The sequence below is a fragment of the Phocoena phocoena genome, chromosome 19, assembly GCF_963924675.1.
Source record: "Phocoena phocoena chromosome 19, mPhoPho1.1, whole genome shotgun sequence".
Classification (NCBI taxonomy): domain Eukaryota; kingdom Metazoa; phylum Chordata; class Mammalia; order Artiodactyla; family Phocoenidae; genus Phocoena; species Phocoena phocoena.
The window spans coordinates 14127814-14235911 of record NC_089237.1 but is presented as its reverse complement, the minus strand read 5'-3'; the positions used below and the strand labels follow the sequence as shown (position 1 = coordinate 14235911).

Below are 108098 nucleotides of genomic sequence, written 5' to 3'. Positions count from 1 at the left end.
CTGAGCCCTCCAGTCCCAATCAAGCCTTCAGATGAGTACAGCTCTGGATGACATTTTGACTGCAATCTCATGTGATGACCCAAGTCAGAACATCCCACAAAGCTTCTGCGTGACTCCTGACTAATCCAGAAGCTGTGAGAGAGGAATATTTATCATCATTTTAAACCACTAAGTTTTGGGATTATTTGTTATGCAGCGTAGATAACCAATACACTCTAGGACTGAATTTGACCCACAGAATGCAGCAGAATTGGGATTCTGAGACTTCTGAGCTCAGGCCTTAAGAAGACTGAGAGGACTGACAGCTTCCACTTCCTGGCTCTTGGAAATCAGTCACCTGCTTTGAGAAGACCAAGCCACTTGGAGAAGCCAGAAAGAAGAGAACAGAAAAAAAGAAGAAGAAGCGGGGTGGGGGGGGGCGGGAAGGGAGGGGGAAGAGGAGGAGAAGGAGAAGAAAAGAACTGAGGGATGCCGGATGAAATGCCCAGCTACTCTCCAAGCACCAACTGCTATCACTGTGAATAAGCCTCTCAGAAGGTCCAGCTGAGTCTCACCCCAGATGACCACAGCCTCAGCCATCATCGTACAGGGCAAAGAACCACACAGCTGTGCCCAGTCAACCCACAGAAATGGGAGAATAAAATGACTGTTGTTCTAAGCCTCTGGGTCTTGGGGTGATGTCCTGTGCAGCAATATGTAACCAAAACACTGGCCCAGCCTCTGGCACGTAACTGGCTCTTGAGAAATGTCTGGGGAAGACACGGACAACCCTTGTTGGGCTTCCATTGCCTCTTCTATAAAATCACAGAGGTCAGGCCATTCCACACCTTACCCATTGCGAGTCGCTATCTCTCTATTGTTTTGTGGCTGCTCACCTGGCTGCCTGCCACACGGCCTCACTTTACTCTTGTAGGAAGACTCCAGTGTCAGTGGCATTGCTGTCCGTCACCCCCACGCTGGCTCCTCCTTCTTTCTTTCTGTGGCACACATACCCCGGGCCCTCACGATGCTCTCCTGGTGATTTCAATCATGGGGCTGTATAACTTGCCAAGAAGAGATTAGCACAGGCCCTTCACCTTACAGGCAGCACCGGCTCAATTCAGCCAGAGGAAACTGGAAACTCTCCTATCAGGTCCCTGGAGCACACTGGCAAAGAATGGAGCAAGCACGGACATCACTTTCCATTGACCCTTCCTCAAAGGCCAAGTCCTACCATTGCCTTGGGCTAGAAAATGACTGACCTCTTTCACGGTATCCAGGGCCCCACTAAGCCTCCTCAAATAGACACCAAGTCTCTGCTTCTGAGAACTAGCACTCAACTTCTGGTTTACTAGGTTCCCTGGTTTGCCACAGAGGCTCCGTGATTTCATTAGCAGTGCTTACAGCTATTTGGGGTGGTAGATCTCTATCACTGCCATAAAAAAAAATAAAAAATTAAAAGGGCTGGAGAAATCAAGAAGTTAGCCTGAGGTCCAAAACAAACCCTGCTTACTGGTGGAATTGGCATTGCCTCCCTCCCATTTTTCCAATCACCTATCGCACCCTCCTACTCCTACCTTGACTCTCACGGTCCTCTGAGCAATCATAGTGTGACCAATTTAAATAATTATTCAGAAGAGCAATTGCCCCTTCCTGACTATAAGTCATCCCTCTATCATTGGTATCATCGTTATAATTAGTAAGGCCTCTCATTAAGCTGTGAAGGCATCTGTCCTGGGCTTTAGAAAGTCACCCAGTTTCTGGAGACTGGGAGGGACCATGATGTTACTCATCCATCCAGATGGAAAATACTGATTGAACATCTACTGTCTCCTGGTGCTCGGAAAGGTGCACAGAATTCAGGAGCTTGCTGTCCAGGGCCGAGCACGTTCCTCTGCTTTGTGCAAGTTATGGTGAATGTCACATCCCCAGGCCCAGATCACGCTATAGTTTTCGTACATTTCAGAGAAGAGGAGAAAACGCAGGGCTCTCGCTATTCTCCAGCCTTACCCAACTGCCTGCTTGGTCTCTCGTGAATGCCCGATCATCATCCCATGTTAAAAGTCCTCAAAAGGCAGGGACATATATCCACTACCAAACGTAAAACACATAGCTAGTGGGGAGCAGCCGCATAGCACAGGGAGATCAGCTCGGTGCTTTGTGACCACCTAGAGGGGTGGGATAGGGAGGGTGGGAGGGAGGGAGACGCAAGAGGGGGGAGATATGGGAACCTATGTATATGTATAACTGATTCACTTTGTTATAAAGCAGAAACTAACACACCATTGTAAAGCAATTATACTCCAATAAAGATGTAAAAAAAAAAAAAAGTCCTCAAAAGGAGCTCTTGGTCTCCGCCCACCCCCATCATAGTCAATGGCACCATGGCCCACCCAGTCACTTGCTGAAGTCAAGAACATCCAGAACAATGAGTTGGGGCAGGGGGAGGGATAAATTGGGAGATTGGGATTAACATATACACACGACTATATATAAAATAGATAACTAATAAGGACCTACTGTATAGGACGGGGAAATCAATACTCTGTACTGACCTATATAGAAAAAGAATCTAAAAAAGAGTGGAGGGGGCTTCCCTGGTGGCGCAGTGGTTAAGAATCGCCTGCCAATGCAGGGGACATGGGTTCGAGCCCTGGTCTGGGAAGATCTCACATACTGTGGAGCAACTAAGCCTGTGCACCACAACTACTGAGCCTGCATTCTAGAGCCTATGCTCTGCAACAAGAGAAGTCACCGCAATGAGAAGCCCGCACACCGCAAAGAAGAGTGGCCCCTGCTCGCCACAACTAGAGAAAGCCTGCATGCAGCAGTGAAGACCCAACACAGCCATTAATTAATTAATTAAAAAAAATTATTTAAAAAAAAAAAAGAGTGGAGGGACTTCCCTGGTGGTGCAGTGGTTAAAAATCCGCCTGCCAATGCAGGGGACACAGGTTCGAGCCCTGGTCTGGGAAGATCCCACATGCCACAGAGCAACTAACCCCGTGTGCCACAACTACTGAGCCTGCACTCTAGAGCCCGTGAGCCACAACTACTGAGCCCGCCTGCCACAACTACTGAAGCCCGTGCTCCGCAACAAGAGAAGCCACCACAATGAGAAGCCCACGCACCACAACGAAGAGTAGCCCCCGCTCACTGCAACTAGAGAAAGCCTGCGTGCAGTAACAAAGACCCACCACAGCCAAAAATAAAAGATAAATTAATTAATTATATTAAAAAAAGAGTGGATATATGTATATGTATAACTGATTCACTTTGTGAGTAACACTGTGTTAGTTTCTGCATGTTATAAATCAACTATACTCCAATAAAAATAATAATAATAAAAAACAATGAATTATCTGGGATTTCATCCTTTCCAGCTCACATCCAATCCAACTTCTCAAGAGTTCTCCTCTTCCTCTCCCAGCATCCTCTTTAAGCTACTCCCCCAGCGTCTTCCATCTCCACTGCTCCCCTGAAACTGCTCTTGTCAAATCATTGATGACCTCCACTCTGCGAAGCCCAGGAGTCATTCCTCTGACCTACTTGACCCTTACTTAACCCTTTTCAAAGCATCTATTGACCACCTCCCTACTCATCCAATCCTCGTTCCCTTAGTCTGGTCTCTCATATTCCCTCGAAGCCATGGTGGGATGGAGACAGCAAGCTTTGCCAACCAGGTCACATGTTTCTTTCTTTTTTAAAAAATTAATTAATTAATTAATTAATTTATTTATTTGTTTTTCGCTGCATTGGGTCTTCATTGTTGGGTCTTCGTTGCTGCGCCTGGGCTTTCTCTAGTTGCGGTGTGCGGGGGCTACTCTTCATTGTGGTGCGTGGGCTTCTCATTGCGGTGGCTTCTCTTGTTGCAGAGCTTGAGCTCTAGGCACGTGGGCTTCAGTAGTTGTGGCACGTGGGCTCAGTAGTTGTGGCTCATGGGCTTAGCTGCTCTGCAGCATGTGGGATCTTCCCGGACCAGGGCTCAAACCCATGTCCTGTATTTGCAGGCAGATTCTCAACCACTGCGCCACCAGGGAAGTCCCAGGTCACATGTTTCTGATGGCCTGTTTCTTGTCCAACAGGTCAGACTTCAGGCAGGACCTCGATGTGTCCATGGGTGCCGGGAAATGTCATAGTGGGGAGCTGGCCAGGGCAGGCCGTGGGATGTCACCAAACAATGTCTCCATAAGCCTGTTCTCTTCGTCTTTTACACAGAGCTGGAAATGGAAAACCTAACATTTTTTTACTTTTTTAATTAATTAATTTATTTTTGGCTGTGTTGGGTCTTCATTGCTGTGCGCGGGCTTTATCTAGTTGCGGCGAGCAGGGGCTACTACTCGGTAAGCAGGAGCTACTCTTCGTTGTGGTGCATGGACTTCTCATTGTGGTGGCTTCTCTTGTGGAGCACGGGCTCTAGGCGTGTGAGCTTCAGTAGTTGCGGCATGCAGGCTCAGCAGTTGTGGCTCATGGGCTTAGTTGCTCCACGGCATGTGGGATCTTCCTGCACCAGGGCTTGAACCCAGGTCCCGTGCATTGGCAGGCAGATTCTTAAACACTGCGCCACCAGGGATGTCCCAAACTTAACATGTTGATACGGGAGATTGATAAGATTGCTGTGTTCACCCCCTCCCAACCCCTATCTCAGTTTCCATTACTGCTGTTACAGTGTTGTTTGGGCAACAGAGGAAAGTTGATTAACCCAAAATAAAATGCCTGATAAGAAGATTTGGCCCTCACATGTGGATGGAGTTCCCTGGGGTGGTGTCAACGGTGGGCAGCAATCCATGAACGTGACAGCTGGGTCTAGCTGGTATCACTCAAGGCTCCCCTGAAGCTGTGATGGTATCTCAGTGACCTTTTCAAGAGCTTGGCTATAGCATTCATGTATCTGCTATAATTCTGGTTAACGTTTATGCTGACAGAGTGCCCAGGGAACAACATGGAACCTCCTTGCCTTTCCTCCCTTTTTGGAGATAAATCCCAACCTTTTTCATCAACATCTACCTCCTTCTTCTCAAACCTCTTCACTTTTACCAGACTCTTCCTTTTCTTTCTTTCTTTTCTTTTTTTATTTTATTTGGCTGTACCACATAGCTTGCAAGATCTTAGTTCTCTGACCAGGGATCAAACCCGCACCTTCGGCAGTGAAAGCTCGAAGTCCTAACCACTGGTCTGCCATGGAATTCCTCAGACTCTTCCTTCTCTAAAGATGAAACTGAGTCCTGTCACCTTGGAAACCCATTTCCTTTGGCCTTGGGTTGTAAATAAGAGTGGCCTAGATCTCTCTGGTCCTGAGTATCTCCTTTGCGACACTTATCCAAAGGGGGGATTCAAGTAATTATTAGCATCTCCTCTGCCCGGACGGTGAGCTCTAGGAGGGCTGGGTTGGAATCTTGTCTCTCCCTCCTTCTGCAAGACCAGGCCCATCACAGGTCCTCAATAAACACTCATTGCTGAAGAAGTGACGTCCAGTAAGAGACAGTGAAGAGTGCTCCCTGGACCTGTTGGACCCGGGGAAACACCTCTCAGCTCTCCTCTGCACATGGCTCTTACAGACACATGCTCTATTCAGCAGAATTCAGAAAGAATTCTGCCTCCAGCCTTGCTACCAGAAGGAAAGACGGAAGAAAGTTCCTGCCTGCCAAGTTGGGATATTTTTAGACTAGAAGCCGCCGGGATGAGCTGGGAGTTCTTGTCTCGCTCCATGGTGGTATGGCGACCTCATTTCCTTCTCTGCCTCAGAAGTTTTGAAAGAACAGAGCAGCATCAGGAAAAAAAAAAAGAGGTGGAAACCCTCTAGTCTGGATACTTAGGATGGAGTTTCCAAAGCCTGGAGAAAAGTACAAAAATCCTTCCTATATATGGTGGGGGGCAGGGTGGTGGCTGCAAAGACTACATCTAACATCCACTGAACTTAATAAAACTCTGCAGTCTTGCTATTTGCTTAACGGAGTGCACTCCACCTGCCTTAAAAGATTTTATTTCCTAAATCACATGCAATATATAAGGATAGCTAGAAGTTCCTGTTTCTATGGCCAAGTCAGTGGGGAAAAAAGGGGAGAGGGAGTGCTAAATTTTGCTTTTTCTTTTTTTTTTTTTTTGCGATACTCGGGCCTCTCACCGCTGTGGCCTCTCCCACCGCGGAGCACAGGCTCCGGACGCGCAGGCCCAGCGGCCATGGCTCACGGGCCCAGCCGCTGCCGCGGCATGTGGGATCTTCCCGGACCGGGGCACGAACCCATGTCCCCTGCATCGGCAGGCGGACTCTCAACCACTGCGCCACCAGGGAAGCCCTGCTTTTTCTTAAAGACTTAAAAAAAAAAAGAATATCCAGGGTTTTTAATAAAATTTATATTTCTAATTACTCATATAGTAAAAGCTGAAGACATCTGATATTTACTAAGCACCTATTTCGTCATTTTTTTTCTTGCTTTTTTTTTCTTTTGGCTGTACCTCGCAGCTTGTGGGATCTTAGTTTCCCAACCAGGGATTGAACCTGGGCCCTCAGCAGTGGGAGTGCAGAGTCCTAACCACTGGACTGCCAGGAAATTCCCATCTTGCTTTATTTAAAATCTAGATATAATTGACATATAACATATTAGTTTCAGGTGTACAACATAACGATTCTATATTTGTATATATCGCAAAACGATCACCACAATAAGTCTAGTTAACATCCATCACCACACATTATTAGAAAATTTTTTCTTCTTGTGATGAGAACTTTTAAGATCTATTCTCTTGTCTGCCTGCCGATGCAGGGGACACGGGTTCGTGCCCTGGTCCGGGAAGATCCCATGTGCCGCGGAGCGGCTGGGCCCGTGAGCCATGGACGCTGAGCCTGCACGTCCGGAGCCTGTGCACCGCAACGGGAGAGGCCACAACTGTGAGAGGCCCGCGTACCGCAAAAAAAAAAAAAAAAAAAAAGATCTATTCTCTTAGTAACTTTCAAATGTACAATACAGTATTATGAACTACAGTCACCGTGCTGTACATTACATCCCTGGGACTTAGGTATTTTACAACGAGAAGTTTGTGCCTCTGACACCTTCACCCATTTCACCCACCCCTACCTTTATCTCTGGCAACCACCAATCTGTTCTCTGTATCTCTGAGTTTGGTTTTTGTTTTTTGATTTTTTTGATTCCATATATTAAGGAGTCTTGAAGACTGAAAAACCAAGATCTATGGCTGGGGCACCATGCTGTTCCCAGTCTTTCCTCAATCTCCTTGTTTGAGTTTACCTGCATGGGGACCAGCTGCCCAAACCGAGTGCCGTGTGACAAGCCCAAACCTGGCTGCTGGGAGCATTGGCCGGGTGAGTCCTGTCTGTCCTGGAGAAAGAACGCAGGAGGGTGGATAGAAGGTGCCACCCCACAGGAGGGAGAGCAGGGAGGGCATGAGGGCAGAAGGGATTTGAGTAAAACCACAGAGGGGTGTGAGTGCAAAGTGAGAAGAGGTATAACTATTTCCTCTTGATAACATGACCTCCCCCAGGGGACAGTCTCCAAAAACATCCGTGTCCATAACACAGAACATTTTGCTTTTTAGATTTAAAATGATGGGTGAGGGACTTTCCTGGTGGTCCAGTGGTTAAGACTCTGCTCTTCCACTGCAGCGGGTGCAGGGATGGTTCAATCCCTGGTCGGGGAACTAAGATCCCGCATGCCTTGCGGGGCGGCTGAAAGTAAGATAAAATAAAATAAGGTAAAATAAAATAGGGCTTCCCTTGTGGCGCAGTGGTTAAGAATCCGCCTGCCAATGCAGGGGACACGGGTTCAAGCCCTGGTCCGGGAAGATCCCACATGTTGCAGAGCAACTAAGCACGTGCGCCACAACTACTGAGCCTGTGCTCTAGAGCTCGTGAGCCACAACTAATGAGCCCCCATGTGCCACAACTATTGAAGACTGCATGCCTAGAGCCTGTACTCTGCAACAAAGACAAGCCACCGCTATGAGGAGGCCACACACTGCAACAGAGTAGCCCCGCTCACCACAACTAGAGAAAGCCTGCGCGCAACAACAAAGACCCAACGCAGCCATAAATAAATAAATAAATAAATGTATAAATAAATAAATGTATAAATAAATAAATAATAATACCTTAAAAAAGATACAATCTTTAAATCTTGAAAAAGAACCTATGAGGTGTAGTTAAAATACCGGGTGCAAACCAGTCCCCTACGTATCCTCCCAGAGTGAATCCAGGTGGAACACCTGGAACTGGGATTAGCTGCGTCATCTATAGAAGTGATGCTCCCTGGGGAAGGATGCATAGTGGGGGTTGAGGGGTTTTAGGAACAAACCAGGCCAATTGTGGTGACAGCAGTTATGTCTCAAAGCCTTGTGGCCAGTATGTGATGATACAGAACAGGGTTTTCTGAAGTGGGCACTGCTGCAGAACCTCAAGAAGTTTCTGGCGGTCCAGGGACCAAAATCAGTCATTAAGGTCCATGGACCACATCATTGTTTTGACCCTATCCACGACGGTCAGCTGACATGGGTGCTCACTGCTCTGGCTGTTCTATTTCTTGATTGAAGCCAATTAAACTGCAAGTGAGGGCTTCCCTGGTGGCGCAGTGGTTGAGAGTCCGCCTGCCGATGCAGGGGACACGGGTTCGTGCCCCGGTCCGGGAAGATCCGACATGTTGCGGAGCGGCTGGGCCCGTGAGCCATGGCCGCTGAGCCTGCGCGTCCAGAGCCTGTGCACCGCAACGGGAGAGGCCACAACAGTGAGAGGCCCGCACACCGCTCCCCCCCAAAAAAAAACTGCAAGTGAATTTGCTGGACATCAACGCTGCAAGGGTGAGAACTTTGTGTCTTTCACCACTGGATGCCCAGCCCCCAGAACAATGCCTGGCAAAGAGAATGTGTTAATAAACATGAATTGAATGAATGAATAAGTAGGTGATGGATATAACTGGCCTCCTTAATTCTTTATCTGACTCTTGAGGGCTTGATCAGTGAGCTTGATGAAATAAGTGGCTAAAGACGTTTCTGGAAAGGTAAGGCCTGAACGAATCACTGCCTGAAAAGATGCTCTACTGATGAGTTAAGAAGACCCCTGCCCACTCCGCACCCCGACACCTCGGCTTCACAGTGCTGTGCTGGGGCTGGTCCTAGACGGCCAGCCACCCCCTGCCTCCACCCCATCCATCTCTGCTGGCTGAGTTTAAATGCTCTTCTGGCACAAGCAAGAGGGGTCATAGGTTTTGTCATGTGAACTCAAGGCCAGCAAGGCTCAGGCTGAAGAGTGGCTTCCATTGGAAACTCCACTACAGAGAAGGAAGCAACATCTCAGACAGAGGAATGGAGTCTGACTTCAAAAGGTCACTTCCCAGCTCACATCAGGAGCTGTTCTCAAAGGACAGGGCTCAGAACAGAGACGACAACTATTTCCTTCTCTGATGATCAACCCGGCCATCAGAACCAGGTAGAGTCACCCAGCGGTGCCACAGCCGCCCATCCTGGGCTTGAGAGGGTTGGACTATGGGGCCCTGGGGCAGTGAGAGCAGCCTCCCAGGCTGTCACTCAGCCAGGAAGTGCCACCATCTCAGGTGCCTGAGGAAGGATGGTCTCCCGTCTTGGGAAGAAGTGACAGGAGAGGAATCAGTCATCAGGGGGAAATTTCCAAAGCAGCAGATGGATGGACTGACTTATCACCTGGCTGAAGGAAGCTCTCAAGGCCTTCCTGCCCTGAGGGCACATCAGGACGTCAGCTTTGGGGGATCACCCACCCCAAGAACCACAGTCCCTTTCTTCCCTGCCCTACACTCTACACATGTCAGACTCCCCCTAGGCTTTGCCTGGGATCTGCCCCCGCCCACAGAGCCTTCTCACCCTCCCTTCATGTCACAGATTAAGGGGGATCCCCACCCTAATTACATCCTCTTTTAAACAAAGCAACTGTAAATAATGTTTTGGGTTCTTTTTGCCGTACCACACAGCTTGCGGGATCTTAGTTCCCCGACCAGGGATTGAACCTGGGCCCCCTGCAGTGGGAGCGCCAAGTCCTAACCACCGGACCGCCAGGGAATTCCCTGTTTTCAAAATAATGAGGAAAATTTGAATATGAACTGGGTATTAATAATATTATGTCTTTTTTTTTTTTTTTTTTGGCTGCGTTGGGTCTTCGTTGCTGTGCGTGGGCTTTTTCTAGTTGCGGCGAGCGGGGGCTACTCTTTGTTGTGGTGCGCGGGCTTCTCATTGCAGTGGCTTCTCTTATGGCGGAGCACCGGCTCTAGGTGCGTAAGCTTCAGTAGTTGTGGCGCACGGGCTCCAGAGCACAGGCTCAGTAGTTGTGGCACACGGGCTTAGTTGTTCCACAGCATGTGGGGGATCTTCCCGGACCAGGGCTCGAACCCGTGTCCCCTGCATTGGGAGGTGGATTCATAACCACTGCGCCACCAGGGAAGTCCCTATTATGTCATGTTTGATGTGATAAGGGTATAGTGCACAGGAAAGTGTCCTCGTTTTTAAATGTGCATTGAAGTATATAGAGGTGAACTGCCACGATGTCTGAAATTTACTTTAAAAGCATTCAGAAAAAAATTGGAAAAAATCCTGGCAAGATGTCAACAGTCGTTAAACCCAGGTGATGAGCATGGAAGGTTTCTGTATGTTTAGAAATGTATATAGTATAATGTGGGGAGAACAAAAGTCACCTCCTCCAAGAGGCTTTCCCTGATGGCACGGCACTGGGTTGGGCGCCCCTCTCCTGGGCTACAGTTGTTCCAGGACAGGAACTGTTAGTCACCAGGGCGCTTACTGTCTGAATTCAGGCTCTGCCTCTGCAACTAGGCTAAGACCCTCAGGGGACCTCACAGTCTGGCAGAGAGTAAGTGCTAATAAAGGAGTGTTGAGAAGGAGGGGGGAGGTTAAAACCCCAGCACACACCTCAGTGCCTGGCACAAAGTCCGCAGCTCGTTTATCAGACTGAATGTCCTCCGAAGCAGCCAGCTCTCCTGTCTTCCTCTCCTTGAAGGATCCACCAGGGTGACATCAGCAAATGGACAGGCTTTGTGGCCACCTTCACTGACTTTGTCTCAGGCACACCCTCATCCAAAAGGCTGGGAGAAATTGATGATAAATATTTATGTCGGGCTTCCCTGGTGGCGCAGTGGTTGGGAGTCTACCTGCCGATGCGGGGGACGTGGGTTCGTGCCCCGGTCCGGGAGGATCCCACATGCCGCGGAGTGGCTGGGCCCGTGAGCCATGGCCGCTGAGCCTGCGCGTCCGGGGCCTGTGCTCTGCAACGGGAGAGGCCACAATAGTGAGAGGCCCGCGTACAGCAAAAAAAAAAAAAAAAATATTTATGTCCACCAGCCAAAAACATGCATACGAATGTTTATAGCAACATTATTCGTAACAGCCAAAAAGAGGCAACAGCCCAAATGTCCATCCACTGATGAGTGGATAAAACAAGGGTAGTATGTCATTACAGTGGAATATTATTTGGCAATAAAAAGGAATGAAGTACTGATCCATGTTCCAAGAGGGCGATCCTTAGAGACATGATGCTAAGTGAAAGAAGCCAGGCACAGACGACTACATATTGTCTTATCTCATTTACATGAATTGTCCAGAATAGACAAATCCATAGAGAGAGAAGGTAGATTAGTATTTTCCTAGGGCCAGGGGAGTGAGGGGAAATAGGGAGTGACTGCCAATGGGTATGAGGGTTTCTTTGGGGGGTAGGGAAAGGATAAAAATGTTCCAAAATTAATTGTGGTGATCATTGCACAACTCTGTGAATATACTGAAAATCACTGAGTGGTGTACTTTAAAAGGATGCAATTTTATCATATGTGAATTATACCTCAATCAAGCTGTTATTAAATATATATCTATGGTCATTACCCAGTCCATGCCGCTGGGCGATATGGCAGACAAAGATGGATGTGGTGTTGGCTATCTTCCCAATTTAAAGTAGAATAATAAAAGATAAACTTGGCAGGGAAGGGGGGGTGGCTGGTAAGTATGTAACAGGGCCTATAAATAAGACCTTGACCTTTAGCTGGCAAATGCTGGTTATCTGTGCCCTTGCTAGGGGCCAGGTTTGATCTCAATCTATTTACTAAAGAGCAAGCGCGATGCTGTGGAGAGAGGAAGGGAGAAAACTCCTCCTGTGATGCCAGAAAGATATAATTAAGAACATAAATTACACTTTCCAGGCTTTGGAGGCATCATCCAGCTGCTTTCCACAGGCATGCCCAGATAAGGTGGTTTGAAGAGTTCTATGAAACATCTTGGGAAAGAAAAAGAGAGATCACCTGTGGAATAGGGGGCACTGGGAGTGGAGAAGGCAGGAAGGAAAGAGGACAGAGCTGCAGTTCAACACAACTTGGGGGCAGGGAGAACTCAGGAGGATTCATGGTCTAGTGGTCCACGGCGAGAGTTCATTCTGCCGGGCTCACACCGCATTGGAAATGCTCTTAATCAGTTGCCGTAGAATGTAAGCTCTAGGAGGACAGAAGTTTCCATTTGTTTTGTTCGTCAATGCACCCAGATGGCTGGTGCACATGTTGAATAAGTGAATATTTTTTAAATTAGGGGATTTGACTCCCATGTCTGACCAAGACAGAATAACAGGGACCAGCCTGAAACAACTTAAAAACTGGACAAAGTATACGAAACAATGGTTGTCAAGATGTTGGACATCAGGCATCAGAGGACAGTGGTCCTTGAGAAATGAGACCCAAAGGAAGTGAGCCCTATAATTGAGAGTGAAGAACCTTGCGATTCATGGTGTTTTTGTTTTTTCCCCCTCAACAGTGGGGAAGATTAAACACTGTTGCAGTCCTGCCTGAGAAAGCTTAATAGCTAGGCTTGAAAGGATCCAACTGTTCCCAAGCAACTTAACTGTATCCCAGAGCAAAGCTCAAAAATATCTGTAGGAACATAGATGTATCCAGCCCTCAGCAAGGGAAAATTCACAATGTCTGTCTAACCTTCAGGGTCCAATCAGGGGCGAGAAACCACATAGTAACTGGAGCAGGGGACGTTTAATGTAAAGAACTGTTAACAATAACAGGGGACTAACTATAAATAGGTAAAGAGAACTCCCAAGAATACCCTAGAGCTCAGGGGACGATCTACTAAAACTGGGATTCAAACTTCATTGGAGGAGATATGGTCGCAGCCCAGTCCACAGTGAAGTTCACTGGGTTGCCGGGGCCAGAGCTGGTCCGTGGTTGCTGCGCAAGAAGGAAACTACCTTCTGGGGTGCAGGTGGGTCAGTGTGGTGGGCAGAGAACCGTGGGATTGGGGTTGGGATTGACAAACAGGAATCCTCCTGCAGGTGAAGATGGAAAATCACTGTGGGGACCTGTGAGATTCACTGAGAATTCGCCTTTGAGGGAGCTCCTGATGGGAAGCTGTCAACAGGAGGCTGCTAAAATCTGATGGGGGTGAGTGCACCTGGATGTCCCCCACGCACCCCTGGCAGCCCTGGGATAAGAGCAAGAAGCCAGAGGAAGTAATACATTGGAATGAGGAAGAGAAGCCCCTTGACTGCCAGTGTCCCTCTAGTGCCCCCTACTGACAAAGCTTAACACTGCTCCAACTGCAAACTAGAAATGCTTACCAGGCCCAGCTAAACTATCTCTGGGCAGGTGATGAAAAATAGATTTAAAGCTGAGAAGGAACAAATTGGTAACTGGTAAAGTCACAGTCTGACATCCAATCAAAAATTTTCAGCCATGCAAAGATGAAAAACATATGACCCATAATGAGGAGAAAAATCAGTCAATAGAAATAGACCCCAAAATGACACAGATAATACATTTGTAGACAAGAACATTAGAACAGCTATTATAACAGCTGTTATTTACCTATATTCAAGAAGGTAGAGGAAAGATTGAGCATGTTTAGTAGAGATATGGAAAACACGAAAAAAGATCCAAACTGACATAGAGATGAAAAATATTACAATGCCTGGGCTGGGGGCGGGGGCGGGGGGTGGAAATACACTGGATGGTATTAATTCCAGGTTCATCACCTTGCTTCTCCTACTTCTCTAGTGCAGGGATTGGGAAACTTTTTCATAAAAGGACAGACAGTACACATTTTAGGCTTGTGAGCCATATGGTTTATTATTTTTTTTTAATTTTTATTGGAGTATGGGTGCTTTAAAATGTTGTGTTAGCCTCCACTGCACAACAAAATAAATCAGCCATACATATACAGATATCCCCTTCCTTTTGGATTTCCCTCCCATGTAGGTTACCCCAGTGCATTAGGTAGGGTTTCCTGTGCCATACAGTATGTTCCCATCAGTTGTCTATTTTATACATAGTATCAATAATGAATATGTGTCAATTTCAGTCTCGCAATCCTCCCACCCCAGCCATATGGTTTCTGTTGCAGCTACTCAACTCTGCCTATTCAACTGTGCTCGAAAGCAATCACAGACGGTATGCAACAAATGGGCATGTCTGTGTTCCAATAAAACTTTATTTATAAAAACAGCAGCCAGCTGGTGGTTTATGGTTTGCTGAACCCTCCCCGAGGGCATCCAGTGAGAGTCCTACTGCTCATTCAACTCCCAAAACTCAGAGGGGCTGCCTGAGCCCAACCCAGACCTCAGCCCCATCTCCCTCTTTCTTCCTCTTTTTCTCTCTGTCAGGACACTCTTCTCCCAGCTCTCAATCCCCACGGCCTTGGAGGATAGTTAGCAAATAAATGAATTTATTTAGCTATTGGGGAGTGCTGAGAAATGACCCCAGAAGATATATACAGTTGAATCCATGGACCTGTGGATGTTCCTTATATGCAAAAAAATACCCTTGCAGATGTGAAGAAGTTAAGGATCTTGAGATGGAGAGGTTATCCTGTTTTATCTGGGTGGGCCCTAAAGGCAATCAGAAGTGTCTTTATAAGAGAGAAGCAGAGGGAGATTTGATATGCAGACGAGAAGGTGTTATGAAGGCAGAATAGACAGAGACTTAAAGTCATCAACCCTGGCTGGAGTGATGGGGCCACAAGCGAGGGAATGCTAGAGTCAGGAGATCTGAGTCCACGTCCCATTCTGCCCTCCTTACTGTGTGATCCCAGGCAAGTCTCAGTCTTTGGTTTTCTTGCCTGTATAACTCCCAAACTGACATAGAGGAGGAAGTTTCCCTCCTGCTGCCAATGCTGTGAAGCTTAAGGGACATGCCGATGAGAACATTCAGCACAAACATGTGCTACTATTACCTTTGGGGCTGGGGTCCTCACAGTAGCTCTCAGATTTTACTGCTGGCAGCCACCCTGCTCTGAGTTTTAGGAATAGCAGCTAACATTGACTGCGTGCCTGCTATGTGCCAGGTGCTGTGCGAAGCATTTTATTTGCATCCTCCAGAGACATGTGGAAATGGGATCGTGGAGTTTGCACTTTGGAAGCAGAAGGACCTGAGCTGGAATCTCAGAAGTGCCCTAATTAAGCTGCGTGACCTCAGGCAAGGGACTTAACCTCCCTAAGCATCAGTATCCTCATCTACAAAATGGTGCTGCCTTGACCTGTCTTCCTGAAAGGTCACAAGGGTCAGATTTACCCTAAGCAAAAGGTCTGGCATGGTCCTCTTATTACCATTTGCTCTTTATAATCAGTGGCGGATTCATGGTGAACACAGTTTCATAAGGGGATGTGCTGCTGTTTCCCAATGCAGAAACATCTAAGTGCCACTGGTATCCATCCAAAAGGCAGCGTTTCCTCTCCCACTCCCACCCCACGCCTGTGGAACTACAGAATCTTTCTTCTGTGACAGCACCGAGACACAGCACCGAGACACACGCATACATGGTAATTTTCAGGCGAGAGCTGAGCAACTAATTTTCCCACCTAAAATTTATTCTTCCTTCTTTTGTTATTATAAGCTGGGGAAAAGACATAACAGAAACCCTCTGAGTCTGGCAAAGAAGAAACAACGTGAAACGCAATTTGAAACCAGGAGTAATCACTGTGTCTACAATTCTAAAAAAAATTAATACATCAAGGAGTAGCTTTTAGAGCCAGCTTTAAATCACGCAAAAGAGTCTGGGTTAGAAACAATTTATTATTTTCCTCCCGAAAATGCTGCTCTGCCTGGACTTTCTCTTCTGGTGAAATGCCCCATGCACCCCCAGACCCAGGGATTCCCTCAATAGTCCCCTTCTCGCTGAATCTAGTCACCCAGTCCTGTGACTTCCTGCCTGTCGCAGCCACAGGGCATGTTCATTGGTCCCCTGCCTCCAGGCCTGAATTTGGCTAAGTACCCTCCAAGCCAGCCGCTAAGGGATCTTTCTGAAACACAGATGAAAAGATTTTCATGATGACTGTCGATTACTCAGAACCTATTGAGCATCTACCACATGGCCGGTGTTCTTTCATTCAACTCCAAAAGCCTACAAGGTAGTTGTCATTAGTCCCACCTTACTAATAAGGTAATTTGCTTCTGTAACTCTGTCGAGATCACTGAGCTGGTATACAGTGGAACTGGGATTTGAGCCCAGGTCTGGGGACTCCTAAGTTTGAGCTCTTCCCATGTCACTGCTTTTTCTCCTGGGCTTCCTACTGACTACAGCTGAGCTCCCCAAACTACACCCTGGGGATGTCACTGTATAAGATAGAATAAGTTTTCTTTAAAACAACAATAGCAATAAAGTGTGTGTGGGGAGAGGTGGCCGGTCTGTGTTAAATCAACTTGGGACATGCTATCTATGCTGACCAGTCTTGGAGAATCCCTGGCATCTTTGTTTATTAGTAAGGGTTTATTTGTTTGTTTATTAGTAAGGGTTTTGGTGTGTCCTGCAATTTTAAAAAGAAAGGAAAAACAAAAACAAAAAAACTCCCACTTTAACCTAGAGTTTTCCAAAGTCATTTTGCCCTGGAACCCCTTTGCACTGAGCATCCATCAGTCAGAAGGAGGACTGGTGTTCCTCGGCACACCGTCTGGGAACCACTGGCCTTCCAGCCCAGGTCCCACAAGCTCCTGGGCTGGGCCCACCTGCCTCTCCAGTTTCTCCTCTTCGCCTTGTGTCAACCTTCTGCTCCAGCCACACCTCGATGCTCACATTTCCTCAGACGAGCCAGGGTGTTCATGCCTCTGCCTTTGCACAAGCTGTTCCCTCCCTGAGCCTGCAATGCTGTTTCCCTCCTTCCCTCCCTCCATGTGCCTCAAGGACTGGCCAAAGCGTCTCCTTTTCTGCAAGTGGTTTCCTAAGGCTTCTAACCAGAGCTAATTACTCCCTGGGTTGCACCAGCCCGAGCACTTACCTCTACTACAACACGTCTTTCCAGATAATATTTGTCTTCCCATGGCTCATCCCCTGCGGAGGGCTGTGAGCTTCTCAAAGGGCAGATTGCGCTTGCTTTATTTCAGAATTAACACCATGCACAAGGCCTGGTACACAATAGGTGTTTGTCAGTTGAACTTCCTTAGCTGTCCTCTAGTCTATTTTCTTAATATATTTTTCTAGTTATAAAAGTAATTCATGCCCACTGTGAGATTTGAAAAAAGACACATGTATATATGGTATATATTTAAAGAAGAAATACCCATAATCCTAGAGGGATCAGGGTGAATGAATCTCAAATTTTCATTAGCATAAGAATGACCTGTGTGAGCTAGTTAAAAACAGAGGCACTCAAACCACAGCTGGCCACCCAGATTCTGCCCCAGTGTGTGTGTGTGTACCAGCATGTGTGCATGCACACGCGTTTAAAAAACTTCCAGTTGATTCTAAAACGCATCCCTCAGACACTCCCTGGTGGTTCAGTGGTTAGGACTACAGCTTTCCCTGCCGAGAACCTGGGTTCAATCCCTGGTCGGGGAACTATGATCCCTGAAGCCGTACGGCGTGGCCAAACAAAAAAATAAATTAAAAAAAATAAAATGCATCCCTCATTAAGGGTCACTGCTTAGGTGAATTCCAATATTTTGTACTATGAACAAGGCTGTAATGAACATCTTTGTATGTATTTCTCTGTCTATGGGTCTATTGATGGCCTTAGGAGAAATTCCTAGAAACAGAATGATTGAGCCAAAGGGCAGGAAGGTGTTTCAGGCTCTCGGAGGAGTTATTCTTCAGAAAGATTTTGCTGCTCCCTTCTCCCACCAGCAGTTTGTGAGGGTGCTTGTCTCACCACGCCCCCATTATTATGGCCACTTTGGACAAGAAAGAATACAAGAATAGTTGCTATTAAATGTGAAAGAAAAATCGCCTAGCTTGATGTTTTTTTAAGAGGGACATTTAACGAGCTTTTGAAGTATAATTACTGTTTAATCAAGCCTGGGAATGCACAGTCATTATTTTCTTTTTGTGCACGCTTGGTAATTTTGCCAACGAATGCTGTGAACACCCATCACTTCATTTGTTTTTGTGGGCTTATGCGGCTTGTTTTCCTAGAGGAGCTTCAATCTCTCGCTCTGTGCGTGTCTCTGCCTCTGTCTCTTTCTTTTGCTGAGGCATGTAGACTTTGAGTTTAGCTTCTTCCTCCCCAGAGTCTCAGCTAAGGAGCAGGTCCCCTCACCTGAGACGCTCATACCCACCGTGCGGGTAGCCGTGCCCCTGGCTAGCTGCCCACCACCTAGAATGGCACTCACATTTTCTCCCTATCTGCCTCCATCCAACTCTGACAAGTGAGGGCAGAGTTTCTCAGTGTCTGGACCCACCTGCACCAAAGGAAGATGCCTGCTGGGCCAGCTCCTTCCTGCCCGAGAATGGAAAAGGCCACAGCTCCCTTGGCCATGCTCAAGGAGGGTCTCTGCCACCTACAGTGTAGTAGGCAACGAGAAGCTTCCAGGAGGAGGGAACTGCCCATGACCAAGGCCAAAGGAGGACAATAGCCATTCAAACATTAAATATCCTCTGACCTGCAGTTCTCAGGCTAGAAATCTTACTTAGAGAATGCTCCCACCTGTGCGTGATGCTATTTGCAAGGGCTTTCCCAGCTGTTTACAATGGAGAAAAAAAGCCCACTAAAGGGTAACTGATTAAATAAGTGAAGACCCCTGCATATCACGGGATACCAGGCTGCTGCACCAGGCAACATTTAACAATTAAAAATAATGAGGCGAAAAAGACAAACCTGTATAGACGGAGGGAAAATATCTACTGTTAAATGAGAATAGCAGGCAGAAGAAAAATATGTTCAGAATGACCCCGTTTCTGTGAAAGGCAACAATTTATTCAACCAACATTTAATATTATATGCCAGGCACCATGGATAAATAGGCAAAACCAAACAAACCTTGTCCCTCATGGAAAGTGCATAAACAGGGATTATCACTAAACAGAAAGGAGCCTGGAAGGAACTGTTCACCCTGGTTATTTCTAGGCAGGGTGCATGGGAGCAGGGAAATGGTTTTAAGAAGAGTTTTCAGGGACTTCCCTGTTGGCGCAGTGGTTAAGAATCCGCCTGCCAGTGCAGGGGACACAGGTTCGATCCCTGGTCCGGAAAGATCCCACATGTCGCGGAGCAACTAAGCCCCTGAGCCACAACTGCTGAGCCTGCGCTCTAGAGCCTGTGAGCCACAACTGCTGAGCCTATGTGGCACAACTACTGAAGCCCACGTGCCTAGAGCCTGTGCTCTGCAACAAGAGAGTCCACTGCAATGAGAAGCCCGCGCACTGCAACGAAGAGTAGCCCCCACTCGCTGCAACTAGAGAAACCCCACGTGCTGCAACAAAGACCTGACGCAGAAAAAAATAAATAAATTTATTTAAAAAAAGAGTTTTCATATTTCGCTCTCTATCCTTCTATATTGTTTGGATTTTTTCCACAATAAATATGCACCATATTTGTAATTTAAAATAATAGGGAATGAAAGAATGAAATAGAGGGGAAATGGAGCCCATGATACAGCCAGGCCTGGAGACCCAGGCCTGAGATGATTTCCCACCTTTGCTCCTTGGGACCCCATCACTTCAGCTTTCCATCTGCTCAAAGGTTTGGTCTTTAATCTCTCTAGGGAAATCAGCCAGAGAAACAGAGATAACCACTGTGGCGGGGAAGGTTCAAGGTTACCCCAGCTGTTACCACTTGGTCCACTGGTTCCAGGGCTCCTGGAGTAGTTCCTTGTGCCTTAAAATGTATTCACAGATGATTGCGCTCCCCTCTTTTTTTTAATTCTGAAAAATTTCAAACCTTCAGAAAGGTTACAAGAAGTAGTACAATGAACACTTGTATATTCTTCACCTAGATTCACTAGTTGTTAACATTTTGCACACTTGTTCTCTCTTTCTATGTATTAATTTTAATTTTTGCTGAATTGTTTGAAATTGAGGTACAGACATCATGACACTTTATTCCTTGCTAAGAAAACATCCTGCATAACCATGGTGTATTATCACACTGGGGAAATTGAACAGAAACACTATCCTAGTATCTTATATACATTCCACATTCAAATGTTCCCAAGCGGCCCAGCATTGTCCTTGAATAGCTCTTTTTCAAAGGGTCTGGGATCTAATCCAGGATCACGTGTTGCATTTAGTTGTCCAGGCTCTTTAGCATCCTTTAATCGAGAGCAGTTCCTCAGCCTGTTTTACTTTTATCTGACATGGGGATACTTGAAAAGTCCAACTAATTGTGTTAAAACTACACAATCTCCAGGAATTCCCTGACGGTCCAGTGGTTAGGACTCTGTACTTCCACTGCCGGGGGTGCGGGTTCAATCCCTGGCCAGGGAACTAAGATCCCACAAATCTCGGGGTGTGGCCAAGAAAACCAAAAAACGACACAATCTCCGCGTGATCTTTGTCTTAGAGATGTCAATTTTCTTATGCCACCACTAGGTGGCACTCTCGGTAGCCCTTGTCCTTCAACAGCCCTTGTGAAAGGGCAATTTAAGGATTGTCTGTCAAAGAAGGCTCTTCTTTGGTAAAGCATATGCTGTTTAAAATGCCTGTATAGGGGCTTCCCTGGTGGCGCAGTGGTTGAGAGTCTGCCTGCCGATGCAGGGTCTGCAAAAAAAAAAAAATGCCTGTATAGTGGGGAGAGGGATAAATTAGGAGTTGGGGATTAAAATATACACACTATTATACATATAATACATAACCAACAAGGACCTATTGTAGAGCACAGGGAATTGTACTCAATATCTTGTAGTAACCTATAATGGAAAAGAATCTAAAAAAGAATATGTATGGGTATATATATGTACATATATATGTATGTATGTAACTGAATCGCTTTGCTGTACACCTGAAACTAATACAACATTGTAAATCAATTATATTTCAATAAAAAATAAAATAAAATACCTGTATATTTATAAAGGTGGTATCCTTTCAAGCGTGTCTTCCCATATATGATTCATAATCACCCGGAGATATTGTTCATCAGGATTCTGATTCGGTGGGACTGAGGTAGGTCCTAAGATTCTGCTTTTCTAACAAGCTGCGGGTTGATTGTGATGCTGCTGGTCTGGAGAACACACTTGGAAGAGCAGGATTGGAACAAGCATATGAAGAAACATATCTATTTACAATTAGGCAACTTTTCTTTTTCTGTCAGAACCAGCAATGAAGCTGGTCTCATCTCCTGCTAATCCCCTCCCCCCACCCAGCCCTTTGGCCTCCGTGCTTCTGTACCACAGGGCCTTTGCACTAGCTGTTCTCTCTGCCTGCACTCTCTTCCCCCAGATATCCTCTACTTGGTTAACTCCCTCTGCTCCCTTGTCTTTCCCCAAACCTCACTTCTTAATGAGATTTGCCCAGACTACCCTATTGAATAGTGCCCCCTGTCCCCACCCCGATTTCCTTTCCCCTTCAACCTACTCGATTCTTTCTCTATAGCCCTCACCACCTTCTCACATACCATATAATATACTTACTATATTAATTGCTTATTTCTGTCTCTCCCTGCTAGAATCCAAGTTCCACGAGGGTGGGTATCTTAGTCTATTTTCTTCACTGATATACCCCAAGCACCTAGAATTGTGTCTGGCACATAGTATGTTCACAAGAAAATATTTGTGCACCTTAATGGGACCTTCAAGATGACAGTGCCCAATCCCCTCATTTGGTTGATGAAGAAATGAGCTCCAGGTCTTTGGGCAAGATAAAGAAGTGCCCAAGGTCATACACTCCCTACGTGTACTCCCTATAAGACTGTAGGGAGATTGTGCTGTTTGTCTAAATGAATATAATTTAAAAGCAGGACTTGTTTGTATCAGTTAAATTTTTTTTCTTTTCATTTGTTTCTGTTGTTTTCTATCAGTTAAATTTTAAGCTACTGTGTTAATTCTTATTATTTGTGTTAGGCCTTTTCCAAAAAGGATCTGGAGAGCTAACAAGATGATATAAACTCCTATAAAATGGAACAGTCAGGAATCAAGATGGAAGCGATATCATCTAAAGGAAGAGGGAGTTGATTTTAACAGGCCCTTGACAGTAGTTAATTATGCTAATGGGGTACAGAATTTGGCTCTGAATTCTTTGGCAGCCAAGTTAAACGGGAAGCACATGGGGCTGCATAGTGTTCGTTGTCTGTGCTAAGAAAGTCTGAGCACTCAGCAGGAACGCACTTCCGGGAGGCATTGAGTATAAGCACAGGAGAACTCTGTGTGACATCCAGTGGGCCCCCAATTGGCTAACGTTCCCCAAAACCCCCAAAGTTCTCACTGAAGAATGCGCTCCTTTTATCTGGGAATTCTAAGAGCGTAACATAAAATCACGTGATAGCTCTTATGGTTCAAGTGAGTTCTTTTCTGATGGCTCTACCAGAAAATAAGGATGAAAACCAGAGAATCTAGGAGAAAGCATAGGTAAACATGTCTAGGAATATCTTTTACAAATATCTGCTGTCTCAGATCTTAGATAAACATTGAACCACAGGCAATTCATGGATTAGACTTTCATATGTTCAATGGGGGAGGGCGGTGATATTTATTGAGTTTCTACTATAAATGGAATCCTTTTTCCCCAGAGGGTACCCCCAAGGCCCAGCTAGCTCAAGGGCAGAGAGGACAGGAAGGGAAGCCACTTCTGTTTCTTTAAGTTGCATGAAGTATTTGCTAGGGTGTATTCTGTATCCAAAAAAGGCATCCACCAAATTCACCTCTCTGGCCACCAGGAAGCTGTCCTCCACCATGAAGTAGGGACAATTGCTCTGTTTTCTGCTGATGCTTTTTCAAAACACAGTTCTTTTACAAAACCTCTGAATATCCTGTGAGTGAATACTAGCCAATGTATTTTAATAAATGATAATACATTTTTTCTTGTAGACCCCTTTAAAAATTATTTAAAGATTTCCCCTTTAAAATAATTCACAGTCTAATGACAGAGATAAGCACCTAAACAAACAACTACAAGAAATGTGATGAGTGTCATACTGTACGTGGATAAGAGTGGCTGGGATCTTTCCTTTCCCAGCAATGTACTTCCTCTTTTGATATTTGTACATCATTGCATTATATACTGTGGATTGTTCCACTGAGATCGGATTGATCAAATGAGCATGTCTTGGTCTTTGTACAAATACTTTTTCAAAGTTCATTGTGTATTTATATGTTCCTTGATGACTGTGAAGTAAGGATGTAGTAATTTTCCTATCGAAATGTATACGTTCAACTGTCTCCAACTATGAAAGTTTAAAGACAAAAAAACTGAGATACTGTCCTATTCATTGCTAGTGTGATATCTGTATAAAAATTGACGAATTTCTCAAGAGGTATTTATTGGGAGAGTTTTATGTTACACAACCAATTTATAAATATTTCATCAGAAAAAAAAAAAGATTTCCCAAGGCATTTTTTTTTTTTCTGCCTGGTGCAATTAAAAAAAAAATTTGGTTGGGGGACTTCCCTGGTGGTCCAGTGGTTAAGAATCCGCCTTCCAATGCAGGGAATGCGGGTTTGATCCCTGGTCGGGGAACTAAGATCCCACATACCTTGGGGCAACTAAGCCTGCGCGCTCTAAAGCCCTCAAGCCACAACTAGAGAGAAGCTGGCGCTGCAACGAAAGGTCCCGCATGCCGCAACTAAGACCCAACACAGCCAAATAAATAAACATTAAAAAAAAAAAAAATTTCCCCATGGTAAAATACACATAACATAAAATTTACCATCTTAAGCATTTTAAGTGTACAGTTCAGTGGTATTTAATACATTCATAATGTGCAATCAGTCATCACCACCATCCATCTCCGTAACTCTTTTTAGCCTGCAAAACTGAAACTCTATATTCATCAAACAATAACCCCCAATCCTTGCCATCCAGCTCCCGGCAACCACCCTTCTACTTTCTGTCTCTAGGGTTTTGACTACTATAAGCACCTCGTATAAGTAGGATTCTATCATATTTGTCCTTTTGTGACTGGCTTATTTCACTTGGCATAATGTCCTCAAGGATCATCCATAATGCAGCAGGTGTCAGCACTTCCTTCCTTTTTAAGGTTGAAAAATATTCCACTGTATGGCTATACTACATTCTGTTATCCATTCATCTGTCGTTGCTTCCATGTTTTACTTATTGTGAACAATGCTGCTGTGAATAAAGATGTACAAATATCTCTTTGAATTCTGCTTTCAATTCTTTTGGGTCTCTACCGAGAAGTGAAATTGCTGGGTTGTATGGTAATTCTAATTTCAATTTTTTGAGAAACCACAATACTGTTTTCCACAGCAGCTGTACCATTTTACGTTCCCACCAACAGTGCACAACAGTTCCAGTTTCTCCACATCCTCACCAACTTTTGTTCTTTTCTGTTTTTTGAATAGTAGTTATCCTAATGGGTGTGAAGTGGTATCTCATTGTGACTTTTTTTTTTTTTTTTTTTTTTGTGGTACGCGGGCCTCTCACTGCTGTGGCCTCTCCCGTTGTGGAGCACAGGCTCCGGACGCGCAGGCTCAGTGGCCATGGCTCACGGGCCCAGCCACTCCGCGGCATGAGGGATCTTCCCGGACTGGGGCACAAACCCATGTCCCCTGCATCGGCAGGCGGACTCTCAAACACTGCGCCACCAGGGAAGCCCTCACATTGTGATTTTGATTCAAATTTCTCCAATGATTAGTGATGTTGAGTATCATTTCATGTGCTTCTCGGTCATTTGTATATCCTTTTCGGAAATATCTATTCACATCCTTTGCCCATTTTAGTACTGGGTTGTCTGGTTTTTTGTTGTTGAGTTTTGGAGTTCTCTATATATTCTGGATATTAATCTCTTATCAAATACTTTAAGATATTTCTCAAGGCATTTTTTTCTGTCAGGAAAACTTTTAAATTGAAATCATATTGTGACCATGTCTTCAACTGAATCCCACCATCTCTGCCTCTGCCCATCACAGATGTGTCACACACATGGAATATTCTTTCTCCACTTGGCATTTGTTCTGCCACATTGACAACCCTGGGCCATAAGAGGGCCCAGGGCTTGAACCTGAAATGTGTCAAGTGGTGTTAGCCTCTGGGGGCTGGATTTTACTCCAATCACACCCTGGACTTTTGCCTGAATGGTCTGGATTCCTCTGTTGCAACTACATGGATGAGTTGCTTCCATCTTGAAAGAAGAGATCGGATTGGGTTTGCCAACGAGCCAGCTGTGTGCAGACCATTGTGGGGAGGGCCACCATCTTTGAGGGCTGGGTCGGCTTATAACTGGCTTGTAGTCTGTGTTGGTTATTTGTGGGGTCCTGCTTCTTTGAGGTATCTGCTTATCTTGGCTTCTTCCAAGCAGCCATGGAACGTGCAGAGCCTTGCACAAACCAGGCACTCGTTTGTTGAATAAACTCTGATAAGCAAAGGTGATATGTTTGGAGCCATGCTGCCTTGATTTTCACTTTTTGGTTTAAATATCACATCCCCATATGCCAACACCTCCCATGAAACAAAGAGAAGCACCTGTGTTGGTTTTGGCACAGGATCTGTTCAAGGGCAGGGCTGGGCCATCCTTGTTCTCTGTGCACTGTGCACGTGTATGTGTGCATATGGGTGATCACAGGCATGCGTGTGTGTTCGTGCACTTGCCTACTTATGTTTGCTCGTGGACCAAGGGCTGGACAGTCACATAACCTCAAGACACCAACTGGAACTCTGACAAATGCAGAGATGAATTTGTCAGTAAATCAATGGGTCTCAACCTGTTCAGGTATAAAGACTCTTCTTTAACATAAAAAAATTGCAAAGACTCCCACACAAACAAGAAAGACATTATTTGTCTTTTCTGCATTTTCAGGTTGATAAAAATATGTCACCATGCGTTTGAAGACCTTTTGCAACGATTCCCAAGCTCTCCAGATCTGGGGATCCACTTCCTGCATAGACCTTTAACACTGGAAAGAGTGTCAAATGCTCACTCCTGTGAACATCTGACATTCTAGCAACTTTCCCTCTAAACAAGCAGGACCAAAAACATGAGCAAAGAATCACAAGCCCCAGAGACCACGTTTGTCTGCATCTCTGATGCATCCTCTGAAGCTAGCACAGGATCCGCACCTTAGGTACTGAAAAAGTACTTCTTGCAAAAATATCCAATAAGATGAGGCCACAGAGTGGCTGGCTCACTCACCAGCTATGCTCTCACGTCCTGCACACCAGCCTCAAAGAGCACAACGCAAAGCACTGCGTAGAAGGCCTGACTGATCAACGTCAAACTTGGCTGTGAAACAAACATCACATGACTTTATTATCATTAAGTGAAATTGAATCTGTTCCTGGGCCGCCGTTCTGCCAGCCTGTTGGGAAATTTAACGTTGGCCTCAATTGGCAAATCCCTTCTCTCCCTAGAGTTGCATGAGAATCTGGAAGGACCGTGTGGCTCCTTGAAAACGGGGGAAGGGAAGAGAGTCTGGTTGTGGTCACTGCTCAAGCTCCTGTGATTCAGGCTCCCAGGGTCCCTAGAGGACAGGTGGCTTCTCAGGCTCTGTGTCACGTGAGGTGTAAGGTGATCTCGGCAGAGGCTGCAAGTCCCAAGCCTAGTGTCTGGCGTCCCTGGATGCCCAGGAGACATTTCCCTGAGGGAGCTGCCTCTATCATAGGGGCAGCTCACTCTCCCCAGTTTGGGGGACCCTCCTTTGCCTGCTGCTCCACCTCTGCTCCTTCCAAGTACAACGTTCCTTGGGGTTGGGGTCACACAGGGCCTCGGCTGGACCTCCTAGAGTTGTGCCTGGTGGCAGGGGCTGAAGGACCCCGGAGGGAACTAATAACAAACTGCACCTCAGTGACCGGCTCTGCCACAGGAACCCAGTGGAATAACCACCTGCCTGCCGTGTGTCTAACTCTTCCATGTTGCTTCTAAATAATCAGGACCTCAAAGAGCTTCTTCTGCCACCTTGTTCTGAAACTGACCTGCCGGAGAAGCAACCTGGAATCCAAACTCACCTTGGCTCAGAGATACGTACTTTTATTGAATGGCTGGTGGTGTGACAGAGCTTCTTGAGACGGTGTCAGATCCCGGCTTGAGGTTTGCCCTCACTTTGGAAGGCACCAAAATCCACTCTTTTTCCTTTTTCTAGGACCCAGTCCTGGGCTCCTTCAAAGTCCCAACAGTAGGAGGTTTCCTTGCTTGGCAAATTCTGGCCCAAACAACCCAAGCCCTGAGGAGGAGAGCATTGGTTGTACAAGAAACTAATGGAATAATTTCTGGCACAAAACCAGACCCTCCTGTGCCAAGAGGTTCCAGGAAAACCAGCACATCCCAGGACTGGGAGGAAGTAAGGCAGCGACTGGGGACTTTTCCTAGTGAATCCAATAAATCCTTGGAAAAATAATCCACCAAAGGTCAGATATAGACAGAAAACAACTTTGCAGGCTTTTGGAGGTGTTTTGTTTTTTTCCTAAAGAGAGAGAAAAGATTCCATGCATTGGCTCTCAAAATAAATAACTGGGAATAGAAAACTCATCTATCCACATAAGAGAAATACGAACTTCAGTTCTGTATTATGGCCAGTTGATTGGGGATGGGGGAGAAAAGGAAAAGATGAATTGGAGGAGAAAAAGAAGTAGAGAGAGGAAGCAGAGAAAGGATGAGAGATGAGAGAGGCACAGAGAACTTGGAAGAAGGTTAGAGAAAGAAACTAAATATTTTCAGAGGCAGAGACACGAAATACACGAGAACAGAGCATAGTGAAAGAACACCAGATTGAGAAAGCTCAAAAGATATGCTGTAGATACAAAGAACAGAGTAGTGGTTCCCAGAGGGGAAGGGGTGTGGGGGGAGGGTGAAATGGTTAAAAGGGGTCAACTATATGGTGATGGCTGGAAACTAAATTTTTGGTTGTGGGGACTTCCCTGGTGCTGCAGTCGTTAAGAATCCGCCTGCTAATGCAGGGGACATGGGTTTGAGCCCTGGTCCAGGAGGATCCCACACGCCGTGGAGCAACTAAGCCCGTGTGCCACAACTACTGAGCCCGCATGCCTAGAGCCCATGCTCCGCAACAAGAGAAGCCACTGCAATGAGAAGCCTGTGCACCTCAAGGAAGAGTAGCCCCCATTCGCTGCAACTAGAGAAAGCCCGTGCGCAGCAATGAAGACCCAACGCAGCCAAAAATAAATAATAAATAAATACATTTATAATAAATAAATAAATAAATAAATTTTTGGTAGTGAGCACGTTGTAGTATATACAGAAGTTGAAATAAAATGTATGTGCATGAAACATATAATACTATAAAACAATGTTACCTTAATTTTTAAAATGGTTATTTAATGGTAAATCATTGTTGTTATACTTTTTAAAAAAATATATTTATTTATTTATTTTTGGTTCATTGGGCCTTCGTCGCTGCACGTGGGCTTTTGCTAGCCGCGGCGAGCAGGGGCTACTCTTCGTTGTGGTGCGTGGGCTTTTCATTACAGTGGCTTCTCTTGTTGCGGAGCACGGGCTCTAGGCACACGGGCTTCAGTAGCTGTGGCGCACGGGCTTAGTTGCTCTGCAGCACGTGGGATCTTCCCAGACCAGGGCTCGTTCCCCGTGTCCCCTGAATTGGCAGGCGGATTCTTAACCACTGTGCCACCAGGGAAGTCCTGTCGTACTTTATTTACAGGAACATCTTATACACATGGCAAGTAGAGCTGCGAGAACATGAGGTCATCTTGTCCAATTCCTTCTGGAGTGCATTGGTGTCCCCTCACCCCCACCAAAATTCATGTCTACCTGGAACATCAGAGCATGAGCTTCTTTGGAAACAGGGTCTTTGCAGATGTAATTAGTTAAGATGAGGCTATACTGGATTAGGGTGGGCCCTAAATCCAATGACTGGTCTCTTTATGAGAAGGCCACAGGAAGACACAGATACACACGCATCTGGAAGAAGCCCACGTGATGACAGAGGCAGGGATGAGAGTGGTGCAGTGCAAGCCATGAGACACCAAGGATCGCCAGCGACCACCAGAAGCTAGAAGAAGCAAGGAAGGAATCTTCCCTTGAGACTCTGGAGGGATCCTGGCATGGCTGACACTTTGATTTCAGACTTCTGGCCTCCAGAACTGTGGGAGGATAAATTTCTGTTGCTTTGAGTCACAGTTTGTGGTGCTCTGCTATGGCAACCCTAGGACACTAATACGCTTCCTTTTGCAGGAGAAGAGCTCCAGGATGTGTGACGTCTCCAAGATCACGGAGTCCCTGGTAGCCAGTCACCCATTCCAACCTGCCTTTTACTTTTCCTTAAGAATTTATTTATTTCCAACATCTTTCATCCTCTCTGAACATGGAAATAGTTTTTCTATTGTTAAAGTTTATGTTGAAATAAAGATTCATTTCCCATTGAATTAGGAAATGCGTATGAAGGGACACTTCAGGCTTTAGAAATACTTTGGACTCTGAAGCTTTTCAAAATATTTACTGCCCATTCCTTTGGCATTCCAAAACAGTCTAATAGTTTATTACTTTTGAGAGATGACGGCTGTCTCTTTTGAACACTGAAATCACCATTTATTTCTTTACTCTGAGCAATTTTTTTCAAGGCAAGCCAAGTCCCTCCTGGGACATTGGACTTAAAACTGTCCATGAAGTAGACCCTTTGATTAGAAATGGGTTGACCTCTATCTGGGTTTTCAACTGACATCAAATCATATGGAGAACACATGAGTTTTTAATTATTTCATAGTTCTTAACCCTCTTTTGGATTATGTCTCTGAGGAATTGATAAAAGCTATGGACTCTCTCCTAGAATATCATGTACTCTCACAATTTGTGCACCCACTCTCAGGGTGTTCACAGACACCATGCCCTACCCACACCCTCCCGTGGACCCCAGTTGTGGAGACTGTCCCGCTGGGCATCCACCTCCCTCCAGTTCGCCTTCTTACTTGAGCCTCAGAGCGGTGAGTGAGCAAGGGCAGAATCTGACCTATGGCAGAAGTTTTCTCTCCAACATGCTAATGACACTGGTGCAGAGTCTCAAAAACAACTGTGCTCAGGAGTGAGTTCTGGCCGAGCAACTTTCGGCAACCTTCTTCTTAAGACTCTCAAAGATTGGGTCGGGCCAATGGGATTCCCGGCAGAAATTCCCAGGGGACAGTGCTGGCTTTTTGAAGAGGACTGATTGGGTCATAGGGCTGACAGGCAGTCTTCCTTATATTCATTGGGGACACCATCCTCTCCCTTGCCTCAGGGTTTTAGCACACGTCCCCCCATTGTTGGTCATGCTCCTTGCTCCTCAACCCACCTTTTTGACCTGCTCCCCTCTACCTGCCCTCAGATCTTTGGTTAGACCCACCTTCCTCTTGGACACTCTCTCTGATCCCCCAAAGTCTGTGTTAGGAGCCCTTTCCCTATGCCCCCACTGGCTTTGAATTTTTCCATCACCACCTTTGTCCCACTGTTGTAACTGGCTCTCTACTCACCTGTATCGCTACTGGATTGTACAGGAAATCAGGGGCCGTGTGATTCTTATAATCTTCCTACTCCCAAGTGTCGGGAAAACAGAGCATGGTGGATGGATGCAAGCTTGCTGAGTAAATACATGAATAAACTGGCTGGTTCAATGCAGGGCTTCTCAACCTTGGCACTGTTGGCATTTTGGACTTGATACTTCTTTGTCATAGGGGTTTGTCCTGTGCATTGTAGGGTATTTAATGGCCTCCCTGGCTTCTACCCGCCACGTGCCCCACCCAACTGTGACAAATAAAAATGTCTCCAGGGCTTCCCGGGTGGCGCAGTGGTTGAGGGTCCGCCTGCCGGTGCAGGGGACGCGGGCTCGTGCCCCGGTCCTGGAGGATCCCGCATGCCGCGGAGCGGCTGGGCCCGTGAGCCATGGCCGCTGAGCCTGCGCGTCCGGAGCCTGTGCTCCGCGGCGGGAGGGGCCACAACAGTGAGAGGCCCGCGTACCGCAAAAAAAAAAAAAAAAAAAAAAAATGTCTCCAGACGCTGCCCAGTGACCCCTGGGAGTTAAAAGCGCCCTGGTAGAAAACCACTGCATAAATGAATTAATGTTGACCTTGGGATCACTTTGCCCATCTTGAGTCTATGTCACGGAGTGAGAGTTCAGTCAGTCAGTTTCTGCTGGTGGAGCGCTCGGTATGTGCTCACGAAATGGGTGGCTGACCTCGTGTGGCTCCTCAGAAGAGGGAAAAACTTCCACTCTGCCTTTTCTAAGTGGTCTCTGCTCTAATAAGCTATTACAACATGAAGACACAAGAGGGAGCTCTAACTAACAAGTTCCACAGCTAAGAAAACGTCCTTCCTCTCCTGGAAATGGTGACTGGACCCTCCTTGTTACGTGATGAGCTCAGGCTTAGACGTTTGGTTATGGCGTCAGGTTAGGACAGTGGAACCAGGATCCTGAGTTGGGAGGTTTCAGCCATTAAATATAGTGAAAGAGGGACTTCCCTGGTGGAACAGTGGTTAAGAATCCACCTGCCAATGCAGGGGACACGGGTTTGAGCCCTGGTCCGGGAAGATCCCACATGCTGCGGAGCAACTAAGCCCGTGCGCCGCAACTACTGAGCCTGTGCTTAGAGTCCGCGTGCCACAACTACTGAGCCCGTGTGCCACAACTACTGAAGCCCACGTGCCTAGAACCCGTGCTCCCCAACAAGAGAAGCCACCGCAATGAGAAGCCTGCGCACCGCAACAAAGAGTAGCCCCGCTCGCCGCAACTAGAGGAAGCCCGCGCGCAGCAACGAAGACCCAACGCAGCCAAAAATAAATAAATTAATAAAAAAAATTTTTTAAATTAAAAAATATGTATACTGAAAGAAAGACCCCTGCGTGTGTGGCCTGCTTCTCAGACATAGAGACTGAGGGGAAAAATAAAGACCCAATTATGCTCCATTTATAAGTGATAAGCAGTATGAACAGGGTCTTCCCAGCTTCCACAGAAATGCTCTGCTCTGGTGGCAGCAAGGGACTGAGGAGTTGACACAGGGGCTCGGGGTGCACCCCAAATCACCGACACAACAACTATCAGGCTTGAAGGCTGTTAGCGATTATCCAATCCTTTGTCTCTGCACTGAGTCAATGGCCCTGGAAACCGGGAAATTGTATAGCATCTTTGTGATACAACATTGTGTGTGTGTGTGTGTGTGTGTGTGTGTGTGTGTGTGTGTGTGTGTGTGTGTGTCTACAGCTGCCATCATATTTTGAAAGGAATCTAAACCCTCCAAATGTTAAGAACCGTTAGTCTAACTCATCTTAGAGATGAAGAGACAAAGAGGCTCCTTCAAGTTTCTGCCACCGCAGACCCAGGACACACGCAGCTCTCCTCTGCCTTCAGGTCCAGTGGGTGGTGCTGGCCTGTGGGGCAGGGAGGTCTGGTCTGAGGCCACGGGGGAGGGTGGATCCTGAGGCCTAGAGGGGTGGGAGGAGGCTTTGCCAGTAGGGTTACCAGTTAAAACATAAGATGCCTAGTTAAATTTGAATTTCAGATAAATGAATACTCTTGCAGTATAAGTATGTCCCAAATGTTACATGGGACATACTTATACTCAAAAATTATTTGCTGTTTATCTGGAATTCAAATTTAACCGGGCATCCTGGTTTGGGGGCGGGGTGGGCAGCTGTTACTGTTCACTCAATCTGACAACAGCAGCCGAGCAGGTTTCAGCCAGGAAGCAAACTGAAGCACCTGCTGATGGATTATTAATAACTCAGGGTTCGAGACTCAGACTACCTCTGACTTCAGTGAAGGCCACCGAGGTCCTGGCCTGCTGACGGGACCTGCTTGGTTCTCTGTGGCCGTGGATGCCCTGAGGAGTCCCCAGGCACAACAGATATTCTGTACGTGTGTGGCCTCTAAGAAGATGACATCTCACAGGTCTGTGAAGAGTAAAGATCAAATTTATTTAATACAACACCCCTCAGGGTCCCTGCAGCTGTGTCAATGAGGAGGACAAGGGAGGTGGTCTCGCTTGGGTGTGCTCGCTAGTGCGACCCCACCACAGAATGGCCGCAGCCCCTCATCCACCCACTCAGGGCACCATCAGAAACATTTGAAGACCTCGGGAGACCATTCCTTTAGCAAGGAATAAATAACAAAAAATTAGTAAGAAAAATAGGCATTTCATTTTTCTAGTAAAAAAAAATCTTTGCTGGAGGCAATCATGTTCCTGTCCTTCGGCCTTCAGCATGGTAGAGGAAAAGAAAGAAAGGGAATAGGAAACCAGCTTAAGGACATCTGTGCTTTGCCCAACTTCACTTCCACTTGATGCATTACACAGAATGAACCTCATCTTCAAGCTGGCATCTCAAAGGGGTTGCTCCCAAGCAGCTCTGTCTTCCCATCTGTGGCAGGTGAGGTGGTAGAGGGGACAGGGTGCAGCTGTCTGGTCCATGCTGTGTACTTCCAAGGAACAAGGACTGCCCAGAACCACAGACCCTTGAAGGACCAAAGGCAAAGAGAAAAACTAGCCCCCAAGTCAGGCCGTTCGCTAGGAGAGATTGACTACAAAACAGAAACTGGTTTCTGTGTATGAGGGGACTTGGAAAAGTTCTTGATCTCTGTACAAGACAAAATATTCAAGTTTCAAAATATCTCAGTGGCCAGTTTACTCTGAACCTCCTGCTGCTTCTGGCCACTCCCGAGGATGCTCCGGCTTGGTGGGAGGCGGGCCGTGTGGGAAATTAACCAGCCCCTCTGTTAGCCCTTTATACCCAACATAAATGTAGTTAAGATGGATTTGAGAACTGGTGACTTGGCCTGAGGAATTGCCACGTGGTTCGGTGGGAGCAGGGTAGGTTCATAAATAAGTGCACAAAACTCTTGGAATACAGGAATCATCTGCTCTTCTCAGAATGTGGGTGTCCTCCCAGGGAGGAGCGTGTGCTCTCGGAGTCCTAAGTTCCATCAAGGGAGCCTTCCGTTCTCTGCAGTGACAAGAGACAAGACACACTATGGTCACACCCTTCAGGATTGAAGACTGGCCTGGTGGAAAGATATGAAACACTGCACAAAGCACGTCTCAAAGGAACTGCAAAGCAGTGCTGTCATCTGAGGACACGCCCTGCCCTGTGGGGCAGCTCCTGCCCACACTCGTTTTTCCCTTCTCTCCACACCTGCTCTGTAGGGCCTGCAGCCTCTACTCCCCCCACAAACACGTTGCACATCAGGCTAGCAACCAATGTCATCAAGCACCCACTGTGAACCCAGCACTAGGTCCCATGAGTACTACATGGGGAAGACTAGAAAAGAGGAAGACTAGGAAAGTTAAGGGACACCTGGTGTCTTGCTCCAGCTCTGCCTCTAACATGAGGTGAACCTTCTCTAGGTTTGTTTTTATATTTCACAAATGAAAGACTGAACTCAAATGATCAAACCTGAATGTTCTTAAATTATATGATTCTGCCTTAAAAAGGAATGAAATTCTGATTCATGTCAACGTGGATAAACCCTGAAAACATTATGCTAACTGAAATAAGCTAGACACAAAAGGAACAAGTGATTCCACTTAAATGGGGTACCCAGGAGAGCCAAGTTCATAGCAACAGGAAGTAGAATGGTAGCTGCCATTCTGGGTGGAAGGGGAAATAGGAAGTCAGGGCTTCATGGGTGCAGAGTTTGCGTCTGGGATAATGAAAAGTTCTGTGGATGGATTTGGCAATTGTTGCACAACGATGAGAACGCATTAATGCCCCTGAATTGTACACTGAAAAGTTGTTAAGATGGTAAACTTCATGTTGTGTCTATTTTGCCACAATAAAAGTGAAAAAAAATTTTTTTCTTAAATTCCAGATGCCACCCTGCAGTGTTCTCTAACTGCTCCACAGGCTATTTGTGTCCCCTACACACCCATCAGTGACTGGACCCCCGTCTGACCCAGGCACTGTTATTTCTGCTGAGGATGCAAGAACCTGCCCCCGAGAATTTTATATCCTATCAATTATTGACAAACAATGTTAGCATGAAGTTAGAAGGTGGAAGAGGTCCTAACAAACTGCAGAAGGAGTTGAGAGGTGGTGAGAGGACCCTAGCTGGGCAGCGAGGTGGGGTGGATTTTGATGAATGGATGGAGCAAGGGGGCAAGAGTGGAGCATGATGGGAGATACTGGGCCCTGGGCAGCAGTGAGTCCGGAAGAGCAGGCAGCACCTGCCTGAGTGCCTGACTCTGGGCCCTCTGCGAGCACAGGGCCCCCTGCTGCAGGTGGATCTCAGGGGGAGGCAGGAGCAAAAGTTGTGGGGATTGGCCAAGGTCTTGGGAACGCCATGGCCGGGCTGTCTGTCTCCCTGAGGGTTGGCTGAGATGGAGTCCCTGTTTCATTCTGGTCCTGCCAGGGCTGCGGAGCCTCTCGGAACAGGATGCAGGTCTGTGGGGCCCCAGCCGGAAGGCCAAGGCTCTGCCTCCTCCTTTGCCAGGAGAGACCCAGGCAAGCAGGCCAAGAGAGCTGTGTTGGCCCCCGGGGGCTGGAGGCCCGCCAGCCCTGGCAGCTACCCTCGCTCCACTTCCTCCGCTCAGCTGGGGGTGGTGGGGTGTGTGTGTGTGTGTGTGTGTGTGTGTGTGTGACCCTGGTGTCCAGCCTTCTGCAGGCCCCAGACCAAGTCCTTTCCCAGACACCTCCGCTCCCCTCCCCAGGGGAAGTGAGTGCTCGGGGAGCTGCTGCAGGACCAGCTCCAGAGATGGGAAAGGCTGGGCCACAGTCATCCAGGCCTTGGGGATTTGGAAGTTAAGGTTAATGTGCTCACATCCAAGGCTGTGCTTGCCTGTGTGTAAATCAGAGGCCAACTGTCAGACACCAAGTACAGCCAAGAAATTGCCCCACTTCTGGCCAGAACATGGTGTGGACACTCTCAAAGGTCATTTTGCTTCTAACGCTCCTGGGATCTCTACTTCCTGCTTCTAGAATGTCTCCCCCGCGCCCCCCCCCGCAACCCGTCCCAGCACTTCCAGTGAACCAGATCTGTGCTAGGTGCTAGCTTAATCCTTCCAACAACTAAGTGAGAGGGTTCTATTTCCTCCAATTTACAAATGAGGAAACTAAGGCCCCGAGAGGTTAGGAAATCTGCCTGAAATGACATGTCTAATAAATAGGTATCAGGGAAAAGTCAAGTTTTAATGTGGCTCTCTGCTTCCTGTCAAAGCTTGGCTTGGGTTGAATCCTGTGCTTTGGGTAAGCAACTGCTACCTTCCCCTCAGGTGACAGGGGCATTTCAGGGCCAAGTGAAGTAAATTCTCCATCCGTGCCTTATGCTGCCAGAGTGTTTGATGAAAAGAACTTTAAAATAGATAACCAATTAGCTTTTATATGATAGTTTGCAATCTGCAAAGTACTCTGCACACATGTTTCTCACTTAACCCTGAAGATGGTCTTTAAATAGGTAGACATTACTGTTTTTGTTGTTGCCATCACCATCTCCATTTTACAGATGGGGAAGCTTAGGCTTGGCTGGAGAGCTGGAACTCATGCCCCAGTCTCTTGATCCCAACTCCAGGGCTGTTCCCATTGCAGTCCAGCTGCCCGCTGGCTCCCGGGAGGGAAGGAGATGAGTTGTAACTAGAAATTGCCTTTTGTCAGTAAGAAGGCAAGTCCTCCCTTCCAAGATCCTGAGACCCACGCGGGTCCAGATTCATCCCTTTAAGTACAGGGTGTTCTCTTTTCACGTTATCTGTCTGCCTGGGCCACAACACGGTTTATAAACAAGGCAAAAATGGCAGAGGAAAAATGAAGTCAGAATGCGCCATTGAAGCAAGTTGAACAATACTAAATTAGTATTTGGCTAAGTGGCTATCTCATTGTTAAGATATTTCCTCCAATATGTTTTCAGAAGCAACGGCCATTAAACAACTGGGAATGATCGCCAGGTTTGATTTCAGGAAGGAAATCCCCTCCCGTTTCCCTGCTGAGCAATTCAATTAATTTTCTCCTGACCCTCACCAGCTGATTATTAGGGAAACTATACCTGCTTCTTTTATAAACAAGACGCATTCCCTTAAAGATTCAAAATGCCTTTCCCAACGGCTGGGAATCCCTGTGCTCCCGCCAAAAGGCCTTATTATTTTGGGGCACAGGACCAGCCATGGGTGAACTCTCAGGAGCGTTCTGGAAGCAGACTCCTGGGCCCATGGGCTGGCTTCTGGGGAAAGGGGAAGTACTGTCTGTCCTAGAGCTCAGAGCCTTTGTCCAGAGAGATCATCTGGATTGAAGAAAAAGTAAATAAGTCAGTCCTGCAGGTCCAGCAGACCTGCCTTGGGTGGACACAGCCACGATTATTGCAGCGGGAGAACATCTCTTTATCCGAGACCCACAAGGCCCATGGGGCAAAGTTCTCACTTCACTCTCGCAACGCCATGATGGCTGGGACAGTGACATCACTTCTTGGAGGAAGTCTTGTGTTGTGGACTGGCTGGGGAGTCTGGAGACCTAGGGTTCTAGTCCTGGCTCTGCTATTAACAAGCTGGGTGACCCTGGTCAAGCTGTCCTGCCAATTCAGGACTTGGTTTTCTCATCTATAAATTGGACCCCTTTTCCTTCCAATGCAACAGTCTCTGATTTCAGGAGTCTGGGTGGCTTAGGCTAGAAAAAGACATTCATTTCATTCCTCTTTTCCTTAAATTGATAGCCTTCCTCCATAAAAAGAATGTCAGCGGCTTCCTGTCTGTCAAAGGCATAATGAGTTCTCTGTTTTATAAGAATTCAGACTCAGGCAAAACAAAGGAAGCTGGGGGCCCATTGGAAGGGCTACCGGCAATCTTGCTGAAAGTTCTTCCCAGACCTTAAAGAAGCAGTTTGCCAGACAAATCCCTCATTTCTTAAGATGTTAGCTGCCCAGTTAGTTAACTCTTGTGCTGCTGGGTAGCTCATAAAAAGGTCGGGAGTAGGAAGATAGGGGAAAATGGGTCTTCACAAAACTTGAACTTGGGCCTCTGCACTTCTTTTAAACATTCCCATCTGCCAAGTGGCAGCTTCCTAAATCCTCTATTTCCTACAGAATGAAACTTCATAATGAGGTGTTCGAGTCTTTCCCAAGCAAGCCCTAACTTACCTTTCCCCTATCACTTGTCACCGGCACCCCCGTCTGCTCCCATTCTGAGCTGCTAGAGACTGCTCCAACCCTCACGCTGCACCTGATGATCTTTCTACCTGGACGCTGCTGGAACCCGCTCATTCCTCATGGCCCATCCAAATGACCCCTCCTTGGTGAAGAGACCACTAACCAGGCAGAACAAAGCACCTCTGTTCTCTGTTTCCATGGCTTCTGGAGTAGCTGTTATCCCTTTGCTTTCTCAGCCGAGAAAACTCATCTGATTCCCTCACTGGATCAAAGACCTTGTGTGTCCCCTGCAGCAGAGGGCCTGGTGTGTGAGGGTGACTGTTGGACGCTTCTCTTCTCCAAGTACACCCCCCGAATCTGCCTCACCTCCAAGGACCTAGACTCAGAGGAAATGTGGACTTTGCTCATCTGGAGCTGAGAGCCCTAGATTCCCAACCCTGCGGGGGACTTCCAGGCTCTCCCTTCACAAGTGGGCTGAGTCATAATGATGGAAACAGTAGGAGAGAATTTCAAAATCACAGCTGGCCTAGAAAACCTGGCTAGCCTGATGACCAGGCTAGTCAGAGGAGCCCAGGCTCCTGGTCTGAAACAGACGAGGCTAGTCTAGGGGTGTCATTGTTGGGGCTGCAGAACCTGGGTGAGTCTGGAAATATTTCACTGTTCGATGGACTGTTTTAAAAAAAAATAGTGCATATGAAATGTGTACTTACGGAATATCTGTTTTCCACGAAATCTGCAAAACAAAGGATAACATGGAGGTGAGCAACACAGAGCATGAGTTAGGCTCCCCCCACCCCCTACGCCCAACATCTCAGGAGCTGCGCAAATAAAGAGGGAGGGAGGGGGCGCGGTGCAGGAGACGCCAGACCCTCAAGCTCACTGGGTCCCCAGGTTTATGGCTCTTTTGCCCATAGATAGCTTCCCCTGGGCCCTGTAGCTCCATGTGACAAGCATATAAAGTCCCGGGCAGCTAGTTTAACATTTTAAACAGTTGTTTAAGAATTAATAGCACCTGTTAGTTTAGGGAAAAAACTGAAAACTACAGAAAAGTAGAAAGCAGGTAAAAATTATCTCTGGTTCCACTGTTGACTTAAATGTCAACATTTAAGTTGAGGTGCTTTCCAAGTTTTGGCTATTTTAAATAATGCTGCCAATGTCCTCTTTGGGAATAAAGCAATTTCCATATTTCATACTAGCTTGTCTATTCCCAGGAGTGGGATCAAATGGAGCAGAAAGTACAAACAAGGCCAATGCCCTTGGCATATATGGTTCAAGTGCTGTCTGAAGGGCAGGGCCCGGGGAGCCTCATCTCAGTTATCCGGAGACCACACAGTCTTCCTGCCAGGGTGCATGCCGGGACTGGCTGGACATTCTGAAAATGTCCAGAAGAGAACAGGAGACATTGCGTCGAAGGGTGCGTGATCCCCGCCTGCATTAGTTAGGAATGATTTTCACGGCAAGAGGCAAGAGAGGGCTATGATTTGCCTCTTGGACAGGACCAGGCCCCACTAACAGCAGAGTTTCTGAATGGGGAGTGGCCTACATGTTGGGGCTGATTCCGCAAATAGCCCACTATGGACATGGCTCCGAAGACACAGAAGCCTGGGGAAGGCCCAAGGGGAGATGAGGGTTTGGGGGTTGGTTGCTATTCTTAAAGGTGGTGGAGAGTCATACCCTGTCCCCACTCCCAAATCTTCAGTCTTACTTGAGAGGCAATTCAAGGGGCCTTGGTACCGCCCAAGCTCAAGCCCAGTCCCTTTGAATCCTGGGCTGTCTCAGGACCCAACTGTCACAACAGGAGTCACAATCTTCTGTTTCTTTCTCTAATTTAAAAATATCCTGTTTCCACCAGTCTACTTCCTCCTCAAACCCTGTCTTATCACAGCTCCATTGTGCGTCTCCTCTAGAGGGAACAGGTCCAGGAGTTCCTAAGGGGCCCCCTTCTGTCCTGGCTGGGTCAGAGGTAGGCGTCAAAGGCCAAATGGATGAATCAGCCCGACCAAGAAGTTGAGCCATTGTGTAAACTTCCACACATTGAGTAAGGCTGTGGGCAGCACCCCACCCCCAGCCCAAACCTGACCTGGGAGGACCCAAAGGATCCCATGCTTCCCATTCCTCCAAAGCCCCAAGGGCTCTGGAATCAGACACAGGAGGGCAAGAGCCTCAGGCTGTGTTTCCTAAAGCAACAGGGACACAGAATACTAAAATTCAAGTATGCTAATAATGCTGATGGAGCTCCAAGTTATGCACACTTGTTTTGTTTCTTTTTGGTACCAGAATCTGGTAGGTAGTATCCATATATTTTTTTAATAAATTTATTTATTTATTTGTTGGCTGTATTGGTTCTTCCTTGCTGCGTATGGGCTTTTCTCTAGTTGCAGCAACCAGGGGCTACTCTTTGTTGCGGTGCGTGGGCTTCTCACCGCAGTGGCTTCTCTTGTTGCAGAGCACGGACTCTAGGTGCACAGGCTCCAGTAGTTGCGGCACATGGGCTCAGTAGTTGTGGTGCACGGGCTTAGTTTCTCCGTGGCATGTAGGATCTTCCCGGACCAGGGCTCGAACCCATGTCCCCTGCATTGGCAGGCGGATTCTTAACCACTGCGCCACCAAGGAAGCCCCCATATATTTTTTTAATGGAGCAAGTTTTACTGCCTTGCACTCTGAGGTAGGAGATGCCACCCTGGGGGCAGGCTGTCAGTGCCCACTAGGCTAGTTTGCTCTGGGCCTCGCAGGATGGGTGGGGACAGGTCCTAAAGTGCTCTTCTCTCCCTCCCAGAGGGGACATGGCATAGGGCCTCTCTGTTCTTTGGTCCCGTCTCCATGACCAGCCACTCTTGGTATACTGGATTTCTGCTCCCTTAAGAAGTATCCCAGAAGTCTGAATTCCAGGCAAAGAGAAAGCAGAAGAAGGAGGCGGAGTGAGGGAGGTGGGCCCTGCCTGATCCAAAAGACATAGGTTAGTGTCTGGAGCAGGACTTGGCATCCCTCCCCAGAACCACTAGTTGTCGGGTGGGATGTGCCCAGGATACCTCCAAGGTGGGCACAGGGCATCTAGGGAGGAAAACCAGCTCTCGTCTTGGAGGAATGACAGGAAACGAATTCCTCCAAACCAGAGTTTCTTAACACTGGCACTACTGACATTCTGGGCTGGATAATTCTTTGTTATGGGGCTTGTCCTGTGCATTCTAAGATGTTTAGCAGCGTCCCTGGCCTCCACCCATTAGATGCAGTAGCACCCCTCCTCCCGCCCCAAATTATGACAACCAAAACTGTCTCCAGACATTGCCAAATGTCTCTTGCATTGAGAACCTCTGCCCTAGACTGTGGAAATCTTATCCTAGACCTTAGTTCTTTCATAGGGAAGAACTTGACTGCATTGCTAATTAATTATAATGAACCGCTTTATTCTCCTGCCTTAAAAACTGGGGTAAATATATGTTAGTAAGTTATGCTTTGGATGAACTGCAAACCATTTTATAAAGTACTTTCAGGACGAGCTGGGGCACTGTAAAGCCATCAATCGCTGAATCAGAGTGAAGATACACACTTCCCTGGCTAGCCGGGAATTCCAGTTCACACCAGGCTCCAGCAGGCTGAGGGAAGCTGAGGAGCGTTGCAACGGAGAACCATGAGCTGACTCACGGAGAGGCTCTCTACCCAGCTACGGTTTAGCTCTTTTAGCTCCTGTCACTAGGAGAGCACTAGAGAACAAGGGGGAGGAAAAGAATCAAACCTTTCCCTGAATTAGTTGGCACCAGGCAGAGGAGGAAGAGGTGGAGTGGGGGGCGCCTTTGACTCCAGGTCAGCTCACAGCCCAGAGCACCAAGCTATGAACAAACCCTGCGAAGACGCCGCCTCCATCTCAACCAAGAGGGCTCAGCTGAGTAAGAGACTACCCTGCGTGAAGTCCAAAACCACGTGGGTGGGAGTAAATGGGCTCTAGTTAAGGGTTGGGAGAGAAAGGTACCACACTGGGACCTGGATCACTTTCCTGCAATGTTCACTTCTGAGGATCATCCACATGTCTGCTTACTGAGGAGCACAAAAACAGACGAATTTTCCCATTTCTGGTAAGCCATATCATTAACCATAACTAGAGCTGCTACTGCTGACAAATCCTAACCTCAGGCAAATAAAGGAGAAGGAAACAAGAACTTTAAAAAACCCCAAGTGCTAAGCTTGCAGATCTAAATTACGAGGAAATTATCAGCATTTTCTCCATTCCCCTGAGAAAGCTGAAGCTTAGTGAGGGGCAAAATCTCTTTCTCCACCCGTTCTGGCAGTGTCCCTGGGGCTTGCTCTGTCTTCTCCTGAGGCTGACTTCAATTTGGTCTCTTTCTGATAAAGTCTTCCAAGTTCTGAGAATCCCTCTCCTTCCCTCCCTAACAGGCAGGGAACGTGTAGCAAAGAATCATCTAATGGCTGGAAAGTGAAAAAGCTCAAAGATCGGGAGGTTTCCTCGCCTCAGAGTGACTTAATTGCTGGGACAGGAAGATGTTAGCTCAGCAGTATGTCAACAAAATAGAATAGCAGCACAGGGAACTCTGCTCAGTATTATGTAACAACATAAATGGGAAAAGAATTTGAAAACTGATAGATACATGTATATGTAAAAAAAAAAAAAAAGGCAAAGTAACTCCAATGGGAAAATAAGCTTTAATATCAAAATTTTCTAGTATGCTACTGTATTAGTACTTATATTTTCCTAAAAATGAATATTTCAGGTGTTGGAATAGTTAAGAGTAGGCAACATAATGCCATTTGTGCTTGAGTTACTGTAACAACATATTAATAATGAATTAAAATTTTCCAACAGGAGCTTCCCTGGTGGCGCAGTGGTTGAGAGTCCGCCTGCCGATGCAGGGGACACGGGTTTGTGCCCCGGTCTGGGAAGATCCCACATGCCGCGGAGTGGCTGGGCCTGTGAGCCATGGCTGCTGAGACTGTGCGTCCGGAGCCTGTGCTCCGCAACGGGAAAGGCCGCAACAGTGAGAGGAAAAAAAAAAAAGAATCCGCCTGCCAATGCAGGAGACACGGGTTCGATCCCTGGTCCGGGAAGATCCCACATGCTGCAGAGCAACTAAGCCCGTGAGCCACAACTACTGAGCCTGCGTGCCACAACTGCTGAGCCCACGTGCCACAAATACTGAAGCCCACACGCCTAGAGCCCATGCTCCGCAACCAGAGAAGCCACCGCAGTGAGAAGCCCGCATACCGTAATGAAGACTAGCCCCCACTCGCCGCAACTAGAGAAAGCCCGGGAGCAGCAATGAAGACCCAACACAGCAAAAAAATAAATAAAATAAATTTATAAAAAACAAAAAAAAAAAAGAATCTGCCCGCCAATGCAGGGGACACAGGTTCGAGCCCTGGTCCGGGAAGATCCCACATGCCACGGAGAAACTAAGCCCGTGCACCACAACTACTGAGCCTGTGCTCTAGAGCCCGCAAGCCACAACTACTGAAGCCCGCGCACCTAGAGCCCGTGCTCCACAACGAGAGAAGCCACCGCAATGAAAAGCCCGCGTGCCACAACGCGGAGTGGCCCCCCTTTGCCCCAACTAGAGAAAGCCCCCGTGCAGTCAAAAATAAATTTATAGAAAAAAATTTTTTTCCAATAAATTTTCAACTATGAAAAAATACAGAAGAGCAGATGTGTGTGACTGTGGTCAAGACCCAGTGGGAGGTAATGAGTTGGAAGAGATGCCTCCCTCCCTCCTCATTTTATAGAACCCACCTGTCCACAACAGCCCTTATCCACCCAAGGGCCACGTACATTCCTGAGGAACACTGACACGTCCACCCCGCAGCAGCTGCACTGAGGCCAAGGGAATTTTAGTGGGGACTTGTGAGGAAACTGACGTCTGATGGGATAGCAGTGGGGGTGGGGCCAAGTCTTATAACCTGATGAGGGCGGAGCCAAGACCAACCCCCAGGTCTCCTATTAAGGGTGTTTTCCATGAGGTTTGCAGTACAGAGAACCGCCCAGGCTGGCCTCTGGCTGACACAAATGCAGCAGAAACACGGTAAAATGGCCCCTGAGATCCAGGACTTAACTCAGATTTGAAGGGCAAACGTGGAGTCAAAGGTGGGCAGAGGATTAGGGTTGGCGCCAAGGGACCTGGGGAGTGACTCTTAGAAGGGACTGAGTCCGCACCCACCACAGACATGTTCCAGAGCCTGGGTCTGGAGTGACCAAGGTATAGACAAATGACCATCCCTTCCAAACGCCAGGACGCTGAGACTCTGAATGTTATGACTGGAAAGCAACTTAAGATCATTCATTCAACCACCCGATCTGACAGATTAAAACAGCTGAACGTAGTCAAGTTCACAGGGACACAAAGTAGAACGGTCGTTGTTGCCAGGGGCTGGGTCTGGGGAATTATCATTTAATGGGTAAGGAGTATCAGTTTGGAAAGATGAAAAAGTTCTGGAGATGGATGGTGGTGATGATCATACAACAATGTGATTGTACTCAGTGTTACTGAAATGTACATGTAAAAATGGTTAAAATGGCAAGTGTTATGTGTTGGGTTGGCCAAGAAGTTCGCTTGCGTTTTTCCATGTTACGAAAACCCGAATGAACTTTTCGGCCAACCCAATATATTTTACCACAGGTTTAAAAAAAAAATGCTGAGCTCAGAGCCTAAAGCCAAGATTGCAAAGACCTGGTGCCTCCCATGGCCTACCAGATCCCCTGACACCCTCTCCAGCCCCGCCTGGGGTTGCTCCTTGGAGGCAGGCCTGCCTGTTGCCCTTTTGCTTATCTAGAGGAGCAGTTTTCCTTTGCATCACTCAGGGGAACAAGGGGGTCTAAGAGCCAGAACTACGCCCTGTGAGCCATTTCCCAAAATAGCCAGCCCTGAAGTGCTGCTCGTTGGAAGGTGATGGGGAACTGAGAAACTGGGGAAGTTTCTCAGTTGGGGAAGAACAAAAACCTAAGAAGGAAAAGTCAGATAAGACTCAGCCCTGCGCTCAGCAGGCTCCCAGACCAGCCCAGAGACCCTCACGGGGCCTCTTTTTATTGTGGGTCACACCCTCCCCTCAACACACATACAGACATACACACACACACACACACACACACACACACAGTGTTTCTGGGTTATCTCTGCCGGCCAATCTAGAGCAATCCCTCCAGGATTGCTGGGGAGTAAGAAAGACTCTACCGCTTCAAACGAGAAGCACGGCAGAACTCAGAGTGGTACAGTCAGAAGGGAACTCAGAGCATCTAGAAAATGGTTCTGAAAGTGTGTCCCCAGAACAGTAGCAGCAGCATGTGGGAATCTGTTAGAAATGCAAATTCTCAGCTCACTTAGACCTACTGAATCAGAGGTGGGGCCAGTCTACCTGTATTGTAACCAACCTGGAGAACCCCTGATCCAGATTCGAGCCCATGCCCCTCATTCCACAGAGAAGGTGACAGAGGTCCCGAGAGGCTCCATGACTCACCCAGGCTCACCCAGACCATACCAGGCTGTTACTCTTAATTTCTAAAGTAGACAGAGTTGCATCCTCTAATTAAGCTGATGAAAGGGGAAACCAGTTGGTTTGGCAACACAGAGGAAACATGAGGCTTGTGAAGTGCGTCACTCTGCAGCCAGGCTCCCCACACTCAGTCCCTGCTCTGCCACCACTGGCCTTGGGACCAGGACAAGCTATTTCACCTCTGCCCATTTCCCCATCTGTAGAGCAGGAATAATAATAGAGCCTCCCTCAACCCTATGATGGTTTTGAGTGGCTGACAGAGGAAAAAAAAGAAAAGGAAAGAGGAATCAACCAAGGCCTGCAGCCTCCTCCCCTTGGGCAGCAGCTGAGTGGGAAACGCTCAAAAACAGAAACTCCCTTGGCTTCCAGGACACTGGCTTTTGCAGCAGCGATGTGGTTTTGGCTATAAGACCCAGGGCTCCCTCTACCTACCTGGCAGGAGCTGGTTGCCAGATGAAAGACCAGATTATAGAGAGACCCAAGCACCAACTGACACCTAATGGCCCAGATAGCACAGTGGGAATGCCCTGGCCTGGGAGTCCGGAGCTGGCTCTAGTCTTGCCCTGGGCCAGGCACTAGGGCTCAAGTTCCTCATGCATTTTTCAGCTAAAATGGATTGAATGCTCACTGTACGGTAGGGGTGATACACTGACTGCATGCTTGGAGTAAATGGCACCATCTCCCCTGGCGCCATCTCGCCCCCTTTTCTCATTTAATCGCATCTCCATTTAACAGTTGAAGAAACTGAGTCATCACAGAGAGGTCAGGCCTCTTGGTCAAAGTCGCACAGTTGTTAAGTGGCAGCACCAGGACAGGGGCTCAGATATCCCCCAGCAAAACAGGGCTCTTTACCACCTCAAATCCCTACCGGGTTGGGTTCTATGGTGCCTGTGGTCTGTTCCAGCCTGAGGCCAGTGGGAGCAGTCAGGTTCCAACAGCCGGGAACTGAGGACTCAGGAGGCATCTAGAACCAGCCTGGGGACACTGAGAGAACCCACTTGAACAGCTACCCTGAAGCAGAGTAGAAAACCAGAATATGCCACCCCAAAACATGCCACTTTGGTATAAGAGTTATTTTGAGCTAGAGGCAAATGAGAATCAACGGATGCAGAAGGAAGGCTTCTGGGAGCTTCCTTCACCCCACTCCACTGAGTTACTCTCACTGCTTTTTTCTTGTTAATCTGTCTTTTTTCAGGCTAATTTGCAGGGTCCCTAACACAAGCCTTTGGAATCCACACTGGGCGTGGTCTTCACCAACTGTATGGGACCTCTAGGGGTGGCCTCAGGTGGCCACAGCCCGCCCCCGCCCCTCCCCAGCCTCCTGTAGCCGGGGTTCCCTGTGGCCTCCACACTTCACCAGCTTCCCTTCCCCAAAACCAAAGGCAGTTCAATGATCAGGAGCATGGAATCCAGCTCCGGGGTGGGCCAGTTCTGGTGTACTAACCCTAACCGTGGGGAACTGTTTTAAGTAAGCCCTCTATGCCTCAGTATCCTCATCTGAAAAATGGGATTTACTGTGGAGGATTGAAAGAGATAATGTAATATAGACCACTTAGCACAAACAGCAAGTGCTTAATAAACGTGAGTTTTTGCATAACCAAAGCGACTGAAAGCGAACCATCTCAGGGACCACCACGAGGAAAGCAAAGGGGGCATTTTTACACAATTACCCATCAGGACCAACCTTGAACCTGATCTGAGCTTCAGCTTTCTGTTACACTGGAAGAACAGAGGAAGCCTGTTTCTAAATTTGCGTTTTGCTAGCTCTGAATAGACTGAGAATGCAAAATGAGATACTGAAGCCAAGAATTCCCCAGGAAATGGTTTTCAAATTATCATTCAGTCAGTGTCAAGTTCTCCATGGGGCTGAGTTTCTGCTCTACCCATGAAAATACCACTTTTAAAAAGATTAATTAAGGGGTGATTCCTAGTTCAGGTAACAAGTAGGCTCTTCAGGTAAGACAGTGCTTCTCTAATATTGGCAGCATCAGAAATATGTGGGACCAGGACTTCCCTGGTGGCTCAATGGATAAGACTCCATGCTCCCAATGCAGGGGGCCCGGGTTCGATCCCTGGTCAGGGAACGAGATCCCACATGTGTGCCGCAACTAAGAAGTTCGGATGCCACAACTAAGGAGCCCACGTGCTGCAACTAAGGAGCCCACAGGCTGCAACTAAGACCTGGCACAACCAAAATAAATAAATAAATATTAAAGAAAGAAAAAGAAATACGTGGGACCTTGTTGGGAGTTCAGATTCTGGAGATTCTGACCCTGTGAGTCTGGTTTGGGCCTGAGATCGTTGCTACCTGTCTGTGGACCACCCTTGGGGTAACCAGGCTTTATCAAAGTTTTCCAGCCTGTTTTAATAATTCCCTTTCAAAGAATCCACTTAAGTAGAGGTTTGTTGTACAAAGCAAGATATCTGCATAGTGACTATTTTCCCCTGGAATGTTTATGCTCTTTGGGTTGTGACTTATTTTCAGAATTTAAAAGTAGTCTTTGCGTAAAAACAGACTCAGATACAGGGAACAAACTGTTAGTGCCAGAAGGGAGGAGGATGGGGGATGGGTGAAATAGGTGTAGGGAATTAGGAGGTAACAAACCTACAGTTATATAAAAAGATAAGTCATGGGGATATAATATATCACATAAGGTATATGGCTAATAATATTGTAATAACTCTGTATGGGGACAGATGGTTACTAGACTTATCGTGGTGATCATTTCACAATGTATGCAAACGCCAAACCACTATGTAGAACACTTGAAGCTTACATAATATTGTACATCGACTTAATTTCAATTAAAAAAAAAGATAAAAAAATAAAAGTGGTCTTTGTGGATTTCATTTCATGAGAATAGAATAGAATAATTACACAAAAAATGAGATTGCTGGGAGCATCCCCAGTTCCGTGTCTGTTCAGTCCCAGGGAATCTCTCCATGAGGAAGCAGTGGAAATGGGAAATGAAGTGGGGTCTGGGCTGAAATCAAAGGAAGCGGAAGTAGATCCACACACCCTTCCCCAAAGTTGGCGTGCTCACAGAAAGGCTGAAGCTACTGAACATTTTCAAAGCAAAGCACCGACTTTGCCTAAGACCTTCGGGAGCCCCAGTGCACCAGGGCCCAGGTGAGGAGCAGGTGGGGCCCCTGGCTGGCACCTGAGAACAGGCAGGGCCACGCTGCTTCTCTTGGGGTCAGGAGTGCCCGGGACACTGCTGGGGTGCCAGGACACGCTCTGGTCCACTTGGCCATCAGTTGGGTGTGAAGGTATAAGGTTCTGTTTGCCTGGCATGCAGCCAGCACTCAATAAGTGTTCATCAACTAAATAAATAGTACACGTCACCTGTGGCCACTTTTTAAGGGTGGTGGGGAAGACAGGGTTAATAACTCTGGCACCCTTTCTGGCCGCCTTGGCTCCTTCTTTCCCCTGCCCACTCCCAAGACCCCGTGGATGAGTTTGCGGGAAGTGCCCTCCCCCCAACCCCTGGCTGGGGGAGCTAAGGGGCCCTCACTCACCGGGGTCAGCTTTCCGGATTTCACTGTACACCGTCTCCGTGCCCTTTGTTCCCAGACCTGGAAAGGGACCAAGCACAGGTCAACAACTGCCTCTGGGCACCAGGTCAGCTCACTGCTGAAGCAGGAAAATGTCGGAGGCTCCCAGGCAAGGCTGTACCCCACTACCCACCCCACGAGTGCCCATCTCCAGGAGCCCCTGGAATCCCTGTCACTACTGAGCCCGGGCCATTTCCCGGTTTTAGAAGATCATGGTCCCTCCAGCATCACTCTCAGCCTGGAAGTATGAGGCCATCAGGCCACTGTGGGACCCCTGGACCTAGCGGGCACAGGTAGAGGTACCACCAGCACAGACCTGTAGCCTCCAGCTCAGTGGCCCCATCCCTCTTCCTCTGCCACTGTGTCCCTCTGTCCAGCTGCTCTGCCAGCCCCTCTCAGGAGGCTGGGTTAGGGTCTCCCAATTACCCAAGGTCAGGGTTAGAGCCTGGGTATCATCTGTGACTCTAAGGATAAGCTGGGACCCAGTTACAACTCTAGACAACTGGGCTGGTTGATTTCAAATGTCAGCAAGCCGGGCCTCACTGCAGATTGATTGAATTGGTCCAGGGTAGGCCCTGGTGTTGGTGTTTTTAAGAGTTTCCCAGGGGATTTTAATATGCAGACAGGGTTCAGATCCTCTGGTCTGGACCCTTTCTGAACAGCAGACAAGATGACCCACTTAGGGTGTGGATTACACCCAGAGGAGACTCAGTGGTTTGAGAGACAAAGAGCCCCTGTACAGCCATCTGTTTAAGCTGACGTACACACACAGGTTATGTATACACAAACGTACACACGCTCATGGTGCATCTACGTGCACTTACACACACAGACCCTCAGGGGATGCAGCCCGCCACTTCCCTCTCACCTGCACAAAGGACCAGGAAGCCTTATTGTAGAAAGGTGCCTGATGCCGTGTGGCCAGCATTCTCTCTCTATAAATCGGGAAACGGAACCCTAGACTGGGTGATGCTTCCTGCCGCCATGGTCAGTGCCACGTGGATGCCGTTTTCCTCAGTGGCAGATGGCCAGGGCACGTACACGGATTCTAACTACACCAAGATACCCTCGACTCACCAGGCTTCCCTCTCTCAGGCCCTGGTCCTGCACACACTCCTCCACTGTCTGCACGGCCCTTTTGCTTTGCCCCGTTCCTCCTCATCCTCCAAGCCCCAGGACAAGCTTCGCTCCTGCACTGGGGTGCACATACCCTCACACACCTACACACTCCCTGACACACTCCTCCCTTCCCTGTGCCCTGGGCAGTTACGTGGGCGCCCCCGGCACACTGACACGACTCGCCCCCACAAGCGTCTCCCCTGGCGGGCCCCACGCCCTCTAGGGCAGCGCCCGGGTCTTGTGCTCCTCCCGATCCCAGACTTTGCACAGCTGCCTGGGGCACCTGTAAAGCTTGATGGGACAGTGAAGACAACAGTCAACGTCCCTGCGGGTGTCTCTGTCTCAGACTCCCCACCTTCAGGAGGCTCTTGGCATGACCAGCCTGATCCCTGAGGTTTTAGGTCTTAGGATTAAAATCACGGTCATCCGTCACACACTAAGTGGTCGTGGTTCTTATGTCATGATCTAAATGGCAGGAGGAAGCTTGGGTGCCAGTTCAGATAGACAGCTGTACTTGGGGCACGAGGGGTGCCAGGACCTTGCAGAAGGCATGGTAGCGACTCCGCCCAGGGCACCGAAGAGCAGTCGGCACTCAGCAGAGTGGCTGAGATACCAGGCACCCCCTGCTGGGACACCTGCCTTCCTCTAAGAGGGCAGCAGAGATGCCCTCACCACTCTCCACTCTCCATGGCACCAGATCTGAAGGTGTAGAGGGGAGCTCCAGCAACTCCCCTATCTACTGGGGGCTCTACCGCATCACTAAGGGACTCTGCTCAATGTCAGACATGGGCAAGTCACTCGCTCACCATGGTCCTAACACCTATTGTGTGCTGGGCACTGTGGAAGAGGAAAAGGTGACCGGGGGACCTGGTTCCAGATTTCGGAAGCTCGGGGCCCTGGGGCGGATGGTATGCAAACAATGCTGTGACAAACGCTCTAGGACACTGCATACCAGGAGCACTGGGGGCCCTGCCAGCTCATCCTCCTTCACAGTGGGAGCTGCGGGCGTTGGGAGGGAATGGAGGGCAGGGACTGCGCGGCCAAGCCTGGGGCCCTGGACACCCTTGGGAACTCCACCGCCCCCAGGCACATAAGGGGTGGCGGGTAGACCTCTGGTCACCTTGGGGACGCTCTGACACCCTCTGGACCCAAGGAGCTGCACTCAACTCCCTTTCACCTCATAACTCTGTGTATCAGCCAGGGCAGCAGGATGGTTTCACTTCTTGGTTGAGTTGCCAGATTTGCAGCTGGCCCAGCAGTTTCCCCCACTGCCCTCCTGGCTCCGCCCGGCCAGGGGGACGGGGTTTGCAGCTCACTGAGAGTGCCCCTCCTCCCGCTGCTCCGAGGCAGCAGCTGCCTGCTAATGACTAAACCAGGCCAGCAGGCTGTTTGTCTCTGCTGTCAGGGATGTTTCCGGATGGGCTTTGTTTTGGCTTCTGTTTTTCTCTGTTAACAGAGAAAGAGATGGCTTCAACGTCATGGGGTTTTCCCAGCAATTAGTCTCAGAGCAAACATGCAGCAGACCAGGATTTAACGAGTTCCTTCCCACCCCTCCTCCACCTCCAAGTGACCACTTGGTCAGCTGCCAGCCACGGTTAGAGCTGGACATGGTCCCCACTCCTTCCTCCATCCCATCTGTAGAGGAGGGAGGCCTTGAGGACAGGGAACTGGGTTGGCCAAGACCAGGTCAAGTTGACTCACCACTGGCCTTGAACCCACAAAGTCTGGCCCTCGCCTAGTAATGCCCCACTCCCCACCCATGAGAAAACAGGGGGACGGCATCCTGGGCCAGGCCGCTCTCCCCCACTGTCCCTCAGCTGCCAAGGAGGCTGGGTCCAGAAAACAACTTGAATCCTCTAGAAACTCTCCATTTCCATCCGAGTGACTTTCAGTCCAGCTCTGCCGAGGCCCCTGCAGCTCACTCAGCACCTTTGTGCAGACTGGGGAAAGGTGACCCGGCTGGTTACAACCCTGCAGGTACAGAGCTTGGCAAAGGAAAGCACCCCTGCTTCGCCCGCTCCCAGGGGTTCCCTTTTCCCTTCAACCGCTCCCCACCTTCAAGCAAGAAAAAGAAAACCAGACGCTGCTAACGTGGAAACATCCCCAAAGGAATGGAAAACGGATGCTTTTCCAAGGACAAAACCTTGCTTCCTTCTTCCTGCTTCAGTTTCCTTCAATCCAAAGCCTTCCAGGCCTCACATACAGCCCTCATAACTCCACCTTGCCTGGGCCCAGCCGGCAGCAGGGTAAGGGTGGGGCCCGGCCCTCTGGGACAGGTATCAGAACCGAGAGGCCAGAACCCAGGGCAATCGCTCTCTGCTTCAGCACAGTGCGGCATGGAGGGCAGTGGGGTTTCCCACACACATTCAGCCCTGCCCTCTTGCTGTGGTTCCCCTTTCCTTCCAAGTCTGAAGCCCCCTTAGGAGGAAGTAAGCTGTTACCTGTGGGACGGCACCCACGATGCATGGTGATGGAGGGGCTCAGGCTGGACCAGGGAAGGCCGGCGAGGAGCGCCCTAAAGTCCCATCGGCCAGAGCCCGCCCACACTTGGTTCTGAGCACCAAGACCCCTGCGCTGTCTCCTCCTGGGCTCTCAAATTTAACCCAACCGAACCAGGCTCCCCATGAGCCTGTGCCTCCCAATCGCAGGCATCACAACCATCCATGTGGTTGTTTGGTCAAGAAACATGTAGTCATTCTGTCTCTCCCATCCTGGCCACGAATTTTTCATCCAGTACTGCGGTCTGTCTGTAACATCTATCCAGAATCTATCCACTGCCAGCACTTTGGCTCCATCCTCATCCCCTCTTGCCCGGTTTCCACTTTTGTTCCCTTTAATCCGTCCTCCACACCAGCCACAAGGATCGTTTTTAAAAGAAGGAAGCTGGAACTTGTCACTTTGCTGCTTAAAGGCTTCCAAAGGCCCCCAGTCCACTGAGACTAGAACAAAAAGAGAACCCCAGTGGCCCTGCAGTCCCTGGGCCCCGCCTGGTCCTCCCAGCTTCATCTGCCTCCACTCCCTCTCGCCCTCTCTGCAGACATTTAAGGACCAGAAAGAGTCATTTAAGGATCCTTTAAGGTCTCCTTTCAGGTCTTTAAATGAGCCAAGCTCTAGGCCACCACCCACTGTCCTGCCTCCCCTCACACAGGCCTTCTGGGACCACCCAGCCAGAAAAGGCATCACCTTTCAGGCCTTCCACCACACCCTACTCTTCCTGCAAACTCTGACTCTAACCTGATACTATCTGCTCATCGGTTCCTTGTTTTCCTGACTCCCTCAGGGGCTACACCTCCATGACAAGGGGACCACATATGTACCTTTGTTGCTTGCACTGGGGCTGGTCCATCATGGGCCCATAATTTGCTAACCCAACAAGCAAATCACTTTACCATGAAGTAAAGAGAAAGAGAACTTCAGGCCGGCCGTGGCCCCCACCCCTGCCCCGTCCAGTCTAGACTTGCAACTGGGACGCCCTGTGTAGTGGTGCAGATCAGGCAGTACCAACTGCAGGGGCCATGCTGACTGCAGACTATGGGCATGGTGGCCCTGTTGTGCAGCACCCAGCCCCAGGGGCTACAGGGGACAGCCCTGCCTGGAAGGTTCCACGGACACATCTGCGGACATGGTACCTAGAACCGTGCTAAGCAAGGGAAGAAGGAAGGAACCCCAAACTCCTTCCAGATCATGGAGCAAGAGGTGACAAGAGAACGCCATCACCACGTGGCTCTGGCTGAGGCTACACAGGCATGGTCTGCAAAGCAGCCCCGGGCCTGCAAGGCTGAGTGGATGCAGCTTGGCCTCAGCCTCAGCAGGAAGGGGGATGCACAGCAACAGCCCTAACGAGCTTCCCAGCAGGGCAGGAAGGCTCGGGTGGCTGCTTCCTTTGTGTGGCAGCCTCTGGGGGAACTAAGGAGGTTTAGGAGGATGTGCCTGTTTTTTTTTGTGGTGCCCGAAGCAGCTGAGATTGACGTTCTAGTGCTTGCTGTGGACTGACCCACCCTGAGTCAGTCTCCCCAGTGCAGGACCAGGGCTAGGGGCCTTCTCCAGGGCAGTGTGCCCAAGAGAACCACACAATAAAAACAAAGCCTGAAGCATAATGATGGTGCCACTGTTTACATGCAGAGGGAGTCTGTGCTTTCAAAAGCCTTTACTCAATTGTCCCTTTAAATAGCCAAGCCCTTTCATCCCCTTGCACATTTCATTTATACAAGCTCAGTCTGCAAGCAACTTTTTAAGGAAGGTGCTAGATTGGGGCAAGGGGGCTACCTCTGAAAGGATGCCCAAACACCCAGGAGTGAGGCTGCCTGCTAAAAGTCTCTCAACAGACCCATTTCTTAGTACTTAGTAATTGCTCAATAAAACGCAGCCATCATTACTGGTATGATAAATAATAATTAATGAAATTTTACACCTCCAAACCTGGGTGGGTGTCACTGCTCCCGCCTTGGGCATGTCCAGCCCGTCTGTCTGCTGACCACCTCCCTTCTGAGTGATGAGGGTGACTAGATTCTTGTCCGGGGGCCACAGCACAGCCCACCCTGGCATCTACACCCAAGCAGACAATAAAACATGGGGAATCCCTTGAGTGATGGTGTTACCTCTGTGAGGCTCAGGGGCGGTCACTTCCACTTCAGTGTACTCCACGTCCAAGGTCAGAGGCTCTGCTCGAAAGAACCACAGCAGCTTGCGATTAGACAGAGTCTCCTTGGGGGGTCTCAGACCACAGTAGAGATTTCTATTCAAGTGATCGAAGAAGTCTGTATTTTAACAGGGAAGCTGGATGCAGGCTTAACTCCATTCTAAGTGGGTGAGAAAACTCAGGCTGGGAGAGGTAATGAGGAGGCCTGCACTCCCGGGATGTGGAAGGACCCTCCGGCTCAGGTCCCGTTGTTACCACAGTGTGAGGACTTGTAAAGTTCATTAGATACAGAAAACAGCCGGCATCGGCCACAGCAGTTAACTGTAGAAGACTTCTCCATGGCCACAGGCACAGAACACTTTCTCCAACATGGAAAGGATCTCAGGAAATGGGGAACGGGGTCCCCAGCCTCAAACTGCTTTGAGAGTATGAGGCATACACATAGGAAATCAAGTTACACCCAGAATGGAACTTCCTGATTCAGAATGGGCTACGAAATAAGTCAGGAGGATCTCCCTTCTCTTGGATAGTAGAGGCACAGGTGTTTTTTAATACAGCATTACTGCAAATCATCGTGTTGTACACTTTAAACTTACACAATGTTATATGTCAAGTATATCTCAATAAAGCTGGCAAAGAAAGTGTTAAGAGGCTGGGGTGGGAAGAAGTACGCAGGGTACTTTAAAGGTAGTGGAAATGTTCTTTTTTTTTAAAGGATGATGAGTATGCAGTTATTTATTGAATTGCTATTGTTTATATTTTATACATAACTTATAAATATTACTTTGTATCTACTAAATGTTTAATAAAAATGAAAAATACATGAGAAAAAACAAAAAAATGAAAAATACACTACAAAAAATAAAATAAAATAGCACTGCTGCTTATCTTTAAGACAAGTAACAAGAGACACTAGACAGCATCTTTGGAGAAAGCAATAGCCATCTCCATTTAAGAGAGATGAGGAAATATCCACAGGTCTTAACAGCTTTTGTTCTTTTCCTAGGGGTCTTTTATATAAAAGCAAAGGTTTCTAATTTTTAAAAAGTTAGATAGATAATTACCTTTATTTTCATTTAATGGCTTCATTGCATGGTTTCCAACATCTTCATTGTAACCTAGTTGAAAAATAACAGGATGAGTGACAGTGGAATTCCTAGTTTTCTATATAAATTTTAGAAAACTCAGTGCCACTAACAAAAGGAGTCAAGCCCAAATTCTTCAGTGTAGTTGGCAACCAGCAGTGTAGCTGGGGTCCGAATACCCTCCTGTTGGCCCTAGGCCCCATCCAACCCACTGCCTGGTCTCTTTCTAAAACCAGTATGATGCCCACCATCGCATGGGAGGGACATGGCTATTTATGAGTTGTTCAAAATTCAGAATTGTTCACTAGAAGCAAGCTCAGAAGAAATTAAGCTTAATTCTAGAAGGGGTGAGCCAGTGACCACAAACATGAAGGATACTAGTGGACCAGTATCATTCAGCTGGAGAATTGGATCCATGAGAACATGGTTTAAAGATATTGCAATATCTCCAGGCTGCCACCTGGGCAGGAGCAAAAATTTTTTGATCTTTTTTATCAAGATGTTCTTTATTAAAAAGACTTCTTTCAAGTGTTACAAACACTACTCCTGAAGAACACATGGTTTTCCATTCCATTCCATTACGTATTTACAAATTACTATTGTGATTACTAACATACATTTATAAACTGAAATAATCCATGCAGAGAAAATATAATAAGAACTGGAGTATTTCCTGCACTTTGGAAATTCGGGAGGAAATTCTATTTTAATATAAGTCTTTATCAGCATTTAATTAAGAATATCATATCTTTGTTCTTATGTACAAATACAAATTACCAACAGAACCCACTTTATACCACAAAGAGGTATTTTCTCTATAGCACTGGATTACTTTTTGCTAAATATTCACCAAACTTTTCCGAATGTAGTTTCTTCAATGACATATTTGCTCTTTTCTCTTTATTGGCATATTACTCTCATTACGACATATGTTTTATTTTACTTTTTAAAAAGTTTATGATTCAGTACTATAGGAATTGCTCATTTCTCAAAAGATTTCTCAGGAATGCCCTGTAAAAGGTGTATTCTAAAAAGTTTTTATTTTGTGTGACAATGCTACAGAATTAGAAAAGAACATCAGGGGACTTCCCTGGTAGTGCAGTGGTTAAGAATCCGCCTGCAAATGCAGAGGACACAGGTTCGAGCCCTGGTCCGGGAAGATCCCACATGTTGTGGAGCAGCTAAGCCTGTGCGCCACAACTGCCGAGACTGTGTTCAAGAGGCTGCAAGTCACAACTACTGAGCCTGCATGCCACAACTACTGAAGCCCGTGTGCCTAGAGCCCATGCTCCGCAACAAGAGAAGCCACCGCAGTGAGAAGCCCGCGCACCGCAACAAAGAGTAGCCCCCGCTCGCCACAACTAGAGAAAGCCCATGCACAGTAACAAAGACCCAATGCAGACAAAAATAAATAATAAATAAATAAATTTTTTTAAAAAAGAAAAGAACATCAGTGTTTAATTCCCAAAACTGTCTGGGACAGAATTTTTGTGTGATTTAATCATGGCCCCCTCTGGGAAACAGACAACACCCCTGCTAAAAGCTGTGAACAATTTTCTCACAGACCTAATGGGATTAAGAACACCTGGGACTGGCTCCCCACCCTATTGATCTGACTCTCAAGCTGTGATAAACCTCACAACCAGGTATTCCATTATTGTACCACTCTGTTTTTTTTTTTTAATGCCTCTATCAACAGTGAGATCTTTAAACTGGTTTCCCATCAGGGCAAGTTTGAAATGAGACTGCCTTGTGTTTGCAATAAATAATTCCACCTGAGAAGATGTTTTACCAATGCCTTCATTTTTTTTTTTTTTTTTTTTTTTTTGCAGTATGCAGGCTTCTCACTGTTGTGGCCTCTCCCGTTGCGGAGCACAGGCTCCGGACACGCAGACTCAGCGGCCATGGCTCATGGGCCCAGCCGCTCCGCGGCATGTGGGATCTTCCCGGACCGGGGCACAAACCTGTGTCCCCTGCATCGGCAGGCGGACTGTCAACCACTGCGCCACCAGGGAAGCCCCCAGTGCCTTCATTTGATAGCTGGTCTCTCTCTTACAAATGAAGAATGATTTCACTTGCACAGCGCCCAGTGTGTGAAGAGAACCCACGCGGGTGTCCACAGCATTATAATTATTCTCCACCTTTCATTCCTTGGGATATTTAGAAGGTGGTGAAATTAGAGCATAATGTTCTGCCTTTCTTCTTACGCTTTTGTTTCGCTTGTTAGCTCACCACCCAATGACTGATTAGATTAAGTGTCCCAGCTTGAAGCCAGAGTTTCCCTTCCAACCTCACCCCACCGCCCATAGATTCTGCTTCTCAGAGGGACAGGAGAGTGTAGAGCAAGTTGGGAAAAACTCTTAACAACTGCACAAAACCATGACGGTACCATAATGTCTGTTGGCTTCAGTGTTGGGATCTGACAACGTCTTCTCATTGTTGGAGTTCAGAAGTGGTGCTGCTGGCCTTAAATAGAAATTTAAAAAGGAAAAAGAAATAACATTTTTTGGCTCTAACTCCAAACCAACAAAATAATCAAGGAAAGAGCATGAGAAAATCAGGAAGAGTTTTCTGAAGTGAGGAAAGTTTTACTCTCTCATTTGGAACTAATGCTTTCTTCAGCTCTATGATTATTTGACAAAAACCTTTTTGTGGTTGAAATAAGTGTCCGGGCCAAAGGGCACACAAACATGAGGAGTCCTTTATGAGGTGAATCCCATGTCAGGAGGGGATTCCTCATCCTGTTTCTTTCAGGAACAGAACGATAGTTTCCATGCTTTGGGATTTTAGATCTCAAGAACAGTAAAAATAGTACAACCATTTTTAAGGCAACTCTATTTTGCCAAGTAAGTAAAAACATTTTAAATTCCATCTACCATTATAATTTCATAAGGAAAAGTGTAGACAGGACATGACCTCAGAATAAAGCCATTCCTTCCCATGAAGGACAGTTGGCAATCTTCCACTGAGACACAGACACACACGCATACACACACACACACACACCCCTACACCGCTCACACCCAAGGTCCTAATTTTTCTGAGTTTGCCAAGAACCACTGAAAACTTCCTAATGACAGGAATCCCTCCAGACAAGTCTATCCACACCCATAGGACAGCCACCCCTCTTCCAAGCACACTGACCTGGACATCTCCACCGGCATCTGCTTGGCTTTGAAAGACAAAGAAAAGAACCAAAGTCAGTATAAAGAACCCACAACCATATCAGACAGGAACACTCATTTCAACCATATTTGACTTGTTTGAAGATTGAATACCCATAAAAAGAGAGAACAGAACGCCAAATATATTCGCACTTTTTTAAAAAGGAAAATAAACGAAGCTGGTCTTCTCTTGGTCTTATACCAAGAGATTTCACATCATGTTCCCTGAAATTTGACATTTCGACTGTTTTAGCCAGAAGCAACTTCCCGTCATGGAATGTGACGGAGAGGAAGACAACAGCACAGGAACCAGATGAGCCAGATAAACGGGCAACTATTTCTTTGCTTCAAGACCACTCCAAAAGTAAAGGCTTAATCAATCCCCGAGCTTTTAATTCCAAACTGGCCTGAGGCCAAGGCCAGACTCAGCCTTAGGACTGTTTTCCCAGGGGGGGCTGCCCCTTTCCTGCTTTAGGAAAAAACCCTCCTCATCCCATCTGTCTCCTCCCATCCCAGGCAGCAGCACTAACAGGGATAAGCAACCCGTCTTATCCCCCCAAAATTTTTGCAGACTTTACCGGTGCTGTGCCCTTTTGCTTGCATCTTGCTTAATTGACTCTGATTCCTGAGTGTCCATGAGTAATCCTGGCTTCCCTCCACACGTGGCTAACCCCAAGCACAGGGTAGAAATCGTGGCACAACCAGAAGATTAACTGGGAGGCATTAACTGGGAGCGTGTGTGGGTGTCTCCACCCATGCCCAACTCTACTAACTGTAGGACTAGATGTTGCCAAAGCCACACGAAGGGCTGCTTCTGACCACATGTAGATGCAACTTCCCCCCAGATTCATCTTTTCTGGGGAGCCCAACTAAGAAAGCAATTGCTTTCACTTTTGCCTAGCTAAATCCAGGGGTGGTAAAATCTCCACACCCACCAAAGCCAAAATCTTTGGTTATCAAGGTGACACCCCAGGAGGAAAATGGCTGTCGTCAGGCACATGTCCTCGACCCTCACTGGAGCAGAGCACTAGCCTCCCGTGAGGCTGAAACCCCTCACATCCATGACGGGTTTCCTGGCAGGGCAGCCTGTCAGAATGGAATGAAAGGACTGTGCTCACCCTTGGCTTTCTTCAGAAAATAGCATCTGGCCCCAAGTATCAAGGTGGTAATGATCACTCCGATGACAACCACTGCGATAAGTCCTTTCTTCCAGGGGGCAAGATAGACTGGAAGTGCAAAAAAATTTTAAATAGATCAGTTTTTCCTCTGCCAGCAAGAAATAATATCATCTCTAAGCAGCAAATAAGACTGATTTTTATATCCTTGTAACTGATGTCTTTCACTGAGCATCTACCTCTGAGGGACTCTGTGTTCATAGGAGGGGCAGAAATAGTTGTTTCTGCTATAAAACGAGTCAGTGATGGTCTGAAAGGACCATAGGACTGAAGGAGACTCTTCATAGGGTGTCTGTTCACCCTTCCTCGTTCTCCATAAATCACCCTCTGCCCACATAGGTGGGCTTCTCTAAAACCATGTCTGTTCTGCATGACCCACTCCTCTTGACCACAGGTGGTCCATGGGCGCACATTTGACCCAAGCTGGTGTCTCTCCACCGAGAATTTGTAATTAGGACTGTGTGAAATACTTCTAATTCCTTATAATAATCAATTCCTGTTTTATACTTAATTTGAGTGGATTTTTATTACCTGAAACCAAAGAGCCTGGCAAATGTGCTGTTCCCTTAATCCTCAGTAAAATGCACCAAACTCCCACCCACTTCCTCTGACAAGTGCTTTTCTAGCCTTGCCCTTGGAGCTCACACGACATTTTGCCATTGAGACCTCGACTCACCTCTGACTGTCAGGGTGTTGCTTTGGAGGACATTTTTGGAGAGACTGGCTCTGTTGGAGGCCGTGCAGTAATATCGTCCCTCCTGCTCCTTGCTAGCCTTTGGCTCGTGCCAAATGGCATGGGTGTCATTCAAGGTGACTTGGTAGAAGGGTTTGCCCTCCTTTTCTTTGTAAAACTTGTATGTGATGGGACTAGATCCTTCATTCACAGAGCATCGAAGCACAATGGGCTTCCCAGACTCTACCTCCTCATTCAATAGGATAGAGAGCTTGACTTCATCCACTGGGGCTGGAAAGCAGGAAAGGGATTAGCACTGAGAAGAAAAGTGGGGAAGAGGAAGAACCTGACACGGCCACTGGTCAAGACCAGCTATCTGTGTCTGTGACTCAGACTTGGACTTTGCCTTTTATTCAAGTCATTTGTGTTATCCCACGTTCTTCACAGTTCCTCCCCCGATTAGCCCAGAAGGGCAGCAATGGACACCTCCTGCCCTCACATATTGATTAGACACAGGATGCTAGGGACACCTCCCTTCACTTACCACCTCAAGTATTACTGACCACTTAGCTCAACTATACGATTAACTTATGTGTTCTGCTAGGGTCTGTTCTGGGTGAGTCTGTGTGTGAGACTGTGTGTAAGTGTGTAAGTGAGAGTGTGTGTGTGTGTGTGTCTGTATCTGTATGTGATTCCTCTCCCTCTGCTTACAAAGATGCATGGCACCTCCAGATCTTACGAGCAAATAACCTTGACGCACTGCCTTCTCGAGCTCTTGTCCTGTTTCTCTCCTCCTTTGAATGATCTAAACCAATTGCCTGCATGTCCTCATTTCCCACTTTCTTATTAGCCTGGAAACCTGACTTCTATCCCTCTGCTTCTGAAACTGCTCTGTATCTCTGGTTTTGAAGAAACTCAAAGATGACCTGACCCCTGACTAACTCATCCCTGTGTTCCCTGCAGGTCCAATCCATGGTAGATGTTCTTTCCGTCTTCCCATCCTTGGCCTCCCTACAGCTCTCGCCTGTCACCCAGCCCTTCCTTTGGAACTCAGCTTTCCCTGGGCTTCTGTGAAGCCTCACACTCTGATTCTCTTACCTCCTCACCTGCCACTCCCTCTTTATGTACCATTTTTTCTTCCATTTGCCCCTTAAATGTGGACTTTCTGCAAAATTCAGTCCTCAGTTTGCCGTCTCCATTCTCGTCTTTGGTGATTTCATCTACATTATAGCTTCTATTTGCGAATTTAACACATAAACTTATGGCATTTAATGCCTAGATATATAGCTCTAGTCCAGGTTACTCCCCTGAATTCCAAGTCTTGACTTTTACCTGCACATTTCCACTGAGAAGCCCTGCCAGCCTCTCATTCCCAGCAGATCCAAGAAGAACTCATCTTGCTCCTATAGACAGACCCTTTCACTCCATGTTCAACCATTAAGATTCTGATCCTAAACTGTCTTCCCAAGTATGTTCCTGCTAGTGTCAGAATGAACCGATCAGCAGACCGGCATCTGATTTATGAATCACCCTCGTGTGAGTGCAGGGCGTGGCCAAGACCATGGAGCTGCCGATCCAACGAAAGGGGGCACCAGGCCTGGGATGGGATGGTGGGGGTCAAGCACAAGGACAGACTCCTGGAGGGTGCATCCTGACCTGACAGCCTGTCTTCTTGTGAAGCACAAGCGGGTGGTGGCAGGCCAGGCTCAGGAGCCAGACTGCCTGGCCTCAGTTCCCGACCCTATTGCCCACCAGCTGTTTATCTTAATCCCTGGTTGCCTCATCGTAAAATAAGGATGATATTAACATGGGGCTTACATGGCTATTGTAAGTATGAATGGGAATAATTTACTAACAGACTTCACATGGGGTTGGACATGTGGTCAGAGCTCAGTAAATATTAGCCACTAATACTGACTCACTTCAAACCAAGAGTTTCACATGGGCTTCTACGTTAGCTTCTTAAGGTACTGTAAGGTCTGAAGTCTCCACTCCTTCTGACTGATAGGACCAGCAGGTTAATCTTCCCAAGACCCCATTCTCAGCATGCCCTCCTTCTCTCTTCTGGCCCTTCTCTGCACACAGGACAAACCCCCAACTCCTAAGGCTGGCAGCTGATGCCCTTTACAGTTAGGCTCAGTTACTCTACCAGTTTATATCCAATGACTCTCCATTCCCAATCTTTCTTTCCAGGCATCTGACTTACCCACAGCCTTTAGAGCTGCTCCCTGGAGCCTTTTGACCACCTATTTGACTAGGCTGGGGACCATCTCTAGCCCTCTCTGCCCACCCACTGTTGAACCCTGGCTCCTGACCCAGCTCTTCCCACTCAAGCTAGATGATATCTTTCATGCCTTAAATTCCTATCACCATTATTGTAAGGAGAGCTCATGTGACCATTAAAGATGTGTTGCCTGGTAACATTTTTTTCTATATTTGTTTGCACTGTTATTCAAATATGTTAAATTGTTTCTTCACTATTTAATCAGGAGATCCTGTGTTTATATCATTGTTTATATCCTGTCATTATATCATTGAAAACAAAGAATATGTCTTCTTTTTCTGTATGCCCTACGGCATGAGAGGCTTAATATATATTGATGTTAATTTGAAAAGTATTGTTTCTCTTAGGCTATACATTAATAGTAGGAGGAATCAGGGAGTTCCCTGGTGGCCTAGTGGTTAGGTTTCCGGGCTTTCACTGCAGAGGGCATGGGTTCAATCCCTGGTCGGGGAACTGAGATCCCACAAGCTGCACGGCATGCCCCACCCACCCCCATCCCCCCAAGAATAGTAGGAGAAACTACTGTCCAACTCAAGATGTCCACATGGCACGTGTAGACAAGCAGTTATTAAACAAAAAGGAGGAGGATGAAGAGGAAGCCTTTTTAAGCTTTTTACAACAAGATGCAGAACGTCTCAGAGATGCAAGTAATGGGCACTCCTAAGGCCTCCGGAAAGGTACAAGACAGAGGCTTGAGGAAAACTATCCATCTCAGGACAATGGTATATTTCTCTTGAGTATGAGAGTCCTAGTGACTGTTAGCCTGAAGCTCTGACTGCTGTGGGTTCCACACACAACAGAATTTGCCCCGTCGAGGGTCCATGGTAGAGAAGAGCTCTGGTCTACAATTCTCAGAGAAGACTGTCAGTTCATCTAAACATGAGCAAATGCTAAGGGAGCCCCAAAGCACAACTTCTGTGCTTCCTCAACTTGGGACACTTTACGCTTATGATTTCAGCAGTTCACTTGAAAGGTTCTGGAAAAGGATGACACTGGCCACACTGATAACCCCCAGATATTTTCCGGCTCCATTTACTTGGGCCTTGGTCTGCTTTGCCACACGTCACGTCCATGGACTTTGCACAAGTACCACCCACTTCTCTTGTCCACCCCAAACCTTTGAAAATGTGAACTAAAGCCCCAGTCCCACATGGATTCTTCTTCCCACATGACTTACCTATCACCTTGACCTGCAGAAGTTCGCTGACCAGTTTGGTATGGGAATGGCAATTATCCGCGATGCAACGGTATTCTACATCTTTCGTTGGGTTATCTTTGAATATTGCGGGCTCATTGGAGCCCACGCTCTGACTCGCCAAAGTCTTACTTGCTTTTGAAAGCTGATAAAAAATGGGTGAGGTTCCGTTTATGGATTGACAGCTGACTTCTATGGTCTGTCCTTTTATCACCTCAGACCTGGAGTCATGAAAAATACTGGGCTTGGAAAGCATTTCTAGAACGACAGAGAGAGAGAAACAATCTGAAGCAAAACATCCAGCCTAAGGGATTCCGTCTCCAAACTCTGGGCTTGGCTTTCTCTGTCATTACTCGAATTTAAAATGCCTGCCTGCCTTATCTACCTTTGGAGGACTGCTTTAAGATTCTTGAGGAGGGAGAGGGAAAGAAAGTAATATAAACAAAAAAGGACGGCACAAATTCAGGAAGAACATTACATCCCCCTAAATATATGCTTGTATTTTCACATATCTTATGTGCACATACACACACACTCATATCTTTTTTTTCGTATTGAGAAAAGACACAAGAAAAATATTAAAAAATACAAGTACCCAAACAGAATATATTTTAAAACAAATTCTCATTGCCTCAGCCTCTCCTGATAGTAAATTTCATGCCTCAGAAACAAGAATTATACTAGGTTATTATTTAGAAATTAGCTTATTTATAAAGCTAATAAAATGAAACGACCTCCTCCCGAGAGATACAACAACAAAAAGAATTACAATGGAACGACCCACATTCGTCTCTTACATTATATCCTTGTGAGGTAGATGACTGCTAAAACCCTGCTTTGGTTGAGACTAAAATCTTGGCTGGATTTAAACTGAAGGCTAAACTGAAGGATCATGATGTGTAAGAACAGTGACGGTGACAGCTTGCCTGGTGCTCCACATCCATTTAGAACCCCGCTGCTCAAAGTGTGGTCCAGGGCCCAGCAGCACAAGCATCCCCAGGGCACTGGTGAGAGATGCAAAACCTGGCCCCATCCTGACCTGCGCTGTGCCCGGTTTTGCATGCACATTCAAGTCTAAGAAGCCCGGCTCTGGGGGGTCCAAGTACCTACTTCTGCCCACTGGGAGTCCTAGCCCTTCGGGTGAGCCAGGATAGGGATCAAAAGCTGGAACTTAGATCTTAAAGTTTAGTGTCAACTAAGCAGTGTTTCCTCCCTGACCCTTTGGTGGCTGCCTGTTCAAGCAGCAGAATCTTGCCGATTCAGAGGCCACACCATCAGCATAGAGCCACAACAAAGCCATGAATGTGACTTTTGCCAACGACATTTTCCTTGATGCCTCTCTCCTGTACTCTGAGCAGAAATACCCACTTGCTGCTGTTTGGTCTCTCGTTTCCACTCCTCTCTCTTTCCCCCGGGTTCTTACCCCGCCTCAGTCTGAACCGCCTTCAGAACACAGAGGGTGGCGCCTGGCAAAAAATTCCCTTTCTCCCATTCAGTCCCAAGACCCTCAGAGCCAGCGAGGACGTACTCACCACACACAGCTATCTGGACCGCGTTGCTACTCTTGACCACCTTGCCAATGCCCGCGACGCAGGTGTATGTCCCACTGTCCCGCTCTGAGGCTATCTTAGTGAAATTTTGAGCCTGCGACACAACCACGCCTCCCTTCTGGATGGTGAAGTTGGCTGGAGGTGCCCCTGGGATGGAGCACCACAGGTTCAGGCCTTCCCCCTGATCCAGACGTGTGGCGGAAGATTCCAGCTTTGGCTTGGAAAACAGCTCTGAAAAAAAAACAGTGAGTGGGAATGGGGTGAGATGTTTCTGGGTACCGGCCCGAAAGCCCATTTATGGAGAGGCCTTCGGCCCAGCTGCTTTTGACAGAACCATTTCCCAACTTCCTGCACAAAGTTTTCCTTTGCTTCTCATGTACCTGACGATCACACGATTGAAGAGCCAGGGTTCATTCTTCACCTGGGATTCCAGTGGCAGGTTTGCCTCCCTCATTAATCCAATTTATTTCACAGACATGGATTAGAAAAATTTTGCAACTTGTGATGCAGCAAGTAATGACTCAGACATTCACCCATTTATTCATCCACTCACTCATTTCATTCCCCAAGTATTTATTTCAGGCCATCTCTGTGCTTGGCATAGGAGAGACAGCAATGAAAAAGAAACAGTCCTCGACTCCAAAGTTCTTAAGTCTCGCGGGTGATTCAGATAGTGTTTGCAGTAGAGCTCACAGAGGGGACACAGAACCTAGACTTGAAGAATCAGGAAAGAGCTCCTGGAGGAAGTTATCCAGGCAAAGATGGAAAGTATCACAGGCGGAGAGAATAGCATACGGAAGGCCTGGCAGGAGGTTCAAGCACCTCAAAGTTCAGGCAGCCTGGCACATAGTGGGAGTAGAAGAAGAAGGCTTGTAGATCTTCAAGGAACTTGGGAACCACAGAAAAAAGCGTGGGTTATGTCCTCAGGGCAGTGGGAACCATGGAGGGTCGGGGTCAGGGGAATGGCATCGGATGTGTGTTGCAGGGAGATCTTTGGGAGGAGAATGGATGGGGTTGGAGGGGCCCAGACTGGAAGCAGGAGGCGATGTAGTCCAAGCTTGAAGCAGGGTCATGGTATGGGGTTGGGGACAAGTGGCAGCTTGGCCACCATCCCTCCAGCACTCCCCATGGAGAAGAATGAAGATGCCACCTGAAGCCTCCCAAGGTCAAACACTTTGTAAACTATAACATGCTATGCTACTGTAAGGAGTTATTAGTACCATAATGTAGGTTGGATGTCAACAGTAGTAAAGACTGAGGCTGTATTTCAAGAAGTCTTGCCATCTCCTAATTTAAGTATCCCCTGAACTATATCAATATTTTATAATTATGGTGAATGTCTTTATTTTCAGCAGCAGGGAAATTACTAATTAACTACTTAACCATTGTGGAGACTTGGATCCTTCGTGTAAGCAAATGTACAGTGACTTCATGGTTATGACCCTTGATGCAGAAAGAAGAAGGAGCCAGTAATGCTTGACACTATCTTCATATTAAGAAAGAGACTGAGACTCAAAGTTTCTCTTAGGAAACCTTCTTAGAGGTTTGAGAATGCAACTAGGAGTCAGGGACCAAATTCTACCTTTGGCTCTAAATTTATCTGCCATAGAGGTTTGGAAGTAAAAACCAACACTGTCATCGTCTTCACTGATATTCCACAGATGGAAATAGAACTCATTTCCATCATAACCAGTCCACGGTGTCTTCCTAGTTTCCTTGACAGGGAATAAAATAAAACCGCAAGTAAGGTGATATCCCAATAATTAATTCATTAAGGCACGTTCCATCTCTCTGTCCTTCCATATAGTAAACATCGACTTACCTCTTTTCAGATCACCATCAAAAGCTCTAGGTTAGGAGTGGGGAAAAGGAACCAAAGAAACTGACCTCCTTAAGTGCCTTACGATCTCATTGGACAAACACCAAAAAATGTGAAAAAAATGACAGGAAGAATCCCACAGCAATGACTCTACATTTAAAAACACGTAAACAGGGACGTCCCTGGTGGTGCAGTGGTTAAGAATCCGCCTGCCAATGCAGGGGACACGGCTTCGAGGCCTGGTCCGGGAAGATCCCACATGCCACGGAGCAACGAAGCCCGTGCGCCACAACTACTGAGCCCGTGTGCCACAACTACTGAAGCCCACACACCTAGAGCCCACGCTCTGCAACAAGAGAAGCCACCACAATGAGAAGCTTGCGCACCGCAATGGAGAGTAGCCCCTGCTCTCCGCAACTAGAGAAAAGCCCGTGCACAGCAACGAAGACCCAATGCAGCCAAAAATAAATAATAAATAAATAAATTTATTAAAAAATAAAAACATGTAAACAAAAATGCAAAAAATATAAAACAGCTTGCTAGGGTGGGTGCACAGTGGTTTAGAATTAGGAATACGATGTTGTCAGGGAATGTCTGTTTGTAAAGGAGGTAACGTAAACAGACCAGCTGGACCATCATGGGGGTTAACAAGGATGGGTCTTTTGTTCACTCACTGAACAATTATTTACTGAGTTCCTACAATGTGCCAGGCTCTGTGCTAAGTATCAATGTTGTCAGACGAATTGAGCCACAGACCTGGTCCTTCAAGAGCTCACCCAGGGCGGTGGAGAAGGATGCTAAATCTTTATAGTGACAGTTGACATGAAGACAGGAGAAGAGTGTGATGGGGACTGAGGTGTGACCATGGGACTCTGCCTGGGGGAGCCTAGAGGGAGATTTGCGGCTTGGTCTTTAAGGACAACAGAGGTTTTCCAGTGGCCAAGGGGAAAGGATGCTCCAGGCAGAGTGGGATGGGATGTTTGGAAGAGGGTGGAGTCAAGGTGAAGGTAATAATGATGTCGAATAGGTGCTTCTCCTACAGGTTGGCTGAAGGATGAATTAGAGCCGAGATGCTTGGGGAACCCCTGCAAGCATCCTGGTGTGAGGGCCAGAGTTAGGGTGTGATTGTGGAGACAAGATGAAAGGGCAGAGTTGAGAGTCCTGGCAGCACTTGGTGGCAGATTGGGTCTGAAAAGGTGGACAGTGAGGGGTGAAGGAAACCCACTTTCAAGCCAAAGACAAATTACTAATTCAATGATTTTTATGTTCACAAAATTATTGTGATTCTCCAGCATCACTACATAGAGCCACTTACAGTGAAGCTTGATAGCAACAGAGGAGTGGAAAACCAGATGCGTAAGTGGGCCTGGAGCCATGTCCAAGGGCTTGCAGCACTTGAACGTGGGGGCGTTGCCTGCCAGCCCTGGCCTGGCTCCGGTAGCTCTACGTGGAACAGGACCACAGAGCACCAGGCTGAGGGGGTGGGAGAGACAGGCCGAGTCTAACGCTCTGCTTTCTTGGGCCAGGGCGACTCATCTCCTGGTTGACTTGTGTCCCCACATGACTTGGACTTCTGGATGTGGGGGATCAGCTACAACAATAGTATCTTATGGTCCAAAGATGCTTTACGTTTCCCTCAGGTAGGCTGGCCTGAGGGGTCGGGGTGCTGCTCTAACTGGTGAAACGGCCCATGTGTTTGTCACGTGGTCCCTGCAGCTCCCACAGCAGTACACCCATCCCTTTAATGTAGTGGTTCATTGCATTGCATTCTCATGATCTATTTATGTCTGTGAATTCTTCGAAGGCAAAGCTTGGCCTTAGGCAGCTCCCTATCCCCCAAAAGTTGCCCAGCCTGCAGAAGGTGCTCAATATATGTTGAACTGAATACTGTTCTCTAATGAGATAATTATATTTTATCAGTGAACAGTATGTGCCATCAAAACACTTGTCATTCTCAATAATAAACTAAATTGCTAGCAGGGTCCAACACATGCCAATCACCTGGTTGGGTAGTTGGCAGCCTACCTGTGATACTGGTGACTGTCACTGTGACTATACACTCTATGCTCGGCACAGAGGAGGCTTTCAGTAAATGAGTGAACAAATGATGAATGAATGCACACTTTCACTTGGGAACCAAGAAGTGCCGACTCTCTCTGCCTCTGGAACACTGTTAGCCAATGCTCATCTGTTCAGCCAACAGATAGGTATTGAATGCCTAGTATGTGCCAGGCACTGTTCTAGGTGTTAAGGATATAGCACTGGATAACATAGATAACGTCCCTGCCCCCATCAGCTCACATTCTACTGCGTGAATACATACAATACACGGGAAGAGGCAGAGTACTTTTTTTTTTGGCCGCACGGCTTACGTGATCTTTGCTCCCCAACCAGGGATCAAACCTGGGCCCCAGCAGCGAAAGGGCCAAGTCCTAACCACTGGACCGTCAGGGAATTCCCAAAGTAGAGTACTTTTTGAAAAGTAAAGCCAGGAAAAGGAGGAAGGAGTCCAACGGAACTTTTAGGTACATGGGTTTGGAACTCTAACAGGCCTGGGGGTGACCCTTGCTCTAATTGTTGGGTGAGTGACCTAACCTCTCAGCTTCAGCTTCCACCTCCATAAAGCCAGGATCATAATTCTTACCTTATACTACAGTTGTGAGCTTGAAATGAAAATGTACGTAAACCAGGCATACAGTATTCAACAAAGAGGAATTGGGACTATTATTTTTGAGTTTAGTCATGCTTTCTCATTCCTGACCCTGTCATAGGACCGGCACACGGATACAGGGATCTAGCATAGTATTTGGCACAGAGGAAAGAAAAATGTGATGTAATAATAGAAACACCAGCTGACACTTCACTGAGCGCTTACTCTATATGCGGCCCTTTATGGCAGGGTGATGTCTTTTGGTCCTTGTAAGAGTCCTAGAGGGCTGTCATTATCCCCATCTCAGAGTTGTGGCAAGGAGAAGGTCAATAACGCACCCAAGGTCACAGAGGTACTGAGTGGCCGGGTTGGGATCTGATGCCACAACCTGCACCCTCAACCACCACAGTGAGCGGTTTACTTGCTCTGTACTGACTTTTCCCCACCAGCACCATGGCCCTGCCTGAGCACATTCACTCAGACCAGCAGGAGCAGAAGGGTCAGCTCTCACTGCCCATCCTGGATTTCAGCACAGCAGCTTCTTGAGCCCACCGTATGCCGACACCCTCCAGCAGCAGCCCTACCTGTTATGTTGACCACGATGCTGCTGACCTTGGATATGCGGCTGGCTTCCACTTTGCACGTGTAGTTGCCGTTGTGCTCCACTGTGGCCATCACTGAGTACACGGCCTCGTTACCATGCCTGCTGTGTGCTACAATCGCCTTGTCCTTCTGGATTATGATTTCCGGAAACGACTGGGCCAGGTGCGTCACTTGAATGGTGCACTTGATGTGGAGATCATCCCCTTCTATGATCGTTCCCTTGGGGCTGATGTGGAACTTGGGATTAGAGAAGGATTCTACAAGAAGAGGACAAGCTGGTTGGATTCAGGTTCAAACCTGGGTGAGGGGGAAAGGCACTTCCTCCCCTTTTCTTTTCTTTTTCATATCAACAACAGTTTTTCCTTATTAATTAAAAAAATTCAACCTTTCCTCTCAAAAACTGTTGCCTAGGCTGCTTTGATGCTCCCACCCTTCTAGATCATTCTTGCATCTTCAGCCTTCTTCTTAACTTCAGTTCTCTAACTTTCTTGAGCTTCCCAAAGGCCAAACCATCTTCCCTAGATCTCATCTACAGAACTTTCTTCAAATGACCTCAGAAATAATAATCACAGCAGTGACAAAAAGACTCTCCCCCTGCCTACCAAGGATTTCCTAGGTAATTATCACACCATTTCATGGACCTCTGGCATTTCAGCCTAGATATTCCATCACTTTCCGAAGTGCAGCTTCGTGGAAATGCATATTTAAATAACTGTATGCCCCCCAAAAGTGATTTCTAATCTAGTCTACCTCTTTTGTAAAAATACTGGTTGTGACAGACTAAATTGATTTCATGACTCATGCAGTTTGAAAAACACTGCTTTAATAAAATATGGATATGGGTCAGATATCAGGGTGTTGGATCTTCAGGAGATGGTGAGAGAAACAGGGCCAGGCCTTTGCTCCCACCAAAAAAACAGCAGTGCGTAAGGGAGTATGTACACAGATTACAACTATGTAAAATGCAGATAAGAACATTAAAAAATGCCAAAAGTGAATTCAGAGTAATATAATACTTTAATATTCTTTTTTTTTTTTTTACTGTAAAGTCATTTCAATTCACAATAAAAAGGTATAATTAAAAAAAAGTCTTTTCCTGAGTAAAAGTCAAAAAGAGAGAGCATCTAACTAACTCCAGATGCACCAGAGATCTAAATGCGGGAGAAAAAAAAAATTAAAGCACAGAAACAGTAAAAGAAAACATAGGTGCATTTTTTCTTTAATAATCTTGGAGTGTGGAGGAACTTTAGGTGTGAATCACAGAACTGGATACCGTAAGGAAAAAAGATGCGTAGATTTTTTTTTCTTTTTTTTTTTTTGGCTGTGCTGTGCAGCTTGTAGGATCTTAATTTCCAGACCAGGGATCGATCCTGGGCCTATGGCAGTGAAAGTACTGAGTCCTAACCACTAGACAGCCAGGGAATTCCCAAAAGATGCATAAATTTGATTAACTAAAGATTAAAAGCTTCTTCATGGAAATAAAAAATAGGACACATGACAAACTGAGTAAAATATTTGCATAGTACCTGAGAAAGAGCACATTCCTTTAATTTATAAAGGGCTCAAACAAATCAACCAGAAGTGGTAAATATGGGCAAAGTGTGTATGAACCAGCAGTTTATGGGGGCGGAAATGTAACAGACCAATAAACATAAAAAGCATACTCAACCTCACGGAAGACCAAAGAAATACAAATCACAGCAATGCTATATCACTGCACCTCAATCAGATTGCCAAAAATAACAAAACATTGATAATATTCTGTGTTGGTGAGGATGTGGGAAAATGGAACACTTTTGATGGAAATGTTCATCCATTTGGAGGAGCACTTTGGCGATATCTTTCAATACTGAAAATGCACAAAACATTTGAATCAACAATTTGACCAATAAATAATAATAAAATACGAAAGTACAGAAGGTATAAGTTATAAGTATAAGCAAGATTGTCTTAATAGCAAAAAAGTGGGAAAATACCTAAATGTCCATCAATAGAAAACGAGGCAAATATATTAGGGCACAGGATTCCGAGTTGCCACTAAAATGATAAAGATCTGTATTTCCTGATATGGACAAAAGTCCACATATGTTATGGTTGTTAAAAAGAAGTTATAAGGCAGAATGTTTGACTGGTCCTATTTTTTTGTAAAAGCAAAGAAAAACAAGCAAAAATTGTGTATGTACATGAAGAATGAGCAGAACAAGTCTAGAAGACCACACAAGGGCTTTCTCTGAGTAGTGGTACTTACTATGAAGACTGTCACTTTATACTTTATATAGTACCATGTTTTCTGAAAATTTAACCCACACCACGTATTATAATAAGAAACATATCGTATATACGAAATACTATATATACATAATACTATATAGTAAATATATACACATAAATAAAGTATTATGCATGCACGTCGGGCAGAGGTGAAGTAAGGTACCAAAAGCAGAGGGTCGTTTATGATAAGCTTTAGGGCTCCTATCCCGAATACATTTGTGGCTCTCTGCAGTAGACTGTGCCTTCTCCTGATTCTTCCCTGCTTCACAACTGCTTCCCTCTCAGGTCACCGGGAGCTGCTGGTTGCCTAACCTGGAGCTCTGAGCTCTCTCTGTCCTGGACACTGACACCCAGGCTCCCCTCTGCTGTTGCCTTTCTCTCCTGAGAGCATTTCTCAGGTCACCTCATTTGCTTCCTATTTGTCCAATGTCTTGGGGATGGAAGGGTGGGTAGAAGAGTGGAGTCCCTCATCAAATGTGGGAGGCAGAGGGACTTCCCTGGGGGTCCAGTGGGTGAGACTCCACGCTCCCAATGCAGGGGGCCCGGGTCCGATCCCTGGTCAGGGAACTAGATCCCGCACGCATGCCGCAACTGAAAGTCCGCATGCCGCAACTAAAAAAGATCCCGCGTGCTGCAACTAAGACCCAGCGCAGCCAAAATAAATAAATTAAAAAAAAAAAAAAAAAACCTGGGCGGCAAAGGCTGAGGACCTGGCCCCCCTTCCCTCTGGATCCCCTCCAGATCCTACTTCCTGTTGTCTGATCCTCACTGGCTTAAAGCCATGGTTTCCAAACTGCAGGTCACACAAGGCATCATTTCAGGGAGTCGAGGCCAGTGCTTTAAAAAACTGAAAGAGAATAGAAAGAAAAATAGCAAAATGCATCATATATTAAGGTTACGTGTTGTTGGGAAATATATATGTATATATATATTTTTAACTGTGTCACAGTCAGAAAGTTTGAAAAACATAAAGTGATTAAGAACAGTCTTGAGACAGCAGTCCAGCCAGAAGGCCCCAGCCCCTTTCCAATTCTGGGCTCTTCCTCCCCAGACCAAACCAGCAAACCAGAAAGAATGATAAAAAGGAGAGTAGGACTCTGACCCCTCACGGTGACCAGTTCACTCCTGATGGATCTAGAGGGCTCCACGTGGGTCCCGGAAACGATCCTCGCTTGACATTGGAACCATATAGCATGGTCTTGCTCCTCAACTGTGAATTTCAGCGTCACAAAATTCTGGTTCTGGGAAGTTTTTTCTCTTTTTTGCTTGACGCCTTTTACATTTAGTTCGTATTTTTCAATTGTGAAATGTATTGGAGCTTTTTCCTCTGGGACAGAGCAGTTGACCATCACGACCCCGCCTTCTATGACCTCCTTCTTGTCCAGCGTCACCCTGGGATCGGACACTCCTTTGGGGGAAGAGAAAGTCCGTTAGTATGTTCGCTCCAGTGGCACAAGCGCCCCTCAGCGGAGTCACTGTGGCTGACCCATCTGAGGGTTCTTTTGTTTTGTTCCCAGAACCTCAGTGCTACCTACCAGGTAATTACTGAGCGAGTATGTTTCCAGCACCGTACCAAGTACTTTGAAAAATATAAAATATGTTTACGATGTGGTTGGTGCTTTCAATGTTTATAACTCCATTGGGAAGGCAACTGATAGAGTTAAAAACAAAACAAAACAGCCAGTATTTATGGATATTTTTGTGATTGTTGTTATAATTTATTGAATGCCTACCACAAGCTAGGATTGACTTTATATCCATGACCCGATTTTCTAATTCTCATAATAAAACTCTTGGGTGGGCAGGAAAGAGAAAGTTATGCCCATTTTACAGATGAAGAAGGTAATACTCAGAGAGGTTCAAGACTCATCCAAAAGCTCACAGCCGTCAAGCCCCAGAGCTGAGACTTGACTCCAGGTCTGTGTGACTCCAGAGCCAGAGGTTGGGGGGTCGGGGGAGAGGAGGGAGGCATGGCCTCTCAGTTCAAAAAGCAAAGCTGAAAATAACCAAGCATCAGAGTGTGTCATAGAGACAGTGAGTGACGGAGCAGTAGGGAAAGGAGGAGGCCCTCTTTGCCTGGGGGGATCAGAGAAGACCCTAGAGGAATCTTGAAGGGAGGGGGTTATTTGGACACATGAGGTGGGATGAGGGCTAAGGACAGGCATTTCAGGGCGCACATGTGCATGGGGATCTGCTTGTGCCAAGTGACAGGAGTGGCTTTCAGGAGGGCCGTCCGGAGCCGAGGAAGGGCTGGAGGGGAAAATACAATGGGTGGTAAGCCAAGGTCAGATTCAGGGGAGCCAGGAGAGCCTGGCTGAGACTAGATGTCCCATCCAGCCCCCGTGGTCTGGGGATCATGAACTCCACCTTGGAGTCAGACAGACTTGCTTGTATCCTAAAACTGACTCTTCCTGGATGTGCCACCTCCCCCAGTCACCTAAGACTCATGAACCTTTTTTCTTGACCCACCCAGGTCAGAGATGGAGGGCTGTCCTCTTGGGAAGGAGATCTGTACTGTGTTGTCACCACTGCTGTTACTCCTGGTGGCAGCTGTTTGAAAAGGTGTTGCCCTGCCCCACACGAGCTCCGCAAGGGACGGGGTCATGTCTTATTCATGGTTGGGTCCTCAGCCTGGCTCAGAGTGGGCACTCGATAAATGGTTGATGAATGAATGAATTGCCTTTTGTCTACTTCAAAAACCTATCATAATAATCAAGAGTTGGACAGGCCAACTGTGGAGTCAGATAGATCTTGGTTCTCACCCTGGCTCTGCCTTCTACGGGACCAGTCCACCCAACCTCTCCGAGTGCTAGCAGCCACACCTGTACATGGGAGGGACCAGGCTTATCTGCCAGTGCAACTGCAGGAGGAAAACACAACATGCGTAAAGCACTTAGAATTGTTTATCTCATGAGGGCCTGGTAAGTGGTATTCCTTATTACTGGAGGTAACAATAGTATGAATGACCATTCTGATCACAGAAGTGAGCTCAAAAGTGCAGAAATGACAGTTATGTCAGCAGCTGTCAAGGAGGCACAGGGCTGAATTCACAAACTGTATCCATTAAATCATCCAAGTTTGCCAGCGCATTTCTTTTCGACGTACATTTCCCAAACTCTTGGCCCGCCAATCTTTCCTCATCACTAACGTGAATACCTGGACCTGTTGGCTCCTCCCCTGTCCGCAGTGGAGATGGAGGAGGGCTGGTCTGCATCCCTGTGGCTGTTGCCCCTGGTGACACAAAGGGATGTCTGGCCAGCCGTGCCCCGACAGACCAGAGGACACCCAGGGAGGAACTGGCCTGGGGGGTGATATAGTCACGTTCTCCCCTGTGAGCCTCAAAGCCTGACAGGAAGGTGGCCAGAGGTTGTATACTTTTGAAAGGAAAACGCCCCCAAACACTTGCCCACTGGTTCTTCCTGCTTCTTGTTTGATGAAAGGGTTACTTCTTTCTAAGGATGGTCTGGGCAAGCACCTCGCACACGACAGGCCATTCATTCATCCAACACTCCATCACTAAGAAGGCTTCATCTGCTACCCATTTAATCCTCAAAACAAAACAACCGGGATTTCCCTGGTGGCTCAGTGGTTAAGAATCCGCCAGCCAATGCAGGGGACATGGGTTCGAGCCCTGGTCCCGGAAGATCCCACATGCTGTGGAGCAACTAAGCCCGTGTGCCACAACTACTGAGCCTGCACGCCTAGAGCCCGCAAGCCACAACTACTGAGCCCATGAGCCACAACTACTGAAGCCCGTGCGCCTAGAGCCCATGCTCCGCAACAAGAGAAGCCACCGCAACTTGAGAAAGCCCGTGCACAGCAACGAAGACTCAACGCAGCCAAAAATAAATAAATAAATTTATAAAAAAACCAAAAAAAACAAAGCAACCTTCAAGGGTACACACAGATTCCCAGTGATCTCTATTTTAGAGACAGGACATGAAGACCTGTCTTCAGGAGGTGGAGAATTTGACTGAGGGGCACTCTGCTGGGTTGGCAACCTCTTTCTCAGCTCTGCGCTTTCACTTTTATGCTACATCCCTTTTCTCTGTCCTCTGCCCCACTTCACCATCAAGCAAATTCCCACACGATCTTCTATATCTGGACCCAGTGTCCCTTCTTCCAGGAAGCCGTCCCTAACTTCACTAGGCAGAATTGTTTCCTCCCACCGCTGTGCTCCCAAGGCGCTCAGAACAGATGACTGTTGGACCGCAATGATTTGTTTACATGTCTCTCTTCCCCACAGGACTGTAACTGCGTCCAGAGCTAGGACCTGTCTGATGCATTTTCATGTCTAGCACCTATTTTTTTTTCCTGACTTGCAGCCTTGGGACATGCTTCTTGAAGGAGTAAATCGATGAATGAATGGACGGATGGAACTCTATGACCCAAATTTCCCACAATGATATTTCTCTTGTTTTTCCATCTCTATTTCTACTTGCTGTTTTCAACTGTTTAATTTATTCCACAGTCATTTATTGAGTGCCTACTGTGAGCCAGATTTTTGTTTGTTTGTTTGAGATACAAAATTAGACCAAACACCATCTCTTCCCTCAGGATCTCAAAATCCAGAAGAGCAGACAGATATGTGAGAAAGTTGCAATATCGAGTCAAATAGTAATTGCCGCTTATTGGAAACTCATTATGTGCTGGAAATTGCACTAAGCTCTTTACTAACAGGATATCTTTTAATCCTCTTAATAACTTCCTGAGCTCTGTAGTATTATTATCTCCATTTTACTGATGAGAATTTTAAAGTGTAGAGAGGTTAAGGGACTTGTCCAGATTGGAATCTAGGCAGAGTGACTGCAGAATCCAGAGTCAACACTCAGCCCCATGACCTTGATACCAATACCACTGAACGCAGAGAAAGCATAAGAGCTGTGAGGACTGGGACCATGGGGGAGATCAGTTTTGTTTGGGAAAGTGTCAGAGAAGAGATCATTGAGTTGAGTGTTGAAGGAGAAATAGTTCCCGAGGAGACGAGATGAAGAGGGTATTCCAGGGAGAGAAAATAGCATGTGCAAAGGCCTGGAGGTGAGGAAAAGCCTGGTGTACTGGGAGCATGTCTAATGCCTGCATTTCCAGGTTAGGAAAGTGTCGGGCAGATGAGTGAGAAGGATGATGGACGGGCAGGTAGGTCCGGTGTTACGACTCGTTCGATCACCATGCTGGCTCCTGCATGTGTTCACGCTTCACCTGCCTGAGCTGTGTTCCATTCCAGGGACTCACCTCTCACCAACACCGGGTACTCCTCAGTCGTTTTCTCCTTGTTGTTCAGGATCACAGTGCATTTATATGTCCCTGCGTCATAGACCCGGGCTTGGGGAATAAAATAACTCTCTGTGTTCTCCATGGAGGAGACGTTGTGAAACAGCACGTCATCCTTGTAGAACAGCACCTGGTGCTGAGGCTTGACACTCGAGGTGGTGCTGACATCCACGACGCACTGCAGGGTCAGGTTCTCCCCGTTTTGCACCTCCTGCTTCGGCAGGATCTGCATGTGGATGCTGTTGATGGTGAAAGCTAAAGGCCAAGGGGAGGAGAGCAGACACACCTGTTATCTCAGAAACAACGTCACCACATCAGATTGGTATCATCACATCCATGCAGTATAGTGTCCAGGTGAGTAGTCCCAGGTGAGTAGTGAGTAGTGACTGTGTGTGGCGGGTCAAGCACGAGGCAGCTGATACTAAGCTGCTCATATTCCCACCATGACAAGGTGGCAGTCTTCGGAGTGTGACAAATAAAACATGTCCATAAGATGTATGCAGCCTGTGAGCTGCCGCATGGTGGCCCCTGGAGAGAGCACAGGATTCAAGTAGACAAACGTTCAAGTCCTGGCTCATCACTTACTGTGTGACCTTGGGTGATTAACCTCTCTGAGCTCAACTTTCTCATCTATAAAATGGAGTTATAATACCTACGTAGTAAGTTGTTGTAAGACTTACAGAAGACGAGCAGGAAACTACCTAGTGATTTCCTGGGTGTACCAGTGCCTGGTACACGGTAATTGCTTGATAAATGATGGCTACCACCATACTGAAATCACATGCTCACGTCCAGCCACTCCCCCAGCCCCACTCCACCCACCCACTCCCCCGCCTGAACAAATTAGCACAGTCTCAACTGGTGTTTTCTAGCTGATGAAGTCAGAAGCCTCACCAGATGGGTGAGAACTTGAAACCACTTTTTCTCATGCATCTTGCTTCCCGTTTTTGCTTTGGCTGCTAAAAAGTATAAGCCCCAAATTTTACCTCTAGCAACCTTTGGGATGCATTTTTCTGTGCTAAAAGAGTCACAGTTTTATTTGACTGCCATATTTTCCTCTCATTCTGATTTCCTTATTTATTTTATCCTATTGAACAATAATACATATTTTTTACAAGTGGTCCCAAATCATTTTACAAACAAAAAAAGGTATAGCAAGGTAGCTGGCCAGAGATACTGGCAAAAAATGGTCTTTCTTTCTCTCTCTTTTAATAAGGTCAAACTGTTTTTGAACACCTTAGAATTTAACTTGTCTATAATATGTCTCAGGTTTTAAACTGAATACAACAGTCCATCCTTGTGCCTTTTTTTCTGAGCAATTAATTTAACAAAAAATGGCATCTGATTAGTCATGAGATGAAACAAGATGATTGTTTAAATTTATTTCTTACAGCAGTAATCTTTAGAATCCCCTTTTCTGTCTTACTGCATTCCTTATTAGCTCCTGGTCTGAGGAGCTTGCTGGGTGAGCTCTCGGAACAGAAGTTTCTTTGAACCATGTTTAGTTTCCCGTAGATTGATATGTTCCCGTCCCAGGTAGGGACAGGCAGGTCTCCCTACTCCTTCAGTACCTCCTTCTTCATTTTAAGCCATGCTGTTTAGTACAGTGATTCTATCAGGAGATGGTGAAGAGCAGAAGATGAGCGCAGAGTCAGACTTCCTGGGCCAAATCCCATCTCTGCTCACAAACTGTGTGGCTTTTAGTAAGTTACTGAGCTTCTCTGAGCCTCAGTTTGTTTATCCATAGAATGGACATAATAACAGTAAGTGTAAATGAGAACCTGAGTTTAAGTTCTTGGAGCACAGTTCCCGGCACAGATGAATTCCTTGCAAAATGTTAGCTAGATTCTGTCAGTCACAGATATAATACCAACTCTTGAGTCTTGAGGTCTCTAAAGGTCTTTCTTGAAATCATATTTCTAGTCAATTTTTTCAGAAAAAAAAAAAAAAACCCAATAATTTTTTAATTTCCCAGGTGAATTACAGCAACTTCTCCAGACTCCCGGTGTTAGTCATCCCACTGTGTTGGGCTACTTCAGTGTCATCATCCTGAATGAAATGCATACCCATGGCTGGTACACCCCAGACTGGGACACAGAACTGGGTACAGGAAGAAAGCAAGTCAGGCACACCCAGTCCAAACCCCTGATCCCACAGTCATTAGCTGGGCGTCATTGGGAGTTACTTAACCTCTCCAGACTACCACCTCTCCTCCTATAAAGTAGGAACACTAATACTTGCCTTCCCTGGTATTTTAATCTTGAACAATGACGGAACCAAGGTGGCTGAGAGCACTGAAGGGGCAGGTTTGTATTGCCCGATGCCTGGCCCCTGATTGACACCTCCTTCCTGCTTCCTCAGTACCATTCATTCAGCAGACATTGAAGGGGGTGTCTCTGTGCCAGGCACTGGACCCAGTACTGGAGGTTCAGAGAAGGGTAAGATTGGCACAGTTTCTGCCCACCTAGAGCTCACAGTCTGCATTTCACGGTTCTTCCCTATTCCAGGCCTTCCAGCCTCAGCGCCAGCCCTGCCTGGGTCTCCTACAGACCATCCCTAGGGAGCTCTACCACTGTTTAACAATTTTAAAGCAAACTTGGCTAAAGCATCAGGTAGCAGTTTTTTAGAGAGGATGATGTGCACTAACACAAGACGCTTCTGCCTACCTTGCTTTTCTAAGCAAATCTAATATACATCTGCTTAATAAATTAACGCAGCTGATTCACTGGTAGGAACCACACACTTCCATGGCCAGCGGGAGCAGACAAGGAAGAAGAAAGGAAGGCAGGACATGGGATTTCCCTGACGGTCCAGTGGTTAGGACTCTGCACTCCCACTGCAGGGGGTATGGGTTCGATCCCTGGTTGGGGAACTAAGATCCCACATGCTGTGCGGTGCGGCCAAAAGAATTAAAAAAAAAAAAGAAAAAAAACAGAAGGCAGGACAGGAGAAGGAAAAGCATTTTTAAAAAATTATTCAAGATACAGGGCTTCCTTGGTGGCACAGTGGTTAAGGATCCCCCTGCCAATGCAGGGGATGTGGGTTCGAGCCCTGGTCCGGGAAGATCCCACATGCAGTGGAGCAACTAAGCCCACAACTACTGAGCCTGCGCTCTAGAGCCCGCAAGCCACAACTACTGAGCCCATGTGCCACAACTATTGAAGCTCATGCACCTAGAGCCCGTGCTCTACACCAAGAGAAGCCACCGCAGTGAGAAGCCCAAGGGCACCGCAATGAAGAGTAGCCCCTGCTCGCTGAAACTAGAGAAAGCCCGCACGCAGCAACGAAGACCCAATGTGGCCAAAAATAAATAAATTTATATTAAAAAAATTATTCAAGATACGGATCTCAGGGCTTCCCTGGTGGCGCAGTGGTTAAGAATCCACCTGCCAATGCAGGGGACACGGGTTTGAGCCCTGGTCTGGGAAGATCCCACATGCTGCGGAGCAACTAGGCCCGTTAGCCACAACTACTGAGCCTGCGCGTCTGGAGCCTATGCTCCGCAACAAGAAAGGCCGCGATAGTGAGAGGCCCGCGCACCGCGATAAACAGTGGCCCCTGCTTGCCACAACTAGAGAAAGCCCTCGCACAGAAACGAAGACCCAACACAGCCAAAAATAAATAAATATTAAAAAAAAAAAAAGATACAGATCCCAGCTCATTGACGTGATGCAACAGAACCACAGCCTAGATTTTATCACCATGACCACCACCCTTCTGGTATCCAGCCTTCAAGACGGGCCCCCGTGAGCCTTGCCTTCGGTAATCACACCCACATACAGTCCCTTCCCACATCAGACCAGGGTTGGTCTTATGACCAACAATACAGCAGAAGTGCTAGTAGGTGACTTTTGAGATTAGTTTATAAAAGACATTGCAACTTTCATCTTGGTCACTCTTTCCTTTTCTGGGATCATTCACTCTGGGCAAAGCCAGCTGCCATGTCATGAGCACCCCTATGGAGAGGCCCACATGGTGAGGAACGGCCTCGTGAGTGGGCTTAAAAGCAGATTCCCCAGCGTCAGACAAGCCCTCAGATAACTGTAACCCTGACCAACATTTTATCTGCAATCTCCTGACAAACCCTGAGTCAGAACCACCCAACTAAGCCATTCCCAGATTCCTGACCCTCAGAAACTGTGAGATAATAAATTGTTATCTTAAGCCACTAAGTTTTGGGATAATTTGTTAAGGAGCAATAGATAACAAACACACCACCCAACCTTCAAATATCTCTACCTGACTGATGTAGAGAACAAACGTAAGAACACCAGGGGGGGAAAATGGCGGGGGGCTGGTGGTGGTGTGATAAACTGGGAGATTGGGATTGACACGTATACACTAATATGTATAAAATGGATAACTAATAAGAACCTGCTGTATAAAAAAGTAAATAAAATATTAAAAAATTAAAAAAAAATCTCTACCTGATTATTAAGATAATATGGAAAATATTATCCTCTTTGTGAATAAACTTTCCAGGAACAGCCAGTAATGAGACCTGGGTGTAGGTCTCATTATTTACACGATAGAGTGATTGCTACAATCCGGGCCTCCCGCAGGTTCACAGATGGGTGTCAGGGGGCCCAGGAACCACCTCTGATGCGTTTCTTTGGAGACAGGACACAAAACGTTCAGAACTGTAATGGAAGGACGGGGTTGTAGAATAGCCTGAAGAGGCCAGATCTTTTCAACCTGGAGAGACGAGGGGCTGATGGAGATGATCCAAGTAACAAAGTCACCACAGCACAGATAAGGCACCTAGCGACCACAGCGCCAAATCCCCAGATCCTGAAACAAAGGGACCTGCTTCCCTCTGCCTCAGGCTACGGGCCAGCAGGTGCTGATGCTCCAGGGAAGATGAGGCATCATGACTCCGCCAGCCACTCGGCCCTCAACCTGGAAATGACTCAGAAAGAAAGGGGGCAGTGGGTAGAGAAGGAGGGGCCCCCCATCATTGTCAGGAAAATCCAGGGAGCCATGAAGCATGGAGGCTCTGATGAACTGCGGTGCTCAGAATGGAGTGTGCTGACCCAGCTCATCTGAGTCTCAAGCACCTCCAAGTTCAGTTCGAGTCCCTTTCAGTGAGACATTTCTTGAGCACCTGTGTCAGGTGCTGGGATTACAAGGTGAATAAGAAAGCATCCTTGCTGTCCTAGATTGTGCAGGCTGGTGGGGACCCAGATAGCTGGAGTACAATCATGTAAGCACCAGGAGGAAGGGTTGCCCAGGAGAGGCCAAGGGAAGCCTGAAGGAAGTGACCCCTGAACTGAGCCTTGGACCAGGACAGGAAAGGGTGGTGGGGTGCTCGGGGCAGGAGAACAGCATGTACCAGGGCACAGAGGCATGAGAAATCAATGCATTCTGGGCACTGGTGGTTACAGGAGACAGAGTGTGAGGCTGGAGGGTCCAGGGGGCCAGGTAGGAGGGGGCAGAACAAAGAGCCTTGCCCACTATGCTGACAAGCTGTGCCCTGTCCTGAGGCTTTTGCCGGGGAGGCGGTAACAGGATGACACTGGAGCTTTAGAAAGATCACTGTGGGCTGGAGGAGAGACTGGAGGCCTGTAACAACGTGGACGATGGTTCAGGTGAAAGCTGATGCAGCCTCTTCTCAGGCAGATGCAGTGGTGCTGAGGGGAAGGGGTGGACTTGAGAAATATTTAGTGTATGCAAACGGACTTGTTTTTTGGGATGAAGAAAATGTTCTGGAACTAGACAGAGGTGATGTTTGCACAACATTATGAATGTACTAAATGTCATTAATAATAATATTTGTGATATGTACTTTACTTGTTTGATTGGCTATGGGGATTGAGGCAAAGAGTGGAAGATAAGGTTCCTGGATTAGGTACCCAGGGGGATATGGGTGCCGCGGGCTGACAGAGACAAAGCCAGAGAAAGATAAGGGCGGAGCCAAAGTCTCGGTGGCGCAGCTGGTTTGAGGGGCCTGGGGGACCACTAGGAGGAGATGTCAACCACTGGCCCCGTGGGAAGCTTGATGGTCAGGGGAGTGGCCAGAGATGGAGTGGACTAGAGGGTGGGCATGTGGAGGTGTACAGAGCGGGGGCGTTGAGCTTCAGAGAGGATGAGACCCTGGGAAAGTCCAAGTCTCCCGGGGGAAAAAGGACGGTTTGTCAGAAAGGTGGAAGAACACCAGGGAAGAAGGTCTACGAGGTCAAAGAAAGAGGCTCTGTGCTAACACCAGGGTCCCAAAGGCTAAGGGCTGGACATGAGAATGGCATCTATGAGAGGGTTCTAGTAGCATGGAGGCGTGGGGGCCAAGGCCAGACCTGCTAGGTAGGGGCGCCTGAGAGGTGAGGAAGCAGAGACGGTGATTAGAAACCAGGCATTGGACAAGTTTGACTGAGGAAGGGAGTGGATAGATAGTGGGGCACAAGATAAACGGGGGAGGTCTGGGGGGGTGGGGGGATTGTTTGTGATTTTTCTTTTTCCTAAAAACCAAGAGCTACCAATCATGTTTGTAGACTGAAAGGAAAGAATAGATACTGAAAGGAAAGAATAGATACTAAAAGTGGGGTGGAGGCTGAATAAAGACAGCATGAGAGCCTGGGGGAGGAGGGTGATGCCAGGGATGGGCTCGGAGCCCAGGTGGACAGGCTGGCCCTGCCCCACCACGGGATAGACATGGCCTCTGAAGCCAGGAGGGAAGTCAGGAGGACGGGTGGGGAGGAAGATAAGCCTGAAGCCGGGGCAGGGCGGGAAGTGGAGGGAGTTCCCTCCAGACAGCACTGTGTTCTAGGTGAAGAGGGAGCTGAGGTCATCTCCTGAGACTGGCCCGGCTGGGGCTGGGCGGGGGCCCGAAGTAAAAGGAGAGGAAGGGCCAGGGCAGACCAAGCACCTCAACCATGGAGTAGGCTACATGGAGCAGGCTGGCAGGTCGTGCACGTGCAACGTGGTCCTGGGTGGCCTGAGGAATGTGAGACCTGGGTCCCAGCCCCCACTCTGCCAGCACCCAGTGGTGACCTTGCACAGGCACCTTGTATAAAACAGGGCAGAAGCCTGAGGAGGGAGTAGGAGAGCCTCCCGGCTCCGGGTCCTGCGGCTCTGAGGTCTCCCCTGAAGGTACGAAGACCCTTCTCTAGGAAACCTGGGCAGGGAGAGATTTACTTCCCCCTGAGGTGAGGACAAAGATGGGAGAGAGATTGGAGCAAGAGAAGCAGAAGCCCAGAGGCACACGTGTTGGCAGGGTGTGGTCTGGGCTAGAGCAAGGGCACAAGGGCTGGAGTGGACAGAGCGAGGGAGGTGCAGGAGCCATGATGGTGGGTGAGCTAGGACCATAGGAAACCATTATTTACTAATCACCGCACGCTGGGCTGGCACGTCACATCTTTTTATCTAATCTCATCTCATACTGATGCATCACCCTCATTTTACAGATTGGGAAAAAGGCTCAGAAAGACAGAGTAACAGTGGCTTTAAAGATCTGAGTCAGGCCTATGGCTCCAGGCTCGGGACAATCAGGTTTTGGGAAGGGGAGGTTCTGGTGCTGATGTCCTGCTATCCGGCTCGGCTCTTTTTGGGCAAGTCGGTTGTTTCTCTGAGGTGCAGAGATATCATCAGTCAATTAGGTTGATTATGAAGATAATGGACATCCTGCCTCCATGGGTTGCCATGGGGATCAAACACCCATCGAAGCACATGGACACACGCGCAGGAGACCCGCCAGACCGGCTTTGCTAAGTAGCCAGCACGAGCCCTCTCTGTGCAGAGCTACTGCTCCAAGCCTTGGCTCAATAAACCAGTGTCACCCACACGCATCATCTCCAAATAGCTGTAGAACTGTCTGCAACCCAGTCACCCCGACTCTGCGTGGAATGAAGTGACCTCTGACAAGGGGATCCTGTTCTGTGGGCTCTCCCTCTATTCAGCCCCCAGACCCAGCCCAGTCCCCTCCTTCACACGGTCCAGATGAAGCAAAACAAAACCTGCTTATCTATTTGTGTGTGTGGGCATGTGTTTCTGTGTGTGTGTTGCACTGCCATGCAGCACGCGGGATCTTAGTTCCCCGACCAGGGATCGAACCTGTGCCTGCTACAGTGGAAGCGTGGAGTCCTAACCACTGGACCACCAGGGAAGTCTCCAAACCCGCTCATCTTAATGATTCAAAATTAGCTCTAAAGTGGATGACAGACCAGATTTCAAAGACAGGCAGAAGCCCCACTTCCCATGCCCAAGCACAAAATATTGCAGATACCATCGTAGCCTCATGGGTAGATGGGAAATGATATCTAATCTGCTTTAGATCATTTAGGAGAAAAAAAAGTCACAACAACAATTTAAACTATGTTCTGACTTCGGGACTTCCCTGGTGGTCCAATGGTTAAGAATCCGCCTTCCAGTGCAAGGGACACGGGTTTGATCCCTGGTTGGGGAACTAAGATCCTCAACTAAGCCCGCACGCCACAACTAGAAAGAAGCCCCAGCACCGCAAGGAAAGATCCTGCATGCCGCAACTAAGACCCGACGCAGCCAAAAATAAATGAATAAAATATTAAAAAAAAAAAACTAAATAAACTATGTTCTGACTTCATGGATTTAACAAACTGATTATATCTCATTTGTGAATAAACAATCAGGGGTAGGGTAGGATATGAAAAAAAGAAATTTATGGTAGAACAACAAAAAACAAATTATGCAATCACTTTCTTATCACTGCCCCCAATCCTAACAGACAGCAGTTCACCAGGATCTGGAAATGTATGTGACTTCTAGAACATGCTGACTAAAACTTGGCTTAGAATAAGTGTTTTGTTCCAAAACCTTCTTTAAATGCAGAATCAACTTTAGTTGACAATTTGAATATGTTTCTGAATTGTTATAAACATTAAACCCGAGCAATTTGACATGAGTTTTAAGAGTCACAGGTAGGAATTTTACAACTTACAGTTTTCTTGACCCTCAAGGCTTGAACCTGGAAAAGACAGGAGAAATATGTTGATTTCACGAGCTTCAATTCTCGTGAAGTTTAAGTGATGTGGGAAGAGAGGGAAAACTCACAGAGCAGAAGTGTCAGCAGGACGCGGAGCCACATCGTGCCCCCCTGGGTCCACCCCAGCTGCATCCTGAGAGTGAGCGAAGTCTTCGGGTAGTTAGTTCTGCTTTTGCGCCATGCTCCGGAGAAAGAAGCCACTTCCCACGCAACGGAGGTGAGAAACCTGCCCCGTGAAAAGCAGAGACCCATGTGGGAGCTTCTCCAGGCACCGCGGACAAACCGGCCGTGGTGCTGGTCAGGTAATGGCGGCCATGCTGGAAACCGGGAACAATGCTTGGGCGGCCTCATATCTCCTCAGGAAATGACTGGCCTTCCTGAGGGGCCACCGGGCGCAGCTGCTTTGTTTAGTTTGTTTAGAGGGAAAAAAAGGCACAAGTGACATTTGCCTCAGCGTTCCTGACCCTCCTTGCGTCTGGCCTGGATTTGGGGGCCCCTTCTCATGGCAGCCAGAGAGGGTTCCTCCCTCTCTCTGACCTCCCCGCAAAGGGCTTCTCTCCCTGGACACTCACCAAATCTCTGTTTTTCCTCTGGCCCCTCCAAGGGGGCTCTTTCCATATAGCCTAAACCTGGACCTCCTGCCTTTCCTGACAAAGGCATGGAGAGGGCTGACTTTTTCAGAAAATTGCAGGTTTGTCAGGGAGACCCTGTAATGGCTCCCCCCATTGCCCTGCAGAGAAAGTCAGTTTCCAATCCTGCACGATCCAGCCCTTACTTACCTCTCCAGCCTGGTCTCTCACCTCTTCCTTCCTTGCCCCTACATTCTGGTTGCTAGAATTTATAGTTTCCAGAACACATCACATGTCTGTGACTTTGCCAATGCTCTTCCCCTGTCTGGAGTACCCTTTCCCCTCTCCTTTTCTGGCGAATTCCTACCCATTCATCATAACTCAGTTTAGGCATCAGTCCTCTAGCATCGTCCCCTGTCTTCCCCACACTGAGCTGCCCTTCCTCTGGGCCCCCTCACCTCCCTAGTCTTCCTTTGTCAGACACTTTCTACCGTGTGCCATAATAGCTGCTCCTCCCCCAAGTGGACTGCTGGCTCCATGACAGCGGGACAGTGCCTGGTACCTAGTAGATGACCAAAAACATTAGCAAAATGGATGACTGACTGAAAGAGGACAAGTTAACTGTATTGTCTGAATTAGATGATCATTGCCTTGGGGTCACGGTGCTGCTTTCTGAAATGCTACCCTTGAATACCGTCACATGGTAAAGCTAAGTCAGATTTGAACGGGGACCAGAGAAACCAAAGACTTCTCTGCCTCAGGGCAAGTACCAAGAAGTGGTGGTTTCCAGCTAGAGAACAGTACCTCTCTGTGATCTACAGTTCAATGGAAGTTTTGATAAGAGCTGTTAGAGAGCAATGTATGCATAAAGGAATTTTTTTCTATTGTGTTTTTTTTTTTTTTTTTTGCGGTAAGCGGGCCTCTCACTGTTGTGGCCTCTCCCCTTGGGAAGCACAGGCTCTGGACGCGCAGGCTCAGCGGCCATGGCTCACGGGCCCAGCTGCTCCGCAGCATGTGGGATCTTCCCGGACTGGGGCACGAACCCGTGTCCCCTGCATCGGCAGGCGGACTCTCAACCACTGCACCACCAGGGAAGCCCTCTATTGTGTTTTTTTACTTTTGTTGTTTTGTATTTTCCATTCCCCACTGTAAACTATCTCCTTTGGCAACCTACTGGAAATTACCCCCACCAGCTACCAAATTTTGATTTGGCAGGAAAAAAAAGGAAACGCCCTGAGTAATAAAATAAATGTTGGTTTCAAAGGTAACTTTTACAAACTGTAGAGTAAGCAACTTTTGCTTCTCAAAGTGACATTCAAGCCATACTGATAAATGTCCCACCGCATGGCCCTAAGTTCCAAAGTAAACTTCTAAAATTTAGTCATTGTTTCATCCACAATGCTAGTACTTTTAGAACACCAGGAGAAAATAAAGCTTTATTTCAAAAATGTGTTAATGTTTCAAAAGAAAAGTGGAAAAATTATATCCCACAACTTACACTGTGCACCAGAATAAATTCCAGATTCAACCATCTGAAGGTACAAATGAAACATAAAAGTTCTAGAAGAAAACAGAGAAGAATTCCTCATGATCTTGGGCAAAGGCTGGTTTAACTATGACTTAAAATCCAGAAGTCATAATATGAAAGACTGATAAAGTATACTCCATGAATAAATGTTCTGCTTTGCCCCCCACCCCCAAAAAAAGTTCAATCAAGAGAAAAACTATAAACTGGAAAAAATATTTGCAACTCACATCATAGACAAAGAGCTAACCTCTCTGATATGTAAAAAGCTCTCAGAAATCAAGAAGAAAAAGATCAACAATACAAAAGGAAAATGGACAAAGGAAATGAACACATAGATAACATAAGAAAAGTTACCTGAAATTTATTTTTTAATTTTAATTTTTTTTGGCCATACTGTGCAGCTTGTGGGATCTTAGTTCCCTGGCCAGGGATTGAACCTGTGCCCTCGGCAGTGACTGCTCAGAGTCCTAACCACTGGACCACCAGGGAATTCTCAGAAAAGTTATCTGAAATTTAGAAATAGGCAAAAAGGATTACAGTGTATTCTTTCAATACAGTACTGGGCATTGACCAGCAGGCGCTCCTAGGGATTACCTGACTCTCTAAGGGTACATAAATCTTTGTTTGAATTGCTACTTACTATTGACTATTGTCAGTAAAGGCAAACATTCACTTACGTAAAGTTGATAGCAATGCAAAAGATTTTGTTACCTGTAGTGGGTGGTGGAAACTGGGCAACTAGGAATTTTTCATTGTAAACCTTTCTGTACTTTTTAGTTCTTAAGTTATGTGACTTTTTACCTTTTATTTTTATATTACCTTTTAAATTTTTAAGAAATTGGAAAATTTAACAGCTTTATCGAGGTATAACTGACATACAACAACTGCACATATTTAAAATTTACAATTTGGGAATTCCCTGGCGGTCTAGTGGTTAGAACTCTGCACTTTCACGGCGGAGGGCAGGGTTCAATCCCTGGTTGGGGAACTAAGATCCCACAAGCCGCTGGGTGTGGCCTAAATAAATAAAAGTTACAATTAGAAGAGTTTTGACATGTGTGTACCCTGTGACATGACCACCACAATTAAGAAAGTGAATATATACATCACCTACAATAGTTTCCTTGTGCCCCGCTGAAACAGGAGGGAAGTGGGCAGGGCACGACCTTTAAAAGAATGACATAGCCTGAGGACACAACATAAACTGATCAGAACCAAATAGGTCCAAGACAGCAGACAAGTTGACTTCCACTAGACCTTGAGCTTCAGTATACCTCACTGTAACACATCAGCAAGCTAAATGACACACCCACAGGCCCCATGACAGTTCCAAGGCTGACCATAAGGGTCAAAAAGTGGGTGGTAGCCCAATTCCTGGAAATCCCCTCTCCTTCCCCAAATAGCTGGAATACTCCTCCCACTTATTAGCCTATGAAATTACGCACCCCTATAAAAACCGAAAAACCCCATACCCTGGTGCCTTTCTCACCTTTTGTGTTTCTCTCTGAATAAATCCACTTCTTGCTTATCATTTTGTCTCTTGCTGAATTCTTTCTGCAATGAGACATCAAGAACCTGAGCTTCATTAAGTCCTGAGACCAGGTGTGTAATCTCAGTTAACAGACCGTGGGTTCAAATCCCAATCTGAGTTACATGGTTTCACCTTTGCAATCCTTTCTTCCCTGAATCCCTCTCCCCACACCCACCACCCCCTATGCAAACATGATCTGCTTTCTGTCACTATGGGTTAGTTTGCATTTCTAGAATTCTATTTAAATGGACTCATACGGTATGCACTTTTTGCTGGTTTTTTTGGTCTATCTTCTTTCAATCAGCATAATAAGTACTTCATCCTTTTTATTACTGAGTAACATTTCATTGCATGAAAATACGGGTTTGCTTATTCACCTATTAATGGACATTTGGGTTGTTTTCAGTTTTGAACTAATACAGATAGAGCTGCTATGAACAAGCCTTTGTCTGGACACATACTTGCATTTCTCTTGCATAAATACCTAGGAGTGGAATGCATGGGCCATAAGGTAGGTATATGCTTAGCATTTTAAGAATCTACCAAACTGTTTACCAAACTGATTACACCATGTTACATTCCCACCAGCAACGTATGAGAGTTCTAGTTGCTCCACATCCTCATCAACACTTGGCAGGTCAATCTTCTCAATTTTAGTCATTCTAGTGGGGAGCATTGTGCTTTCTTATTATGGTTTTAATTTGCATTTACCTAATGACTAATGACATTGAGCATATTTTTATGTACTTATTTGCCTTTTTTTTTTTTTTTTACTTATTTGCCATTTAATGGGTCTATTAAAATCTTCTCAGTTATTAGCTAGGTTGCTTGTTTCTTAGTGTTGTGCTTTTAGAATTCTTTATATACTCTGAATATAAGTCCTTTATCAATTATGTAATTTGCAAATATTTCTCCTAGTTTGTGGCATGTCTTTTTATCTCCTTAATGGTGTCTTTTGATAAGCAGAAGCTTTAAATTTTAAAGAATCAAATCCAATTTATCAATTTTTCCTTTTATGCATCATTCTTTTGGTGTCACATCTAAAAAATCTTTGCCTATCAAAGTCTCAGAAATTTTCTCCAATGTTTTGACATTTCGATCTATTATCTATTTTTTTAATTTAAAAAAATTTATTTATTTAATCTATTTATTTTTGGCTGTGTTGGATCTTCGTTGCTGCATGTGGGCTTTCTCTAGTTGTGGCGAGTGGGGGCTACTCTTTGTTGAGGTGCACGGGCTTCTCATTGCAGTGGCTTCTTGTTGTGGAGCACGGGCTGTAGGCATGTGAGCTTCAGTAGTTGTGGCACGTGGGTTCAGTAGTTGTGGTTTGCAGGCTCTAGAGCACAGGCTCAGTAGTTGTGGTGCACGAGCTTAGTTGCTCTGTGGCATGTGGGATCCTCCTGGACCAGGGCTTGAACCTGTGTCCCCTGCATTGGCAGGTGGATTCTTAACCACTGTGCCACCAGGGAACTCCCTATTATCTATTTTGAGTTAACTTTTGTACATGATGCAAGGTGTGGATCAAAGTTTCCTTTTTTTTTTTTTTTGCATGTGTATGTCCAATTGTTCTAGCATCATTTGTTGAAAAGACTATCTTTTCTCCAGTGAATTCTCTTTGCACCTTTGTTGAAAATGAGTTGTCCATATATGTGGACATATGTATATTCTGGAGTCGCTATTCTGTTCCATTGATCTATTTGTTTACCCTTATGCAATACCACACAGTTTTGATTTCTGTACCTTTAAAATATATCCTGAAGTCAGATAGTGTTAGTAGTCCTCAAACATTTTTCTTCCTTTTCAGAGTTATTTGGACTATTCTAAACCCTTTGCCCTTCTATATCATTTTAAAAATCAACTTTTCAATTTCAACCAAAAAAACCCTTCTGAGATTTTGATTGGAATTTCATTGAATCTATAAATCATTTTGGGGAGAACTGATGACTTAACAATACTGAGTACCTGACCCATGAACATGGCATATCTCTCCATTTATTTAAGTCTTCTTTACCTTCTCTCAGCAATGTTTTATAAATAAATTTATTTATTTTATTTATTTAATTTTGGCTGTGTTGGGTCTTCGTTGCTGCACATGGGCTTCCTCTAGATGCAGTGAGCAGGGGCTGCTGTTCATTGCAGTGTGCAGGATTCTCATTGTGGTGGCTTCTCTTGTTGCAGAGCATGGGCTCTAGACCTGTGGGCTTCAGTAGTTGTGGCTCGCGGGCTCTAGAACACAGGCTCAGTAGTTGTGGCGCACGGGCTTAGTTGCTCCATGGCATGTGGGAATCTTCCCCCACCAGGGCTCAAACCCATGTCCCCTGCATTGGCAGGCGGATTCTTAACCACTGAACCACCAGGGAAGCCCCAATGTTTTATAGTGTTCAGTATATTTTTCATTATAAACCTTTGTGTCCTTTTTAGTTTTTAAATCATGTGAATGTATCACAGTGTTGGAAATCACTTAAAATGGCTGCTGTATCCACCCCAGCCCAGCCCAGCCAGTACAGCAGGGTCACCTGTGCTGAGGCCCCAGAGTCACGTCAACATGGGGCTGGTCCTTCACAGGACTTGTGGATCCTCATGGGAGAGCCTCCCTTGCTATTCTTCTTAGGTTTGTCTGTCTGTCTGTCTCTCACTCTCTTTCCAGGGGAACCACTCCTTTTAGTTCTCAGGGAAATCTCTTCCTTCTCTCTTATGACTTGGCTGTGAGATAAGAACTGAAGCATATATTGTCCATCATTTATTTTATTCCTTGAAAAGATCATCATGCTCCTTATTCTTTATTTGTAAATAAGAATGTCTTATTAAAAGTTAAAAAAGTATAAAAGGATTTTTTTTTTCCTATTTCACCTTTTTAAAAATAGGAAATCAAGTGGCTTTTTATATGTGTGTGGCCCCCACATATCTTCCCCTTCCTTCCTCTGGTTCTTAGTGGATTCCTTGATTGGGGGAAAACAAAAATGAAAAAAAGGTTCCGCATAGCTATTTTAGCTTCTTGGTAACTAAACAAGGAACTGACTCCTACATTGCCAGGGATGAAGACCCCAGGAATGCCCACCAGGCAGAACAAGCTCACCCAGGGCCCTATTTCTACCACAGTACTGCTCTCTTCTCCCTCTTCTCAGCCGAAGGGAAGGAGGACAGGGTGTTTTCTACATGCGGTGCTTCTGCCTTCAAAAACCGGGGACGTCACCTTTCATTTAACAAATGACATATCTGAGCTTCAGAATCCCGGTTTTTTGGTGGAGAGTGTTACATTCTGTTTTTAATATGGTTATGGAACTAACTCTGGCATGATCCATATTACGCCTTTGCTCCTAATGATATATAGATATCCTGTTCTCTTATATCCCACCATTCTCCCCTTTTTATAAAATGTAACATAAATAAATATGCTTGCATTAGAAAAAACAACACAGGGGTTTCCCTGGTGGCGCAGTGGCTGAGAGTCCGCCTGCGGATGCAGGGAACACGGGTTCGTGCCCCGGTCCGGGAAGATCCCACATGCCGCGGAGCGGCTGGGCCCGTGAGCCATGGCCGCTGAGCCTGCGCATCCGGAGCCTGTGCTCCGCAACGGGAGAGGCCACAACAGTGAGAGGCCCACGTACCGCAAAAAAAAAAAAAAAAAAAAAAAGCTATGAGAAAAAACAACACAAAACAGGAATGTCACAATCTAAATCACAGCAATCCATTAACTGCCTGGTGAAATAAACCTCAGGAAGTGGTTTTTCTGAGAAGCTGGGGTGGGTGGGGGAGGAAGGGCGAGGGAGGCAGGCGGCAATCATGGCAGAGGGCTACAGGCACTGGGCAGAACTGACCTCCCATCTATTTCATGACTACACTGATAGGAAACAAGATATCGGCCATTTCCCCCAGCAGTGACCTGTGACCAGCCCAGGATGGGAGGTCTGATTAATTAACCTTGGCAAGTTTACTAGTGGGACTAATCCCCCATTGCCAGATTCAAAAGTCACCTAACGGGAGAATGTACACGTACTAACACACACATCAGAAGCCTGGGTTTCCAGTCCCTTCTCTGCAGCTTAATGGTGTCAGTGTTTTGAGGTTCACTTTCCACACCTATAAAATGGGAATAATATGCCCACTCTACCCATTTCACAGGCTTGTCATGAAGAGAAAATGACAGCTAGTATTTGAAAGCACATTTAACCAGCGGGGCACAATAAGAACGGAATGTAGTAACAATAAAGACAAGAGTAGTAATAACAATTGTTGTAGGTCTGCTTTGGGCCCCAGGTTGCCCCACCTGAATTGCTGGTCTGGCAAATCAGCCATCTTAATGAGCTCAAGGGGAGGGACTCAGAGCCCCTAATTCAATGCCCACCCAGATGTTGTCCTCATAGCCCCAGTCTGGCCCCTTGCAAAGGTGGGCAGTTGGGGAAAAGGGAAGTAGGTCGGGACATTGTGGAGGGGTCAGTGCTGTTCCATCCCCAGCTGGAGCACCCCCTCCATTCCACTGACAGGACACAGGGTTATATCATGATTCATGGCTGTGGGCATTTTTGCGAGCCCCTTCATCCATTAAAAAAAAAATTATTTGGGGGGAATTCCCTGGTGGTCCGGTGGTTAGGACTCTACACTTTCAATGCCGTGGGTGCAGGTTCAGTCCCTGGTCAGGGAATCAAGATCCTGAAAAAAAAAAATTATTTATTTTGGCCATGGCACAGCCAAAAAAAAAATTATTTTTTTTTTTCATGGGCCCCTAAAAGTATTGCTGTAGGCCCTGGCACTGTGCCTCCTGGGCCTAATGGCTGAGTTGGCCCTGACAGCAAATCAACTGCACAACGGCCCAAAGGACCAAGGGGTCTGCTCTCTTCTGCCCTGAGTAGCCCAGGCACTGGCCTGGAAAGAGGGGCCAGAGCTTCACCATGGGACTTCCCTGGTAGCACAGTGGTTAAGAATCCACTTGCCAATGCAGGGCACGTGAGTTCGAGCCCTGGTCTGGGAAGATCCCACATGCCGTGGAGCAACTAAGCCCGTGAGCCACAACTACTGAGCCCACAGGCTGCAACTACTGAAGCCCGCACACCTAGAGCCTGTGCTCCACAACAACAAAAGCCACCACATTGAGAAGCTTGCGCACTGCAACTAAGAGTAGCCCCCACTCGCCACAACTAGAGAAAGCCCACATGCAGCAACGAAGACCCAGTGCAGCCAAAAATAAATAATTAATTTTTAAAAAATACTCGATAGGTATTTGTGCTTTCTGTTCTCAGAAACATAAGCAACAAAAGAAAAAATAGATAAATTGGACTTCATTGAAGTTAAAAACTTTGGTGTTGCAAAGGACACTATCAAGAAGCTGAAAGGCAATCCACAGAATGGGAGGAAATATTTGGAAATCATATATCTGATAAGGATCCAGAATATTTAAAGAACTCTTATGACTCAGTAACAGAAAAAGACAACCATTTGTTAAAATGGGCAAAGGACTTGAATAAACATTTCTCCAAAGAAGATATACAAAGGCCAATAAGCACATGAAAAGATGCATAACCTTATTAGTCATTAGGGAATTGCAAATCAAAACCATAATGAAATATCACTTCACACCTACTACGATAGCTAAAATTGAAAAGACAGACAATAATAAATGTTGACGAGGATGCAGAAAAGCTAGAACCTTCTTCACACAACTGGTAGGATTATAAAATGATGCAGCCACTTTGGAAAAGAGTCTGGCAGTTCCTCAAAAGTTTAAAAAATATAGTTATAATATGACCCAGCAGTGATTCCACTCTTAGGTATTTATCCAAAAAAATGAAAATGTGTCTACAGAAACACAAATGTTTATAGCAGCATTATTAATATCCAAAAAGTAGAAACAACTCAAACGTCCACCAACTGATAAACAAAATGTGGTATATTCATACAATAGATTGTTATTTGGCAACAAAAAGAATGAAGTCCTGATACATGCTTACAATATGGATGAAGCTTGAAAACATCATGCTAAGTGAAAGAAGCCAAACATGAAAGGCCAAATATTATATGATTCTATTTATATGAAATGTTCAGAATAGTGAAATCCATAGAGACAGAAAGTAGATTAGTAGATTTAGGCTTACAACATATAGACTTATTTTTTCACAGTTCTGGAGGGCAGAATTACAAAATCAGTACCACTGGACTGAAATCAAGGCGTCAGCAGAGCCACAGTCCCTCCAGGCGCTCTAGGAGATCACTTGTTCTTGCCTTCTCCAGCTTGTGGCAGCTGCTGGCATTCCTTGGCTTGTGGCCGTATCACTCTAACATTAGGCCATCATCTTCTGTTCTGTCTTCTCCTCTGTGTGTCAAATCTCCTTGTGCCTTTCTCTTTTATTTTTTTTGGGGGGCCATGCCACGAGGCTTGTGGGATCTTAGTTCCTCGACCAGGGATTGAACCCGGGCCCTCGGCAGTGAAAGCACGGAGTCCTAACCACTGGGCTGCCAGGGACTCCCCTGCCTTTCTCTTTTAACGACACTTGTGATTGCATTTAGGGCCCACTCAGATGTCCTGTATGGTCTCCCCATCTCATCCCTAACTTAATTACATCTCTAAAGACCCTTTTTCCATATAATGTAAGAGTTACAGGTTCTAGAGGACTTGATATCTTTGGGGGCCACTCTCAGCCCTTTACAGAGGGTATCATGATCCCTGTTACAGATGGAGAAGCAGGGCCAGAAGGTGAAGTATCAACCAGTTCTCAGAGTCACATCTGCCTGCCAATGCCGGTCTGGCTGCTCCAGGGCCTCCAGTAACTGACGTTGTATAGCACCTTCATAAGCAGAAGACTCAGATCCAGCTCCTGACCTGACACACACACGAGTCATGAGATCAGGACCCATTTCCCAGGCATGTGACCTGGGCAGTTGCACAGGGCCCTGAGCTCAGAAGGGTCCATATTTGGTTTAATACCCTGTGGAGGCATCTTGAAATTCTTAGTAATATTTTAAAAAGGGCCCTGCATTTTCATTTTGCAATGGATCCATACATTATGTAATGGGTCCTGCATATGATTTTGAATGAGAAAAGGAACAGATGAGATGAGGTGGGTGGAAATGTTCCTGCACACGGCCTCCCATCAGCCCTGGAAAGTACTAGTCGCCCGCCCCTGCCCCATCAACCTGCATCCAGGCTCCTCTTCTGCTTGGAAAGCTCTCCCTGACCCCCTATCCCCATCTAGGTAACTCTTCCCCTCCAGGCCCAGCTCAAAGGAGACTCCTGGACCAGAGCAGGCTTCTGGTTGCATGTTCTCAAAGCTCCCCATATGCTCCTTCATAGCTCCTATCACTGTTGGTAACCCCATATTTATCTACATGATCCCCAAGAAGCATCTCCCCTGGAATGGGTCTCTTGGGCTTACCCCAGTGCCCATGCAGTCAACACAATGTCTGATTTAGTGGGCCCCGCATAAATTTCTGCTAAATGAGTGAATGAACTGGAAGCACAGCCGGATGTAAACAGTCATCATGTGCATGTGCGGTAGCCATGCACAGGCCATGGCGTCAAATTAGCTCCGGATGGCTGTCCTTAGCGCTGAGCTAGGCTCCTTAGGGCCAGATAGGGCCAGTGTCAGTCCCTAGCACCGGGAGGCAAGATTCAGCCCTGAAGGGAGGGCAGGCCGGAGACCAGCGCAGACGACTAGGGCTTGAGGAGCCCACAGGAGTGAAGAAGGAAGTGTGTGTGGTGGTTTGGGAGGCCTGATCCCCTGAGGGGCCTGAGTGGGCAGTAGCCTCAGCCCAAACATATGTTCTCCCTTTAGGTGAGAGGTGGTTTGGACTGGAAGTGGGCCAGGCCAGGCCTTCCAAGAGGCCCATGGTAATCACTTCTGACAGGCTTGGGTGAGCTCAGGGTAGGGCCACCAGAGACAGGAAATAATAATGAAACCGTGCAACTCAGATTGGGACTTGAACCCACGCGGCCAGGACTTGTACCTGGCCAAAACCCACAGTCTTCCAACTGAGATCACAGCTGGTTTCAGGACTTAATGAAGCTCAGGTTCTTGATGTCTCATCACAGAAAGAATTCAGTGAGAGACAAAGTGATAGATAAGAAGTGGATTTATTAACAAAAATAAAAGAAAAAAAAAAAAAAGAAGTGGATTTATTTAGAGAAACACAGAGTGTGGGCCACCTCAGAAGGTGAGAAAGGCACCAGGGTATGGGGTTGTCAGTTTTCATAGGGGTGGGTAATTTCATAGGCTAATGAGTGGGAGGAGTATTCCAGCTATTTGGGGAAGGAGTGGGGATTTCCAGTAATTGGGTCACCACCCACTTTTTGATCCTTCTGTTCGGTCTTAGAACTGTCACAGCCCCTGTGGGTGTGTCATTTAGCCTGCTGCTGTGTTACAATGAGCGGGGCTCAAGGTCTAGTGGAAGTCGACTTGTCCGCCATCTTGGACCCATTTGGTTCTAATCAGTTTATGTCAGGTCCTCGGGCTATGTCATTCTTTCAAGTGTTGTGCCCTGCCCCCTTCCCTCCTGTTTCAATAATACCTGATATCCAGTTACATTTTCACAGAAGCAACAAGTCATTTTTTGGTATGTCTCACATCTTACATGGGACATACCAAAAAAATTATTTGTTGTTTATCAGAAACTCAAATGTAACTGGGCATCCTGTATTTTAACTGACAACCCTTGTTCAGGACTCCTTCTGGGAAGCAGCCTGTGCCAGGAATGCTTCAGCTAAACTGGAGTCATGTGTAGAAAAGCCAGAACTTTCAGGGGCTTAAGCCGTCCCTTTCCTGATTTTTGCTTTTTCAGGTTATCCAAGGGACACGAGGAGAAACAAGACACTAAGTCGGGCTGCAGATGGGAGGGAGTGTCAGGACCCTTCTGCTCCAGGCCAGGCCCCATAGGGATGAAACAGCGAGGATGCCCTGGCAGAGGGGATGGCGTCTCTCAACCCTTGCAGGAAGCAGGCTAAGCACCGGGTAGGCCTGGCCCTGCCCTCCAGGGGTTTGGAGGGGAGGCTGTCCTATCAACTGACCGTTCAACAGTCAGTCTGGCTGCTGAGAGAAGCTCCTCCTGGGAGATAAGCACCTCCTGGGACTGAGAGGTGGCCTGCACTGGGTGTTGCTCTTTAGTTTACTTCATCAGTCTAAGGTGGGTAATGATATCTACCACCGGGGCAGTGCCTTTATCCATCTTTTTGACAATTGATTCTATCCTCTGACTTCTCCCTCCCAGTTTTGTGTCATCCACAGATTTTATCAGAAGGTCACCAGAGTCCTAATCCAATTCATTAATATTCAATAGGAGAAGAATGAAGACAGAGCCCTGTGGCACTCTACCGGAGACTTGCCCCAGGCTGATCTTAATCAAAATTCTTTTGATATAAATGTTCTGCAAGCTATAAATTCCCTCATTCTACTACCATCTACTCCAGCCTTCTCCATGAGGATGTCTTGATAAATTCCAAAAGTAATGATACATCCATTAGATGGTGGCTGCTCTTGATACTACCTTAGCAGCAGTAATGATAATAATAATAATAAACGGAGTAATTTTTGTCCTTACCCTCCCCTTTCTGTCCCTTCTATCCAAGACCGAGGTAAACTTTGCTAAAATAAGAGGAAATCCAAATTGATTTATCCTAAGTTCATGAAGAAATTACCCTGCCAGGAACAACTCTTGGAGGAGGATGTGGGAAATGGTCATGGTTTATCTGAGGATCAGCAAAATGAATTTTAGATACAAAAAGTGACTTAGGTTTAAAGAACAGGCAGTTTCAGCTTATCATCAGGTTTTGATTCAGAATTTTGTTTTAAGTTGGCTGTTGAGCAAATGTGAAATGTACTCAAAAACAATCTGACAAACACTGATTAGGTTCTCTGGAAGCTCCCGGAAGCCCTCTTCAAAACCATTTGTCTGCAATGAGTTGAAACTACACTGTGAGCAGCCTGAGCCCCTTGTCTTTTCTTTTCTTTCTTTTTTATTAAAAAATAAATTATTTATTTTTGGGGGCTGCATTGGGTCTTCGTTGCTGTGTGCGGGCTTTCTGTAGTCGTGGCGAGAGGGGGCTACGCTTCGTTGCAGTGTGCGGGCTTCTCATTGTGGTGGCTTCTCTTCTTGTGGAGCACAGGCTCTAGGGCACGCGGGCTTCAGTAGTTGTGGTTCGCGGGCTCTAGAGCGCAGGCTCAGTAGTTGTGGCGCATGGGCTTAGTTGCTCCGCATGTGAAGCATGTGGGATCTTCCCGGACCAGCGCTTGAACCCGTGTCCCCTGCATTGGCAGGTGGATTCTTTTTTTTTTTTAATCAGGTAGATTCTTAACCACTGTGCCACCAGGGAAGTCCACCTCTCTATGACTTGCCCACTTCTGCACATAGATTCTAGGAATTTAAGAAAGAAAATTGCTTTAAAGTATTTAAAACATTACCTACCGGCGTGATTCTCAGTCCAGTGTGTGTGTGTAGCTTTGTCCGTGCCCAACTGGCTTTCATGAGGTCGGCAGAAGTGCGTGTCCATTTCTTAATGTGATCATCTATTCGTCACCTCGGTTTTAACAGGAAATTTGGCTGGGGCAGCCACAGAGGAAGCAGAGGCCAGGGCTTGTGAGGGCCCTCTCTCTTCTCGGTTCTCAGGGGATCCCTCCATCCCCTGCTTTGAAAGGAAACAATGGTTCCTGCTGAAGAGGCTTCACCTCCCCAGCCTTCTGGGCTAAGCAGGTTGGTGTTATTCCTGAGCTGGACGTCCAGGTGATGAAGTTGTGGGGGGCAGACTTGTTCCCTTCTCATATCTAGCCTGAACCCCAGGAAAGGTACTGAGTTTTAAAAAAGGGGGTGGGGGTGGGGATAGGGACTCCAAAAACCATAGATCACAGGGGCCTTGATATCCATCCTCTACAAAGTTCTAGCAGATTACTTATTAGGTATGTAAAAACTCTATGCTGTGTCTAAGCACATCCTAAAATCTTTTCCTAGTGAGTTATGGCTCTCATTGTGTACGGAACTTCAATAAAGTCTTCATCAAAAACACACACACACACACATGCACGCACACACGCACGCATATATATATATACGGGGGGGGGGCCCAGACCTCTGTGGCTAGAATTCGGGGAAGGGTAGAGAATGGGAAGTCTAGGCCAGACCTGACAGGGCTGCCAGTGAGGGTCACGCCCAGGAGGAGTTAGGCCATGTATTAAGGGCTAGATGAAGCCTGGGTCATGAAGGAGGGGGGACAGGAGGAAGGGTGCTCAGTGAAGGGACTAAAATGGGATCCTAGCACCCAACAGTCAGTACAGATCAGAGCAGAACTCTTACAGGTGTTGGCAGGGGGCACTTGTAGCTACCAGGCAGGAAGCAGAAATGACCAGAAACCAGCAAAGATCTTCCAAAAGTAAGTCAGACAAGTTAACCTGGTTTTTTTTTGTTGTCAGAGTTACTAGATTGTTGAATGAGTAAAACACTGCAGGTACAGGGCTTCTGATTTCAGCAAGACGTCTGACCAGGTGTGTCCTGGGGTCCTCCTGGAGAAGTGTGTGGCATCTGTCATTTGTGGGACAATTAGATCCAAAGAGTTTTATTCAAGGTCAATTCAAAAGACATCTGTAGGGTCTTCCCTGGTGGTCCAGTGGGTAAGACTCTGTGCTCCCAATGCAGGGGTCCCAGGTTCAATCCCTAGTTAGGGAACTAGATCCCACATGCATGCCACAACTAAGAGTTCGCGTGCTGCAACTAAGAAGCCCACATGCTGCAACTAAAAAAAAAAAAAAAAAGATCCTGCATGTCGCAACAAAGATCCCGCGTGCTGTAACTAAGACCCAGCATAGCCAAAAAAATAATAATAATAAATAAATATTTTAAAAATATTAAAAAACAAACAAAAAACCCAGAAAGCAAAAGACATCTGTAGTGGAATGCCATGTGGTTGTCTTCTTCCCTCTCCTGGCTCACAGGAGGGATGGAAAGTGTGCTGACTCGATCCCTGAACGACACAACACTGGGAGGGATAGATAGGTAAGAGGCCAAAGGACAGGATCAGTAGTCAAAAGGATGTCACTAGGAGGGTGCAATGGGCCCAATGATGACACACAATAGAAAGTTAAAATTCCTGGTCCTAGTTCCTCAAAGCTGACCTTGCAAATACAGGATGACAGATGACAGACATGTTGCATAACAGGAGGATGCGTGGGGAAAGACTGATGAGTTTGAAAGGGGCGTGGCTATCGTCCCCGTTGGCAGCATTAATGAAAGAGTTCAGAAGTGGGGAGAAGACTGCCCCACTGTATTTTGTCACACATGATCAGTTCAGGGGGTGACACCCAAAAGCATATGGAGGGGTGATGAAAATACCAAGGCAAGGGGCCTTCGAACCACATCATAAGAAGAACATTTGAAGGGAGTGGAAATGTTAAGACTAAGAAGGAAAATTTGGGAGAGTATCTGATAATTATCTTTAAATAATTGCATTGCTTTTATTTATTTTTTAAATTTATTTATTTATTTATTTATTTTATAGTAGGTTCTTATAACCTACTCCAAGGTTAAAATAGATAACCTTAGAGTAGGTTATCTATTTTAAATATAGCAGTGTGTACATGTCAATCCCAACTTCCCAATCTATCCCTCCCCCTCACTTTTCCCCCACCACCCGGTAACCATAAGTTCATTCTCCAAGTCTGTGAGTCTGTTTCTGTTTTGTAAACAAGTTCATTTGTATCATTTTTTTTTAGATTCTGCATATGAGTCATATCATATGATATTTGTCTTTCTCTGTCTGACTTCATTTAGTATGATAATCTCCAGTTTCATCCATGTTGCTGCAAATGGCATTATTTCATTCTTTTTAATGGCTGAGTAAGAGTCCATTGAGATATGTACCACATCTTCTTTATCCATTCATCTGTCAATGGACATTTAGGTTGCTTCCGTCTCCTGGCTATTATAAACAGCACTGCAGTGAACACTGGGGTGCATGTATCTTTTTGAACCATGTTTTTCTCTGGATCTATGCCCAAGAGTGGGATTGCTGGATCATATGGTAGTTCTATTTTTAGCTTCTTAAGGAACCTCCATACTGTTCTCCATAGTGGTTGTACCAATTTACATTCCCACCAACAGTGCAGGAGGGTTCCCTTTTCTCCACACCTTCTCTAGCAGTTACTGTTTGTAGATTTTTTGATGGTGGCCATTCTGACCGGAGTGAGTTGATACCTCATTGTAGCTTTGATTTGCATTTCTCAATTGCACTGTTTTTATGTGAAAAAGGAATGGGACTTTTTTTTTTTAACCTTTGGGTAGAACCTATAGGGAGGTCTATTTTAGTTAGATCTTTGTAACACAGCGGATGAGGGAAAGTTTTGCCAAAGTTTTTAAAGACAGTTGAGAGAGGGGGAGATGTTTCCAGAGGGCTGCGGAGTCTCCTCTGGGACGAACGCTGGCAGCCACGGAGGCCACTCCTCCTCTGTCCAGTGGAAGACTGGCTACTGCACGTCTCTTCATCTTACTGATAAAGCTTCTAGGAGGCAAATATTTGTCAAAGCCAATGCCATGGGGCTTCCCTGGTGGCACAGGGGTTAAGAATCTGCCTGCCAATGCAGGGGACACAGGTTCAAGCCCTGGTCCAGGAAGATCCCACGTGCCGCGGAGCAACTAAGCCTGCGAGCCACAACTACTGAGCCTGTGCTCTAGAGCCTGCGAGCCACAACTGCTGAAGCCCGTGTGCCTAGAGCCTGTGCTGAGCAACAAGAGAAGCAACTGCAATGAGAAGCCCTTGCACCGCAATGAAGAGTAGCCCCTGCTCGCCGCAACTAGAGAAAGCCCGCACACAGCAATGAAGACCCAAAGCAGCCAATAAATAAATAAATAAAATCTATAAAAAAAGAAAAAAGCCAATGCCATGAGTCTGAGCAGTGTTCCTGCTGATTGCTGGGGTTGAAGACAAAGGAAATGGAAAGAAGACAGTTGTCCTCATCACAAAGGTCATTAAGTGGCCTCAGTTGCTTGTGGGCTGGGCTGGGATCACCATTCCGACTCGATGCTAAGAAGAGCCATGAAGTTGTTCATGAAGCTCGTGCATCACCCGTCAGACGGTGCGAAAAGGCATCTGTGTCCCTGTTGTGGAAACCTGAGTGGATCTGTCTGACCAACTGAACAGGAACCGAGAAAACAAGAAGGAAAGCAAAATGCAGCCCAAGTGCTCAGTCTTCATCTCAGGGGGATGGGGTGCCAGCTGGGGGTGGCAGAATGACCAGAGTCCCCGGCGAATCACAGAGAATTCTAAACAGCTACCTGAGGAAGAAAGGGGCCCATCTGGGAGCAAGGGCCACAGTGGGAGGCTGACTGGCTGATTTGGGAGGGGTGGTGGGGACTTGACTTTGAGGGAGAAACTAGGTACAGAAGAATTGCAGCCGGTTTTTCTCTGGGCAATGAGATATAATTCTCCCCCAAAACCCCCTTGAGACAACCTTCAGTGAAGGGTTTTGAAGCATTGTTCTCAAGAGATTTGGAGAGGGGTTTCTGCTAAAATTTACTGAGGACTTACGACTTCTCATGGATTGTCTCATTTAATCCTGTGGATTAGATGCTAGAATTATCCTCATTGTACAGGAGAGAAAAGAGAATCTCGGAAAGGTCAGTACACTTGCTCACAATCCCACAGCTGATTTAAGTCCGTTGTAACGCTGGCTGCCTGACTCCAGGCCTGAGCCCTGAATCCCTTGCATGGTGCCTCTGGAAGAAAAACATTTCAGGGCTTCTTGAAATACCCCACAACAGGAAAATCTTTGGCTTAGAACAAAGACTGAAGGGGTCAAACTCTAAAAAAGTTGAAACACACTGAATATGAAATATTTATTCACCCAGGTTATTTTAGGATGTAATCCTTCAATTTGTTCTATACAACTGTCTAATGTTTCCTGTTTCTTTACAGCTTCATTACCTGATTAAACAAAATTAAAATAGATACCTCCAAATAAAAAAGGCAGCCAAGTTGGAGTAGGAGAATATGCACAGGAAACGGTGCTTCTGGACAGACATGAGATTCATGTGATTTAGGACCAAGCCAGGAGCCTGTATAAACATTTCTAACTCTTGAGAATGTGAGAACACATGTGGGTCTCAAATGGAGCCCTCACAGAGCTCAAGGATCTTCTTTTTTAAAAAATTTATTTAGTTATTTCGTTGCGCTGGGTCTCGGTTGTGGCTCTCGGGCTCCTTAGTTGTGGCATGCGAACTCTTAGTTACAGCACGCATGTGGGATCTAGTTCCCTGACCAGGGACTGAACCCGGGCCCCCTGCACTGGGAGCGCAGAGTCAACCACTGTGTCACCAGGGAAGTCCCTCAAGGATCTTCTTTAATTAGAGCTATCTAAAAACTGGAACAGCTGCCCAGAGAAATTTTAAAAGTATGTTCACGCAAAAAATCTGTACGTGAATGTTCACAGCAGCTTTGTCATTTCAGCTTTCCTGAAAAACTGGAATCAGTCCAGATGTCCTTCAATGAATGATTAAATAAACGATGGTACATGTACACCATGGAATATTCCTCAGCAATGAAAAGGAGCAAACTATTGATACATGCAGCAACTTGGATGAATCTCCAGGGCAAGAGGCTGAGCGAAAAAAACCAATCCCCCAAATGTGATCCTATTTACATAACATTTTTGAAATAACAAAAGTTTAGAAATGAAGGACAGATTAGCAGTTTCCAGAGGTTGGGGATGGGGACAGGGAAGGAAGCGGGCGTGGCTATAAAAGGGATGGGATCCTTGTGTCTTGGGAACTGTGTGTTGACTGTGGTGAGGGATACATAACTCTACAGAGGTGATAAAGCTGTTTAGAACTTTACACACAGAGATACAAGTGAGTACCAGTAAAACTGGGGAGATTAGATACTATGGGTGGGTTGTATCAATGTCAATGTACTGTGACATTATAATGTAACACTAAAATGTTACTACTGCAGAAACCTGGGTAACGTACAAGGGCTTTCTCTATTATTTATTACAAATGCATGCGAATCTACTATTATCTCAATAAAAATCGTTATTTAGGGACTTCCCTGGTGGTCCAGTGATTAAGGCTCTGTGCTTCCAGTGCAGGGGGAACAGGTTTGATCCCTGGTCGGGGGAACTAAGATTCTGCATGCCGTGTGGTATGGCCAAAAAAAAAAAAAAAAGCGCTGTTAAAAAAAAATGGACTGGTTCCCTGTTCCTGGAGGATGCAAGCGCTGGTCAGATGCTCCCTGACTCAGATGTTGTTGGGGGGATTACTGGAGGGTGGCCCCTCCACTTCTCCTGAGGTTTTATAGGGAATGAGACCTTCAGGGCAGTGAGGAGGAAGCTAAGCATTGCACAAAAGTCCTCCATTTCTGCTGGTCCCAGGAGTACACACAGAGAATCAGAGAGAACTAGAAGGTCCTCCTTACAGAGGCTCATTCTCTTGTACCAAGAGGAAGAGGTGAGCTGAGCTGCTCTGAAGGTATTTTGCAGGGCTACCTCTGTCACCTTTTCCCTAAAGGCCAGGGCTCCCCTTGGGGTCCAGGGGTTCAGGCAGCTCTGCTGACAAAAATAAAACACGAATTTTCACACTGCTGCTTAGAATACGAATCTGGTAGAACCTTGGAAATCCTCTCCCAAATAAAAGAACCTTCTAGATGCAAAGAGAATAGGAATATTTTGAGACCTAGGAAAGATCTGGATGTTTGAGGAGGTAAA

At 46.8% G+C, this 108098-nt stretch overlaps 1 protein-coding gene across 1 annotated transcript; it reads right to left on the bottom strand.

Annotated features, from left to right (window-relative positions):
• Nucleotides 1–33145: 33145 nt before the first annotated feature.
• PECAM1 (platelet and endothelial cell adhesion molecule 1) lies at nt 33146–88133 on the bottom strand. The gene is made up of 16 exons (XM_065897628.1): nt 87872–88133; nt 87759–87785; nt 78815–79108; nt 74685–74990; nt 71293–71568; nt 66222–66470; nt 64672–64947; nt 61214–61501; nt 60481–60588; nt 59343–59370; nt 58588–58664; nt 56178–56231; nt 55073–55135; nt 49320–49376; nt 39020–39042; nt 33146–34189 (listed from the first exon to the last, which is right to left on the bottom strand). Exons 1-16 carry the CDS (start codon nt 88053–88055, stop codon nt 34160–34162), a joined length of 2340 nt encoding a protein of 779 aa, XP_065753700.1. The 5' UTR covers nt 88056–88133; the 3' UTR covers nt 33146–34159.
• Between the last annotated feature and the right edge of the window lie 19965 nt (nt 88134–108098).

What these genes read in the sequence shown, in the direction of transcription:
- PECAM1 (XM_065897628.1), bottom strand. Translation starts at nt 88,055, where the DNA reads ATGGGTCTCTGCTTTTCACGGGGCAGGTTTCTCACCTCCGTTGCGTGG. An exon ending in GGTCCAGATAGCTGTGTGTG is followed by an intron (nt 64,948 to 66,221) that starts GTGAGTACGTCC and finishes CTGTCGTTCTAG; the next exon opens with AAATGCTTTCCAAGCCCAGT. An exon ending in GCCATTAAATGAAAATAAAG is followed by an intron (nt 55,136 to 56,177) that starts GTAATTATCTAT and finishes TCTTTCGAGCAG; the next exon opens with AGCCTCTGACCTTGGACGTG.